We start from the raw sequence: 144,179 nt of genomic DNA, 5'->3' as shown, positions 1-144,179 counted from the left end.
TCCTGGTGCATTTAATGGAGACTCCTCTCCTGGTGCATTTAATGGAGACTCCTCTCCTGGTGCATTTAATGGAGACACCTCTCCTGGTGCATTTAATGGAGACTCCTCTCCTGGTGCATTTAAAGGAGACTCCTCTCCTGGTGCATTTAATGGAGACTCCTCTCCTGGTGCATTTAAAGGAGACTCCTCTCCTGGTGCATTTAATGGAGACTCCTCTCCTGGTGCATTTAATGGAGACTTCTCTCCTGGTGCATTTAATGGAGACTTCTCCTGGTACATTTAATGGAGACTTCTCCTGGTACATTTAATGGAGACTCCTCTCCTGGTGCATTTAATGGAGACTCCTCTCCTGGTGCATTTAATGGAGACTCCTCTCCTGGTGCATTTAATGGAGACTTCTCTCCTGGTACATTTAATGGAGACTTCTCTCCTGGTGCATTTAATGGAGACTTATCTCCTGGTACATTTAATGGAGACTCCTCTCCTGGTGCATTTAATGGAGACTCCTCTCCTGGTGCATTTAATGGAGACTTATCTTCTGGTACATTTAATGGAGACTCCTCTCCTGGTGCATTTAATGGAGACTCCTCTCCTGGTGCATTTAATGGAGACTTCTCTCCTGGTACATTTAATGGAGACACCTCTCCTGGTACATTTAATGGAGACTTCTCTCCTGGTACATTTAATGGAGACTCCTCTCCTGGTGCATTTAATGGAGACTCCTCTCCTGTTGCATTTAATGGAGACTTCTCTCCTGGTACATTTAATGGAGACTTCTCTCCTGGTGCATTTAATGGAGACTCCTCTCCTGGTGCATTTAATGGAGACATGTATAAAAGTGAAAACAGAGACACAAGTTTTACACAAGTTGTACTCTTCCCTTCCAATGTATTTTTCTGGTGTGTATCGCTTCAGCACAGAGGTAGTAATCCTTGGACTTAGTTAAAGAAGAGACCATGCTTTTTGTATTTCACCCCTTTAAGAAAGAAACATTTCTTTGATTTCCTTATCCTCAATATTCCTTTTCTGAAATCTCGTGTCTGGCTGTAAAATGTCATGTTGCTAACGTGTGTAATCCCTCTTATTTACCTCAAACTGACCCCTACTGCTGAGGCGGCACTTCTAGACGTTATTCCCCTCTGGTCTTAGGTCAGACAAAGGGGAGGCAGACTACAGCAATGTTTATATTTCAATGGTGTTTATAAATTAATTAGAATTGGCTACGCCGGTACAGTACGTTATGATCCTCAACAGAACCATCATTAACTACATTCACAGTACAAGTGTAGTCGTGACTGGTTCCTGGCTACCATTCTGCCCTCACTGGCATGCAAGTCCTGGTAAGAGCAGGCAGTGCCAGTACTAATCATGGGTTTTCCCCACACAGACATTCCCTTGAGTGACAGGGGAGGAGGGGGGATTAGGTCTGGGTTCAGACCTAGTACCTTCCCCCTACTATACTTAAGGGAGTTACAACCCCAAATTCAGTAGTGTGTCTCTACCGTGAGAGAGACAAGATATCACACCGTACTGCTTTGCACTGGCAGGGCCTGGGCCTCTTCCCTAAGGGGGAGAGTGAGCGATTACCTCTTCCCCTAGTCCTGGTAGAGGGCTGGGGAAGGGTAAGGACTGCTGCGGGGGCCCTTGACCCATAGTGAAGGTCCAGGGACCATCCTGAGTTTGGGAGAACAGAACAGAGATTGTGTTGGGCAGAGTACTGTGGTGTTACTGTGAGTGTACAGGAATAAATCCGTTCCAGTTGAATGTACCTCCAGCCTGGTGTGTGATCTTACTGGGGGGAGAGGTAACCGTTTCTACCGTAGGAGATCGCCTCCATACATCTGGAGCTTACGGCAGATGGAGGCGCTGTGTACAATGGAGTAAATGTCGGGTATATACCCCAGAAGCCTGTCCTGCAGTCCCCACATCCATCAGTGGACAACTCAGCCTCTTGTGAACCAACAGGTAGCATGCACCATACACCTGGTAACAGGTGGGGGAAGCACCGTTACACATAGAAAACATAACACTCCCCAATAAACGCTGCAAGAGTGCGTGTCAGTGACTTTCCTCTGGGCCACCCAATCCTAGGTCTGAAAGCCTGTGTGATGGTGCCGAACACCGCTGGAGCTCTTACTTACTACAGCACTGTAGTGGGCCTGTACTTCGAAAAAAAATCTTCAGTACCTCGTTACTCTGCTTGCATGGAGGATCCCCTATGATGGTGTCCATGCCTTCGACTGCTCTCTGATGGTCCTCATCGTGTGGTCAACCACACTCCCTCCAGCTAACATGGACAGATCGCTGACTGGCCCTTAGTCGCCAACGTCAGTCCTGAGCTCCATCGGGCTCTATCAGTTCTGGCCCCACGGGATCTGCCAATATCTCCTCTCTCACAGCCTTTCTCATTGGCTGCTGCAATGTCCATCATGAGTCACATGTTCAGTGCACACTGGAGAGGAATCCGACAGGGGGCAGTGTGTGTGTGTGTTGCATACACCTTACCTGGGGTTGCACTTAACACAATCATTAAAACCCTTGTGACATGGTGACTGCTATGTGTTTCAACACAAGGAAGAGCTTTCTTGGGCACACTATTACGTGCTATTACATTCTCTGTTTGTGAATGTGTTACATGTAAAAAGCTTTCTTTTTTTTCTTCACGTCTCAGGTTTCACTTCCTTAGACCCGGTGGAGATTTTAACACTAAGATAAGAGTGAAAAAATGTAAGCTGTGGGGATTCATACAGCCCGTTACAGTGTCACTCCCTCTCCCCGTCTCTGCTTATAACCAATCCCCAGGTAGAAAGCTGATGCAGACAGGGGAGAAATAATATGTGCAGTGTGGGATACAGTGATGCAGACACTGAGAAACGCGTGTAAAAAATGCCTTTGATTGGCCAATATTCATTAAAGCGTGGTAAGCTTCAGCACGTCTTAACACCCATTCATTTTAATAGGAGCTAGGGCGTGCTAATGCATAGCACCATTTAGTGAATATGGGCCTTAGCGTCAATGCTAAGATTGCCTCATCCATAATCTATAGGACTCTTAAACTTCCTCTGACTTACATATTTGTAAAGCGACCCCCCCCCCCTTTTGAGTGAAAGTACAGAACTGAGAAGACCCAGACCAGACGCATGCGTAAAACCGCGTGTGACAACCCCCCCGGATATAACATTAAAATAGGGGACAAATACAAGCAAACCTTAATTATTAACTAACATCTGAGGAAAGACTCTTTCAAACAATGTCTATAAATAAAGAATGTATATATGGGTCCAGTGGAAGGTACAGATGAAGCAAAGGTTAATGCACCAGCTGATAACACGGAATATGGTATTATAGTGCAGACTATCCCAGATCACACGGGATGTCACGGCAGAGTAAATGCAGGATAACATCTCACCATAACACGCCAGCAGGAGCATTAACCTTGGCTGCCTCTGTATTACAACCTTGAAAGAAAGACAAAAGTCCCACGGTGAATGAAACTGACGGGGTTACTGGACTCTTTAGTTCATGATACCCAAATAAAAATAAGTTAATCATTAATATAGAAGAATGCCCGGTGCACGATGGGCACATAATCTTGGCAAAGTGGAAGTAGGGGGAAGTGTGGTTCCTTACTCACCGATTCCTGGCCTTGTCTCTACCAAGGACAATAATACTGTTCTTAGCACAGGCAGGACAATGGAGCAAATTATTTCATTGGACAAGGGCAAGGGAGAAACATGTCCACATGTTCTTGCGTTTGTGGTTAATATCAGCCAGTAAAGGTTGCTGGCCTCATATGAACTTTTCCAGGTGCTGACGGACGACCATGAAACAACATTATATAGACATACAGAAGGAAAAGATCACGGTGACCTCCTCCACAAACTGGGGGAAGCGTCATAAATGGACAGGACTCGCCACGGGGAAGAACTGGGATTCATGTCGCAGGGATACGATTATCTTTGGGGAGAACCAAACAAGATTGATTATCACCCCCCACACACATTCAGTCCACGCCTGAAATGAAAACGAAGGAAAATATTTACCACTGGAAAAATACTGCGTCATGCAAGATGTCATCAATCACAAGATTTAACCCATTACCATGGGGGTTTCATTTGGTCCCATGTAGGAATGTATCTCAAAATAAGATACAACATTATTTAAACTGTGGCCTCTAATCCGGGCTCCCAAGAACAAAGCCCCCCTGATCCTCATATAATCTGCTGTATCCCAGGACATAGATTGTCACCGTGACACTATCCGAACACGCTCTGATTAGCCGGGGTTGTGTTAAAATCTCCAGCTCCTGTTGATGAAGGGCTCCGGACATATAAATAACGGGATAGCAGGCTTAGAAGACGCTGGATCTGTTACTTGGAAAGGGATATTCTTCTAAAAACTGACTGCAAGTCCTTGTAAATATTTAGTTTTGGTGCAATTTCCTTTAACAGAAGAACTCAAGGGGCTGTTTCTGGTCTACAAACGGGTTTAACCTCTAATGTAACTACAAGCTTAAAACGGAGAGATTTAGGGGTTCGCGACAAACAGAAAAGCAGAATAATTATCCCAGTGAGTGAGATATCTCCGTGACCCCTTTTTAATATGCCATGAAGCCATCTTCCCAGCGCTGTCTCAGGTCTATCCCAGTTCCCAGCACACTGAATAGGGCTCAGTGAGGCTGGGGATGTGGGGGTGGGAAGAACATTAATGAGTAAAACTCCAAATAAGACTTGACAGCTTTGCAATAGTTATAGCATTAGTACATTGGAGGCCAACTTCCGTCCTCAAGGGCCACCAACAGGCCAGGTGTTAGGGATATCCCTGCTTCAGCACAGGTGGATCAATCAGTGGCTCAGTCGAAGAAAGCACAGGTGGCTCTTCAGCACAGGGGGCTCAATCAGTGGCTGAGCCACTGATTGAGCCCCCTGTGCTGAAGCAGGGATATCCTTAAAACCTGACCTGTGTGTGGCCCTGGAGGACCGGAGCTGGCCTCTCCTGCATTAGTGTATTGTGCTAGCCGTACAGTGGAACTTTCCGGCTACATACACCGTAGGCTCAATGTCAGTATTTCTCCAAGTCAGGGGAAAGCTCACTCATTATAATGGAGCTCAAGGTCTTCCCTGCCAGGACGTAACAGCATATTGAATGGGAGCCAAAAAGTTATCCTTCTGTAAGTATCTTTACTACTACTACTACTACTAATAATAATAATATATATTTCCTTATCCAGCTGTGACAATGTACACAGAATATTGCAGGCACAATGACTACCTGCCCTGTAGAGCTTACAATCTAATTGTGGTGAGGGAGAGTGACTTGCCTAAGGTCACACGGAGCCGACCCTGGGATTTGAGCTGGGTTCACATACCAAAAAGACAGTGACGTTATACTTCATAGAAGTGTATCCGAGTCCCCCTACCCTGCCTACGGTGCAGGGGAGCTGCTCAGCTGGTAGGCCAGAGCTCCGCGCGATCGGGTGTGTATGGGGTGGCCATTTTGTTAGTCGCGGATGCGCAGTGCGGCGAGGTGCACATACACAGTGTCAGGAGTGTGGCGGCCATCTTAGAATGGCACTGCATATGCAGCAGCGGGACTACATGTCCCAGAATCCTCAGGTGGGAGGGAAGACCACATGGGACTGTCCCAGCCAATGGGATTCAAGAAGGAGAGAGGAACAGGATATCCTCCGCGTGCGGGGAGCAAGCGCTTCAATCTTGACGGAGGAGCAAAGGAAGAAGGTAGTGTTCGGGGAGCTAGGCCTAGACCTTGCCCCTAGGCCCCAGTTAGGCCCTGAGACATATATAGAGGAGTGTTGCAGAGAAGGCCCCAGATAGGGACTCTTCCCCTTATTGTTATTCCTGCCCCGCTGACCGGACAGCCACGCGGTGCCCTGCGGCCTGGGGCCCGGCCACAGGACCCGGTGACATTGTGCGAGACCCTCCCGCTGGAGCTCACACTGCGAGGAGGATCAGGACCCTTAGGAGAGAGGGGATTTATGTTGGAGGCCCCGCTACGTGGGACCCGCTCCAACCCACCACGCCAAACAGCACCTGGGTACTGGAGTACCCAGGCAGGTACCCAACGTGCACCTACATCCACAGGGGGTAGCGCTACCTCACATTTGGGTGAGATTGCTGGGACAGGACACCAGGGGTATTGGTGCCACACCACCCTCAGTACTTTGGGGGAACAACTAAGCGTTGGGTCACTGCATTATACTGTGTTGGTACCTGATTGTGTGTGTTATCTGTGTTAGTGTGTGTACAGTAATGATTAAATATATACAGTGTGTGGTGTATTTCACATTACTGTGTGTTGATTCCTGTGAGGGGTTATCCCGCCAACGCTGGGATCCCTCATAGGTGGAGGCACTGCGGACAAGGAGAAAGAGCTCACCCCAGGCTCCCACAGGCGGAGGCGCGGGCCTCCTGTGAGCAGACAGGTACAGCAGCACGCGTAGTTGCTCGCGTAGTTGCCTGCGTAGTTCCTTTAGGCACAGAGAGAGGGGGCTGCAGAAGTAATGAGGTGAGAGACCTGGGGGAAGAGACGGGTATCTATTAGAGAGGGGAGGAGTGGTCCAAACCCCAGTCCCGGATTTCCCCGGGCTTTTCAGACAAGACCCGACGTCTGCGATTCGAGTTCGGATTTCAGCCGCTTTAGCCCACGCCGATTCTTTCAAATCCACCCAAAATGCTCGGATTTTCAGATTTTCCACAATCGCACATGGAATGGAATGTAAATCCGGCCACGGAACGCAAATCCGGCCACGGAACGCAAATCCGGCCATGGAACGTAAACCCGGCCACGGAACGTAAATCCGCCCACGGAACTCAAATCCGGCCACGGAACTCAAATCCGGCCACGGAACGTAAATCCGCCCACGGAACTCAAATCCGGCCACGGAACTCCAATCCGGCCACGGAACGCAAATCCGGCCACGGAAGGTAAATCCGGCCACGGAAGGTAAATCCGGCCACGGAAGGTAAATCCGGCCACGGTACGCGTTTATATCGAACCCGACGTCAGATTGGATTCCGTTTCTGGATTCGGATTTTCAGTAATAGAAAAAAAACCCGAAACCAGTGGATTTGGGGGCTGAAAACTAGTCAATTTAAATAATATAATGCGTGGGAATGTACCAGTCAGTGTATGATGTCATCATTACACATTCATGTTTGTTTTTTGATTTATTGCAACGTAATTTACTGTCATTGTTATTTTTTCCTTTCATCTGGTTTGTTTTTTATGTTATTAATAACATGTTTGTAAAACGTAATAAAAAAGGGCGATAGTCTGAGGGGTTAACGCGATCCGCCGGCAACAAATCAGCGGGATTTCACACACAGATTGCGCAGTGTCGCATGTTACATAACCGGCTATATTCTGGGCGCTGGCGCCAGGTGTCGCAGACGAGTGAATAGCACGTGGACAAGTCAGCCGTTAATTACACGTGTATGTTCATTTGCATACACCGCGTTAAAAATGTCCCCAACATGTCGCCATGGTAACACGCCCGCGTTTCTGCATTAACACTTGTGATATGACTTTAATGAATAGGTCGACAAAATTGGCGTTAAACATTGGTTTGATTTCTCAACTGTTAGTGTATGACAGTCAATGTGGCTTCTATTCAGACGCTGGAGGCCCCAGGACCACGGGCCACATACAGTACTCACCTGTCAACAGTGGGACTATTCTACTTCTTCATATCTCACTCTATTGTACCACACTTACCAAATAAACCAGCAGAACCAGGACTGGCTCATTAACCAAACATGACCTGGAGTCAGTTGGCAGGTAGGAGAATATCAGTGACAATTCTTACCGTTGGACATTTTCACACGGAAAAGGTTCCCGTCTGCTGCAGTGTCTATGTTTACTATGAATGTAAATGTATCCGGATGCGTGAATGGAGGGGAACAATAGATTGTAAGCTCTTGCGGGCGGGGGGTTGTGTGGCTTCATGTGTATTGTACTTGTATTATATTTCCCTGCTTCTCGGGTTTATTTTGTAAAAATATACCTGCATACATACAAATACATGTATATCTGGTGGCAGGCATTAGCAAAGTATCCGTATGTAAGGCCCAGCAGCAGTACGTCATGTGTCTCTGCCCCTTACTGCTGCGGACCCCTCTCACTGCGCTCATTCTGTAAGGGCCGTTCTGTACTGTGTGCGGCCGTGCGAACGCGTGTGTGTGTATGTATGTGTGTATGTATGTGTGTGTGTGTGTGTGTGTGTGTGTGTGTGTGTGTGTGTGTGTGTGTGTGCGCTGTAAGTGAAGGTACTGTGTGTGTGTGTGTGTGTGTGTGTGTGTGTGTGTGTGTGTGTGTGTGTGTGTGTGTGTGTGTGTGTGTGTGTGTGTGTGTGTGTGTGTGTAGAGAGAGATTGTGAGTTATGTATTAAATAATATTTTTAAAATAAAAAAAATGTAATAAAATTTGTATTTATTTATTTATCTTTGGCACACACACACACACACACACACACACACACACACACACACACACACACACACACACACACACACACATACACACATACATACATACACACACACACATACATACACACATACACACATACACACACACACATACATACACACACACACACACATTACAGCGCCGGTAGCGGCGCAAAATCATTCATTTCTTCATCTTCTCCCTCGTCTGTCCGCTCCAAGCTCCTAAGGCTAAGGCCCCGCTCCCTCAGTCAGCGCGCCCGCACTGCAGACAGGCGGGGCGCTGACAGACACAGACCGCGATATGCGGTCTGTAGGGAGCGGGGGCTGGAGTGGGAGGGAGGGGCGTGGTTTAAGCGGAGGGACCCGCTACCCCCCCTCCACGGGCTCCCGGGCTGCAGGAGGGAGCTGCTGCGGGCTGCCCTACTCACACGCTGACACTCAGGCACACATACACACAGGCAGGCACTCGCACTCAGGCACACACATACACACACACAGATAGGCACTCAGACACACACACACACACAGACAGGCACTCATGCTGCTTTCCCTTCACACTCTCCTCCCCTCCTCCCGAAGCCTCCCCTCCTCATTGGCTCACAGCCACACCACGTGACGCGTCGACGCTAGGGATTACAATTCTCTTGAATCCCCTAGCGGCTGACGCGTCACAGCGTGTAGTGAGCTGTGCAGCCAGGGGGGACCGGGACCGGCTCGGGAGGATTCGCCTGCTGGTGGGGAACGCTCGTGCGGCCGCCCGCGCCGCCGAGCGCAGCGGGTCCCAGCCCTAAGGCTGAGTAACGTCAGCCAACTATAAATGGCGCGCGCGCACGGCGCAGCAAGCGCAGACACTATAGAACGGACCTAACTCTCACTAATATACACACACAGCACACACACACATTAACACACTCACACTGAAATAACTGGATACAACAATTATTGAATAAGGTAGCCCAATAAATGATGCTTTATTCAGCTAACAGACATCACAGGACAGGCTGCGATATGCTGCGTACAAATACACCAGCCCAACTATCAATGCGACTTCATTACCAGCAGACCGAGCGCAGTGTTTTTTACACTTTCCCTGACACACCACGCCCCTGCCGTGTCAGCGATATTTCTTGCAGTGTCAGCAAGCAAACAAAGTCCTGTAGATGTTGCTGTTGACCGTGAGACTGTAACCCCAGTTAGACCTTCATTAAGATCAGCAGGAGTCACTTGTTTCATAATCACAGGACAATGTACGTAAGCTCCCCACTGTTTATCTCCGAAAAGGCACATTGTATCTGCCCGGGCCTCGCCCGCTTATCTGGGAGATCCCTGCAGTGCGACGTCCCCGCTCCTTGTCAGAGACTCAACAGAAACGGCAGGAACTCAGCGCTGGCGCTAGATGTTTCAGCAGAAACGTGTCACGTGGACCCTTTCCTGTATTATATGTAGAATAATACACAGACGGTAGACACACAATAACACAATGGTACAGACACGGATACACACACAAAGGCACTGATGCACACAGTGTAAATACAGGCACACTGATATTTACAATGATATACAGCACATACATACTCCCCCACCTGCTTATCTACCACGATATCGTGCTGACATTGTACGCACGCACTTTTTTCTGCGTACACTTTTCTGCGTACACTTTTCTGCCTGCGCCTCCGCTCACTTTTCCTTCACAGGGTAGAAATGAAAGCAGCTGCTACGCGTGGAGGAGGGAGAGGTCTGCAAACGCTGCCCACTGCGCGGCTGTGCGGTCTGCTGGTCTTGGACGCGTCCCAGTGTTCCGCAGACAGCAGCCCCGCTGTGTCCTCTGTGCTCACAGGGAACAGAGGACTTGCTGTTTGCACCCGCGCGCTTGGAACTGAAGCTTCATACTGTAACTTGCTGTGCGCGGTTCAGCGAGCGGCCTGGATGCAGGAATTAATTTACACTCCACTGCACAGGAATCCAATGTGCACAGAACGTCTGGACAGTTATTTCCGAAGAATGGATGTGTGTGTTCTCCATATTTAACAGAATCAGTAAGTAGCTCAGCGTAACCCTGTACTGCCAGAGGGGCTTGCTACATACTAACAATTTGGTTTGACATTTATTCAAATAAATCACAGCACTACTACTTTAATGCACCTTGGCCCAGGCCAAGCCAACATCAATCCTCAAGGGCAACCAACAGGTCAGGTTTTCAGGATATCTTTGCTTCAGCACCGGTGGCTCCACCAGTGGCTATTCAGATAGTGATTCAGTGATAGTGACAGTGATATTTCCGAGTGAGAGAGCACGGCGCAATTACACAAGAGCCCATTGTATAAATTCATAAAGAAACCGTTTACGTCAGTTCACCAGTCGGTTAAGTCTAAGACAAGTGGGTCTGCGCCGGAGGCAGCGGCGGGAACGTGGCCCCAAAAATAGGCCAGCACAGCGAGGAAGGGGAAAGGCACTCATGCCTGCGCTATGACCGACCTCTCCCGCCAGGTAACATCCACAACTAAGAAAGCCATAGCCAAGGGGTCACGAGACAAGAAAAAGGTGTCAGGCGATGAGTGGGAACAAGCATAAGCTGCCTGTTAGAGAACCACCCAGAGGAGGGCCTGAACAGCCTGAAATACATACACCAGACATATAAAACATATGGGGGCAGAGCGTGATATGAGTATTATTTATTTATTTATAAAATATTTTACCAGGAAGTAATACATTGAGAGTTACCTCTCGTTTTCAAGTATGTCCTGGGCACAGAGTAAAACAAATAATACATGGTTACAAGTACAGTTACATAAATGAACAAGGTATACATTATATACAAGACATTGCGTGCACAGTTAAAGAAAATATATATTATGAGCGTATGAAACAGTTACAGACCAGATTAAAGTGTGAGACAGCCTTAGATTTGAAAGAATTTAAGCTGGTGGTGGATATGAGAGTCTCTGGTAGGTTGTTCCAGTTTTGGGGTGCACGGAAGGAGAAGGAGGAACGTCCGGATACTTTGTTGAGCCTTGGGACCATGAATAGTCTTTTGGAGTCTGATCTCAGGGGATAGGTGCTGCATGTGGTAGGGGTGAGGAGCTTGTTCAGGTAGCTGGGTAGCTTGCCCTGAAAGTATTTGAGGGTGAGACAGGAAAGGTGAACTTTGCGCCTAGACTCTAGTGATGACCAATCTAGTTCTTTGAGCATTTCGCAGTGATGTGTGTTGTAGTTGCATTGGAGAACAAAACGACAAATTGAATTGTAGAGGGTGTCAAGTTTGCTAAGGTGGGTTTGAGGAGCCGAGCCATATACTATGTCTCCATAGTCAATAATTGGCATTAGCATCTGCTGTGCAATACGCTTTCTGACCAGAAGACTTAGGGAGGATTTGTTCCTGTAAAGTACCCCTAGTTTGGCATAGGTCTTGGTTGTCAGGGTATCAATGTGCATCCCGAATGTTAAGTGGGAGTCAAACCATAAGCCCAGGTATTTAAAACTAGTGACAGGTGTTAGGGTGGTGTTAGCGTTGGTTCTAATCAGGAGCTCAGTCACTGGAAGCTTTACAAATTTAGTCTTGGTCCCAAATACCATTGTTACAGTCTTGTCAGTGTTTAAAAACAGTTTGTTTTGGGAAATCCAGTTTTCGAGTCTCAAAAAGTCAGACTGAAGTATGTGTTGAAGGTCAGAGAGGCTATGGCTGTGTGCATATAGGATTGTGTCATCTGCATACATGTGTATTGAGGCTTCCTTACAAGCTGTGGGAAGATCATTAATGAACACTGAGAAGAGTTGGGGCTCCAGAACAGAGCCTTGCAGGACACCACAGGTGATATCCAGGGGGTTGGAGTTAGAGCCTGAGATGGACACATGTTGGGATCTTCCTGATAGGTAGGACTGAAACCAGTTTAAAGCACGTTTCCCTATTCCAGAGCTCTGGAGTTTGTTAAGCAGGATAACATAATCAACTGTGTCAAAAGCCTTTGCAAAATCTAGGAATACTGCACCAGTGAGTTGTCCCCGTTCCATTCCACACTGGATTTCATTGCAAACTTTTAGCAGGGTAGTTACGGTGGAGTGTTTGGGACGAAATCCACACTGGAATTGCCTAGGGAAATTTGTCTTGGTGTAGAAATCGCTTAATTGGGAGTGGACACATTTTTCCATGACTTTGGATAGAATTGGGAGAAGTGAGATTGGCCTGTAGTTTGAGACAGTGTTTTTGTCCCCACTTTTGAAGATTGGGACAACTCTGGCAGTTTTCCAGGTCTTAGGGATATGGCCTGCAGACAGGATAGAGTTGACTATGGACGCAATTGGTTTGGCAATGGCTGGGGCACCAAGTCATAGGAACCTAGATTGTAGTAAGTCGGGTCCACATTGGCTGCTTAGTTTTAGTTTGAGGAGCGCTTGTGTAATCTCCTCTTCAGATACTAGGCCAAATTGAAAATTGTGGGCAGTGTTGGGAGGGGGTGGGTCTGTAGGGGTACTCCCAGGATGAGATTCATGTTTGGGGTTTGTGCTGCGTTTCGCTAATAAGTTAGTGGCACACCCCACAAAGTAATCATTGAATGCATTTGCAATGTCAGTGGGGTTTGTCAGAGTAATATCCCCCTTAGTGATATTACTTGGTTGTTGATGGTTAGGAGGCTGGAATATATTGTTGATAACCTTCCAGAAGTTAGCTGGGTTTGATGTATTTTGGTGGAGATTGTCAGAGTAATATTGTGCTTTTGCATGCCTTGTTTGCCTTGTGCACATGTTCCGCATGCATCTGTAGTGATTGAGATCCTTGGTAGTGCCAGTTACTTTGTAGCTTTTCCACAAGGCATCCCTGAACTGGTAGAGTGCTATAAGGTCAGGTGTAACACATGGAAGGTGGGCCCCCCGTACTCTTATTTTGCGTAGTGGAGCATGGGTATCGCAGAGTTTTAAGAACTCGGATTGGAAATAGTTGAGCGCAGAATCGGGGTCGGGAATTAAATCGATTCTGTGCCATGGGCAGTTGGTAAGGTCATCCAGAAACTGTTGTGGGTTAAAGTTTTTAAATGTTCTAGTGAGGATAACTTTAGGGCTTGAATGGGGCGGTTTAATTTTCCTTACACAGTACACTATTGCATGGTCACTGAAAATATCAGGAAGGATGCCAGAGGATTGTATTCTGCTGGGGTTTGAGGAGAGAATCCAGTCTAGCAAGGAATGGTTGTGCGATCTCAGGTTTATCCGTGTGGGTTGGGAAATGAGTTGTGATAGGTTAAGTGACTTGAGTTGTATCTGGATTTTGTGGTTTTTAGGGTCAAGCCAATTGAAGTTGAAATCCCCTAGAACTAGCAGCTCACTCTTCTTATTCAGAGAGGAAATGGAGCCAAGAAATTGGGTGATATCAGTCAAGGATTGTAGAGGGGCTTTAGGGGGGCGGTATATGCCAGCAAGCAAGATGGGCTTAGAAAAGGGGAGGCAGATTTTGCAAACTAGAGTTTCAAAAGAGGATGGACTTGGTGGGCAATTTAACAGTGTAAATTGTAAGGTATCTGCAATATAAAATAACACCCCTCCTCCTCTCTTTGACCTATCTCTCCTAAAAATGGAGTATCCCTGAATGGCGATATTTGCATCAGGGGTTTTAGGGGATAGCCATGTTTCTGTAAGAATGATGGCTTTGGGTTTATGCATAAGGCACCATGCCCTTAGTTCATCCAGTTTGGGCAGCAGACTCCGGATGTTTATATGGGCGACAGATAGGCCTTTTTGGAATTTAAAGGTGGAATTCTCAGGGGCATGGGACAGAGCTGAAATGGGAGGACCTGGGTTAGGTTCAATATCACCTGCTAAAGAGAGTAATAGTATGAGTAGAAATTTGGGTAGTTGTTTGCAAGTTGTAGATTTGTGGTGTTTGCCATTTGAGTGAGCAGTGGTTGGTGTGCTGGTTTTTAGAGTTCTCCACCAACATTCAGTAGATAGTGCAAGGCTTTTGAGTAGTCCAGGGTGTATGGTGATGTTGGGTGTGGGCCAGGATGGAGGAGTTTGTAGTGGATAGAGGGAGTAACATCTCCATGAGGCCAGGAGAAAGAAAAAAGTTAAAATACATAGCAGGTTCATGATGCCAGAGGTAGGCAGTGCTGCAAGGAGCTGTTGTGAGCAGAGTGAGTGTGAGCAGAATAACAGCAGGTGTATGCCTGTTCCTTGTCAAATGTTTAGCTGTATTGCAATGCTAGAGTCAGTTCAAGGTTTCAGTGTATTGTGTAGTCAGTTTTAGGAGAGACTGCAGTAAATAAGTTGTAAAGGGGTGGGGGGTTGAAATAGGCAGGTTAGCAAGCATGGGATCATAGTGTGATCTGAATAGCTTACCGTTTGTTGTCTTGAGTTAAAGAGTTTGCAGAAAGAAGCAGTCCCCAGTCACCTCTAGTCAAACTGTAGTTTAATTGTATTTATCACTTAAAAACCTCACTTTAAATGCCTCACTGTCTAATGCCAATTGCAGTTCCTGCAGATTGCAGGAAAGGTGTTTGTTATATACAGCTAAAACAGTCACATGACCCTCCCCCTCCCCAATCAGTCAGCTTGTTCCATTTGGTCAATTAACAGCACAGAGTTAAGAGGAAAAAAAAAAAAACTTTTTAAATTCAAACATACTAACTTATATCAATTCTACAAGGCCACATTCAGTCTTTTACACAGTAGGACTAGCAGTTTAGAAACAAGATGCATGGGAACCCCGTTTTTAATTTTGGTACAAAAGACCTTGACTTATGGCTGCGCCTGGTCGCACCAGAGAAATTGACTTCCTTTGCTAAGACAGACATCCAGTCAACCACTGGGGAAGCCCCAAAAAGGAGAATGCCAAAAATCGTGCACAAGAGGAGGGGAGTGCAAGTTTCGCCACGTATGCTCATTTTGCAGCGGTGCCCATTCTGCTCAAAAATGCTTCATGAAAGCAAGGGCTGACGGCAGCCCCAGCAAGGGCGCCAATGCCAATAAAAGTAGAACGCATGCTGCCATGGCTCCAGGCTTGGCCCTATCAGGTGGACGTGTATTTTCTCAAGAAGGGTTTTAGAGAGGGTTTTATCATCCCAGTCTACGCTAATTTAGTAACAACACGTGCAAGGCCCAATCTAAAATCAGCTACCACGTTCGTACACGTATGGGAGAATATCAATAAGGAGGTACACGTGAGACGCATGGCAGGGCCGTTTCATTACCTGCCCATACACGATCTGGTCATATCCCCTTTAGGAGTAGTTCCCAAGAAAGCACCCAGAACATTCAGACTAATTCAGCACCTATCCTACCCCGAGGGCAAAGCCATCAATGATGCGATCGACCAGCAGGTGTGCCATGTCCAATACCAATCTTTTGATAAAGCAATTGACATAGTCAAGACTTCTGGCAAGGGGGCACTGATGGCTAAGCTAGACATACAATCAGCGTTTCTGCTGTCACTCTTACACTCAGCTAGTTGCAGACGAATGGGTTGCAAATTTAAGGGAGCTTACTATGTGGACATGTACCTCCCCAAGGGTTGCACCATCCCATGCAGAGGACAGTGTGTGTCACAGTAGCCCATTACCTGGACGATTTCCTCATAGTGGGGTCCCCGATTCCACAGTTTGCAAGAGGCTTTTAGAGCGGAGGATAAAACAGAGGGACCAGTGCGCACATTATCATTTTTATCGATAAAGATCAATTTGGTGGCCAGGGAATCTAGGCTGCCCAGGGATAAAGTTATCAAATGGAAGGGCCTCATTCGGGAATGCAAGAGTGCAAAAAAGCAAATGCAAGCACTGCTCGGACTCCTACATTTCCTGTTTAGGGTCATACCCATGGGCGGGATTTTCAGCTGGAGATTAGAGAAATCAACCACTGGGGTATCTCACCCGCAAAACACTGCATCAGGGTCACTAGGGAATGGAGAAATTATCTGGGTGTCTGGGAGGTTCTCCTCAGGAATTTTAATGGCAAACACTATGGATAGATGGGGCCATAGCAACCAAGAGCTTGAGCTGTTCACAGACGCAGCAGGGTCGCTAGGCTTCGGCCTGTACAGCAGGGTCGCTAGGCTTCGGCCTGTACAGCAGGGTCGCTACGCTTCGGCCTGTACAGCAGCGTCGCTAGGCTTCGGCCTGTACAGCAGGGTCGCTAGGCTTCGCCCTGTACAGAAGGGTCGCTAGGCTTCGGCCTGTACAGCCGGGTCGCTAGGCTTCGGCCTGTACAGCTGGGTCGCTAGGCTTCGGCCTGTACAGCAGGGTCGCTAGGCTTCGGCCTGTACAGCAGGGTCGCTAGGCTTCGGCCTGTACAGCAGGGTCGCTAGGCTTCGGCCTGTACAGCCAGGTCGCTAGGCTTCGGCCTGTACAGCCGGGTCGCTAGGCTTCGGCCTGTACAGCCGGGTCGCTAGGCTTCGGCCTGTACAGCAGGGTCGCTAGGCTTCGGCCTGTACAGAAGTGTCTCTAGGCTTCGGCCTGTACAGCCGGGTCGCTAGGCTTCGACCTGTACAGCCGGGTCGCTAGGCTTTGGCTTGTACCTCAAAAGGCAATGGTGCGCGGAATCATGGGCAGACACAGGCTAAACAAAGAATATGGCCTTTCTGGAGCTTTCCCCGTCATAGTGGCGGTGAAGCTTTGGGCTAAGGAGCTCAGTAACAAGCACATAATATTCTGGTCTGACAACCTAGGGGTGGTGGGAGCAGTGAACAGCCTCTCGGCAACGTCAAGCCCGGTGATCCGGCTGCTGCGCAGGCTGGTGCTGCTCTGCATGCGCAGCAACATCAACTTCAAAGCCAGGCACGTCCCGGGGAGATTAAATGCAATTATCGCATTTAAATTGGGCAACGTTTAGTTGCGCAGCGCCAATGGCAAATGCCACAGGTTTAACATTCCCACATCACCTTGGCAAATAGGGATATCAGACCAATGGACCTGGTCCAGATGTCACTATCCCCACACACCTGGAAAACTGACCTCCGCACTTGGCACGTATGGCTAGTGTTCATAGAAATGGCCAGGATTAAGGGTAAGAGGGGAGGTAGTGTGCGGCTCATTAGTTGCCTGCAGGCCCAGAATCAAGCGGGGGTGATGCCTTCCGAGGTTGGAGCCACGTTAGCGGGTGGCGACGCGTTCCGAAGTTGGAGCCACGTTAGCGGATGGCGACGCATTCTGAGGTTGGAGCCATGTTAGCGGGGGCAACGCGTTCTGAGGTTAGAGCCTCGTGAGCGGGTGGCGACGCGTTCCGAAGTTGGAGCCACGTTAGCGGGTGGCGACGCGTTCTGAAGTTGGAGCCACGTTAGCGGATGGCGACGCATTCTGAGGATAGAGCCACGTTAGCGGGTTTGGCTTTTTTCCTAAAAATCCACAATTGCAAGGATATCACAAAAGCTGTAATAGTGAGGTGAATTCTCATAGGCTCGCATAGAGGCGAAGCCAAAAGAGCGGACAGTGGGGAGCCTGTAACGCTGTACAGGCTGGAGGTATTGATCAAGTCTACCTACGAGGTATGTGCAATTACAGCAGAGAGTGAGCTGTTTAAAGTAGCGTTCGCGGTGGCGGCATTATTTGGCCCATTAGTGGTCGGCAAACTAGTGGCAGCATCAAAAACAAGCAGGGGCTCAGGCTGGCTACTCGCAAATGTAATTAATAGAAGGACAGTGGCAGGAACAATTCACAGGTCAAAAACAGACCAGGGAGGGGAGAGGGGCATGGGGTCACGGTGAATAGCAACAGGACGTTATGCCCAGTCAGGCTGATAAAACGGTGCGCAAGGCACAGGCCCAAAGTAGGGGGCAATTTTCCTCATCCACTAGGACACAACGTCACTCACAAGGTACCAGCGTGTTTAAGCGGTGCCTGGCGGCTGGGGGGGATGGTCCCCAAGTTGTTTGGGACCCCATTCATTCAGAATCGGCGGCGGGTGAGAACGGCTGTACTCCAGAGCAAATAAGGAAACTGGGGAGGTGGATGTCCAGTGCCGACAGGGGTTACATCAGGGCTAAAGGGCACGGCAACATGCAAACGCATGAATATTAACATTCTGCGGTATTCCCTCCATTAGGCAACCACGACAGAACCCTGGAAGTGTGGATAATGGGTCACTCGTTCATTCATTTGGTGCACGAAAAGGCAAAGGAGCAACAGCGTGACTAACAACTAGGTTTGGCTGAAGAATGGATGGGAAACGTGGGATGTGCTTGGTTGATCTGCAACCAGCACTGGACCAGTGTTGCGCCTTGGGGATAATTACCAGGCCAACACCAAAAAAGAGGTAATCTATGGGATACAGCAAGAGTGCGCCCATTTAAAGGCGCTGTGGAGCAACGTCTTAGTCATATGGTCATAGATGATTCCAATAATTCCAAGGCTAATATGGAGGGGGCCAGGAGAGTGGATCAAGAAGGAGAAGGCTAGGAAAAAGGTTAAAAGGGCCATGGGCAAATGCATCCTTTCTTGTGGGGGTAAAATACTGAAACACAGAGAGATCGATGCGAACGACGGCAGCTGGCACAGAAAGGACGGTGTACACCTGTCAGCCAAAGGGTTGGACTTGTTCTTTAGGAACATCAAGGAGATACTGCAAGAGTTGCCAAGGTTTGAGGTGCAGGGCTACAGCTTGGGGTGGGCGTGTCGGCAACAGGATAGCCGGTGTTTGGTGGGTGGCCTCCGGGTGCCAGAGCTGCAGCTCCAGCCAAGCTCAGGATACGGAGAACGGGTGAGGGCTTTAGGGTCTTCCCTTTAAGTAGAGCTACAAAAATAGCTTGACAGGCTGTAGGTGCCGGCTTTAGGGCTAGGCCGGCCATGCCTAATCAACGCTGTTGGAAGGCTGGGCGCCAGCTTTACTGCTGGGCCTAAGCAGACACTAGGGGTGGGCAGGGGATCTCTCCCCCCCTTCAGTAGAGTGGGGGGCTGGGGGGGAGCGGAGCCAATTGCCGGATAGAGACGTGGGCTATGCAGGTCTCACAGATACACTCAGAGAGCTCAGCAAACCACTGCTTTGTGAGTTTAATGGGATGGCTGTTGTTGGTCTATAGATTATAGTGTTTATAGCATTTTTGCGAATCTAATTAAGAGTTACCAACTTTGACAAGGTGTAACGATGCGCTCACCACAAACACGGCGTGACCGCGAGGCCAAGATGGGGATTCGATAATCGCCAACCAACAGCCGCGAGGGCTCGTCTGGAGTGTAGATTGGTCAAGGTAGCCGGGTCGGGGAAGGAGAGGTCAGGATGGTCAGTGATACTTGCCGAGGTCTGGACTGGAGAGGTACGGATCGTTGCAAGTACTTTAGCCAAGGTCGGGAGCGGAGAGGTGCGGATCGTCGTGGGTAAGCCGGGGGTCAGGAGCGGAGAGGTGCGGATCGTCGTGGGTAAGCCGGGGTCAGGAGCGGAGAGGTGCGGATCAGCGTGGGTAAGCCGGGGTCAGGAGCAGAGAGGTGCGGATCGTCGTGGGTAAGCCGGGGTCAGGAGCGGAGAGGTGCGGATCGTCGTGGGTAAGCCGGGGTCAAGAGCGGAGAGGTGCGGATCGTCGTGGGTAAGCCGGGGTCAGGAGCGGAGAGGTGCGGATCGTCGTGGGTAAGCCAGGGTCAGGAGCGGAGAGGTGCGGAATCCAAAAGCAAGCAAGGTCAGGCAACACAGGACAAGACAGGCCAGGCTCAGACAGGAGCCAGAACTGCAGTGAACACAGCGCACATACTGTAAGCAAGGTTATGCTCAGCCAATGTGCCAGAGGGCAGGCTGAGCATGTAAGGCAGAACAGTCCAATGAGGAGGGAGCATGCTCCCTAGTAAGCTTGGCTGTGGTTGGCTGGTGGAAAACACAGGTGAATCCTATATTGCAGTGGAATGAGATTGACTTTGCACATGTGCGCGAGTGCCGCGCATAGCGGGTGTGCGCTGTGCGACGGTGATGTCACCGCGCGAGCGAAGCCTGGAGGCGGGGCCAGCGGAGGTGGCATTAGAAGCTGAGTGAGAGCCGCGCGCGCTCCTAGGAGGTACTCTGGCAATGGTTGATCTGTGAGATGTGCTGCAGGAGGCAGCAGAGGCAGGGCACCCGATCATGGCTGTAGGTGAGTAGAGAGCGCGCCGTGAGGGGCGCGGATGACGGATCCTGTCACAAGGGGAATGAGGACACATGAATACTGATGATGCCTGGTTGGGACCCATAGAGCGTTGAGTCTACTGCACTTTTCTTCAGAACTCACCACTCTGCAACCTCTCCTTAGAGTACAGACCAAGCCACATATCCCTGTCAGAGAAGACTGAGCCCCATTCATTCCTAGTTTCCTCATACTCAAGCTTAACTATTTAAATAATAATAATAATAATAATAGCTTGTTCTTGTATAGCGTTGCTAGTTTTACGTGGCGCTTTACAGAGACATTTTGCAGACACAGTCCCTGCCCTGTGGAGCTTACAATCTATGTTTTTGGTGCCTGAGGCACAGGGAGATAAAGTGACTTCCCCAAGGTTACAAGGATCCGACACAGGTTCCCCTGCTTCACACTCTCAGTGCCAGTTGGTGTTTTTACTCACTGAGCCGCTCCCTCTCCCTGTGGAGAAGCTGGGAGAATGGAGCTGAAATCTTCCCCGAGAAGGAGAAAGTGGCTTCACTGCATATTGAATAGAAGCCAACATGTCTGTATCACATACCCTTGTACCCAGTGTATATTTAATTTAATACAACGTAAATTCCTATACAATAATAACAGAGCCAGGAGCAGAGCTCTGTCGCTATAAAGCACGGTAATGAAAAAGCGAAGTCCTGTAGCAGATTGTGTGTGTAACGTGTTATTTTCCACTGGTTCACACAATCACCCTGTGCTCTCTGGGCTGTGACCCCTTCATTCCTGAAGGGGTTAGCTAATCCTTAAGTGGTTATAGTACTGTAGATGTGAAAAGCTATAAGCAGACGAGGTGCGGTGGTAACTAATATAAGAGTCTTGTTCTCTTTATAAAGTGATGCAGGACACACAGCTCTGTACATACAATGAAGCCCTGCCCTGAAGAGCTTACAATCTAATTTTTGTTTAGTGATGCACAGCGGAATAAGGTGACTTGGTGAAGGTCGCAGCAAGGGATTGGAACACAGCAACAGAGTGAAAGTTCACAGCTGATCGTGACCCCACTGTACCGTCTGTATGTTGTATGCACCATACCGGCGTAACTAATACAAGTGATGGTAGCAGCAATGTGGCTGGCATATTACAGGTTAATCCCAGCCATTACCCCGATCTGTCGAGCTGAATTGACTGGATTTCCGCTGCATATCCATCTTATTCTGGTTAAGATGACCACAACGTCCTGTTACAGTGTGAATGTGACCCTGTATTCAATACAAATGGTGATGCGTGTGTTTCTGTGTCTCCTGTGTGCCGGGCTGGTAATTCACTTACCGCAGCCGGTACACAAAGAAATCTGGGGTTGTGTCACACATGGGAGGGGGGTGGGAGGTGCAGTGCTTGGGAACATTGTGAGAGTGGGGATGGGCGGCAGGTGTGGGAGGTGTTCGCTCGAAAAGCGGGGCCTTTGTTCATCCCAGACACGGTGTCTGTTCCCAGACACAGACGCGCCTATCTCTGTGGACGACATCCGCCCGGCTGTAGGAACCATTGCTGAGTATGAGCTCCATAGGTGCTGTTCCCATTGGCCGGTCTGAAATTCCTGCTCTCCTTAAACCCACCCCTGCGGGCTGTCCTAGATCCACAGTCACCGCCCGCGGCTCAGATTGGTCCATCACAAGCAAGCCCCCGCTCTGTGATTGGCCAGCTCATAGCATCCTCTCCGTCACTGCCTCCGGCGGCACCCGCGATCCCTCGGCACTCTGCAAGGGGGCTCTCAGATGAGGAAAATAGACCGGGGCTACATATGTACTACATGAAAAACGCAGTGGGAATCCGGGAAATGATGATCAGGGGCATATACAGTATATTTGGTGTGTGAATAAGTATATACCAACACATGGAGTGCCTTCAAAGGAGGTTTCTTTAATTTGCTTGGAAGCTCCTCAATCTCAGACTGACAGAGGAACTAAAGTGCAAATGAGACTTCCTAGGGTGGCTGTGTTAAACCCTTTTGCTGCCAGACAGTCCTGCGCCACACGGTTAAGGTTAGGTTTTGCCTCGTGTTCCTGGTCTTGCTAATTAAGGGTCCTGCCTCTGGTTGTTTGACATTCAGGAAACACTTGGAGAGGATATAAGCTCCGTGTGGATTCCAGCGTCAGTCATAACCTTGTGATACCTGCTGTATCTGTAAACATGTGAGGCAGAAGCTTCATCTTGTGTTCTTGGATAAACACATTCACTTGGATGGTTAGGACTTATATTTTACCTGGAGAATTCTGCATTTCTATTCTTGTAGCTGGATAAACACCCTAATGTTTTATCTTGGAAAAGTCATATTAATACACAACCCTCATCCATCTCTCATTCCAAGAATTTCACCCATTTTCATCCCATCGCACACACCATACGCTTCAATCAGATGAACCTTTTCCTACACATACCATACATCTCTATGGGGGGTCCCCTACTTACACACTATACACTTCAATATGATTACTCCCATCTTACACATACCAGGCACTGTATTAGGACGCCCGTGCAAAGTACATTTCAATGGGATTCCCCTCTTGCACACTTTACGTTAAGATGCCCATACGCTACATACACAAGGACTCTTGTGTAACCCCTCATTCCCTCAGACTACAGTATAGGACCTGTCACTGAGGTGGGGGCCAGAGTCCTATGGATTTATGTATAGGTATTATAGAGTGCGATACACATGGCGTGGGGCCGGAGCAACTGGACACAACACAACTGTGGTGGATTATAACGGGCTTTATATGTATGAACGTACGCGTTTTATATAAGCTGAAACTGCGACCCTTAACTGTAGGATCACCATACATAGCTACACATATAAAATACAATAACTATATGATCGCTGCGGGAGTGAACTGTAGAGTCTATCACTGTTAGACCTCCCAGTCCTGGGGGTACCGACCTATATGTTGGGGGTGACGGCACACCCATTGGAGCTCATTAGATTGTGTGTATGTTGCAGGCCTGTGCTTCACAAAGGAACTTTGGTAGCAGTATAGCTGCAGGAGATATCCTCTGTAGTGTAGCTCGCCCACTCACACCCTGCTGCACAGTCCTGCACAGCTGGGCTTCTTGTGCAGCGTTCTCTGTCTCTCTTCTTTGCTCTGTGTAAGGCTGCGCTTATAGTGCCGGCGACAGCAACGTCGCTTCAAAACAAATGCATTGAATCTGTAGCATGCGCTTATAGTAGGGGCGACGGAGCGACGGAGCGACGGAGCGACGGAGCGACGGAGCGACGAAGAGACATGAATCTCTGTAGTCAGTAGAATTTGATTTTTACAGAGACAGTCTCCTCATGTGACAGGCTGTAACCAATCAGATAGCTTCTGATCTGATGCAGGGAGAGGGGAAATATGTCTGTGTGTGAGTGCAGGGAGAGGGGAGGGGGGCGTGGGATTGTGTGTGTGTGTGTGTGTGTGAGGGGGGGGATTGTGTGTGTGTGTGTGTGTGTGTGTGTGAGGGGGGTTGTGTGTGTGTGGGGGATTGTGTGATTGTGTGTGTGGGATTGTGAGTGTGTGTGATTGATTGTGTGAATGTGTGTGTGTGGGAGGGGGATTGTGTGATTGTGTGTGTGGGATTGTGTGTGTGATTGTGTGTTTTTGTGTGATTGTGTGTTTGTGAGTGATTGTGTGTGTGTGTGTGTGTGTGTGATTGTGTGTGTGTGGGATTGTGTGTGAGATTGTGTGTGTGGGATTGTGTGTGAGATTGCGTGTGTGGGATTGTGTGTGTGTGTGTGGGATTGTGTGTGATTCATTGATTTTGTGTAAGTGTGTGTGATTGTGTGTGTGGGGGGGATTGTGTGTGTGGAATTGTGTGTGTGGGGGATTGTGTGTGTGTGTGTGGGATTGTGTGTGTGTGTGGGATTTTGTGTGTGTGTGTGTGGGATTGTGTGATTGTGTGTGTGGGATTGTGTGTGTGTGGGGGGGATTGTGTATGTGTGGGGGATTGTGTGTGTTTGTGGGGGGGGGATTGTGTGTGTGTGTGTTTGGGATTCTGTGTGATTGTGATTATGTGTGTGTGGGGGGAGATTGTGGGTGTGTGGGGGATTTTGTGTGTGTGTGTGTGGGATTGTGTGTGTGTGTGGATTGTGATTGTGTGTGATTGTGTGTGTGAGATCAGGGCCGCCAACAGAAATCATGGGGCCCAGGACAAATGAAAGAAGCAGACCCCCCCCCCTACCCATAGCGCACCTACTGTACCACGGAATTATTTTTTTAGTGCCTAACTTTTACTTAACCCCCCAATACATACAAAAACACACCCCACACCCCCAATATATCTACAAATATACCCCACACCCCCAATACATCTACAAATATACCCCACACCCCCCAATACATCTACAAATATACCCCACTCCCCCAATACATCTACAAATATACCCCACTCCCCCCAATACATCTACAAATATACCCTACTCCCCCCAATACATCTACAAATATACCCCACTCCCCCCCAATACATCTACAAATATACCCCACTCCCCCCCAATACATCTACAAATATACCCCACTCCCCCCAATATATCTACAAATATACCCCACACCCCCAATACATCTACAAATATACCCCACACCCCCAATACATCTACAAATATACCCCACTCCCCCCAATACATCTACAAATATACCCCACCCCCCCCAATACATCTACAAATATACCCCACTCCCCCCAATACATCTACAAATATACCCCACCCCCCCCAATACATCTACAAATATACCCCACTCCCCCCAATACATCTACAAATATACCCCACTCCCCCCAATACATCTACAAATATACCCCACACCCCCAATACATCTACAAATATACCCCACACCCCCAATACATCTACAAATATACCCCACTCCCCCCAATACATCTACAAATATACCCCACCCCCCCCAATACATCTACAAATATACCCCACTCCCCCCAATACATCTACAAATATACCCCACTCCCCCCAATACATCTACAAATATACCCCTCCCCCCAATACATCTACAAATATACCCCACCCCCCCAATACATCTACAAATATACCTCACTCCCCCCCCCCAATACATCTACAAATATACCCCACTCCCCCCAATACATCTACAAATATACCCCACCCCCCCCAATACATCTACAAATATACCCCACTCCCCCCAATACATCTACAAATATACCCCACTCCCCCCAATACATCTACAAAAACACACCCCACACCCCCAATACATCTACAAATATACCCCACTCCCCCCAATACATCTACAAATATACCCCACACCCCCAATACATCTACAAATATACCCCACACCCCCAATACATCTACAAATATACCCCACTCCCCCCAATACATCTACAAATATACCCCACCCCCCCCAATACATCTACAAATATACCCCACTCCCCCAATACATCTACAAATATACCCCACTCCCCCCAATACATCTACAAATATACCCCACTCCCCCCCCAATACATCTACAAATATACCCCACTCCCCCCAATACATCTACAAATATACACCACCCCCCCCAATACATCTACAAATATACCCCACTCCCCCCAATACATCTACAAATATACCCCACCCCCCCCCCAATACATCTACAAATATACCCCACTCCCCCCCAATACATCTACAAATATACCCCACTCCCCCCCGATACATCTACACATATACCCCACCCCCCCAATACATCTACAAATATACCCCACTCCCCCCAATACATCTACAAATATACCCCACACCCCCAATACATCTACAAATATACCCCACACCCCCAATACATCTACAAATATACCCCACTCCCCCCAATACATCTACAAATATACCCCACCCCCCCCCAATACATCTACAAATATACCCCACTCCCCCCAATACATCTACAAATATACCCCACTCCCCCCCAATACATCTACAAATATACCCCACTCCCCCCAATACATCTACAAATATACCCCACTCCCCCCAATACATCTACAAATATACCCCACTCCCCCCCCAATACATCTACAAATATACCCCACTCCCCCCAATACATCTACAAATATACCCCACCCCCCCAATACATCTTCAAATATACCCCACTCCCCCCAATACATCTACAAATATACCCCACCCCCCCCCAATACATCTACAAATATACCCCACTCCCCCCCAATACATCTACAAATATACCCCACTCCCCCCCGATACATCTACACATATACCCCACCCCCCCCAATACATCTACAAATATACCCCACCCCCCCCAATACATCTACAAATATACCCCACTCCCCCCCAATACATCTACAAATATACCCCACTCCCCCCAATACATCTACAAATATACCCCACCCCCCCCAATACATCTACAAATATACCCCACTCCCCCCCAATACATCTACAAATATACCCCACTCCCCCCAATACATCTACACATATACCCCACCCCCCCAATACATCTACAAATATACCCCACTCCCCCCAATACATCTACAAATATACCCCACCCCCCCCAATACATCTACAAATATACCCCACTCCCCCCCAATACATCTACAAATATACCCCACTCCCCCCAATACATCTACAAATATACCCCACTCCCCCAATACATCTACAAATATACCCCACTCCCCCCAATACATCTACAAATATACCCCACTCCCCCCAATACATCTACAAATATACCCCACCCCCCCCCAATACATCTACAAATATACCCCACTCCCCCCAATACATCTACAAATATACCCCACTCCCCCCAATACATCTACAAATATACCCCACTCCCCCCCAATACATCTACAAATATACCCCACTCCCCCAATACATCTACAAAAACACACCCCACACCCCCAATACATCTACAAATATACCCCACTCCCCCCCAATACATCTACAAATATACCCCACACCACCAATACATCTACAAATATACCCCACTCCCCCCAATACATCTACAAATATACCCCACACCCCCAATACATCTACAAAAACACACCCCACACCCCCAATACATCTACAAATATACCCCACTCCCCCCAATACATCTACAAATATACCCCACACCCCCAATACATCTACAAATATACCCCACCCCCCCAATACATCTACAAATATACCCCACTCCCCCAATACATCTACAAATATACCCCACTCCCCCCAATACATCTACAAATATACCCCACCCCCCCAATACATCTACAAATATACCCTACTCCCCCCAATACATCTACAAATATACCTCACTCCCCCGAATACATCTACAAATATACCCCACGCCCCCCCAATACATCAACAAATATACCCCACTCCCCCCAATACATCTACAAATATACCCCTCCCCCCAATACATCTACAAATATACCCCACTCCCCCCAATACATCTACAAATATACCCCACTCCCCCCAATACACCTACAAATATACCCCACTCCCCCCAATACATCTACAAATATACCCCACTCCCCCCAATACATCTACAAATATACCCCACTCCCCCAATACATCTACAAATATACCCCTCCCCCAATACATCTACAAATATACCTCACTCCCCCCCCAATACATCTACAAATATACCCCTCCCCCAATACATCTACAAATATACCCCACACCCCCAATACATCTACAAATATACCCCACACCCCCAATACATCTACAAATATACCCCACTCCCCCCAATACATCTACAAATATTCCCCACTCCCCCCAATACATCTACAAATATACCCCACCCCCCCAATACATCTACAAATATACCCCACTCCCCCCCAATACATCTACAAATATATCTCACTCCCCCCAATACATCTACAAATATACCCCACTCCCCCCAATACATCTACAAATATACCCCACTCCCCCCAATACATCTACAAATATACCCCACCCCCCCAATACATCTACAAATATACCCCACTCCCCCAATACATCTACAAATATACCCCACTCCCCCCAATACATCTACAAATATACCCCACTCCCCCCAATACATCTACAAATATTCCCCACTCCCCCCCAATACATCTACAAATATATCTCACTCCCCCCAATACATCTACAAATATACCCCACTCCCCCCAATACATCTACAAATATACCCCACTCCCCCCCCCCAATACATCTACAAATATACCTCACTCCCCCCAATACATCTACAAATATACCCCACTCCCCCCCAATACATCTACAAATATACCCCACTCCCCCCAATACATCAACAAATATACCCCACTCCCCCCAATACATCTACAAATATACCCCACTCCCCCCAATACATCTACAAATATACCCCACTCCCCCCAATACACCTACAAATATACCCCACTCCCCCAATACATCTACAAATATACCCCACTCCCCCCAATACATCTACAAATATACCCCTCCCCCAATACATCTACAAATATACCTCACTCCCCCCCCAATACATCTACAAATATACCCCTCCCCCAATACATCTACAAATATACCCCACACCCCCAATACATCTACAAATATACCCCACACCCCCAATACATCTACAAATATACCCCACTCCCCCCAATACATCTACAAATATTCCCCACTCCCCCCCAATACATCTACAAATATACCCCACTCCCCCCAATACATCTACAAATATTCCCCACACCCCCAATACATCTACAAATATACCCCACTCCCCCCAATACATCTACAAATATACCCCACTCCCCCCAATACATCTACAAATATACCCCACTCCCCCCCAATACATCTACACATATACCCCACCCCCCCAATACATCTACAAATATACCCCACCCCCCCCAATACATCTACAAATATACCCCACTCCCCCCCAATACATCTACAAATATACCCCACTCCCCCCAATACATCTACAAATATACCCCACTCCCCCCACTACATCTACAAATATACCCCACTCCCCCCAATACATCTACAAATATACCCCACTCCCCCCAATACATCTACAAATATACCCCACTCCCCCCCAATACATCTACACATATACCCCACCCCCCCAATACATCTACAAATATACCCCACCCCCCCAATACATCTACAAATATACCCCACCCCCCCCAATACATCTACAAATATACCCCACTCCCCCCAATACATCTACAAATATACCCCACTCCCCCCAATACATCTACAAATATACCCCACTCCCCCCCAATACATCTACAAATATACCCCACTCCCCCCAATACATCTACAAATATACCCCACTCCCCCCACTACATCTACAAATATACCCCACTCCCCCAATACATCTACAAATATACCCCACTCCCCCCAATACATCTACAAATATACCCCTCCCCCCAATACATCTACAAATATTCCCCACTCCCCCCAATACATCTACAAATATACCCCACTCCCCCAATACATCTACAAATATACCCCACTCCCCCCAATACATCTACAAATATACCCCACTCCCCCCCAATACATCTACACATATACCCCACCCCCCCAATACATCTACAAATATACCCCACCCCCCCCCAATACATCTACAAATATACCCCACTCCCCCCAATACATCTACAAATATACCCCACTCCCCCCAATACATCTACAAATATACCCCACTCCCCCCCAATACATCTACAAATATACCCCACTCCCCCCAATACATCTACAAATATACCCCACTCCCCCCACTACATCTACAAATATACCCCACTCCCCCAATACATCTACAAATATACCCCACTCCCCCCAATACATCTACAAATATACCCCTCCCCCCAATACATCTACAAATATTCCCCACTCCCCCCAATACATCTACAAATATTCCCCACTCCCCCCAATACATCTACAAATATTCCCCACTCCCCCCAATACATCTACAAATATACCCCACCCCCCCAATACATCTACAAATATACCCCACTCCCCCCCCAATACATCTACAAATATTCCCCACTCCCCCCAATACATCTACAAATATACCCCTCCCCCAATACATCTACAAATATACCCCACACCCCCAATACATCTACAAATATACCCCACTCCCCCCAATACATCTACAAATATTCCCCACTCCCCCCCAATACATCTACAAATATATCTCACTCCCCCCAATACATCTACAAATATTCCCCACACCCCCAATACATCTACAAATATACCCCACTCCCCCCAATACATCTACAAATATACCCCACTCCCCCCAATACATCTACAAATATACCCCACTCCCCCCCAATACATCTACACATATACCCCACCCCCCCAATACATCTACAAATATACCCCACCCCCCCCAATACATCTACAAATATACCCCACTCACCACCAATACATCTACAAATATACCCCACTCCCCCCAATACATCTACAAATATACCCCACTCCCCCCACTACATCTACAAATATACCCCACTCCCCCCAATACATCTACAAATATACCCCACTCCCCCCAATACATCTACAAATATACCCCACTCCCCCCCAATACATCTACACATATACCCCACCCCCCCAATACATCTACAAATATACCCCACTCCCCCCCCAATACATCTACAAATATACCCCACTCCCCCCAATACATCTACAAATATACCCCACTCCCCCCAATACATCTACAAATATACCCCACTCCCCCCACTACATCTACAAATATACCCCACTCCCCCAATACATCTACAAATATACCCCACTCCCCCCAATACATCTACAAATATACCCCTCCCCCCAATACATCTACAAATATACCCCACTCCCCCCAATACATCTACAAAAATACCCCACTCCCCCCACTACATCTACAAATATACCCCACTCCCCCCAATACATCTACAAATATTCCCCACTCCCCCCAATACATCTACAAATATTCCCCACTCCCCCCCAATACATCTACAAATATACCCCACTCCCCCCCAATACATCTACAAATATACCTCACTCCCCCAATACATCTACAAATATACCCCACTCCCCCCCAATACATCTACAAATATACCCCACTCCCCCCAATACATCTACAAATATACCCCACTCCCCCCCAATACATCTACAAATATTCCCCACTCCCCCCCAATACATCTACAAATATACCCCACTCCCCCCAATACATCTACAAATATACCCCACTCCCCCCAATACATCTACAAATATACCCCACTCCCACAATACATCTACAAATATACCCCACTCCCCCAATACATCTACAAATATACCCCACTCCCCCCAATACATCTACAAATATTCCCCACTCCCCCCCAATACATCTACAAATATACCCCACTCCCCCCAATACATCTACAAATATACCCCACTCCCCCCAATACATCTACAAATATTCCCCACTCCCCCCAATACATCTACAAATATTCCCCACTCCCCCCCAATACATCTACAAATATACCCCACTCCCCCCAATACATCTACAAATATTCCCCACTCCCCCCAATACATCTACAAATATACCCCACTCCCCCCAATACATCTACAAAAACACACCCCACTCCCCCCAATACATCTACAAATATACCCCACTCCCCCCAATACATCTACAAATATACCCCACTCCCCCAATACATCTACAAATATACCCCACTCCCCCCCAATACATCTACAAATATACCCCACTCCCCCCAATACATCTACAAATATTCCCCACTCCCCCCCAATACATCTACAAATATACCCCACTCCCCCCCAATACATCTACAAATATACCCCACTCCCCCCAATACATCTACAAATATTCCCCACACCCCCAATACATCTACAAATATTCCCCACACCCCCAATACATCTACAAATATACCCCACTCCCCCCAATACATCTACAAATATACCCCACTCCCCCCAATACATCTACAAATATACCCCACTCCCCCCCAATACATCTACAAATATACCCCACTCCCCCCAATACATCTACAAATATACCCCTCCCCCCAATACATCTACAAATATACCCCACTCCCCCCCAATACATCTACAAATATACCCCACTCCCCCCAATACATCTACAAATATACCCCACTCCCCCAATACATCTACAAATATACCCCACTCCCCCCCAATACATCTACAAATTTACCCCACTCCCCCCAATACATCTACACATATACCCCACCCCCCCAATACATCTACAAATATACCCCACTCCCCCAATACATCTACAAATATACCCCACTCCCCCCAATACATCTACAAATATACCCCTCCCCCCAATACATCTACAAATATACCCCACTCCCCCCCAATACATCTACAAATATACCCCACTCCCCCCAATACATCTACAAATATACCCCACTCCCCCAATACATCTACAAATATACCCCACTCCCCCCAATACATCTACAAATATACCCCTCCCCCAATACATATACAAATATACCCCACTCCCCCCCAATACATCTACAAATATACCCCACTCCCCCCAATACATCTACAAATATACCCCACTCCCCCAATACATCTACAAATATACCCCACTCCCCCCAATACATCTACAAATATACCCCACTCCCCCCAATACATCTACAAATATACCCCTCCCCCCAATACATCTACAAATATACCCCACTCCCCCCCAATACATCTACAAATATACCCCACTCCCCCCAATACATCTACAAATATACCCCACTCCCCCAATACATCTACAAATATACCCCACTCCCCCCCAATACATCTACAAATATACCCCACTCCCCCCAATACATCTACAAATATACCTCACTCCCCCCAATACATCTACAAATATACCCCACTCCCCCCCAATACATCTACAAATATACCCCACTCCCCCCCCAATACATCTACAAATATACCCCACACCCCCAATACATCTACAAATATACCCCTCCCCCAATACATCTACAAATATACCCCACACCCCCAATACATCTACAAATATACCCCACACCCCCAATACATCTACAAATATACACCACTCCCCCCAATACATCTACAAATATTCCCCACTCCCCCCCAATACATCTACAAATATATCTCACTCCCCCCAATACATCTACAAATATTCCCCACACCCCCAATACATCTACAAATATACCCCACTCCCCCCAATACATCTACAAATATACCCCACTCCCCCCAATACATCTACAAATATACCCCACTCCCCCCAATACATCTACACATATACCCCACCCCCCCAATACATCTACAAATATACCCCACCCCCCCAATACATCTACAAATATACCCCACTCCCCCCCAATACATCTACAAATATACCCCACTCCCCCCAATACATCTACAAATATACCCCACTCCCCCCACTACATCTACAAATATACCCCACTCCCCCCAATACATCTACAAATATACCCCACTCCCCCCAATACATCTACAAATATACCCCACTCCCCCCCAATACATCTACACATATACCCCACCCCCCCAATACATCTACAAATATACCCCACTCCCCCCCCAATACATCTACAAATATACCCCACTCCCCCCAATACATCTACAAATATACCCCACTCCCCCCAATACATCTACAAATATACCCCACTCCCCCCACTACATCTACAAATATACCCCACTCCCCCAATACATCTACAAATATACCCCACTCCCCCCAATACATCTACAAATATACCCCTCCCCCCAATACATCTACAAATATACCCCACTCCCCCCAATACATCTACAAATATACCCCACTCCCTCCACTACATCTACAAATATACCCCACTCCCCCCAATACATCTACAAATATTCCCCACTCCCCCCAATACATCTACAAATATTCCCCACTCCCCCCCAATACATCTACAAATATACCCCACTCCCCCCCAATACATCTACAAATATACCCCACTCCCCCAATACATCTACAAATATACCCCACTCCCCCCCAATACATCTACAAATATACCCCACTCCCCCAATACATCTACAAATATACCCCACTCCCCCCCAATACATCTACAAATATTCCCCACTCCCCCCCAATACATCTACAAATATACCCCACTCCCCCCAATACATCTACAAATATACCCCACTCCCCCCAATACATCTACAAATATACCCCACTCCCACAATACATCTACAAATATACCCCACTCCCCCAATACATCTACAAATATACCCCACTCCCCCCAATACATCTACAAATATTCCCCACTCCCCCCCAATACATCTACAAATATACCCCACTCCCCCCCAATACATCTACAAATATACCCCACTCCCCCCAATACATCTACAAATATTCCCCACTCCCCCCAATACATCTACAAATATTCCCCACTCCCCCCCAATACATCTACAAATATACCCCACTCCCCCCCAATACATCTACAAATATACCCCACTCCCCCCAATACATCTACAAATATTCCCCACTCCCCCCAATACATCTACAAATATACCCCACTCCCCCCAATACATCTACAAAAACACACCCCACTCCCCCCAATACATCTACAAATATACCCCACTCCCCCCAATACATCTACAAATATACCCCACTCCCCCAATACATCTACAAATATACCCCACTCCCCCCCAATACATCTACAAATATACCCCACTCCCCCCAATACATCTACAAATATTCCCCACTCCCCCCCAATACATCTACAAATATACCCCACTCCCCCCCAATACATCTACAAATATACCCCACTCCCCCCAATACATCTACAAATATTCCCCACACCCCCAATACATCTACAAATATACCCCACTCCCCCCAATACATCTACAAATATACCCCACTCCCCCCAATACATCTACAAATATACCCCACTCCCCCCCAATACATCTACAAATATACCCCACTCCCCCCAATACATCTACAAATATACCCCTCCCCCCAATACATCTACAAATATACCCCACTCCCCCCCAATACATCTACAAATATACCCCACTCCCCCCAATACATCTACAAATATACCCCACTCCCCCAATACATCTACAAATATACCCCACTCCCCCCCAATACATCTACAAATATAGCCCACTCCCCCCCCCAATACATCTACAAATATTCCCCACTCCCCCCAATACATCTACAAATATTCCCCACTCCCCCCAATACATCTACAAATATACCCCACACCCCCAATACATCTACAAATATACCCCACTCCCCCCCAATACATCTACAAATATACCCCACTCCCCCCAATACATCTACAAATATTCCCCACACCCCCAATACATCTACAAATATTCCCCACTCCCCCCCAATACATCTACAAATATACCCCACTCCCCCAATACATCTACAAATATACCCCACCCCCCCCAATACATCTACAAATATACCCCACTCCCCCCAATACATCTACAAATATACCTCACTCCCCCCCAATACATCTACAAATATACCCCACTCCCCCCAATACATCTACAAATATTCCCCACTCCCCCCCAATACATCTACAAATATACCCCACTCCCCCCAATACATCTACAAATATACCCCACTCCCCCCCAATACATCTACAAATATACCCCACTCCCCCCAATACATCTACAAATATACCCCACTCCCCCCCAATACATCTACAAATATACCCCACTCCCCCCCAATACATCTACAAATATACCCCACTCCCCCCAATACATCTACAAATATACCTCACTCCCCCAATACATCTACAAATATACCCCACTCCCCCCCAATACATCTACAAATATACCCCACTCCCCCCAATACATCTACAAATATACCCCACCCCCCCCCAATACATCTACAAATATATCTCACTCCCCCCAATACATCTACAAATATACCCCACTCCCCCCAATACATCTACAAATATACCCCACTCCCCCAATACATCTACAAATATACCCCACTCCCCCCCAATACATCTACAAATATACCCCACTCCCCCCCAATACATCTACAAATATACCCCACTCCCCCCCAATACATCTACAAATATACCCCACCCCCCCAATACATCTACAAATATACCCCACTCCCCCCAATACATCTACAAATATATCTCACTCCCCCCAATACATCTACAAATATACCCCACCCCCCCAATACATCTACAAATATTCCCCACTCCCCCCCAATACATCTACAAATATACCCCACTCCCCCCAATACATCTACAAATATACCCCACTCCCCCAATACATCTACAAATATATCTCACTCCCCCCCCAATACATCTACAAATATACCCCTCCCCCAATACATCTACAAATATACCCCACACCCCCAATACATCTACAAATATACCCCACACCCCCAATACATCTACAAATATACCCCACTCCCCCCAATACATCTACAAATATACCCCACTCCCCCCCAATACATCTACAAATATTCCCCACTCCCCCCAATACATCTACAAATATATCTCACTCCCCCCAATACATCTACAAATATACCCCACTCCCCCCAATACATCTACAAATATTCCCCACTCCCCCCCAATACATCTACAAATATACCCCACTCCCCCCAATACATCTACAAATATACCCCACTCCCCCCCAATACATCTACAAATATATCTCACTCCCCCCAATACATCTACAAATATTCCCCACACCCCCAATACATCTACAAATATACCTCACTCCCCCCAATACATCTACAAATATACCCCACTCCCCCCAATACATCTACAAATATACCCCACTCCCCCAATACATCTACAAATATACCCCACCCCCCAATACATCTACAAATATACCCCTCCCCCCCAATACATCTACAAATATACCCCACTCCCCCCAATACATCTACAAATATACCCCACTCCCCCCAATACATCTACAAATATATCTCACTCCCCCCAATACATCTACAAATATACCCCACTCCCCCCCAATACATCTACAAATATACCCCACTCCCCCAATACATCTACAAATATACCCCACTCCCCCCCAATACATCTACAAATATACCCCACTCCCCCCAATACATCTACAAATATACCCCACTCCCCCCCAATACATCTACAAATATACCCCACTCCCCCAATACATCTACAAATATACCCGACACCCCCCAATACATCTACAAATATACCCCTCCCCCAATACATCTACAAATATACCCCACGCCCTCCCAATACATCTACAAATATACCCCACTCCCCCCCAATACATCAACAAATATACCCCACTCCCCCCAATACATCTACAAATATACCCCACTCCCCCCAATACATCTACAAATATACCCCACTCCCCCAATACATCTACAAATATACCCCACTCCCCCCAATACATCTACAAATATTCCCCACTCCCCCCCAATACATCTACAAATATACCCCACTCCCCCCAATACATCTACAAATATACCCCACTCCCCCCAATACATCTACAAATATACCCCTCCCCCCAATACATCTACAAATATACCCCTCCCCCCAATACATCTACAAATATACCCCACTCCCCCCAATACATCTACAAATATATCTCACTCCCCCCCAATACATCTACAAATATACCCCACTCCCCCCAATACATCTACAAATATACCCCACTCCCCCCAATACATCTACAAATATACCCCACTCCCCCCAATACATCTACAAATATACCCCACTCCCCCCAATACATCTACAAATATACCCCACTCCCCCCAATACATCTACAAATATATCTCACTCCCCCCCAATACATCTACAAATATACCCCACTCCCCCCAATACATCTACAAATATACCCCACTCCCCCCAATACATCTACAAATATACCCCACTCCCCCCAATACATCTACAAATATACCCCACTCCCCCAATACATCTACAAATATACCCCTCCCCCAATACATCTACAAATATACCTCACTCCCCCCCCAATACATCTACAAATATACCCCTCCCCCAATACATCTACAAATATACCCCACACCCCCAATACATCTACAAATATACCCCACACCCCCAATACATCTACAAATATACCCCACACCCCCAATACATCTACAAATATACCCCACCCCCCCAATACATCTACAAATATACCCCACTCCCCCCCAATACATCTACAAATATACCCCACTCCCCCCAATACATCTACAAATATTCCCCACTCCCCCCAATACATCTACAAATATATCTCACTCCCCCCAATACATCTACAAATATACCCCACTCCCCCCAATACATCTACAAATATACCCCACTCCCCCCCAATACATCTACAAATATTCCCCACTCCCCCCCAATACATCTACAAATATACCTCACTCCCCCCAATACATCTACAAATATACCCCACTCCCCCCCAATACATCTACAAATATACCCCACTCCCCCCAATACATCTACAAATATACCCCACTCCCCCCAATACATCTACAAATATACCCCACTCCCCCAATACATCTACAAATATACCCCACTCCCCCCAATACATCTACAAATATACCTCACTCCCCCCAATACATCTACAAATATACCCCACTCCCCCCCAATACATCTACAAATATACCCTACTCCCCCCAATACATCTACAAATATACCCCTCCCCCCAATACATCTACAAATATACCCCACTCCCCCCAATACATCTACAAATATACCCCACTCCCCCCCAATACATCTACAAATATACCCCACTCCCCCCCAATACATCTACAAATATACCCCACCCCCCCCAATACATCTACAAATATACCCCACTCCCCCCCAATACATCTACAAATATACCCCACTCCCCCTCAATACATCTAAAAATATACCCCACTCCCCCCCAATACATCTACAAATATACCCCACTCCACCTCAATACATCTACAAATATACCCCACTCTCCCCCAATACATATATAAAATACACCCCCAAATACATATACAAATCAGGCTTGCCTTGGGGATTATCACAGGTCGGGCCGGTGGCTGCAGGGGGGAGGGCGGTGTGGTGGGGGGGGGGGGGGGGTCGGTGGCTGGCGATGGGGGAGGGGGCGGTGAGCCAGTGGCTGGCGGGACTGCGGGGGAGTGGTGGCGGGGGCCCGGCGGCTGGCAGAACTGCGGGGGGCCATTAGATGACCGGACTGCGGGGGGCCGGTGGGTGGCGGTAGCCCGGCGGCTGGAGGGACTGCGGGGGGCTGGCGGTGGCAGGGGCCCGGCTACAGGTCACAGCAGTTGCTGCCGGTCCTGCCTCGCTGCAGGCACCTCAGTCCCACAATGGCTGCTCGTGTGCGCCGGGCCTCCCTCTCACACCGGCGAGGCGGAAGGGAGAGACCCGGCACCGGGTGCAGCGTTTTATTATTGGGGGTGTATTTTTATATGTATTGGGGGGGTGGGGGTGTATTTTTATATGTATTGGGGGGGTGGGGGTGTATTTTTATATGTATTGTGGGGTTAAGTAAAAGTTGTGCGCTAAAATTAGTTTTTCCGTGGTAGGTGCGCTATGGGTTGGGGGGGGGAGCTGCTCCTTTCATTTGTCCTGGGCCCCATGATTTCTGTTGGCGGCTCTGATTGTGTGTGTGTGTGTGTGTGTGTGTGTGTGTGCGTGTGTGCGTGTGTGCGTCTGTGTGTGCGTGTGTGTGTGTGTGTGTCTGTCAAGTGAAACACACTATATGAACAACTTTAAAATAGTAAATTCTCCCGTAATTTAAAGTAAAAGTAAAGTAAATTCAGCATACAAACAGAAATTACAACTCCTCTCCATTTCAGCCCTCCCCCTTGCTCTTGTCCCCTTGTAGCGTCTCCCAAACTCAAATTACAACTTTTGCTTGGGCTACGGAGACGGGAGATGTCATCGGTAGCCGTAGCTGGCACTATAAGCGCAGCCCAAGTCAGGTCCTGGTCTGCTGGTCTCTGCTGCATGCACTGGTTCAGTTGTGCAGTCTCTATCCAAGCAGCTCCCTAAACTCCTCCAGGGTCCCGCTGGAACTAACTTCCTCTGTCATTGTCGCCTCCTCTTAACCACCTCTCTCTATCACTGTCCCTCCTCCTTCGCCAGCTTTCCTACTGGCTTACCACAGTCACATGTCCTATATAGAGAGAACCCTGCTAGGGGGCAGTATCCTGGGTTGCTTGCAGACACAGGGGGGTTACACAGATTATACATTACAATGAAACCCCCTGTGACGGTAGGTGGTAACCCGGCTATACAATAAAGGTTAAGCACATCTGGTTACCCCTGAAACTGTGGGGTCCCTGGCAGCTACATAGCACCATGAGCCAGGTAACATAACATGCAAAAGTTAAAGTGTCCCCCGCTTTTCCACTTTTCATGTTCCCTTTGCCCCACACTCATGAATCTTTCTGTGTGTAAGTTTTAGGTGGGATATTGGTGTCGAAATGCAGTTGTTTTGTTTGCAGGAGTTCGGTACCGGTAGTCCCCTAATTCTCCCCGGCGTGCAGGCATGATTTGCCGGGCCTCTGATCAACCAGCCTTTGATGTAGGCAGAAAAACATCTGAAAAGTGATTTCTGTTTTCTTCTGACTCAAATTGTGAAAGGCCACAGAAAAACCCCGGTCAGGCTCGTGTAATATGTCTCGATGCAGGAATAGCTTCCTACTGTAATCACCTTGAATGACTTGTTCTTTTCATTACACCGCTCTGGCACAACTGGCCACTTTACTCAAGCTATTGAAGCTCAACTGTTTCTACGTCTTCTTTTCCATTGAACAGGGGTTGCAGATTATATCATCTCCTTTTCAATTGAGCTACAGAGCCATTATTGTTATTGTTCGCTCTCAGGCCATTCTTTCCTTGACAGTCAGATCGAATATCCCAAAATTGGCTTTGTACGGTATGCCGATGACATTATTATTTATCACTAACCCAGGGGGGCGCAACTCCAGTCCTCAAGCCCCCCTGTGCCCCCACACATCAGGATTTCAGGATACCTCTGCTTCAGCACAGGTGCCTCAATCAGTCCCTGCTTCAGCACAGGTGGCTTAATCAGTCCCTGCTTCAGCACAGGTGGCTCAATCGGTCCCTGCTTCAGCACAGGCGGCTCAGTCTTTGACTGAGCCTCTGATTGAGCCACCTGTGCTGAAGCTGTGATATCCTGAAAACCTGACCTGTTGGTGGAGCTTGAGGACTTGAGTTGTGCCCCCCCTGGTCTAACCCATTGCTTTAGTGTTCCCAGGATTATGATGATGTTCTGGGATTTCACAGATTCTCCGGATATAACATCGTTCTAAAATTGCAATTTTTCTGGCTTACAGAGGAAACGAGCTCCATTCGATCTTCAATCATTACTTTTAAGGTCTCGTCAAATATCTAGGTCCGTGTATTCCTGTCAATAAAAAGTATTTCGAATCTGAATTTTAAACCTATAATCAACCACATCACAAGCGAATTTAAGGATTGGGAGACTTTACCGCTCTGACTATTTGTGTGGATGGCTCCTATGAAAATGGTATCATTTCCCAAACGTAGATATCCAGAGCAGATGCTTCACTTACTGCTGCATACAGCAAGTCCTATATATTGAAACTAAACTCTCTTTTCTCCAAATTTCTATGGGCTGGAAAAAAACAACACTATTGCTCAGATTAGACTTCGGCGCCCAGCTGGGGTCAAGGGAGGAATTCTCCTAACATTCTATATTTCATTGGTGCTTCTCCTGTTCTCTTATCGCTTGTCCTGAGGAAGGGGGAGAACTCTCGAAAGCTTCTCTGATAATATTGTCAGTCCAAATAAAAAAGAGGTATTACCTAATACTGAAGTACTCATTTATGCTTCACTATCGCTGATCTTAGAAAATATACCAAAGGTTGAATTTTCAACCCAAGTGAGTTTGCATCTTCTAAAATAACATATATTTTACATTTATATGCCTCTTTGTCTCAAAGAATATATTTTATTTGATGGCACTATAAGAGCCGGGAACCAAACGAAATGAACAATACCCATAACAATTTTACTTACCATTACAAGGAACCCCTAGGAACACGGAGATCGTCCTCTTTACTTTACGGAGAGCAAATAAAATAAATCAAACTCATAAAAGACTTGATTGACAAAAATAAAACTTTATTCGCCTGCCAGCAACCCAAAGAAAAACATCACCTCTTAATCGAAGGATTTCATTCTCTCTCACCGCAAAGGCGCAGTATGTTTTTATAACAGAGGCGAAGGGCTGTTTGGGGTGGTTCTCGCCCATAAAATCCTGCTTGGATTTGGTTAGACATGTTGTGATTACACATATGTTCATATATTTTAAATCCGTAATTTTTTTTGTTTGCGTCTCTATTTTTCCAGATTATGCGGATGCCCAAGACATTGTTAAATGGCTACAATCTTACCAGAAACACCACCTGGTCCTCCTTATACCGCTCAACCCCGTTATAACGCGATCCGTTACAACACAAATCCGCCTATAACGCGATGCAATCATGGCTCCCAATTTTCATATTTATGAAAACCTTACAACACAATTATTGGTATCTTAAATACTTTGTGTACAATGCATACACTTGTACATTATTTCTAACGCTATCCGCTTATAGCGCGATGTTATTCTTTGGACCCCAAGCACAGCGTTAGAAGGGGGTTGAGCTTTATATGCCATATAACATAGTTCAGAGGGCTTCCATTTCTCCCCTTCACAGGGTTACATCACAAGAGAGCTCACCCCATTGTGTCAAGTGCGGAAGAACCATGAATATGTTCTGGTACTAAGTTCTTTAATGTGTTCCCACTGTCGCACAGATACATTTCCTTTAGATTACAAAACTATGGTTTTTGTCAATAGCACAGGATGCAAACGAGACCTTTTCCACAATCCTAAAACTGTAGGTATGATCCTATTGGCAGTAAGTAGGTAAATTCGATTCTTACTAAAAAAATTATCTGTGGAAAGAAATGACATGTTTAGATTTAGAGAAAAGCTCAACAAAATGTTGTTGTTGTTTTATTTTTTTTAAAAGGGGCTCCCTACACTTAAAAATGACCTCATCGGGTCCAAATGAAAAGATTTTGGTCCTTTTCGCCAAACCATATGGTTTCTTGAGCCACGTACAATTGCTGAAAACGTGGCCTAGAAATATAGCGAACAACAAGTTGTAATGTTGCACACCAAATAAATTGTAAAGATACTTGCAGTTACCGGTGCTCCAGGGAAACCTGTCTAAAAGAATCCTAAACTTGAATGAAAATGGATGATCCAGGGCTAAAATGTTGGGTCTACGGCTTATCTGGCCACTATATTTCCAGGAATGAAAATGGATGATCCAGGGCACTACGGATTTTTCCAAAGATTCATTGTGTCAGAACAGCACGACGTTTCAACCTTCTCAGAGGTCTTTTTCAAATGACTGGCATCCATTTTCATCCATGCCAGTCACTTGAAAAAGACCTCTGAGAAGGTTGAAACGTCGTGCTGTTCTGACACAATGAATCTTTGGAAAAATCCTTAGTGCCTTGGATCATCCATTTTCATTCCTGGAAATATAGTGGCCAGATAAGCTGTAGACCCAACATTTATTCCTTTCTGTTTTTCTTTTGTAATTTGTTTGTCTTATTAATTTTTCTTCGCTTACAATTACATTCTATTTTTCCTTAAATCCACATACCATGACCAAGTGCCCGCTTTGTCTCGTTATTGATGGCCGCTCCTGTCATCATTTCTTTAACCATAGTTTGACGTGTAATTTGGGCGATATTACCATGTCATCTTCTCATAGATAAAGTTACAAAGAAGTATCTTACTCTCTCTTGGACCAATACGGCTCCTCGCACCCACCAATGTGAGTTTGTGAATAACAGTTCCCGATGTATTATCTAGAGGGGTATTTGCTAAGCGGTTTTCTGCCATAAGTCACCTTCTGCAGCTGGAAGACATCTCACAGTCCACTGACTTGAATGAGCTGTAGGGCGTCTTCCAACACCAGAAGATGCCTTATACAGAGGTAGCAACACTCACTGTCTCCGGCACAGTGGTCACAGAAGCAAAAGTCTGGGGCGCCGGAGACAGGGTGTGCCGCAATCAAGCTGCTGGGGAGTGGGTCCATGCTTCCGAATGGGACACCCCAGAGTGGTAATCCACCGGAGCCGCGACCAACACCGTCAGGTGGCACGGTACCAGAGGCAATAAGGTTAGCTACATCGGTAGCAGAAGACTGGTTCGTAGAGATGAGCACATTTTGTTGGCGGATTTGGATCCGCAGCGGATCTTCCGGTTTCTTTGGTCCGTGGATTGCAGCAGATCAATCTCAAAAAGGGAGATTCGCGTTTTGCAGATATTATTATTATTATTATTAACCGTACACTCAGCGGACACCGCAACCCGTGGGCGGATTTGTAGAATCCAATCCGCGGATTCGGCCACCCGTTGGCGGCTTCTTATAGAATCCGCCAATGGATTACTGACTCTGCTGATTGGATTCTACAAATCCGTCCCTGGATTGTATCCAATGGCGGATTGTGGTGAATCCGCGTGGATTAAAACCGACCAAATCCGTCCACGGATTTTACACCTTGAAACTGATTTTAGCGGGAAAATGCGAGAAAGTCCAGGAAACGGATTTGGGTGGATCTGCTCAGCTCTACTGGTTAGTAAATATAGTAAATTATTTTTTGGCCTTACCTCATAAGGAAAACGATACATACCGTGAGTTATCGTTGCCCATCTGGGCGATTTCTCCAGCTCCATCTTGCCCTTTTTAAGCAGAGGTGACTACAGTTTTTGTACGATCCAGGGAATTCGAGTAATAAAATGCTGATTTGACGTCGCTCGGAGTATACTCGGGTTACCCCATTTAGAGACCTTTTCCCGAACAGACACTGGACTCATCAAATCCCATGATAATTAGATACATTAATCTATTAAAAAGCTACGACGAGTAAAAGTGTGAGTCAAGAGAAGAAGATGTTGATATACACTTTCCCATTTCTAGAAGGGGCAGAACGGACCCCCCTACACAACACACAGGTTTTTTTATACGGCCTTTCTATCGTCTATTGGTTTCTGTGCCTCTTCATGCTACACAATCCCAGATATATACTGTATGTAGCTTTGTAGGCCTGTTACAAACGGTGTGCTTTCTCTTGCCACAGAAGAAACACTAAAGTGAGGAGGTCTATGTGATATAATGCTTTTATTTAAAAGATTCTGAACAAGATACGGAAAGAGATTATAACAGAAATCTATGCATAAATAAGACTATTTTTAGAGGGACTGAACTTTAACACATTCAGTGCTAGAACAATGTCAGGCTAGAGGACACCCCAGCCCTCACCGACCAATGTGTTCAGAGCTGGTAAAACGTCTCCGTTCATTGTTATTGCTGCTCTGCATCATATTCCTACTGCACGATGGCTAGAATAGGCTATAACTTTGACATCTATATTTCCATCTGCCACAGTATACTTACTGCACGATGGCTAGACTAGGCTATAACTTTGACTGGTCTATATTTCCGTCTGCCACAGTATACTTACTGCATGTCTTTTTACAGGACCTCGACTACAGCTACTCTGTGCAGGTGCCATTACAGCACCATTGGTTATGCTGCCTATACATAGCGCATCTTGGTTACCTCAAAAGCAATGGGGATCCATCAGATAGCGTGAGGTCAGCCAGAACCAGCTGATCTGGACATAATTATGTAGACCTACATTTAGTATCCTCTTTTCTCAGTGGAGATACTATACGTCTGTACGGCTCGAATCTAGCTGGCAAACCTACTGTAACAAGCTGCTACCTAAAGGGAGCCAGCAATAATTGGAAGCACACACAAATATTGATTTCCATTGCTCTTCTAAGACTGTGAACGGACAGGGATTTATGTTACGTAAATCTCAAGCTTCCAGGAACATTTGCTTGGTACCCTACTAATAAAGCTACCTGCTGTCCACCTGCTAAAGCAGAGGTGGGGAACAGATTTCTCTTGCTAGTCTGCTGCAAGTCTAGAGAGCAAGTGCCCCTAACAACCACCATCTGGGGCCACATGGCCATAGGTGGTCTACAGTGTTCATGAAAGAAAGACCCTAACCTTGGACACCCAGGCAATAGTGCAGATAAACTGTCCATCGTACGTTCTGCGTTAGGAACAACTCTTCTTGCAAACATCATGTCCTTTCCTCTTGGTGACCAGTCCTGCAGGTAGCAATATTTCATTGTCAGTGCCCAGCCTGGAATTGAAGCCACAGGCGGTTGTAGAAAGGAAGACATAATATAGACATGTACGGAGAAATTGTGCACTTTTTTTGTTTGCGTTCTTTACATGGAAAACAAACGATAGCCTCTTAAGATTCATCTTTTCTATAGGCTCCTCTCATAACGCCGTTGCTCACATTTATTTTACTGTCATTAGTATGCAGTGGAAGAGTTAACACAATTCGCTTCTTCTAACACCTGCAGGCACAACTTAATAACGAAAGGGAAGAAAGTGCAGTGCTATGGTAAGTTACACATTCCTGTAACTTGAAGGACTCCAATCAGGTCAGGAGCACGGACATTACCTGTACACAATTAATTGCCAGGAATAGTGGCGGAAAGTATTCATTTGTTTCCAAATGTTAACTAGAACCAACACTGGGAAGTGGCATGCTCCATTCATTCTATAGGAAAGTGGATTATACCGGGTATAGTGCAATCTACGGGATATTTTCTAGAGCAGTAGATATTGACTCTCAGGGCTGTAGCAAATACTTCTCCTCATTCTTCTGTTCTGCCTCGGATGAAGGGCTGGAGTTAGGGCAGGATGGGGTCTTGCAGGCTTTACACAGTATAATAAACAAGATCAGGATAAGCAGTGCAATGACGCAGTTAAAGGAAATGGCCACTACTGCTCCGGTTGACAATCCAGAACCCATTTCAGGCGGCTCGTGTCCCAACAGAAGACAGGTCCTGTGATCCAAAAGGTCATGCGATGGGACGATATGTAGACACAGTGTCACGTCAATACGGCTTGTTTATATCCAAGAGTGTCTCCTTGGTCAACAGAACAACCTGTTCATCTGTATCAACGTCAACAGTTAGCAATCATCTGCAGAGATCTCGCGGCATCTCAACCTCCCCTGGAGGGACAGTAAAAATAAATCCTAAATAACTATTGAAGTATCAAACTTTCTTTGTCTCTGTGCAGCATTTCTCCTGAGTGAACCAAGCTCCTGTCCAGTGTTGTTGCTGAACGTATCTGCCCTTTGGTTGTCTCAGTGTGTGTCTTCACTGCACAGAAGTGGGACTAGGTAAAGCCACACAATGGTCACAACAGCTTGTGATCTCCGAAAGATGTCTGGAGTGGCAAGAAAGTGTAACCAGATCAGTGGCACCGTGTCAGGTGCCACATAAAATCACTTTGATTTACTCAACTAGATGTGTTTTCTGGTATCTTCAGTGCTACAGGTGTTGTGTTGGTCGGATATGTTTCCAAAGTATCTCCAACATCCTGGGAAGAAAAAGGAGAGAAATGTTACTACGGTGAACTTTAAACAGGCAACTTTCGACAGAGAAGTAATCCGGAATTCTTATATTTTAAAAGTAATAGGGGCCCAGGATATATATATCTTGTAAATGAAATGTTCCATAGTAAGGCCTATAAAAGATACATTTGACATATATGCATTTTTGACCCTGGGCAGCACCTTGCTCATACATTATATATATACACTGCACAAATATGCTGGTGGGATCAGGGGTACAACCTTTCCCTGTCAATAATGTCAAGGTGGGACAACTCTGGATATGTACACACATACAAATATACACACATACATACACACACACAGACACAAACATACAATTATAGTTCCCAGTTGATGTTATGGGGTCCCCAAAGTGCCAGATCTTGTGGCATTACTTGATCAGCAATCCCGTCCAAACCTGTTTTTTTTTTTCTTTATTTCGTTCATATTGATTATTTTTACAGTATTTGAAGTTCCACCACGTCCTGAGACACTTACTGTGACCGGGGAGGGGGCGACCAGGCTGCATAAAAAAGGTCAAGCCCACCTGGTTACCCCTGGCCCGAGTATAAGGGTCCCAGAGAGTTAGCTCTTGGGCCCAGTAACATTGTATTGTTGCATTGTACTTTGTGTAATAAAACCATTTTTCGTGTTTTTCCCTTTCCGGGCACGCCAGCGAGCGGGGGTTGCTGGGGTATGAGTTTCAAGGGGGGGGTTGCGGAGGAACCATTGTCCGAATGTGCCTAGGAGGTTGGGGTGCAGAGTTACCGGTTCCCCAATAAATGTGTCAGGGAACAATGCCAGATTCTCGGATACATGTAGGCACATTGTCCCGGCATTACCTCCCCTTGAAAACGTAACCGCGGCTCACCACTAGGCTGCCCTGCTTCAGCACAACGCGGAAAGGAGAATGAGGCACAGGGATAAATGTGTGTCCCTTGAGCTGAGGGAATCCCTGGGTTAAGGGGGGTACCCCCAGCTAGTGCCAAGGTGACCCACAAATAGGTTAGCCAGGTGGCTTGTCCAAAAATACTGGACAGAATGGTGAAAGGTGCGACGCGCGAGAATCGTTGGTGGGGAAGAATGTTACAGTATTTATAAATTACCTGACTTATGTCATTTGTTCTAAATTTCACTCCAAGTATTCACCAATTTGCACCAATTTATACTGTATTTCGTAAAAAAATCTGGGGAGGAGTCTTGGGAGGGAGTGAGAGGGAGTGGGAGGGAGCGCCCTTCCGAGGATTGTTTTAGGAAATAGAATATGAAATAGTGCAAATTGGTGAAATTGGAGTGAAATTTAGAACAAATGACGTAATGGTCAGATCATTTATAAATAACTGACCGGCAGTCATACTGTACATGGCGAGCAATACTGATCTTACTGCTCCTCCCACAAATTCCAAGATTGTTGCACCCCCTCGTCATCCTCTCTCCCCCCCCTTGTCCTCTCACCCTCCTACCCCCTTTGTCCTCTCGCCCCCTCCCTTCATCCTCTCATCCCCCATCCCCTCCTTCCCCCTCCCTTCATCCTCTCTCTCTCCCCCCCTTGTCTTATCACCCTCCTACCTCCCTTTGTCCTCTCACCCCCTCCCTTCATCCTCTCTCATCCCCCATCCCCTCCTCCCCCTCCCTTCATCCTCTCTCATTCCCCCATCCTCTCCTCCCCCCTCCCTTCATCCTCTCCCCCCCCCCCTTCTCTCTGTCATTATCAGTACAGTAGCTTTCAAATTTAGACTTCAAAATCCAGCTTTAAATTGCATATTGAATCATGCCATTGAATAAGTAACCTGCTCTGCCTGCTTGGGGGTGATCTGTAAGTAAGGGTGCTGCAGAGATTGCAATGCTGCTGTGATGAGGGCTGAGATCAGTAAGTAAGGGTGCTGCAGAGATTGCAATGCTGCTGGGATGAGGGCTGAGATCAGTAAGTAAGGGTGCTGCAGAGATTGCAACGCTGCTGTGATGAGAGCTGAGATATGTAAGTAAGGGTGCTGCAGAGATTGCAATGCTGCTGTGATGAGAGCTAAGTTATGGAGCCTTTCTGAGAATTTACAATGCAGGTTATTTTTAATAGATCTTGAAAATAGGAAGACTGTTAGTATAGGAAAAGAAAAGTGAGGGTGAGTGAGCAATTAAGCAAAGTTGTCAGTACTGTATGTACTGTCACCACACACACACTGAGACATATACACACACAGACACACACACACAGACACACACACACACACACACACACACACACACACACACACAGACACACACACAGACACACACACACACACACACACACACACACACACACACACACACAGGCAGGACACTGAGACACACACTAAGTTATGGAGCCTTTCTGAGAATTTACAATGCTGGTTATTTTTAATAGATCTTGAAAATAGGAAGACTGTTAGTATAGGAAAAGAAAAGTGAGGGTGAGTGAGCAATTAAGCAAAGTTGTCAGTACTGTATGTACTGTCACCACACACACACACACACTGAGACATAGACACACACACACACAGACACACACAGACACACAGACACACACACAGGCAGGACACTGAGACACACATATACAGACAGGACACAGATAGACAGACACACACTGAGACACACACAGGCAGGACACTGAGACACACACACAGGCAGGACACTGAGACACACACGCACAGGCAGGACACTGAGACACACACACAGGCAGGACACTGAGACACACAGACACACAGGCAGGACACTGAGACACACACACAGGCAGGACACTGAGACACACACACACACACACACACACACAGGCAGGACACAGACACACACACACAGGCAGGACATTGAGACACACACAGGCAGGACACTGAGACACACACACACAGGCAGGACAATGAGACACACACACACAGGCAGGACAATGAGAAACACACAGGCAGGACAATGAGACACACACACACAGGCAGGACACTGAGACACACACACACACACACAGGCAGGACAATGAGACACACACAGAGGCAGGACACTGAGACAGACAAACAGACCCACAGTCAGGACACAGACACACACACATACACACAGACAGGACAATGAGACACACACACACAGGCAGGACATTGAGACACACACAGGCAGGACAGTGAGACACACATACACAGGCAGGAGATTGAGACACACATGGGCAGGACAGTGAGACACACACACACAGGCAGGAGATTGAGACACACACACACACACAGGCAGGACATTGAGACACACACAGGCAGGACATTGAGACACACACACATACACACACACACACACACACACACACACACACACACACACACACACACACACACACAGAGGCAGGACACTGAGACACACACACACACAGGCAGGACACTGAGACACACACACACACACAGGCAGGACAATGAGACACACACACAGGCAGGACAATGAGACACACACAGAGGCAGGACACTGAGACAGACACACAGACCCACAGTCAGGACACAGACACACACACACACACAGACAGGACAATGAGACACACACACAGGCAGGACATTGAGACACACACAGGCAGGACACTGAGACACACACACACAGGCAGGACACAGACACACAGACACACAGACACACAGACACACAGACACACAGACACACAGACACACAGACACACAGACACACAGACACACAGACACACAGACACACAGACACACAGACACACAGACACACACAGCCTCACCTGTGCTGCATGCTTTTCCTCAGCTCTTTGGCCCCACCCCCCAGGCTCCCGTCACCTCCTGATTGGCTGAATTACACAGCAGCAACAGCCCAGCCCCCTAGCAGCAGCAGCAGGCCTGCTCTATCCCATGTCCAGTATTACTGTATCTCTCATATTTTGCCGGACAGGGGAACCAAATACCGGCCTGTCCGGTTCCATACCGGGCACCTGGCAACCCTAGTAACCAAATACCGGCCTGTCCGGTTCCATACCGGGCACCTGGCAACCCTAGTAACCAAATACCGGCCTGTCCGGTTCCATACCGGGCACCTGGCAACCCTAGTAACCAAATACCGGCCTGTCCGGTTCCATACCGGACACCTGGCAACCCTAGTAACCAAATACCGGCCTGTCCGGTTCCATACCGGGCACCTGGCAACCCTAGTAACCAAATACCGGCCTGTCCGGTTCCATACCGGGCACCTGGCAACCCTAGTAACCAAATACCGGCCTGTCCGGTTCCATACCGGGCACCTGGCAACCCTAGTAACCAAATACCGGCCTGTCCGGTTCCGTACCGGGCACCTGGCAACCCTACTAACCAAATACCGGCCTGTCCGGTTCCGTACCGGGCACCTGGCAACCCTAGTAACCAAATACCGGCCTGTCCGGTTCCGTACCGGGCACCTGGCAACCCTAGTAACCAAATACCGGCCTGTCCGGTTCCATACCGGGCACCTGGCAACCCTAGTAACCAAATACCGGCCTGTCCGGTTCCATACCGGGCACCTGGCAACCCTAGTAACCAAATACCGGCCTGTCCGGTTCCATACCGGGCACCTGGCAACCCTAGTAACCAAATACCGGCCTATCCGGTTCCATACCGGACACCTGGCAACCCTAGTAACCAAATACCGGCCTGTCCGGTTCCATACCGGGCACCTGGCAACCCTAGTAACCAAATACCGGCCTGTCTGGTTCCATACCGGGCACCTGGCAACCCTAGTAACCAAATACCGGCCTGTCCGGTTCCATACCGGGCACCTGGCAACCCTAGTAACCAAATACCGGCCTGTCCGGTTCCATACCGGGCACCTAGCAACCCTAGTAACCAAATACCGGCCTGTCCGGTTCCATACCGGGCACCTGGCAACCCTAGTAACCAAATACCGGCCTGCCCGGTTCCATACCGGGCACCTGGCAACCCTAGTAACCAAATACCGGCCTGTCCGGTTCCATACCGGACACCTGGCAACCCTAGTAACCAAATACCGGCCTGTCCGGTTCCATACCGGGCACCTGGCAACCCTAGTAACCAAATACCGGCCTGTCCGGTTCCGTACCGGGCACCTGGCAACCCTAGTAACCAAATACCGGCCTGTCCGGTTCCGTACCGGGCACCTGGCAACCCTAGTAACCGAATACCGGCCTGTCCGGTTCCATACCGGGCACCTGGCAACCCTAGTAACCGAATACCGGCCTGTCCGGTTCCATACCGGGCACCTGGCAACCCTAGGAACCGAATACCGGCCTGTCCGGTTCCATACCGGACACCTGGCAACCCTAGGAACCAAATACCGGCCTGTCCGGTTCCATACCGGGCACCTGGCAACCCTAGTAACCAAATACCGGCCTGTCCGGTTCCATACCGGGCACCTGGCAACCCTAGGAACCGAATACCGGCCTGTCCGGTTCCATACCGGACACCTGGCAACCCTAGTAACCAAATACCGGCCTGTCCGGTTCACCGGACACTGAGACAGACACACAGACACACAGGCAGGACACTGAGACACACACACAGACAGGACAATGAGACACACACACACAGGCAGGACACAGACACACACACACAGACAGGACAATGAGACACACACACACACAGGCAGGACACTGAGACACACACACACACACAGGCAGGACAATGAGACACACACAGAGGCAGGACACTGAGACAGACACACAGACCCACAGTCAGGACACAGACACACACACATACACACAGACAGGACAATGAGACACACACACACAGGCAGGACATTGAGACACACACAGGCAGGACAGTGAGACACACACACACAGGCAGGAGATTGAGACACACATGGGCAGGACAGTGAGACACACACACACAGGCAGGAGATTGAGACACACACACACACACAGGCAGGACATTGAGACACACACAGGCAGGACATTGAGACACACACACATACACACACACACACACACACACACACACACAGAGGCAGGACACTGAGACACACACACACACAGGCAGGACACTGAGACACACACACACACACACAGGCAGGACAATGAGACACACACACAGGCAGGACAATGAGACACACACAGAGGCAGGACACTGAGACAGACACACAGACCCACAGTCAGGACACAGACACACACACACACACACAGACAGGACAATGAGACACACACACAGGCAGGACATTGAGACACACACAGGCAGGACACTGAGACACACACACACAGGCAGGACACTGAGACACACAGACACACAGACACACAGACACACAGACACACAGACACACAGACACACAGACACACAGACACACACAGCCTCACCTGTGCTGCATGCTTTTCCTCAGCTCTTTGGCCCCACCCCCCAGGCTCCCGTCACCTCCTGATTGGCTGAATTACACAGCAGCAACAGCCCAGCCCCCTAGCAGCAGCAGCAGGCCTGCTCTATCCCATGTCCAGTATTACTGTATCTCTCATATTTTGCCGGACAGGGGAACCGAATACCGGCCTGTCCGGTTCCATACCGGGCACCTGGCAACCCTAGTAACCAAATACCGGCCTGTCCGGTTCCATACCGGGCACCTGGCAACCCTAGTAACCAAATACCGGCCTGTCCGGTTCCATACCGGGCACCTGGCAACCCTAGTAACCGAATACCGGCCTGCCCGGTTCCATACCGGGCACCTGGCAACCCTAGTAACCGAATACCGGCCTGTCCGGTTCCATACCGGGCACCTGGCAACCCTAGTAACCAAATACCGGCCTGTCCGGTTCCATACCGGTCACTTGGCAACCCTAGTAACCAAATACCGGCCTGTCCGGTTCCATACCGGGCACCTGGCAACCCTAGTAACCAAATACCGGCCTGTCCGGTTCCATACCGGACACCTGGCAACCCTAGTAACCGAATACCGGCCTGTCCGGTTCCATACCGGGCACCTGGCAACCCTAGTAACCGAATACCGGCCTGTCCGGTTCCATACCGGGCACCTGGCAACCCTAGTAACCAAATACCGGCCTGTCCGGTTCCATACCGGACACCTGGCAACCCTAGTAACCGAATACCGGCCTGTCCGGTTCCATACCGGGCACCTGGCAACCCTAGTAACCGAATACCGGCCTGTCCGGTTCCATACCGGGCACCTGGCAACCCTAGTAACCGAATACCGGCCTGTCCGGTTCCATACCGGACACCTGGCAACCCTAGTAACCAAATACCGGCCTGTCCGGTTCCATACCGGGCACCTGGCAACCCTAGTAACCAAATACCGGCCTGTCCGGTTCCATACCGGGCACCTGGCAACCCTAGTAACCAAATACCGGCCTGTCCGGTTCCATACCGGGCACCTGGCAACCCTAGTAACCAAATACCGGCCTGTCCGGTTCCATACCGGGCACCTGGCAACCCTAGTAACCGAATACCGGCCTGCCCGGATCCATACCGGGCACCTGGCAACCCTAGTAACCGAATACCGGCCTGTCCGGTTCCATACCGGACACCTGGCAACCCTAGTAACCAAATACCGGCCTGTCCGGTTCCATACCGGGCACCTGGCAACCCTAGTAACCAAATACCGGCCTGTCCGGTTCCATACCGGGCACCTGGCAACCCTAGTAACCAAATACCGGCCTGTCCGGTTCCATACCGGGCACCTGGCAACCCAAGTAACCAAATACCGGCCTGTCCGGTTCCATACCGGACACCTGGCAACCCTAGTAACCAAATACCGGCCTGTCCGGTTCCATACCGGGCACCTGGCAACCCTAGTAACCAAATACCGGCCTGTCCGGTTCCATACCGGGCACCTGGCAACCCTAGTAACCAAATACCGGCCTGCCCGGTTCCATACCGGGCACCTGGCAACCCTAGTAACCGAATACCGGCCTGTCCGGTTCCATACCGGACACCTGGCAACCCTAGTAACCAAATACCGGGCTGTCCGGTTCCATACCGGGCACCTGGCAACCCTAGTAACCAAATACCGGGCTGTCCGGTTCCATACCGGGCACCTGGCAACCCTAGTAACCAAATACCGGCCTGTCCGGTTCCATACCGGGCACCTGGCAACCCTAGTAACCAAATACCGGCCTGTCCGGTTCCATACCGGGCACCTGGCAACCCTAGTAACCAAATACCGGCCTGCCCGGTTCCATACCGGGCACCTGGCAACCCTAGTAACCGAATACCGGCCTGTCCGGTTCCATACCGGACACCTGGCAACCCTAGTAACCAAATACCGGCCTGTCCGGTTCCATACCGGGCACCTGGCAACCCTAGTAACCAAATACCGGCCTGTCCGGTTCCATACCGGGCACCTGGCAACCCTAGTAACCAAATACCGGCCTGTCCGGTTCCATACCGGGCACCTGGCAACCCTAGTAACCAAATACCGGCCTGTCCGGTTCCATACCGGGCACCTGGCAACCCTAGTAACCAAATACCGGCCTGTCCGGTTCCATACCGGGCACCTGGCAACCCTAGTAACCAAATACCGGCCTGCCCGGTTCCATACCGGGCACCTGTCAACCCTAGTAACCGAATACCGGCCTGTCCGGTTCCATACCGGACACCTGGCAACCCTAGTAACCAAATACCGGCCTGTCCGGTTCCATACCGGGCACCTGGCAACCCTAGTAACCAAATACCGGCCTGTCCGGTTCCATACCGGGCACCTGGCAACCCTAGTAACCAAATACCGGCCTGTCCGGTTCCATACCGGGCACCTGGCAACCCTAGTAACCAAATACCGGCCTGTCCGGTTCCATACCGGGCACCTGGCAACCCTAGTAACCAAATACCGGCCTGCCCGGTTCCATACCGGGCACCTGGCAACCCTAGTAACCGAATACCGGCCTGTCCGGTTCCATACCGGACACCTGGCAACCCTAGTAACCAAATACCGGCCTGTCCGGTTCCATACCGGGCACCTGGCAACCCTAGTAACCAAATACCGGCCTGTCCGGTTCCATACCGGGCACCTGGCAACCCTAGTAACCAAATACCGGCCTGTCCGGTTCCATACCGGGCACCTGGCAACCCTAGTAACCAAATACCGGCCTGTCCGGTTCCATACCGGGCACCTGGCAACCCTAGTAACCAAATACCGGCCTGTCCGGTTCCGTACCGGACACCTGGCAACCCTAGTAACCAAATACCGGCCTGTCCGGTTCCGTACCGGGCACCTGGCAACCCTAGTAACCAAATACCGGCCTGTCCGGTTCCATACCGGGCACCTGGCAACCCTAGTAACCAAATACCGGCCTGTCCGGTTCCATACCGGGCACCTGGCAACCCTAGTAACCAAATACCGGCCTGTCCGGTTCCGTACCGGGCACCTGGCAACCCTAGTAACCAAATACCGGCCTGTCCGGTTCCGTACCGGGCACCTGGCAACCCTAGTAACCAAATACCGGCCTGTCCGGTTCCATACCGGGCACCTTGCAACCCTAGTAACCAAATACCGGCCTGTCCGGTTCCATACCGGGCACCTGGCAACCCTAGTAACCAAATACCGGCCTGTCCGGTTCCATACCGGGCACCTGGCAACCCTAGTAACCAAATACCGGCCTGTCCGGTTCCGTACCGGGCACCTGGCAACCCTAGTAACCAAATACCGGCCTGTCCGGTTCCGTACCGGGCACCTGGCAACCCTACTAACCAAATACCGGCCTGTCCGGTTCCGTACCGGGCACCTGGCAACCCTAGTAACCGAATACCGGCCTGTCCGGTTCCATACCGGGCACCTGGCAACCCTAGTAACCGAATACCGGCCTGTCCGGTTCCATACCGGACACCTGGCAACCCTAGTAACCAAATACCGGCCTGTCCGGTTCCATACCGGGCACCTGGCAACCCTAGTAACCAAATACCGGCCTGTCCGGTTCCATACCGGGCACCTGGCAACCCTAGTAACCAAATACCGGCCTGTCCGGTTCCATACCGGGCACCTGGCAACCCTAGTAACCAAATACCGGCCTGTCCGGTTCCATACCGGGCACCTGGCAACCCTAGTAACCGAATACCGGCCTGCCCGGATCCATACCGGGCACCTGGCAACCCTAGTAACCGAATACCGGCCTGTCCGGTTCCATACCGGACACCTGGCAACCCTAGTAACCAAATACCGGCCTGTCCGGTTCCATACCGGGCACCTGGCAACCCTAGTAACCAAATACCGGCCTGTCCGGTTCCATACCGGGCACCTGGCAACCCTAGTAACCAAATACCGGCCTGTCCGGTTCCATACCGGGCACCTGGCAACCCAAGTAACCAAATACCGGCCTGTCCGGTTCCATACCGGACACCTGGCAACCCTAGTAACCAAATACCGGCCTGTCCGGTTCCATACCGGGCACCTGGCAACCCTAGTAACCAAATACCGGCCTGTCCGGTTCCATACCGGGCACCTGGCAACCCTAGTAACCAAATACCGGCCTGCCCGGTTCCATACCGGGCACCTGGCAACCCTAGTAACCGAATACCGGCCTGTCCGGTTCCATACCGGACACCTGGCAACCCTAGTAACCAAATACCGGGCTGTCCGGTTCCATACCGGGCACCTGGCAACCCTAGTAACCAAATACCGGGCTGTCCGGTTCCATACCGGGCACCTGGCAACCCTAGTAACCAAATACCGGCCTGTCCGGTTCCATACCGGGCACCTGGCAACCCTAGTAACCAAATACCGGCCTGTCCGGTTCCATACCGGGCACCTGGCAACCCTAGTAACCAAATACCGGCCTGCCCGGTTCCATACCGGGCACCTGGCAACCCTAGTAACCGAATACCGGCCTGTCCGGTTCCATACCGGACACCTGGCAACCCTAGTAACCAAATACCGGCCTGTCCGGTTCCATACCGGGCACCTGGCAACCCTAGTAACCAAATACCGGCCTGTCCGGTTCCGTACCGGGCACCTGGCAACCCTAGTAACCAAATACCGGCCTGTCCGGTTCCATACCGGGCACCTTGCAACCCTAGTAACCAAATACCGGCCTGTCCGGTTCCATACCGGGCACCTGGCAACCCTAGTAACCAAATACCGGCCTGTCCGGTTCCATACCGGGCACCTGGCAACCCTAGTAACCAAATACCGGCCTGTCCGGTTCCGTACCGGGCACCTGGCAACCCTAGTAACCAAATACCGGCCTGTCCGGTTCCGTACCGGGCACCTGGCAACCCTACTAACCAAATACCGGCCTGTCCGGTTCCGTACCGGGCACCTGGCAACCCTAGTAACCGAATACCGGCCTGTCCGGTTCCATACCGGGCACCTGGCAACCCTAGTAACCGAATACCGGCCTGTCCGGTTCCATACCGGACACCTGGCAACCCTAGTAACCAAATACCGGCCTGTCCGGTTCCATACCGGGCACCTGGCAACCCTAGTAACCAAATACCGGCCTGTCCGGTTCCATACCGGGCACCTGGCAACCCTAGTAACCAAATACCGGCCTGTCCGGTTCCATACCGGGCACCTGGCAACCCTAGTAACCAAATACCGGCCTGTCCGGTTCCATACCGGGCACCTGGCAACCCTAGTAACCGAATACCGGCCTGCCCGGATCCATACCGGGCACCTGGCAACCCTAGTAACCGAATACCGGCCTGTCCGGTTCCATACCGGACACCTGGCAACCCTAGTAACCAAATACCGGCCTGTCCGGTTCCATACCGGGCACCTGGCAACCCTAGTAACCAAATACCGGCCTGTCCGGTTCCATACCGGGCACCTGGCAACCCTAGTAACCAAATACCGGCCTGTCCGGTTCCATACCGGGCACCTGGCAACCCAAGTAACCAAATACCGGCCTGTCCGGTTCCATACCGGACACCTGGCAACCCTAGTAACCAAATACCGGCCTGTCCGGTTCCATACCGGGCACCTGGCAACCCTAGTAACCAAATACCGGCCTGTCCGGTTCCATACCGGGCACCTGGCAACCCTAGTAACCAAATACCGGCCTGCCCGGTTCCATACCGGGCACCTGGCAACCCTAGTAACCGAATACCGGCCTGTCCGGTTCCATACCGGACACCTGGCAACCCTAGTAACCAAATACCGGGCTGTCCGGTTCCATACCGGGCACCTGGCAACCCTAGTAACCAAATACCGGGCTGTCCGGTTCCATACCGGGCACCTGGCAACCCTAGTAACCAAATACCGGCCTGTCCGGTTCCATACCGGGCACCTGGCAACCCTAGTAACCAAATACCGGCCTGTCCGGTTCCATACCGGGCACCTGGCAACCCTAGTAACCAAATACCGGCCTGCCCGGTTCCATACCGGGCACCTGGCAACCCTAGTAACCGAATACCGGCCTGTCCGGTTCCATACCGGACACCTGGCAACCCTAGTAACCAAATACCGGCCTGTCCGGTTCCATACCGGGCACCTGGCAACCCTAGTAACCAAATACCGGCCTGTCCGGTTCCATACCGGGCACCTGGCAACCCTAGTAACCAAATACCGGCCTGTCCGGTTCCATACCGGGCACCTGGCAACCCTAGTAACCAAATACCGGCCTGTCCGGTTCCATACCGGGCACCTGGCAACCCTAGTAACCAAATACCGGCCTGTCCGGTTCCATACCGGGCACCTGGCAACCCTAGTAACCAAATACCGGCCTGCCCGGTTCCATACCGGGCACCTGTCAACCCTAGTAACCGAATACCGGCCTGTCCGGTTCCATACCGGACACCTGGCAACCCTAGTAACCAAATACCGGCCTGTCCGGTTCCATACCGGGCACCTGGCAACCCTAGTAACCAAATACCGGCCTGTCCGGTTCCATACCGGGCACCTGGCAACCCTAGTAACCAAATACCGGCCTGTCCGGTTCCATACCGGGCACCTGGCAACCCTAGTAACCAAATACCGGCCTGTCCGGTTCCATACCGGGCACCTGGCAACCCTAGTAACCAAATACCGGCCTGCCCGGTTCCATACCGGGCACCTGGCAACCCTAGTAACCGAATACCGGCCTGTCCGGTTCCATACCGGACACCTGGCAACCCTAGTAACCAAATACCGGCCTGTCCGGTTCCATACCGGGCACCTGGCAACCCTAGTAACCAAATACCGGCCTGTCCGGTTCCATACCGGGCACCTGGCAACCCTAGTAACCAAATACCGGCCTGTCCGGTTCCATACCGGGCACCTGGCAACCCTAGTAACCAAATACCGGCCTGTCCGGTTCCATACCGGGCACCTGGCAACCCTAGTAACCAAATACCGGCCTGTCCGGTTCCATACCGGGCACCTGGCAACCCTAGTAACCAAATACCGGCCTGTCCGGTTCCGTACCGGACACCTGGCAACCCTAGTAACCAAATACCGGCCTGTCCGGTTCCGTACCGGGCACCTGGCAACCCTAGTAACCAAATACCGGCCTGTCCGGTTCCATACCGGGCACCTGGCAACCCTAGTAACCAAATACCGGCCTGTCCGGTTCCATACCGGGCACCTGGCAACCCTAGTAACCAAATACCGGCCTGTCCGGTTCCGTACCGGGCACCTGGCAACCCTAGTAACCAAATACCGGCCTGTCCGGTTCCGTACCGGGCACCTGGCAACCCTAGTAACCAAATACCGGCCTGTCCGGTTCCATACCGGGCACCTTGCAACCCTAGTAACCAAATACCGGCCTGTCCGGTTCCATACCGGGCACCTGGCAACCCTAGTAACCAAATACCGGCCTGTCCGGTTCCGTACCGGGCACCTGGCAACCCTAGTAACCAAATACCGGCCTGTCCGGTTCCGTACCGGGCACCTGGCAACCCTAGTAACCAAATACCGGCCTGTCCGGTTCCGTACCGGGCACCTGGCAACCCTACTAACCAAATACCGGCCTGTCCGGTTCCGTACCGGGCACCTGGCAACCCTAGTAACCAAATACCGGCCTGTCCGGTTCCGTACCGGGCACCTGGCAACCCTAGTAACCAAATACCGGCCTGTCCGGTTCCGTACCGGGCACCTGGCAACCCTAGTAACCAAATACCGGCCTGTCCGGTTCCGTACCGGGCACCTGGCAACCCTAGTAACCAAATACCGGCCTGTCCGGTTCCGTACCGGGCACCTGGCAACCCTAGTAACCAAATACCGGCCTGTCCGGTTCCGTACCGGGCACCTGGCAACCCTAGTAACCAAATACCGGCCTGTCCGGTTCCGTACCGGGCACCTGGCAACCCTACCCACAAACAGTATATAGGAGAGTCCAAACTGAGTCCCAGGGAGAGTGTGTGGGGAAATAAGGCAGAAATAAAGAGACAGCATGTGTTCCCTTTCCCGTGCCGCGCAGCGCGGAAAGTCTGGTTTTCGCCCCCAGGCCCAGGAAGTGCGTCTTTTTGTCTGTATTTTGTGTTGCACCGTGTGTATGCGGATTTAAACCCGAATAAACTACCATTCATTTCTCTACCCTGTTTTGCTCAATGAATGATCCTGGTAACAAGGTGTAAATAGCCCGGTCTCCCGCGGCACTTACCGCTCTAGTTGCCGCTATTTCTGATCCGACTAGGGAAATCAAAATGGCCACTAAATCCCATGGGACTTGTGGGCCAATATGAAGGCGCCACGTCTCCAGGAGGAATGACGTTGTGGCTTTCTATTGGATGACCGTGGGCGCCATCTTTGAAAACCCAGAGAGGAACAGCGGCAACTAAACCGGTAACCGCAGGGTCTCCAAGGTAAAATGTGCGCGACATCACAATATGTGGGTTGCTTTCAGGCACTGAAGGGGTTTATGTTTGTTCTGTTATGCTATACCCACTACAAAGGTTTACACTGCTTTTTACCCTTTATTATATTCCTATCACATCCTGTCTCGGCTCACAGTATTCATGGATCTTGTTGCCGGTATAAACCAGAAAGCCTGGTGCCAAAAAGGGATGTTTGTATGTTCTGCATCCCAGCAGCCGGGCAGAGCCTCACACGGCCGTAACCTTACAGGCTCTCAGGCAGTGCGTGACCCAGTTCTGAGCAGGTAGATAGATACCTGTTTAATCCAGTAATGTGCAGATTCATCTAGAGTTCTCATATCGTAACCAAACACGGCACACAGGCACACAGGCACACAGGCACACAGGCACACAGGCACACAGGCACACAGGCACACAGGCACACAGGCACACAGGCACACAGGCACACAGGCACACAGGCACACTCGGCCTCACACACTCCGGATCTGCCTCTTAAAGATGCAGTTCAGGCTCCCGTTTTTTTTTTAAACTTCAATAGTTTCATGTGGGCAATCTTTACTTACCTAAAAACCTGCATAGCTGCCGGTCAATTCATTCTCTGTCTATTGATCGGCAAAGTTTGGCGACATCTTTAAATATGGGGAATGTAAATGGTTGCTATAGGAACAAGCATGCTTGTTAAAATAGAATACAAGAAAATTGGTCTTTCAAAGTTGTTGTTTTTTTTTTAAACACAAAAATGCTAAAATTATTTCTTCTTACTACAGAACTGATTTATTTAAAAAAAAAAACACACACATGCAGGATATTGCCTGAACTGCAGCTTTAAGGGCCTAATCTGGGCAGGGGTGTTTGTATTCTATTACCTGAATCAGGGGGTCCCTCTGAGACAATGTGTGGTGTGGTGGTATGGTGCCTCCCCCTCAACCCCCCCCCCCCCCCCACATTATTTATTTATGAAATGCGTTACCAGGAAGTAATACAGTGAGAGTTACCTCTCGTTGTCACGTCTGTCCTGGGCACAGAGTTAAGATGACAAATAATACATGGTTAGAAATACATAGTCACCAGGGTAAGCCTCACTCTAGCGGCCAATAGAAAGCTACAATGTCATCAGATGTCACCACGTTCTGTAGGTGACCCTGCAGTCACGGTTTCTTGTCCCGGCTGCAAAAAAAAAATCGAGTGAAATTGGGTGCAAAAGAATTGCACTATCCAGAGTTATCCAAGAAAAAATGGGCAAGGGCTGGCTGCCAGCACAGGCTACTGGGCCCGGTACTGAGTGGCTCACGCAATAAGGAAGGATACCAAGAGTCAAATAGAGGTGTGCTCAACTCCAGGCCTCCACCCCCCAAACAAGTCAGGTTTTCAGGATATCCTTGCTTCAGCACAGGTGGCTCAATAAGCCCCAGCTTCAGCACAGGTGGCTCAATCAGTCCCTGCTTCAGCACAGGTGGCTCAATCAAAGATAAGCCACCTGTGCTGAAGCTGGGATATCCTGAAAACCTGACCTGTTGGGGGGGTTGGCTTGACGACTGGAGTTGAACACCCCTGGTCTAATAGGCACCATGTCTGCAATAACAGAAGGATGTTACATGGCTAATGGACTCTAGGTATAAATGTTGAGTGTCGCAGCTTCCTGTCTCCTATTGAACACGTATAGTCTTTTGTTCCTTATAGCTACATACTGACCCACCCACCCTTCTCAGCTTGGCGACCCAAGCTTGGTGCTACAGGCCGCGTTAAGTAGGGGAGAACCATTCCGGATTTGGAAACGATAGGGTGACATCGGGAACCCACACATTGCAAGCGATTCCAGAAGTGCTAACTCTGCCTCTGATTAACGATAATAATAATAATAATAATAATAATAATAATTTGTGGTATTGCGGCTGGAAGAGTTTGGAAAATGATCCCTTTGATGAGTTCCTTCGCCGTTCATGGAGAGGATCTGAACTCCAAACGATGTCGGCAACGGGACGTTTCCTAAATACGGTGCTGTTTTCTCCTGGGAGATTCCGATCAAAAGCGCTCGTTACAATAGTGATAAGTCCGGAGCAGACGTGAGACGTGTGGATGCACACGTGTGTGTGTGTGTTCCTGTGCTAAATTCTCCCTACAGCACGTGTAATAAGTCTGGTCAATTAAACCTGTATATTGTACAGCTTAGATTTGTCTTTGGTCTTTTCTTAACCTGCAGGAGTGTACTTGCCTGTGCAAATCATTTATTTATTTTATATAATTTCACTGCATGATCCCCTTGTGCGTCAGAAAAGCATTTGTCTGCTAGTCAGGGACCGCCATTATGTTGAGTGAGTTTATTGTGTCACTGTATCTAATAATAATAATAATATAATAATAATACTAACCCATTGATTAAAAATAAATACCTTTAGGTGTCAGACTTTGTTTAAAAAAGTAAATAAATAAGAGAATAAATCGCGCTCCGATTTAACCCCTTAATCAGCAAAGTGTCCAGCGAGTTATGGGTTTACCCTGACTACCTAGCCACTTGGGGGTCTACGGGGTTAATATATGAGGCATTGTTAATATAATAGATCTGTAGGTTGGCTGGTCTCATCTTGCCTGTGTAAATAATAATCATTGCAATAGTACAAAGGCAAAACAGGGCCAACGCCAGCCTGGGATGGGGCAGTAGCCGTTATCAGCAGTTATCCGAGGGAGGAGGAGCGGCTCAGTGAGTAAAGACACTGAGTGTGAGTGTGAATCAGGGGAGCCTGGCTCAATTCCCAGTGTCAGCTCCCTGGGCGAGTCACTTTATCTCCCTGTGCCTCAGACACCAAAATCATAGATTGTAAGCTCCCCTGGGCAGGGGACTGTGTGTGTTGTGACGCGCTTTGAGTCCCATTGGGAGAAAAGCTCTATATGAGATATAGTTATTATTATTATTAATAATAATAAAGAAACAAGATGGATCAAACCGCTCACCATTGATGCAATCCTAGTAGAAGAACAGATAAGGTGTGTATAGATAGGATTGAAACATAGGTGCATAGGAAGAGAATATAATATTATTAATATTAATAATACATTGCATGTGAAAAAGTAATTGGCCATTAATTCCTCATTTGCAAGCACAGCCGTTAAAAATAATGCTGCTATATCGCTGCTGTAAAATGACCCTTAATGCTTCAGTGAACAGAACGATAAATAAAATTGGCAATATATACAAATAACACAATGTTTTGTATTTATCGACCATTGAAAGCCCTGAGCCGACTACGCGCTGCAGGAGAGCCTGTGACACATACAGTGGCTGTGTCACCTGGACAGTAATGCGCTGGGTATAAACCCGTCGCCGCCTCCTCTGTAGGTTTATAGGGACGGACTTGACGTGGTTGGCAGTTCATCTGCTCCTGTTGCTAACTAGAAGCTCACTGACCCGCTTCCACACATCACGGTCTGTCCTTTCCCAAGGAAAGTGACAGTCCCCGGATAGTAACATCTGCTGAGAACACCGTACCGAGGCCCCCCCCCCCCCCCCACCCAGCTTTGTCAGCAGAGATTGTTGCCCTAATTAAGTGCTCCACCTGACTGCAGCAAGAGCAGCGGAGTCAGGATGTCCCTGCTTCCCATCTGGGGGGAGGGCAGCTCCTGAGAGGTAAATCGCATAAACATTACAGTACTGTACACACAACTGAGGCTGTGAACCCCTGGATGAGAAGGCAGTGCATTTATAGGCAGAAAATATAGCAGAGGAATTAATTAATATATATATATATATATATATATATATATATATATATGTAACGGTATTTCTGGCCCGGCCTGACCCACCCAATCTCACATTGGCCCCTGTGGTCTAACCGGACCCCATTACAGTGTGAATATGCCTGATGGTGCACCTGCTGGCTACAGGACTCCTGAGTCTCCCGCATGATGGTGTGTGGGGAGAACCCGTCAGACAGGCAACTGAGGTAGTGTGCTGAGTCTCACCTAGTTCCAGTGCAGCGCCTCCACCTCACCAGGGTCCCTGCGTCCGCAAGGGGATGATCCTGGCGAGGAACTCCTCCGTGGTGCTCCTCTCTGTACACTCATTCCAGATAGATACACGAGAGGGTTTCTGGCTGAACTCATCTTTATTGACACGGCAGGGCAACTGCCCTCCACAAGGAGTATCTTCAGCCGCTCATCTCGCCAGTGCTCCCTTTAGATAGGTAGGTCACCTAGATCAGGGATTCACTTATTCCCGCAGGAATCACTGTCCTGTGCCAGGTCCCTGGACACAGCCTCCCATGGAGTTACTATAACATAACTGACAGAACTCTTTCAGCACTCAGGTAGAACTTTCCAGCAACTCCACAGCAACTCACTAGCAACTCACTTTAGAACACAGTGCTGTGCCTTATGTAAGCTTCTGAGGCTGACACATCTCTGACATCACTAACCATGGAGTCAGAGCATGTGACCAGTCCCAGCCATACACAGAGCACCCCACCAGGGTGTGAGGGAAAACCTCCATGATTACTGCTGGCATGCCCACACTTACCAGGCCTTACTGCCAGCAGGAGAGATGACTGTAGGCATTTTACATGACCGCTACATTCTCCCCCTGGTGAATCCCATCGACCTCGCTGGGACCTAACTTTGTATACCTCTTTCCAGGAAGCACTGTAACGGAAAACATAATTAACATCACACAAATTTCCTCATAATACAGTACACATGAATACAGTCATCCGCCAAGCCCGCCCCGACCAGCAGCCACGAACCCGCGTAATGTCTCAGTACCCCCTTAATAATAGTGATCTGGGTCAGGTTTCCTCACTTCCCGGTTACCCATATCCAGGACCGTAACATAATAATGCCTAGGTGATCCTCTCTCTGGCACATAGGTCACCCTATGTTTGTGAACATTTCTCCCTATGCTCCACACTCGCATCAGGGTGTCTATCCTTTCTTCCGCCTTCTTACCTACAATGTCACTCCCCCTATTGGCTAAATACAGCTCTATAGTTTCTCGGAGCCACGTTTCCCTATTGTCCTCAATTTCATCCATCAGGGGCTCCGGAACATAGGGATACTCCAACCCATGGGATTTTTTATATTTGACTATTATAGCCCTCTCCGCCCTACTGACCCTGGTCAGATCAGCATTACCTGCCCTCCCAGGTAACACCCATGATAGGGGCTCATCATGATCTACTGGATCTGACAGTGTGTCGGGACCCATGGGCGCTATGTCTCTACGCTCCAGCTGGAACCACCTCTCCTGTAATTCCCTGTCCCTCTGCTCGGGTGTAAACTCTCCCTCTCTCCACCAGAAATCTACCACGTCCTCCCGCCGGATGAGGAACCGAGTACGGTCCATCCATGCGGAGTACCCCTCAAATAGTGGAGCCCACCACCGGGTCTCCTTAAAGGGATTAGGCCCTGGTTCCCGGTCGTCATCAAATGAAAATACCCCTGACGACCTTGTGGATCGCGAGTTGAACCACCTCGAGGACCCCGGAGCCTTTACTGCCGGTTGGGGTGCTGTATCCGCCACCCTCAATTCTCCTCCTCCCCGTGAATCACCTTCCGTAGCTCCACTGAGCTGCCTCTCCCCAGTCCGTTTTTCCTCCCCCCCCAAAGGTATGTCCACAAGTTCCAAGCTGGGCGGTGAACCCGGTGACCGTGTGATAGGGGTAGGGACATTAGCTAGGGCATGGGGTTGGGTATAGGGGCATGGGACGGGACCCCACGGGGTTACGACCCGCTCCTGGCTGTCCGTAGACTGGTCCAAGGATGATGTCTCACCCTCCTCAGTCCTGAGATCGTCTCTCCATTTTCTGGGCAATACGAGCGGTCGGGGACCTTCCCCCAATCGCCGAAGCGTCGCTGCTTCCCCTTCCTGGGTTCCGCCGTCGCCACCGGAAGTGACGTCCTCCCCGGAACCGGAAGCGTCGCCATCTCGCGTTGGACCCCCATGCGGGATCTCTTCTTCCACGACGACATCCGGTTGCTCCGCCGTCGCCACCGGAAGTGATGCCGTTCCTCCACGTGCGCGTTGGGCCTGGCGCGGCCCTTCCAGCGCTTCGCCGTCTGTTGTGACCAGGTAAGAGATAGGGCTTTTTGGCTTACCCGTCCGCAGGGGTGTAGGCGTCTCTCTCCCATCTCCGCCAGGTCCTGGGATGGCGGGACTCCGTCGGTCGGATCGCCGATCTGCGGGGGACGTCCGGTCACTCACCCCACGGGGCGTCGTTCTTCCCGTCTGTCTTTTCCGCTCCGTTTTTGCTACCGCCAGCGCACGAAGGTCCTCATCAGAGTAGTCCCCTCGCCCCGACCTAGGGGTCGCGGGGCGGGGTGAAAGTCTCTTTGCCCCTGTCGCGGGGTTTAATCCAGCCGCCTCAATGGCCAGTGACCCAGCCGACTTGACCGGCTCCAGTCCCCTGTCTCCGGGACTCGCGCGGTTGATCCACAGCGCGCCCGGGGACTCAGCAGAGCGCCGTGTCACATCCACCGGGGGGTCAGCAGGCTGTATTGGGATGAACGTGGGCATAGGCCACAAATACAAAGTCCCGCAATGAGGGCAACGTGCCATCGTATTCACAGTACCTCCGGGCAGCCCGCATTGTAGGCAGAGCCCGACCACCGTCTCAGTATTGGCCACCCTCACCACCAGCACCCCGCCGGGCACTGAGTAGGGCTGGGTGGAGACCATAGTGCCCACAGTGGAGGAGCAGGCCATTCTTTGTACAGGAGTCACTTCCTGTACAGGTCTCTCCTTCTCTGTGGTTCCTCGCAACTGACTGGTGGAAGTTGCTGGATCCGCCACTCCCTGCTTCGGCTCCTCCTTTCTCTGACAGAGTTGGAACCCGCCCCCAGGGGTTGCAATAATGGGCGGGTCCCACAGGGGAATATCATGCCCCTTAATTAAGGCCGCACCTCTCTCAGTCCTGGTGGGTGCGGTCTGCGTTTTCGCGCCAATTTCCTCCCCAGAGCTGGAGTCCTTTCCCGCGGCTAGTTCCCGCCTTCTCCTTGCAGCAGCTTTTTGCACAAGGTACCTTTGCTTGCAAATCACCTCCACGGCCGGAACTACTTTTTGTAGTGGCGCCGTCTGGATATCAGTCCCTGGGCCCAGTGGGTGCATCCCCACAGGCCATAATTGAAAGTCACTCCCCCTGGTAGAAATCAGGGGAGGGTCCCATAAACTCAACGGTTGACTCAGCACAGGGGCTGAATTAGTCAGTGTCCATCCCGGCGCAGCCATAGCTTTCGCGCCATGCCCCCCATCAGGGCGGGGCTCTGCTGTTCGCGCCATTCCCGGCCAGCTTTTTGCAAGTCCTGCAGCAGCCATTTTTTCTGTAACTGTCCCATGCGGTTTCCCTAGCAAGCGGGAACCGCCATTTTGGTTGACTGTTGAGCCCAAAAAGTCCATCTGTTTGCTCTCCTCACGGGGTTCTCCCCCAATTATAACAATTTCTTCACACTCTTCAAGGGTGGCCCCTCGCTGTCCCATACAGGATAAAAACGGGGCAGCCATAGCCTTCGCTCCGCTCCAGAGCAAACTCGTTAAAGACAATTCAGCGACAGTCTGCTCTTCAGTGGGTTGCACGCCACGGGTGCCCTCCCCATCAGCCTCTGTCCGCCATTTTACGTTCTCCGCGCCACGCGGATCCTCCACTCTCTCATAACAGTTGTCGTACATGAGGCTCCACTCTGCGGGGCAGCCACCACACCGGTACAATAAAGATTAGCTCAGATGCACCACCACATGTGTACCTTATCTAGGTGTGACCCAGTGTTGCACTACCTCAGGCTAGGCTCACTCTCTCAGTGTCTGCTGTGACTCCTTCCTCCCAGTCTGTGCTCCCTACGGTGAGTGTCTGGAATGGCTAGGTACTCTGGCTGGCTCTGCCATGCAGTACTTGGGGCGTCTACCTGTCTTGGTCAGCCTAGCGCAGACCCTCTCCAGGACTCCTGACCAAGTTAACAGGCTGTCCCTTCTGGCATCCTACCAACTAGCACTGCCTCAAGGTGACTCGGTCAGCTATAGCCCGCTCCAGACCCCTCACTCCCTTCAGGCCCCTAGGTTGTCCCTGCGAACTGACAATATCCCGTCAGCCCCCTGACTACCCCTAGGTCCGTCCCTACGCAGCACAAAGTGGCAGCAGACACTTCTCCCTGTTTCCAAGTGACCTAGCTAAAAGCCTGTCCTGTTGACGGATCTGATCTCAGCAGCGCCTCCAAATGTAACGGTATTTCTGGCCCGGCCTGACCCACCCAATCTCACATTGGCCCCTGTGGTCTAACCGGACCCCATTACAGTGTGAATATGCCTGATGGTGCACCTGCTGGCTACAGGACTCCTGAGTCTCCCGCATGATGGTGTGTGGGGAGAACCCGTCAGACAGGCAGCTGAGGTAGTGTGCTGAGTCTCACCTAGTTCCAGTGCAGCGCCTCCACCTCACCAGGGTCCCTGCGTCCGCAAGGGGATGATCCTGGCGAGGAACTCCTCCGTGGTGCTCCTCTCTGTACACTCATTACAGATAGATACACGAGAGGGTTTCTGGCTGAACTCATCTTTATTGACACGGCAGGGCAACTGCCCTCCACAAGGAGTATCTTCAGCCGCTCATCTCGCCAGTGCTCCCTTTAGATAGGTAGGTCACCTAGATCAGGGATTCACTTATTCCCGCAGGAATCACTGTCCTGTGCCAGGTCCCTGGACACAGCCTCCCATGGAGTTACTATAACATAACTGACAGAACTCTTTCAGCACTCAGGTAGAACTTTCCAGCAACTCCACAGCAACTCACTAGCAACTCACTAGCAACTAACTTTAGAACACAGTGCTGTGCCTTATGTAAGCTTCTGAGGCTGACACATCTCTGACATCACTAACCATGGAGTCAGAGCATGTGACCAGTCCCAGCCATACACAGAGCACCCCACCAGGGTGTGAGGGAAAACCTCCATGATTACTGCTGGCATGCCCACACTTACCAGGCCTTTCTGCCAGCAGGAGAGATGACTGTAGGCATTTTACATGACCGCTACATATATGTAACGGTATTTCTGGCCCGGCCTGACCCACCCAATCTCACATTGGCCCCTGTGGTCTAACCGGTCCCCATTACAGTGTGATAGTGTCTGGTGGTGAACCTGTTGGCAACAGGACTCCTGAGTCTCCCGCATGATGGTGTGTGGGGAGGACCCGTCCAGACAGGCAGCTGAGGTAGTGTGCTGAGTCTCACCTAGTTCCAGTGCAGCGCCTCCACCTCATCAGGGTCCCTGCGTCCGCAAGGAGATGATCCTGTTGAGGAACTCCTCCGTGGTGCTCCTCTCTGTACATTCACTCCACACATGTACACGAGAGGGTTTGTGAATGAGAACATCTTTATTGGTGATGTGGGCTAGCTGCCCCTTGCAGTAGAGTCTTAGCCACTCATTCTGTAGTCAGTGCCTCCCTTTAAAAGGTGTCTCTCTCCTTAGATAGGGATTCCCTATCCCCGCAGGGATCACTGCCCTGTGCCAGGTCCCTGGACACAGTCTCCTCTGGGTCACTACAACATAACCCCCAGTCTCTTAGGCTAGTACTTGAACTTGGATGCAGATCTCTGACAGAACACCTGCAGAGCTCCTGCAGAACTCTGGCTGAACTGAACGTAGATCTGTGCAGAACTAACTTTAGGCTCAGTGCTGTGCCTTATGTATACTCTGGAAGCTGACACACCTCTGACATCATTAACCATGGAGTCAGAGCATGTGACCACTCCCATCCATACACAGGGCACTCCACCAGGGTGTGAGGGCAAACCTCCATAATTACTGCTGGCATGCCCACAACTTACCAGGCCTTACTGTCAGCAGGAGAGATGACTGTAGCCATTTTACATGTCCGCTACATATATATATAGCAACTGTAAATATTACTGTATGTTCATTTGCATGTCTTAGACAGGTCTGCAACCCTGTCTTTCCCCATTGTCACCCAGCATACAGCACTTCCACTGCAGCAAGGGATTCTGGGAAATGACATGCAAATGAGCACTCATACTGTGTAGGGTTTTTGTCACTTTTTTTACCCACCATAACCTTAATGACAGTGGTGTAATATATATATATATATATATATATATATATATATATACATACACACACACACACACACGATATTGCATAAATCCGGAAATCAAGAGACATACATCATACTGTACATCACCCTGAGGAAGGTCCCTTTTACATGGACTTTATTTGATGTACTATTTTCACTAATACACCTTTTATACTGCACCATGTTGTGTGCGGTCTCTTGATTTCCAGATTTATGCGGTATCGTATTTTTATATTACTCTTATGGGACGTGCACCACCACCTTTTTTGCCTTATGGGAGCGCCAACTGACCTTGAGGACTAATATATATGTAGCCAGGTCACCTGATGGCTACTATTCTGCCCTTGGGCTGTCAGTAAACCCTGGTATTATCAGGTTGCCAGTAGTTGGTATGGGGGTTTCTACCTTCCCTTTGGTGCTGCACTTGAGTGACAGCAGAGGACAACGGAATGCCCGCCTCCTGGCTGCACTTAAGGGCAGGACCGCCCTAAAGGAGTTAGGAGTGCATTCCCCTACTTGAGGAAGGCAGGTCATACAGTGGAAAGGCTGAGATTGGGCCTTCTCCATTCCTCTTCCCTCCGGGTGAGTGAGTGTAGACCATACCTCTACCTCTGCTAGGGAGGTGAGGACGGCTGCAGGTGCCCTTGGCCTGTAGTGGCGGTCCAGGGACCATCATCCGGTGAATCCTGAGACACTGTATTGGACAGATCCTGCCTTGTTCCTGTTATTGCAGAGTATAATAATAAACCCGTTCCTATTTGCAATATACCTCTTGCCTGGTGTGTGACCTTACTGGGGGGAGAGGTAATAAGTTCTACCATGGGAGATCACCTTCAGTTCCTGGAGCCTACGGCAGATGGAGGCGCTGCACTGCTAAAGAGATATGTGCGGTATGAACACGAGAAGCCTGTTCCTGTGTCCCCACTACCATCGGCAATTCAGCCCCACTGTTGCCAGCAGGTATATTCACCATACACCCTGTAATGGCCCCTATCTGCGATCGGGAGGGGGAAACACCATTACATTTGGAGGCGCTGCTGAGATCTGAAACAGGACAGGCTTTCAGCGAAACAAAGCTGGAAGTAATAAGGTACACTTCCAGAACAAGTACTGAAGGAAAGAGGGAGCCTAGGTGTAGTCAGGGGGGATGGTGTACCTCGTTACCTCGCAAAGAACGACCTAGACTGCCCTATACAACGGGGTGACCGCCTCCTGGCTGTACTTAAGGGCAGGACCGCCCTAAAGTTAGGAGTGCCTTCCCCCACTTGAGGACGCCTTCCATTAACCAGCAGCTATCGGAACCACACCAAAGTTCTTATCCCCCTACACACTACGTTTCCACAGGGGGACAGACCGGAAGGTGCGACTCCTCCTCACGTCCCCCCAAGAAACGTTGTCTCCTAAAAATTCTAGCAGGCGCCTAACTCTTAACATTTTTATACACACACTGATTTCAAAATGAGCGGTGGGCTACGAAAAGTAATATGTATATAATAAACAAGTATAGATTAAAGTGTAATAGTGGGAATAATAAAAAAAAACGTGAAAAACAATTGTAGCCAAGTAAAAACAATGAATGCACACAAATGATTACTAATACACATATGGCCACAATTATAAACACAATTGAGTCACGATGTCCATCTGAGTCCATCAAGGGAAAAAAAACACAAGTGTTCCTTTGTTAAATTGAATTTCTTATCTTAAGCTGAAGCAGGCCCTGGATCAGATGCAGGCTGCAGCTAACTGTACGAGGTGTTCCACTGCTCCTCTCCCAGCACGTGTACACGTCAAAAAGAACACGCAAACACCCCCCCCCCCCCCCGCAAAGGCACACTCCGCCAGGCACTGGGCACCACACTTCCCCCTAACAGGGTGAAAGCTGTTTTACCCTCCAAATCTTGTATTACGCAATGGGCATTTGCAGTGTTCGACAAACCTATACATTTGCTCGCCCCGGGCGAGTGGATTCAACCCCCGGGCGAGTAAATATTGGCCCAAGCAGCACACGTTTGGTACTAGGTGGCGAGTAGATTTTTTTGTGTGGCGAGTAGATTTTTTGGTGATTTGTCAACCACTGGGCATTTGTGTGTTTTATTTATATATATATATATATTTATATATATATATAACCCACCTCTTAAATGAAGCATCACAATAGACTATAAAATACAAATTACTGTTTAAAGCGCTAAACCTAATACTAATACTACAGTGCTGTGCACTAACTAGACTAAGCAGCCTGGTGATCTATTGAGACATCTCTATTATCTCTAACTAATTAAATAAACACAAAAATAGAGGACATAACCCGGCGCTAACTACTATCGCTACATTGATGATGTGTTCCTGGTCTGGCGAGGACTGGAAACAGAGCTTCTATCATTTACTGAGTATCTAAACAAAATTCCATGCACAATTAGGTTCACAGCTAGCTACAGTACCATTGAAGTTCCTTTTCTTGATACCATTGTTTATAAGGACAATGGAAAACTCTGCACACGTCTATTCCAGAAGCCCACAGATAGGAACACATTATTACATGCAACCAGCCATCATCCTCCACCATTAAAAGCAGGTCTCCCTTTCTCACAACTACTACGTGTCCGGAGAATTGTGAGTGACCCCAAACTAGTGGAGTGTGCACTTCTGGAGATGGCCTCTCGCTTTCTAGAGAGGGGATATGATCCCAAAGAAGTCAATAAGGCACTCATCAAAGCCAGGATCCCAGAGAGGGAGGAGCTGCTGTCACCAACAATGAGGACCACTGATTCTGATCGCTGTAAAGTGGTCAGCACTTACAGCACTGCATCTGGACATATCAAAAGGTCTATACAACAACATTGGCATATATTGGCTAATGATCGCAGGATTGGGAAAGACTTTAATGCTCCACCCCTTTTTTGTTATAAAAGAGGCAGAAATCTGGGAGATCTGCTTACACATTCTGATCCCGTTGACAAATACATGCCAGCAAAGACCTGGCTGGCGAGAAAACCGGGGTCATACAGATGCCATGGCTGTACCAACTGCCAGTTTATGCAAACAGGAAGTACTTTTGCTCACCCTCAGACTGGCAAATCTACAAAAATTAAACAATATTTAAACTGTGAGTCTAAATATGTAGTGTACTTCATCAAGTGCCCATGTGGGCTCTACTACGTTGGAAAGACGATGAGAATGTTAAAGGAACGTATCAGTATTCATCGATGTGCAATCAGGAAGGCACTTCTGGGTGCTGAAGATGACGATGATTTGAAACACCAACCGGTGGCACGACACTTCAGGAAACACAGACACAGTTTAGCAACTCTAAGATGCATGCCTATTATACAGGCTCGTGCCCCTACCAGGGGTGGCGACAGGAATAAACTACTATTACAGCTGGAAGCTAAAGCTATCTTTGATTTAAGTACAATGACCCCAAAAGGGCTTAACGAGGATTTTAAGCTAAGTTGTTTTCTTTAGGTCAGATCCTGATGATACCTATGGACATGTGCGTGTGTGGACAATCACATTAATTTCACTGATGTGTTTCATGGTATAATATCCTCTGTTGCTCTCCTTTGGTTAGAAGTCTATACATATTTATTCATCATTTGTTTACATGCAAGTTCTACTTATTGTGGTATTCCCATATGCACTTATGGTTCATATGACATAGTCTGGCTCTGCCCTCTAGTTATGTCAGTACATTCCATCATGATCCCCACCACTCCCCCACACTCCCCCACACCTATATGTCCCTGGTTTTATTATGTTTCACTTATGTATGGCACTACCTGCTTTACTTCTTTAAAAACCCTCTCCCTGCTGCCCCTGACATATCAATCAGAGCTCAGACCCATTGGTAACCATGACAATGGATGCAATACACAGCTGGGTGATTAGCAGTATGGAGGTATCTTATGTAAGCTTAATCAACACATGACATCAGAGCTGCAGGTTTCTTGTGTTATTTTAATTGAGTGATGGTGATTGGTTAATTGACTTTCAGTGTTTGATATATATGTCCCTGGTTTTATAATGTTTCACTTATGTATGGCACAACCTGCCTTAATTCTTTAGATATCCTCTCCCTATTGCCCCTGCCATATCAATCAGAGCTCACACCCATTGATAACCATGACAATGGATGCAATACACAGCTGGGTGATTAGCAGTATGGAGGTATCTTATGTAAGCTTAATCAACATATGACATCAGAGCTGCAGGTTTCTTGTGTTAATTTAATTGGGTGATGGTGATTGGTTAATTGACTTTCAGTGTTTGATGTATAAATATGTGGTGAACTGTGTCATTCTCCCTTTGTATACCCCTGAGGAAGGTCCCATTCTGTAGGACCGAAACGTTGGGTTTCTGGATGTATTTTTGCTTTCACTAATACACTTTGATCTTCAACATTGAGTGCTGTCTCTTGTTTACCAATCCTTGGAACGGTAACGTATAACTACATTCTCTATATGGGACGTGCACCTGTGGCTTAACAGCACCTATTGGAGTGCCAACTGCCTTATCTGAATATATATATATATATATATATATATATATATATACACACATATACAAATATATATATAACAGTGTTCGACAAACCTATACATTTGCTCGCCCCGGGCGAGTGGATTTAACCCCCGGGCGAGTAAATATTGGCCCAAGCAGCACACGTTTGGTACTAGGTGGCGAGTAGATTTTTTTGTGTGGCGAGTAGATTTTTGGGTGATTTGTCAACCACTATATATATATATATATATATATATATATATATATATATATATATATATACATGTAGAGGTATCAGTACCGTGTTAGCCGAGCTTCAATAATCAAAAAATAAATAGATGATACCGTTCTGTGGCTAACGAAATGCTTTTATTTGTGCGAGCTTTCGAGATACACTGATCTCTTCTTCCGGCGATGTTACAATGAATGAAGCAAGGATAACTTGAAAACATATATATATATATATATATACACACACACACACACATATATATATATATATATATATATATATATATATATATATATATACACATACATAAGCACTACTCACATAAGCATATGCTTTATTTAACCCCTTCTGGGCTTTCTCACATTTTTCACTAGTCCATAGGACAACAATTACATATATTTAGTGTAGGTACCTGCATACGGTTATGCCTTGACGTTCGCTTCAGGCTTATAACGCTTTGGCCAAAGGGTTTAAACAAAATAACCTTTATTCATGAGATCACTATTATAGGTTTTCCTAATTGGTAGGAGCGCAGGAATCGGTCTTTTTGTTTTGTTATATACGTTATTAGAGGACATCTAACCCATATCCTTTCTGTTTTCACATTTTATATACTAACTTTGAAATAATATTTATAAATAATATAATGTAGAGAAAAAATATATAAGAGAAAAGTTTAGCACACCGACACACATAAGGTAGACACATTAATACACTGCTACAGAGCTACAGTACACACACATTAACTTTAAGCACAGAGATACTGATGTATATATATATATATACACCTAGTCTAAAACACAGACACTGATTACTGATTGTAATGAACATGGCAGAAATTAAGTATTTTAATCAATCTGGCACAAGAGGGGTTAACGTTGGTTACAAATGGTCTTAGAAACACAAGAATTGTTCTTATTGCCTGTTGAGCCCTTGACCAGGCCTAATTTATAGGACTGATAGAATCTAGAAATAAAGGCATCTGTTTTTGCCAGGTGGGATTGAAATCTGGCGTCCTGACACTAGGATAAACAGGACACTTTTAAAGGCCCCTTGTAAGACATTCTTTGGGGGGTTGTGCAAAGTATCAGGGGCCGTGGCTGAGAAGGTATTCCAAAAAGAGAAAATTTATTAAATATGAAGATATCATTTGCCTGACAGAGGTTTGCAAGAATAAAGATATTCGTAACAATGGCGATTAGACAAATCAAATGAGGCCAAACATTTCATGATTAAAGCTGCAGACCAAGCAATATCCTACGTGTGTTTTTTTAATAAATCAAACTATGAGAAAATACTTGCAGCATTTAAAAATGACAACTCTGAAATTTTTAATGTATTATAATGTAACAAGCTTTTTTGGTTACCATAGCAACCATTTACAAAATCACATCCTCTTCTGAAACAAGCTCTGGCACACCCCTTTTGAACCCCGCCCTCTCTCTAGCAGTGCACCAATTGTATCTAGTGACTGCCTGGTCACGTGATCTTCCCCACAGAACTTTGCATCTCTGGTCCTCTTCTGCTGCACTGACATTTAGTGAACCCCCGAGCCGAATCTTCACAGATCGATCGCAGGAGGACGGATCGATCGGCAACTTAGCTAATTACTGATCGTTGTGTGGATTGCATTGATGCACATATTAAAGGGGGAAAACATTTAAAACGGCAGCTTGGACTGGTGCATTAAGAGGTGCCAAAGACAGATACCGGTTTCTCATGCAAAAACTAGGCGTTATATGGTCATATTTCATATGCAAACGTGAATATTAAGTACCCAGATGTAACAGTGAGGATGACGTGTGTCCAAGTATTATAGAACCAAAGTTATGAAGTCCTTTATATATTGAGGCAAACTTTAAAAGTCCAAAGAGAGGTTTTTCCTTTCTTTCAAGTCATAAAACTCTCATTAGCTGATGAGTTTCGTGCCCTTCCTCTCTTGTTTTTCTTTTGCTATCATTTTATTTTGAGTAAGTGTAGTGAACATGGCGGCTCTATACCGACAAAGAAAGATGGAGGACAGGGCTCACACGGGTGCCCTATCCTCCATCTCTCTTTGTATGCCGTGGATTGGATGCAGCCTTTCGTTCATGGATGGGAGCACCGGTAACTGTATCATCTCTTATTATATCATATTACTTGGTGTGCAGCACTTATCCTCTTTCGCATGGCTCTATACCGACGCCAGACGAAAGAGGCGCTGGTGACTCAGTGTGAGCAGAGAGATCTCCCAAGTCTTGGTAAAAGATAAAGAACAGTTGATACAGTACAAATCTTGCTGGAAAATGATAAGAGAGCCAGATGTTAACTCAGGGAGTGTTAGGACCGGCTAACGGTCATGCCTTGAAAGTGGCAGCAGACGTAAGACGCTTTGGCCAAAGGGTTAAACTAAATGATCCTTTTTCAAGAGAATATATAGGTATTGCACTGTGTATTTTTGTCACATTGGAAGTAGCTTTGGGCGTCTTTGTTTGTTTTTTGTTGAGAGCCAGGTATTACACTGGGCCAGGGCGACCAACCAGCGGAACTGAGGGCGGCTTATCCCAGGAAATTGCCCACGGGTAAAGGAACCCAGGACTGTCATATTCTGAGGACTCGTGCAGTTCTCAGCCGGCCAGTGCCCCGGATGTGTGATGCAAACTACTCTCAAGCACTTGGGACCAGTAGATGATGCAATGCGGTTGCAGCTCATCATCCAGTACCAAGAGCACGAGGCTGAGAGAGAAACACAAGCTTCAGCACGCGAAGCAGCGAGATACGCCGGAGAACGCGAAGCAGCGAGATACGCCGGAGAACGCGAAGCAGCGAGATACGCCGGAGAACGCGAAGCAGCGAGATATGCTGCAGACCGGGAAACAGAAAAACAAGCTGCAGAATGCGAGACCTGCTGTGGACCTAAGGCACCAGCTGCAAAGCTCCAGAGGGTATCACCAGCACCAAGCAACCGCGAGTCCAGCCATTCCAAACCCCGTGTGGAGCATGTCCCAAGCCTGACGAAAGGTGGGAACCTGGACACTTCCCTGCGTTATGTCATGCCCAAGTTGATTAAAAGTGCCCTGGACGTCTTCGCTGATCCTCCTGCACACCTTGACCAGGATTATGAGGCCATCAAAGCTTGCTGCACCATTTCAATATCACCTCTGAAATCTACAGGCAAAAGTTCCGGGTCCTTCAGGGCGGTTATACGGCTTTTCTGGCCTGGTGGGGCGTCTGACATCTGTGTGCAAGCAGGGGGTTGGGGGGTAGACATTGACAGCTTTGCATGGTTATTGGATCTCCTAGTTCATGAAGTGAGAGAGTGGGGTAAGGACCGAGTTCCTACGTCTCCCACCGAGGCTGGCCAGCTTGCAGATTCCTACATGGCTAACAGGAATCCAGCGGTTAACAGGAGAGTCCTAGGATGGAAGGAGAATAAATCCGGGCAAACCCCACAATGGCCCCTCATCGCCCCTCAGGAGTGCCCCAAGGTGCCTGTGTAGTCTGAGCCGCAGGAAAATAGAGGTGCCCCCTTGCAGCCAGTCCCTCACCCAAGGACTGGGAGACTCGGGTGCTAATATTACCCTGGTGCAGCCAGGACTGTTGCGACCTGAGGAAATCATTCCTGGAAGGACTCTGCATATGGGGGTGGCGGGAGGGGGCCGCCACGTTTTCCCAGTGGCAAAGGTATACCCAATATGAGACCGCTGTGACCCAACAAGCTCTGGAACCCGCTGACCAATTCCAGGTACTGACGGACACTGGGATCCGCAGAAAGGCGACTGACAGGGGTTGTACAGAAAGCGGGGGGGGGGGGGGGGGGCGTGTAGGGACCTCCAAGTACAATTCTTCACCACCATCCAGACCGCAAGGGGAACCGAGGTGATTAATGGGGTTGTAGCGAAGTGGGGGGCAGAGATAGGAGTTAGTGAGGGCCAGAGCTAGTTTCCCATTGTAGCCTGTCATCACGGAGACCCCAGGGCTGGCAGAGCTTCCCATTACAGCCCATCAGCCTGGATCCGACGGTATCTTAGGACCTGGGGAATATTGGTAGGGCAGCACAGGCCCTGACTGCTGAGGGAGAGGCAGTCCGAACACGAAAGAGAGGGAAAGAGAGACAGCCAACTAAGGGAAGAAAGAGACTGGGAAAGAGAGACAGTCAACTAAGGGAAGAAAGAGACTGGGAAAGAGAGACAGCCAACTAAGGGAAGAAAGAGACTGGGAAAGAGAGACAGTAAAAGGGCGAAAGGCAGAGATAGCCAGCAAAAGAGAGCGAGAAGCTGAGAGAGAAAGAGGGACTGCCAGAGTGAGAGAGACAGCCAGACAGAGCAAGATGGGCAGTCAGCAAGAAAGCCATTCTGACAGAGGGAGAGAGCAAGCTTTAGAGAGAGAGAGAGAGATAGAGCAAGCTTTAGAGAGAGAGAGATAGAGAGAGCAAGCTTTAGAGAGAGAGATAGAGAGAGCAAGCTTTAGAGAGAGAGAGATAGAGAGAGCAAGCTTTAGAGAGATAGAGAGCAAGCTTTAGAGAGAGAGATATAGAGAGAGCAAGCTTTAGAGAGAGAGATAGAGAGTGAAAGAAAGCTTTAGTGAGAAAGCTTTAGAGAGAGAGATATAGATAGATAGATAGATAGATAGATAGATAGATAGATAGATAGATAGATAGATAGATAGATAGATAGAGAGAGCTTAAGAGACAGTCAGAGGCAGCAATGAAAAGAGCAGCTGGGAGATTGCCAGAGGGCAAGAGGGGGCTCAAGAGGTTGCCAGAAAAGCAGCTGGAGACCGCTAGAAAGAGACAACCAGTAGGGACGTGGACCCCTGACTGGGATGATATGGACGGTTCATCGCGCCATGGTGAAGGCGGCATTCATGTGGCGCGGAGAATGGCTTACAGGCCGGCCTGCTCTTCTCCTGGTAACGGTAGGAGGTGTAATGACTGTGGCAGAAACTATTAAGTATTTTAATCAATTCTGGCGCACGAGGGGTTAAACGTTGGGTTACAAATTATCTTAAAAATACATGTAACCCTCCATGCCCGGCTCCCGGGGAGATTGCATGGGGGTGCGGCGCGTGGCTATGCGGCATGGGGGTGCGGCGCGTGGCTATGCAGCATGGGGTGCGGCGCGTGGCTATGCAGCGTGGGTTACCTGGATTCAGGCGGCTGAGCGACGAGCGAGCAAGGAGCGGAAATAATGGGCGCCAGGAACAGTTGTAGCTCAGTACGACGCACGTCTTTATCCGCGTCCCCCGGCACGAGGACACCACTCACATTAAACAATGCTGCACTGTATTACTGTCCTGACTCGCGGGTCTGGTGCTCCCGTGAGTGCCCACTCAACACTCACAGGGAGGTTTCACTACTTTGTTGCTCTACTGTTACGGGAGCCGGCCTCCTTTCGTTGCTTCGGGATAACCGTCTATAACACCCCGTTTAAGCTGCGACCATAACTGGGGTCTAACCCAGAAGCCACGAGGTGGCATTCAGTACCCGAGGCGGGTGTACTGGCGACAGCCCGAGAGGACCTAGCACACGCCCCAGCCCGAGAGGACCTAGCACACGCCCCAGCCCGAGAGGACCTAGCACACGCCCCAGCCCGAGAGGACCTAGCACACGCCCCAGCCCGAGAGGACCTAGCACACGCCCCAGCCCGAGAGGACCTAGCACACGCCCCAGCCCGAGAGGACCTAGCACACGCCCCAGCGGGGGCCCACCGGAGAAGGAGCTCTGCAGGTGCTACACAGAAGAGGGATCAGTTAGGTAACCCATCATGGGACAAGCTTTAGTACCTCCCTAGTGAGCCGAGATTGGGGCAGGTTGGGAAGATCATACAGACAGTACAACCGGGCAATATACCAGTCAGTATGTATTTATTATTTTGAAGTGTATGTTGAGACTGAGCATTTAATCGACGGCAGTTAACAAAGCTCCTGTTTGTATGAATAAAGTCCTTGGAGCCCCCCAGCATTGCGTTGCCATTGCCCGGGCAGCACGGATCCAGCACCCCGACACGGTAAGACACACCGAGTAAGCTCATCGAAGAGACACTCGGTGTAATCTCCTTAGGAGCCGGGCAAGGAGGGCTACGTAAGAAAGTCAAACATAAATGGTTGTTTCTCACCGATAACTAAAGCAGTGACCACCAGGCCCCTGTAGCACTGAAGGGGTTAATGTCCCATGAGCCATGCCAGGAAACAGTGAGCAGAAGTACCAGGTGCTGCTCTCCGGGTGTGGGAAGAGATTGGGATAGAGCAGCTGGAGTATCTCAGTCCGTCACTGCTGCTGCCCGTGTCCGATCCGGCCTCCCTGTGTGTGAGCACAGGGCGTGGGCAGTGCCAGGCACACATTCACACACATTACAGAGCTGCCCCACCCTGCACTCTCTGGCGCCAGTTACAGTCTTACTGATCTTTAGCATTATCAGATCTGTGACTGTGACCCCAAACACTTCAATGGAGTTTCACGGGAAGAAGTTTTTTATTATTATTGTGCACTTAAGTACCATTTCTTTGGTCCAAAACTGTCAAATCTCACTAATGTTGACCCTAGGTGACATTTCTCTATACGCCAAGACACACTGATACACACATCAACACAGTGAAACTCACACCACAACACAACACAGTGAAACACACAAATATGGACACATCAACACAGTGAAACACACACACACACACACACACACAACACAGTGAAACACACAGATATGGTCACATCAACACATTGATACACACACCCCAACACAGTGGTACATGCACACTGATGCGCACACATTAACACTGTGGCACACACACACACACACACACACACAAATGCACATAATCTGCACACTGGCACGTAGATGCAGTGATACACAGATTTGCACACTCGTGTCTACAGAGATACACCAGGCAGGCACTTTTTTTTATTATATGCACGATATATATATATATATATATATATATATATTGTGACATAGTCCCAGGATAGTAGGCAGCTTTGTCTGATTTGTCGCAGAAAGTGCAGACTTAGGCCGCGCTTAAAGTGCCCGCGACGCGACGTCGCCCGAAATCAAATGCATTGTCGCCGCCACGTGCGCTTATAGTAAGCGACGGGGCAGCGCGATTTTTGGTAGTCGTAATTATTTGATTTTTCATGGGCTGTCGCCTCATGTGACAGCCCCTGAACCAATCGGGAGCCTGGTCGCCCGCGACAAAGCAAAATACAACTTTCGCTTGCGGCGACGGGTGACGTCACGCGTCGCCGTCACTACAGGTGCAGCCTTAGGCCTTATGGGAACCGGGGATAATCTCAAAGTGTGTCGGACTGGTCTATCCATGTGCTTTTCCACGGTCTGTGTAAGTGTATCCTGATTTTATATATATAAAAGTTGGCTTTTTCAACAAAACAAGCTTCGAATTCCTTCCTAAACAACGTGGAGGCACTGTAAAGAAAGCATGATGTGCCTGACCGCAGGCCCTGGCATGTAAGTGCATATCTCACCAATTGTTGTGCACACTTTACTTTGTGAACTTGCTTCACTATTGTGTGTCTCCTTCTCTTCCCTTCCCTATGATGTGTCGCGCTGATCATCTCTGGGATTGAAAACCACCAAGAATTGGGAACAGTTCTATTTTTTCCAGCGGCTCCGAAATAGATATATCAAGTATAGGCACTTTAGTTAGAGCGCTTCCTTTTTTGTTTGTAATATTAGGCGTCAGGAAGGAATGTATTTTCCCCCTTATGGGATATCATTAGATGATATGTCACTGGGGTTTTGTGTGTGCCTTCCTCTGGATCAATATACAGCAAGTACGGATATAGGATAATGTGTCTGTCGTCTAAATTTAGCATAGGTTGGACTCGATGGAAGTACGTCTTTTTTTCAACCTCATCTACTATGTAACTATGTACCATGCCATGTAATATACAATGGTTCCACGTCATAAAATATACAACAATGGTACCACGTTATAGAATATACAACAATGGTACCACGTCATAGAATACACAATAGTGGTTCCACGTCATAGAATACATAACAATGGTACCACGTCATAGAATACACAATAGTGGTACAGTGAAATGGAGTATGTTGGCGACATAATAAATAACAATAATAGTAGCGGTAAACTGAAAGCCACTGTGATAAATATATGACATGCGCACATTATACATTGCCGTGTATATACACACTAAAAGGTTTAGTCATAAGGCAAGCTACTGCCCATTCATTTGGGAGGAGACATTGGGTTTCCCACCTGAGTCCATCTGTCCCATACTGCAGTAAATGAGACATCAGCCCCCAGCTACCGTAATCAGCGCAAGCGCGCAATCTTACACACCGGCTAATCAACGCAGCGATAACCTAAATGAACATCATTTAATAGTAACGCTTGTCCACTAAAGAGAATAACCCAAACCCAGTTTTACTCGTTAAGATACGGCAGCGTTTATTTTTACGGATGTTTGTGATGAGATGAAAAAGATCCATTAACCCTAACATCACATATCCACTCAAGCCCGGTCAAGTTGGCGCGTGAACTTAACGTCACCTTAGTTAAGACACACTGTCCCTAACCGAGGAGGGGGACAGACCGAGCAGCACACCTGGGGTTCCCGAGAAAGTACGTCATTTACATATGCAAAGTGTAGTCAAATGATTTAAATTAGCATCTTTTCCAGGTATCTCAGGTGTGTCTCACGGGGATGTCTCCATGTGTTGTATACAGCAATGTTTGGGGATATATAAGTCAATAAGGACTATGCCAAAATCTTCCTCCCCTTCTCTCCCCCCCCCTCCCCGTTCGATAACATCACGTTATTTGCAGTGATTGAATGGAGCTTAGTGTCACCGTATCGACACCCTTTACACCTAAATTGTGTCACTTCAGGAGTATTTTTGGGGATTCTAGCCCATATTTAGTGAGCGCTGCTATGCCATACTCTGTGTCTTGTGGCATAGCACCGTTTAGTAAACATGGGTCTATGTGATGGAGACACAGACAAGAGCGGGATCAGAGATATATGTCCCTGTCAGGTGACAGGTCCGAGGTATGTGTCCCTCCTAACTCATTCATGTGAGTGCTGACTCAGAAATATGTGTCCCGTGTAACTCTGCGGAGTGGAGTTACAGATCCGCATCCCTAACGTCTCTACAGTACGGGGGTGTCACACTGTCAAACTCATCCCCACTTTTGAGGGAGAGTCCCTGATTTTGTTTTAGCAGAAAACCCTATAATTATTTTGCTGTGTCCCTGAAACACCCCCTTTTATCTCCATTCAAGTCAGTGCAAGGTTTACAAATCTTCCATATTTTAATCTCAACCCTCCCTGAGAGAGTCTGTGAAGCGGTGTGTGAATGTGACATTTTCTGTAAGAGGTCTGTGTCCCTATAGGACCTGTAAAAGACAGGTATGAGGGTCTGTGTCCCTATAGGACCTGTAAAAGACAGGTAAGGGGGTCTGTGTCCCTATAGGACATGTAAATGACAGGTAAGAGGGCCTGTGTCCCTATAGGACATGTAAAAGACAGGTAAGAGAGGTCTGTGTCCCTATAGGACATGTAAAAGATGGGTAAGAGAGGTCTGTGTCCCTATAGGACATGTAAAAGACAGGTATGAGGGTCTGTGTCCCTATAGGACATGTAAAAGACAGGTATGAGGGTCTGTGTCCCTATAGGACATGTAAAAGACAGATATGAGGGTCTGTGTCCCTATAGGACCTATAAAAGACAGGTATGAGGGTCTGTGTCCCTATAGGACCTGTAAAAGACAGGTAAGAGGGTCTGTGTCCCTATAGGACCTGTAAAAGACAGGTAAGGGGGTCTGTGTCCTTATAGGACATGTAAAAGACAGGTAAGGGGGTCTGTGTCCCTATAGGACATGTAAAAGACAGGTAAGAGAGGTCTGTGTCCCTATATGACATGTAAAAAATGGGTAAGAGAGGTCTGTGTCCCTATAGGACCTGTAAAATACAGGTAAGAGGGTCTGTGTCCCTATAGGACCTGTAAAATACAGGTAAGAGGGTCTGTGTCCCTATAGGACATGTAAAAGACAGGTAAGAGTGTCTGTGTCCCTACAGGACATGTTAAAGACAGGTAAGGGGGCCTGTGAACCTACAGTACCTGTAAGACGGGGTGAGAGGTAGGTGTACCTATATGTGAAAAAATAAGGGGTCTTGCGTACCTTTTATTATAGGTGAAGTAATGAGGGGTATGTGTACCCAGAGTCTAAGTAAATCTTTAAGGGGTACGTGTATCTATAGTATATAAGTGAAGGAATAGGGTTTTTTGTACCTATAGTATAAGTGATAGGATGAGGGGTATGTGTACCTATTGTCTAAGTGAAGAGATAAGGGGTATGTGTACCTATAGTATAATTGAAGCGATAAGGGGTTTGTGTACCTATAGTATGAGTGACAGGACGAGGGGTATGTGTACCTATAGCGGAACATTTAATCACAATGTGCTGGCTAAATAATGAACGTTTCTTCAGAAAAGAACACCCCATTGGTTTCAATAGAGATGCTTCTCCGTAATAACCGTGTCGGTACCCTGGCAAGAGACCGGTTTTCTGCATTAGAGCAGGGGGGAGCGTCACTGGGTTGGCTATTTTGGGCAGACTCTCAGAGGGGTCTGGGATATATTTAAACGTGGGGGGCCGGTTGGGCTACTTCCCTTTACTTTAGCAGTCTGTGTGGCTGGGACGTTTTGCCGTCTCCGCTGGCAGTGAAGGGGTTACAATTAGTGCCCCAAACGTTGCAATCTGCAGAATGCCAGGCCTCGTCACGCTAACGACAGAACAGGACTATTTCTGTGCCTGTTTATGTAAAGTATCCAACCCAACACCGTGTCATCTGCATAAGCACCAAGGTATCACAGTTACCTTAATCAGCATCCCAAATATTCCCAACGGGGAGTTTGTGCATCACAATCCAGAGCTCGGAGACAGAGACACCAGGCCCATAAAGATGTTTTTTCCACGGTATCCTAGAGATCCAGCCAAAAACTCCCAAGGACGAACAATGGATCCACCACAACAAATAATCCCATATAAAACTGCAGAGCCAAACTTCTAGCTGTAATGTTTGTGCCAGGGACACGAGGTCAGACGCTCGTGCAGAAATCCTACATTGGGTTTCCTCCAACACCAGTCACTTTTTCGGACTTTTTTTTCTTTTTACCCACATCTTTCTTCATTCCAGATGATCCCCCTGGAAATGCCATATAGGGATTCGGATAATCAGAGAAGTCGGATCGTCTAATCCAGACCCGTGGGGGGTCACAGGTCTCCCCCATAAAACTGATGTGTTGTCCATGTTGAAGGTTTTCCTTTTCAAATCCTATAAGGGCCCCTTACTTGACCAGGAGACATATATTGTATAAATGCAGCACTGCCACTGTGTACAAAGAGATGAGGAAAAAGCACAGCTGAAATCCTTTCATTCTCAGTCTAATTCCACAGATACAGGAACAAAATAAAGCACAATGCAAATTTTTTTTTAAACCCCATACACAAACCCTTCTCTCCCTGCTGGAGCAGAAATAACTTTTTATTCACATGCACATTGTATGGGGCGGCTGCCTTCCTCCCTGTGCTGCTGGTCAGGGCATATCTTGTCCCTAATATCCGGAAGGGATCACTCTATGTCCCAGTGCGGCAGATAATAATAATTATGTATGTGCAGTGCAGGGCTCAGGGTGCCAGGGTCCCCTCTGTGCAGTGCAGGATGCCTGTGTGCTCTCTGTGCAGTGCAGGATGCCTGTGTGCTCTCTGTGCAGTGCAGGGTGTCTGTGTGCCCTCTGTGCAGTGCAGGGCTCAGGGTGCCAGGGTCCCCTCTGTGCAGTGCAGGGCTCAGGGTGCCTGTGTCCCCTCTGTGCAGTGCTTAGGGTGCCTGTGTCCACTCTGTGCAGTGCAGGGTGCCTGTGTGCTCTCTGTGCAGTGCAGGGTGCCTGTGTGCTCTCTGTGCAGTGCAGGGTGCCTGTGTGCTCTCTGTGCAGTGCAGGGCTCAGGGCGTCTGTGTGCCCTCTGTGCAGTGCAGGGTTCAGGGTGTCTGTGTGCCCTCTGTGCAGTGCAGGGTTCAGGGTGTCTCTGTGCTCAGTGCAGGGCTCAGGGTGTCTGTGTCCCCTCTGTGCAGTGCAGGGTGCCTGTGTCCCTTTGTGCAGTGCAGTGTGCCTGTGTCCCCTCTGTGCAGTGCGTCTGTGTGCCCTCTGTGCAGTGCAGGGTGCCTGTGTCCCTTTGTGCAGTGCAGTGTGCCTGTGTCCCCTCTGTGCAGTGCGTCTGTGTGCCCTCTGTGCAGTGCAGGGTGTCTGTGTGCCCTCTGTGCAGTGCAGGGTGTCTGTGTGCAGTGCAGGGCTCAGGGTGCCTGTGTCCCCTCTGTGCAGTGCAGGGTGTCTGTGTCCCCTCTGTCCAGTGCAGGGTGTCTGTGTGCAGTGCAGTGCAAGGCTGAGGGTGCCTGTGTCCCCTCTGTGCAGTGCAGGGTGCCTGTGTCCCCTCTGTGCAGTGCAGGGTGCCTGTGTCCCCTCTGTGCAGTGCAGGGTGCCTGTGTCCCCTCTGTGCAGTGCAGGGCTCAGGGTGTCTGTGTGCCCTCTGTGCAGTGCAGGGTGCCTGTGTCCCCTCTGTGCAGTGCAGGGTGCCTGTGTCCCCTCTGTGCAGTGCAGGGCTCACCATGCCTGGTACATGCACAGCTTAGGGATGCTGGTTGGCTGGCTCTTGATCTTGCATTAAATCCCTCTGTGCACAACAAATACTTCCAAACTCACTTCACATTCCCTCCCCTCCCCGCCTGCCTCTGAGCCGGGGAGGTGGGAGCAGAGAGGTTCATCACACCCCCTCATTACCTTGATTGGCCTACAACAGCATTGGCCTGTAACAGTGCCACTCCTCCAGCAGACTGCATGGTCTGTCATTGATTGCCTGTGTATGCTGCCCTCCACTGGACACATGTGGAAATGCATTTGTGTTTATTACACTATACAGTATAATAGGGCATTTGTAATCACATGTAATCCTATATATCAGGGATCTTCAACTAGTTCTCTTTCAGCTAATTACAATGTCATTTTACATACATTTAAATACATTAATTATTATATTTCATCAGCTTGCCAACATTGATAACATCTGTACCATACATATGTACCCCTTGTACCCCCTGGGTACTGAAACTACCTGTGCTGCTGTCACCTGTTCGGCTAACAAGAGGCCTGAGCCTCCGCCACTGGGAGCCTGGGGTATATTTATCGCCTAGATGCAGCGCCTCCACCGGCGAGGGAACCCGACGTGGTGGGAGGAGCCCCTCACCGGATCCAATACACACAGTAATTGCACACAGATATAGGATAACAGTATGTACTATGCACAGAATACATACCATCCACATACACAGCCCCTCAACGCATCTCCCCACAGTAACAACTCCCGACTGTAACCCTCAAAGTTCTGGGCTGCCTGGGCACTTAACTACTGAGTGTCCACCAGCTATTCCCTCCCCCAAAGAGTGTGTGTGGGATAGCGCGCTTCCCTGTGTTGGGGCCCGTGGTTAATACCTCCCTGGTCTTAGTCCAGACCAGGGTAAATAGTAGGACTCCTCGGATCAGCGACGTGGTTCCGTGCCGCAATCTGTTGCTCCTCTCCTGGGGGAATCCTTAGGCGGATGCCTCTGGAGGGGCTTTCCGCTGGAGTGTACCCCTGTAAATAGTCTCTATCAAGGAGTCTTGGTATGCTCCCAGGCCCCAGGCCGCACTTCTCCTTCAGGCAATGTCCTGCAGCATATCTCTCATAGGGTCCCTATCTGAGGCCTTTCCCTACAGTATGCAATGTTAACAATATCTACTGTGGCTCAGGGGATCTATCTGGGACCTTGGGGGGTTCCTGGCCTAGTCCAAAGGAGCACTGCTCCCTGGACCCTACCTGCACCCTCTCTGTCCAGATCCCGACTCCTCTCTCTCTCCGCGCGCCAAACTGTATCTCTGTCTGAGCAGCGGTCCTTGCAGCCCTATTGGCTGTCTGCCATCAGCTGACTGTCTTGCCCCTGTGTATTATGGGGCTTGTAGTCCCCGGGGAGCCTTCACAAAACTGGGGCCGCGTGCGCATAGCGTGCTGAGCATGCGCGACCTGTCATGGCTGTCATGGTTCGCCCTCTCCTGCGCATGCTCGAACTGCCGCTCCAACCCCAACATGGCAGCCGCACACCTTATGCGCATGCGTGAGTCTTGTGAATGCGTGCAACCAACCATGGTGGCGCCCTAGAGAGGGAGCCGCCGGTGAACCCGTCACCCCCTGCACCTCCCTACAACATCTCCCCCACCCCCCCAGCAGCGGAGTTAAGGGAAGGAAAACGGGGGACCGGAGGGGACCAGGCTACACATATATAATATATTACAAGTGTAACAGTGTTTCCCCCACCCGGTGGGAGATTTGACCATTACTGGTCGTGTGGTGCATGATACCTGCTGGCAACAGGAGAGCTGAGTTGTCCGCCGATGGTAGTGGGGACACAGGACCAGGCTTCTGGGGTTCATACCCCACATATCTCCTTAGCAGTGCAGCGCCTCCATCTGCCGAAGGCTCCAGGAACTGAAGGTAGTCTTCCACGTGTAGCCAGGTCCCCCTCTGTTTTGTTGGCCCCCCCCTCTGGGTACTCACCGCGGTGGTTGGGAGTTAAGCAGCCGCTCGTGGGGAGGTGTGGGGGCTTGTGCGCGCATAGCGAGCCTCTCTCGGAGAGCGCAGGTTGCTGGGGACGCGTGCGGTCGCGTTGTTAGGGCTCCGGCGGCTCCCGGTGCAGGGCGCCGCCATAGTGGATTGCGCACGCATGCGCAGTGGGGATTTCGGTGTAGGGACCGGCAGGGAAGTTCGCGCATGCGCAGGACAAGCGCGCGAACGCTAGCCTACTAGGGAAGGCTCTTGAACGGGACTACAAGTCCCATGAGCCTCGGGAGTGACCCCATGACACCAGGGAGCCAATAGGGCTGCGGGAGCTTCCTGCTTGCAGGGAATTGATACATTTAGCGCACGCGGGAGAGGATTAGTGCTGGACCAGGAGAGCTAGGGGAAGGAGGTGAGTCCAGGGGTCTGTGACCCACTGCATTAGGCCAGTAACCCCCTAGGCCCCAGATAGGTCCTGGACCCCCCCCCCAGCTTGTGGTGCTACAGGGACAGGCCCTAGGTTAGGGACCCTGTCACAGTAGTACTAGTATTAGATGGGCTCAAGTCTGTGCTAAAGAGACAGAGACTATCTCCAGGGTGGGATCGCCCCTGGCGGACCCTCGTGCGAGGAAGCATTGGATGACAGTCGGGATCACCAAGCGGCAGATCCTTTTTGAAGTTGATTGCTGGCCCGAGTGCAGGAGCGCTCGGCAGGTACCTTCCTAAGTGCACCAACATATCATATATATTATTATTATTACACATAGTGGCAGCGCTGACCATGGGACAAAGGAGTTAGGCTGTGGACACGTTGTGTGGGGATACACGGTGGTGGGTAGGTACACTCCTAGTGGAGTGAAAGACACTTTGGGACTGCGTTCTAGACTGTGGAGTTACCCCTTAGGGGGAGTGTTATTAAGTGTGTATTATTCCTGCATATATATATATAAACTGGTTATATACATCCCCGTGTATGTACTTATTGTGTATGTGGGTCCTGTGTAGGCAACCTTCTACATTTCTAGAACTCTGCACAGGTGGAGGCGCTGTAAATCAGATCGAGCTGACGGACTCACCCCAGGTTCCCAACAAGCGGCGGCTCAGGCCTCTTGTGGACCTACAGGTATATGCACCACACCTGGTAACACATAGGTTTCCACCCACACACACTGTATCTGTGATTGGGATAGAGGGAATACCCGTTACATTTGGAGGTGCTGCTGAGATTCAGACCTGGGGTGCCCCCTCAGTTATTAAGTATGTCACCACCATTACCGTCCCCGTCACGCTCAGAAGTGTATGACTGGGCCGTGGAGCAGCAACTGCTGCCGCTCCACACGCTCGCGGTGAGCCGAGTCCCTGTTGATACTCCGTCTTCGGCAATAAAAATGACCTTGAGGCAGCACCCAAATATCCGGGATGCTGCCAAAATAAGAGTGTTGGAACGACGTAAGGATGCGGACCAGGAGTGTTGCTCCGTGTTAGTGAGTATAGGGCAAGATATAACCGAAGACCGGGGCCCGTCCAGCTTGTGGCTCGCGAGGCCGACAGGTTCCTGCTGTATTGTTGTCTACCCTGAACTGCCTATAAAATCTGAGCCCCGCAGCTCTCGCACGAACTTACAAGAGGTTGCTATGCATACATCACCTTCCCCTCCTGAAAGTTATTGCGGGGCCGACCGGGCCGCTCCCACAGACTACAGTCCACCGTTAAGTATTGCCAGCTCGCCCTCTAAACCTGGGGATGACATCCGAATGCTAGCTCAGGCTATCCTACAAATGGGGGCGTCCAAATCCGAAGCTCCGGCCTCGCAGCAGTATCGCGAGTTAAAGATCTTTTCAGGGACCAAGCCGACCCCGACTGGCGAAGAAGCATTTGAAGTCTGGAGAGAATACACTTCTCAGGTCCTAGAAGAGTGGACATGCTCTGAGTCGGTGAAGCGGCAACGCATAATGGAATGCCTACGTCCTCCCGCGTCCACCACAATACAGATGTGTAAAAAACAGCATGCGGACGTTACAACGCATCAGATGCTAGAGACTCTTGTGCGGGCTTACGGGCGAACCGGAGACATAGGACAATTGATGAAGAGATACTACAACCTTTGCCAAAAAGAGGGAGAGGATCTATCTGATTTCCTACAGAGGATTCAAGCAGTCTTATAGGAGCTACGTAAGCGAAAACGTATTACTGCAGCAGAGGTGGATGAGTATCGCTGCGCGCAATTCCTGAGTGGAGCCCTTCCCAACCATCATATTGTACTCATGATGAGGCATTCTCAGACGCGAGGTGACACACCTTCCTGGGAGGAGCTAATGGATGAGATAAAAGAACATGAGGTCTACGTCCGGTTGCATACTTCCAAGAAGACTAAGGAGTCTCCAAAGAGTGAATCTCAGGTGGCTTCTGCGCCAAAGGCCAAGAAACCTCCAAGTCAGGAAGAGGAGGCCTCACTCAAGATCCCGGTCTCCAAATCTAGACCATCCGGGAAATCATCTTCCCCGTACAGGGGTTGTCCTGAGCGCAGAGAAGTCGTTTGCTATAACTGCGGTAAGAAGGGCCACTTCTCCAGTGACTGTCCAGAGAGGGAGGACCCCCCGGAGGAAAAACCTCCCAATAGAGGGAATTCAGCCCGGCCAATGGTCTGCAGCGTGCGAGTGGCAGAGTCTGATCCAGAGACCCCTACTGGACCCGAAGAGGCTCCTCCTGACACCGGCCTCAGTGATGACGCCTTACCTGAGGATGCTTACAGTCAAGTAGGCCCCTCCGCCAATGTGCCTGTTGTACTGGAAGGAATCTATGCCTCTGCCTTACTGGACACCGGATCCCAAGTGACCATTATATACCGCAAGTTCTATGGCCAGCACCTTAGACACTGCCCCCTGAGGTCGGCCGAACATATGAAGGTTAGGGGGTTAAGTAATGAAGACTACCCCATCGATGGGATTGTAAGGGTTCAACTGGAAATACTCCAACTGAACACCGGTAAGAAACACCCCATGCATGTAGCGGCGATGGTATGCCCGGAGCCCCAAGACCAATGCAAGTATCCAATCATCTTGGGAACCAATACTGATATAGTACAAGCTGTTATCAGAGCATACCTGAAGGAGACCAACGAGTTACCGCTGGCCAATTCGCTCCTAGATCCCGTACTACGAGAGGAGTGCAACCGGGTATATGCCTTAGAGCGTCACGGGGATCTCTACAATCGTCAATGCGGACTGACGACCATTTTACCAGGGGGAGTGCAACGAATGGCCGTCTGGTGCTGTTATCCCGAGCGAGATGAGAACGACCAGCTTTTCTCTCTGGAGAGTACCCCTGAAGAAGAGGTTCAGAGAGGGTATAGGGTACTACCCGAAGTGAGAGAGTGGACGACTAAAATCCCTCTACGAACCTACGTATGTGCAGAACATCTCTCCAACTTGATGCCGGACAGAGTCTGGGTTGCATATATCCGGTTAGCCCTGTGGAAACAACACCCAGGTGAATGCGGCGGCAGCGAGTGAGCAGTTAGTCGATCTACATTTCAACTTCGGCGAGTCGACATTGCCCACTGAGTGGAAAGAGCGGCTGACAACCCAGTTGAATAAACAACGGAATGTGTTCTCCACGAGCGAGATGGATGTGGGGTGCAGTCGCAGTGCTCAACATGCCATTAGACTGAGTGACGCCACCCCGTTCCGTGAATGCTCTCGTCGCATTGCCCCTAGGGATGTGGACGATGTAAGGAACGTCTTGCAATAAATGGAGACCGCTGGGATTTTGACGGAGTCTCTGAGCCCTTACGCCTCTCCCATAGTGGTGGTGAGGAAAAAGAACGGATCCGTACGACTGTGTGTCGACTATCGAACCCTGAACAATCGTACGATACCGGACCAGTACAACCTTCCTCGCATTGAAGAGATCCTGAATGCTCTGAACGGAAGCCAATGGTTCAGCGTGCTCGATCGACGATCCGGGTACTATCAGGTACCCATGAATGCAGAGGATCAGGAGAAAACAGCCTTCGTCTGTCCCCTGGGGTTCTATCAATTTACACGTATGCCCCAAGGTATATGTGGGGCCCCTGCTACCTTCCAATGACTGATGGAGAAGACTATCGGGGACATGAACCCTTGGGAGTGTCTCGTCTACCTGGACGACATCATTGTCTTCGGAAGGACTCTGGAAGAGCACAAAGAGAGGCTGCTTAATGTGATAGACCTCCTTGGGAAGGAAGGGTTCAAATTGTCCCTAGACAAGTGCCGGTTTTGTCACACTTCGGTGACTTAAGTGGGGCACATCGTGTCTGCTCAAGGAATCGCCACCGACCCAGCCAAAGTAGAAGCGGTCGTGAACAGGCCACGTCCCGAGAATGTCACGGAACTACAATCCTTCCTGGGGTTCTGTGGGTATTACCGTCGCTTTGTGGAGGGGTACTCTAGTAGAGCTAAACTTCTGAACAATCTGTTGAAGATATACCCCGAAGATACAGGAAGGAAGGCTGTATCGGCCCGCCAACCGTTTGGCGATAAATGGACGTCTGAGTGTGAACAGGCCTTCCTGAAATTGAAGAAGTGTCTGACCGAAGCGCCGGTGCTTGCGTATGCTGATCCCGAACAACCATACGTTCTGCATGTAGATGCAAGTCTCAATGGACTGGGTGCCGTCCTGCACCAAAAGCACCCCGAGGGCCTTCGGCTTGTAGCCTACATTAGCCGCAGTCTGACACCCAGTGAACAGAAGTACCCCGTCCACAAGTTGGAGTTCCTGGCTCTCAAGTGGGCGATCACCGAGAAGCTCCACGATTACTTTTACGGTGTTACGTTTGAGGTAAGGACGGATAACAATCCCCTCACGTACATCAATACCTCGGCCAAATTGGATGCAGCAGGACACCGATGGCTGGCAGCTCTGAACAATTACCGCTTCTCCCTGAGGTATAAGCCGGGGCCCTTGAATGTCGGGGCTGACGCCCTCTCCCGAAGGCCAGGGCTAAGTGCTACTCCAGATGATGAGGAATGGGAAGAACTCCCAGGACCAGGGGTGCGCGCTATGTGTAACACTGCCGCCATCATCAATGATCACGTGGCCTTCTCCGAATTACGGGTTGCAGATTCCTTGGGATGCCAGTCGCAGGCTGTCCCCGCAGCCTACTGCAATCCAAAAGGAATGCACATAACTAATGACAAAGTGCTACGGTGGAAAGATCTAGTAGACTATCAAATACAGGACCCTGTAGTTAGTATTATTAGGCAAGCCGTTGAAAAAAGGAACCCAGCTCTCTTGAAGTGTGCTCCCAAGGACTTGGTTGCTTTGCTCATGCAGGAAGCAAACAAATTTGAAATTGACAACTGCTTTCTCTATCGGGTGGTGCAATACCACAACCACCCCGATAGACGACAACTAGTCCTCCCTAAGAACTTGCAATACATGGTGTTGAAGTCCCTACATGATGAGCATGGACATCTCGGTGTAGAGAAGACCTTTGGGTTGGTCAGAGATCGCTTTTTCTGGCCCAAGATGTGAGAGGCCGTAGAACGCCACTGTCGCCGTTGTACTCGGTCTATCCAACGCAAGACCCTGCCTACTAGAGCAGCGCCTATGGGCCATCTGAAAAGTTCTGGCTCCATGGACCTTGTGTGTATGGACTTTCTGTGCATTGAGCCTGATAGCTGAGGAATATGCAATGTGCTGGTCATCACGGACCATTACACCCGGTATGCCCAGGCCTTCCCCACTAAAGACCAGAAAGCTATCACAGTGGTGAAGATATTATGGGAGAAGTACTTCGTTCACTACGGTCTTCCAAACCGCCTCCACTCAGACCAAGGTCAGGATTTTGAGAGCACTCTGATCCGAGAATTGCTCAAAATGCTTAACATTGCTAAATCATGAACAACCCCATACCATCCTGAGGGAGATGCGTTGCCAGAACGATTTAATCGAACCCTACTGGGCATGCTCGGAACTCTACAGGGTGCCCAGAAGACTGAATGGAGTCGACATGTAGAGGCCTTGGTTCACGCATACAACTGTACCCGACACGAGTCAACTGGATTCTCTCCCTACTTCCTCATGTTCTGACGAGAGGCGAGAATACCAGTAGATGTACGCCTTCGCGTATCGACGGATGGGATACACAACGCTACCCATTTCAAATATGTGCAACGACTCAAAGACAGCTTGCAACAGGCGTACCAGCAGGCTGAGAAATCTACAGCTAAGTTGAATGCTGACAATAAAAGGCGATACGACCATAAGGTCAAATATCGGGAGCTTCATCCTGGAGACGCTGTATTACCTCGATTACCTCTGGGAGTCCCTGGAAAACACAAATTGGCCGACCGATGGAGAGACGGTGTATATGAAATAGAATCTCAAATGCCTGGCCTCCCGGCCTACCGCATCAAAGACACTGATGGCCGGGTAAAGGTATGGCACCGAAATCACCTTCTCCCCATTCCACAAGTGGGAGATGAGGATGCAGAAATACTGGCCACACCACTGAACGGTGAGGCCGATTCCTCAGAGATTGGCCAAGAGACTGTACCTGATCATACCAATCTTGAAACTCTGGAAGATCCCATGGAAGGATCCTCTCAAAGGGATTCTCCCAATGGAGGGGCATCTCCCGGAGGAGCTACGGGTAAAGGGCCCTGTAGGCAACGCCTACCAAGGTGGCACCAACAGGCCAGCCTTTGGATCCACAGAGCCCATGCTTTGTACCGAACAGGGACTGTTCAGAGACACTTCTCCCCTCAAGGGAAGAGGCTGAGCCTCAGGACTGTGTTTATTACTCCCCTGAGAGAGTTTCAGAAGAACAGCTCAGAAGGAGCCAAAGAGTCAGGTACCCTCCAAATCGGGTAACCTATGATCAAATTGGGGCACCCCATTATGAGGCTCAGCAGTGGTCTCAGAGCAAAATCCAATCTGTGATTGTGATGCTCACAGAATTTGCAACATCGTATAAAGTCAATGCGAATGTGCTAAGATATATAATTGAACTGCATTTTTATTATATAACTGCTGTATATAGTTATTAAGTGTATCCCAAGCGAGGACGTTGGGGTTTTTACCAGGGGAAGGATGTAGCCCCTCTGTGGGGATTTTGGCGCGGGGACCGGCAGGGAAGTTCGCGCATGCGCAGGACAAGCGCGCGAACGCTAGCCTATCAGGGAAGGCTCTTGAACGGGACTACAAGTCCCATGAGCCTCGGGAGCGACCCCATGACGCCAGGGAGCCAATAGGGCTGCGGGAGCTCCCTGCTTGCAGGGAATTGATACATTTCGCACGCGCGGGAGAGGATTAGTGCTGGACCAGGAGAGCTAGGGGAAGGAGGTGAGTCCAGGGGTCTGTGACCCACTGCATTAGGCCAGTAAGCCCCTAGGCCCCAGATGGGTCCTGAACTCCCCCAGCGTGTGGTGCTACAGGGACAGGCCCTAGGTTAGGGACCCTGTCACAGTAGTACAAGTATTAGATAGGGACACAGTGACGCTGCGCTCCCCGAGAAGAGACTTGGGCTCAAGTCTGTGCTAAAGAGACAGAGACTATCTCCAGGGTGGGATCGCCCCTGGGGACCCTCGTGCGAGGAAGCATTGGATGACAGACGGGATCACCAAGCAGCAGATCCTTTTTGAAGTTGATTGCTGGCCCGAGTGCAGGAGCGCTCGGCAGGTACCTTCCGAAGTGCCCCAACGTATCATATATATTATTATTACACATAGTGGCAGCGCTGACCACGGGACAAAGGAGTTAGGCTGTGGACACGTTGTGTGGGGATACACGGTGGTGGGTAGGTACACTCCTAGTGGAGTGAAAGACACTTTGGGACTGTGTTATAGACTGTGGAGTTACCCCTTAGGGGGAGTGTTATTAAGTGTGTATTATTCCTGCATATATATATATATATATAAACTGGTTATATACATCCCCATGTATGTACTTATTGTATATGTGGGTCCTGTGTAGGCAACCTTCCACATTTCTAGAACTCTGCACAGGTGGAGGCGCTGTAAATCGAATCGAGCTGACGGACTCACCCCAGGTTCCCAACAAGTGGAGGCTCACTCAGGCCTCTTGTGAACCTACAGGTATATGCACCACACCTGGTAACACATAGGTTTCCACCCACACACACTGTATCTGTGATTGGGATAGAGGGAATACCCGTTACACACGGTAGAACCAATTACCTCTCCCCCTAGTAAAATCACGCACCAGGCCGGAGATATATGCAAACAGGAACGGTTTATTATCTATTCTGTGCAGCACAGTACACGGCAGGCTTCTGCCCAATGCATTAACTCTCAGCTACCACTGAAGGATGGTCCCTGGACCATCACTACAGGCCAAGGGCACCCGCAACCGTCCTAGCGCTTCCCTACCTCCCTAGCAGAGATAGAGGTATGGTCCACACACTCTCCCCCGAAGGGAAGAGGACTGGAGAAGGCCCAATAATCAGCCTCTCCACTGTGTGACCTGCCTCTCTCAGTGGGGAGAAGCACTACTGAATTTGGGCGGTACCTGCCCTTAAGTACCGCCAGGAGGAGGGCACCAGGTCCGACTCATGATTGGCCATGTCCAGGCCTGATGTCACTGCCTCCCGCTGTCACTCAAGTGCAGTACCAAGGAGGGGGAAAACCCCATATCAACTACTGGCAACCTGATTATACCAGGGCTTACTGCCAGGAGGGAAGCACAATAGTAGCCACAGGTGGCCTGGCTACACTAGTGAAAAGGTAAAAAATTGCACTTATCTGCCTAAGTAACTCGTGTGAAATTAGAAGCAGCGGAAGTCACATCAACGATCTCCTGGGGCCACACGTGGCCTTTCCACGGGCTGCCGGTTGCATAGCCCTGCTATATTGTTACAGTTACAAAGTAGGTGAGGTTGAAAAAAAGACATTACAGTCTATCCATCGAGTTAAACTCGTTAAATGTTGTCTACTGAGGTACTCATTTCATATTGATTATTATTGTATTTATATTGATACAGAGGAAGGTAAACACAAAACCCCAGTGAAACACCATCTAATTATATCTCATATGGGGAAAAATTAATTCCTTCCTGACTCCAAGAATTGCAATCGGATTAATCCCTGGATCAACATCCTTCCCATGTTTACTTGTTAGGTATATCTCTGTATACCTTTCCCATCTAAAAAGATGTCCAACCTTTCTTTGAACAAATCTTGTGTATCTGCCATCACTGTCTCAATGGGTTTACGAATCCCACATTGTAACTGCCCTTACTGTAAAGAACCCGTTCCTTTGTTGCTGGTGAAATCTCCTTTCCTCCAACTTTCGGCTGCGCTTAAAGTCCTGGCTACAGTGACGGCGTGCAGCCGCAAAGCAAGTACTGGCAATCCGTCGTGGGAGCGACCGCGACGGAGCCGTGCAGCCAAACAAACGATCGCACCATGACGTCAGCGGCACGTGAGCGGTTCAGCCAATGAGGGCGAACCTCTCACGGTCATGCCTTCGCCACGCCCCCTGTCGCCCTCTGTACAGACTCCTGCACTATAGCTATACCTACGGCGATGGATGATGTCACGTGGTCGCGTTGCCGTAGCCAGGACTATAAGTGCAGCCTTACGGGATGACCCTGTGACGTTTGTACTGCCCTTGGGATGAATAGTCCACATGAAAGTTACTCGTATTGAGAATATAGTTATTACTATTACCGTATTTCCTCGATTCTAAGGCGCCGTCGATTGTAAGACGCACCATTGATTTAATTACAATTATCGGGGGGTGGGGGGGAAGAAAACCCTAAAATATGATTAATACAGTGATTAAGCACCACGTGCGCCTGCATGGATAGCAAAAAACATCGAAATAACAGGTCCTTAGGGAAGGGAGGTTGGTAATTTGAGCGGAGCGCTGTGTGTCTCGTGAACATGAAAGAAAAAATATATATAATAGTGCAGATGGTATAAACAAATGAAGTCTCAAGATAACTCTGCAATGGTGGTACTCACAATTGACAATGTCAATATAAAGCGTATCAGAGACACTTCTCTCTCTGATAGGAGCCCTTTAATGGATTCCCCCTCAGAGTGGTGTCTTGATAACGTATCAGGAAGCTTGTTTGTGGTCAGGGTTTAACTCCCAAGGTTTATGTAGAAGGAAAGAGAGAACGCACAATGGTACAGTATGGTCTAAATAATGTATTAGCAGCAATGAACAAACATATGCATGATGCACTCACATTTCCAATATGCTTTACGTTCGAGGGAGAGGACAGCTGGTTGTAGAGAGTGCCGGTGTCTCCAGGAGCGGCGGAGCGCTTCCGCGTGCGTCACGTGTATCCGCGTCACGTCCTGTGACGTCTCGGGTTGGGGCGGAAGAAGCTGCCCTGTGTGTCCGTCTCCGTGCCAGCACCTAGCTCCAATGTTCTCCCCAGCTCAGTCACCTCCCACAGCAGATCGATTCTACGCGTTTCGCTGTGGCTTCTTCAGGAATCGGATTAATGAACCCCATGTGTTCCTCCTGTCAACTTGCCTCCAGGTCTACTGTGATGGATATCCAGGCTGGTCTGTCATCAGATCTTGCAGGACAGGAGAGATGACTGCTCAAGATGGCTGCTAGTACTAAAATGGCTGCCTTTTAGTACTAGCAGCCATCTTGAGCAGTCATCTCTCCTGTCCTGCAAGATCTGATGACAGACCAGCCTGGATATCCATCACAGTAGACCTGGAGGCAAGTTGACAGGAGGAACACATGGGGTTCATTAATCCGATTCCTGAAGAAGCCACAGCGAAACGCGTAGAATCGATCTGCTGTGGGAGGTGACTGAGCTGGGGAGAACATTGGAGCTAGGTGCTGGCACGGAGACGGACACACAGGGCAGCTTCTTCCGCCCCAACCCGAGACGTCACAGGACGTGACGCGGATACACGTGACGCACGCGGAAGCGCTCCGCCGCTCCTGGAGACACCGGCACTCTCTACAACCAGCTGTCCTCTCCCTCGAACGTAAAGCATATTGGAAATGTGAGTGCATCATGCATATGTTTGTTCATTGCTGCTAATACATTATTTAGACCATACTGTACCATTGTGCGTTCTCTCTTTCCTTCTACATAAACCTTGGGAGTTAAACCCTGACCACAAACAAGCTTCCTGATACGTTATCAAGACACCACTCTGAGGGGGAATCCATTAAAGGGCTCCTATCAGAGAGAGAAGTGTCTCTGATACGCTTTATATTGACATTGTCAATTGTGAGTACCACCATTGCAGAGTTATCTTGAGACTTCATTTGTTTATACCATCTGCACTATTATATATATTTTTTCTTTCATGTTCACGAGACACACAGCGCTCCGCTCAAATTACCAACCTACCAAAGATCTACCTGGACCTGGACAGTCCGTTTAAAGGGTGTAGAGCTGCTTTTCATTTGTTGTATTTCACATCACCATTGTATTCACTTTTATTGGTGGAGGTCATTTATCATATTATATGATATATATTTATAATTTACATATCACTGTCACTTGCACTGTATAGACCATATATTGTTTCATTTTAGTTTAAGAAGCGCCCGGTTTTTATTCTTGTTTCTCCTTAGGGAAGGGAGCCTGGAATCGATCCTTTACTTACAAAGTCTATCTTTGTCTCTAAAGTCACCTGTCCATGTACTGAACAATGCCGCTCAAACTGTCATAGATGAACCCAGTGTAGCTGGTGCTGTGCTATGTGCTTCAGGAACAGGAAACTCTACCAACCCAGGTGAGAACAGAATATACAAAGAGGAAAAACTATAGAAACATCTCATCCAGTACTGATGGGTCACAAACCCCCGTGATCGGGCAAAATATCAGTGAAAGGAATTGAGATATGTAAAACTGTCCAAAGTTCCTCCGCAAAATGTTAAGCGTTTTACCCCAAAATTGTATCACGTGAAATGTTTAGCCAAGTCTCAAAGGGCTAATAAGGTCGCCCAATACGTAAGTATTCATCGAATTACTGTATCACCAGATATGGATAAAACATGGTGTTTGACTTGAAGGGAAGGCCTGCTGAACAAAGAATGATATATACAGGTCTTGCTACACTTACTGCTGCCGAATAAAGCTATAGAAATTCTCCTGCAGCGCCGCCCTGCAGCCTCGGTTTTTCAGACATCGATTCTAAGGCGCATCCCGATTTGAGACATGTTAAAATGGGGGGGAAGGTGCGTCTTAGAATCGCGGCACTACGGTATTATGAGCGCAGTACTAGAAGTTATGGTGCATTAATAAAGCAGTGCTACGGGGTGGTAATACCGCAGCGGATGATCCGAAATATTTAACGGTATTTACACTATTAAAAGAAAAGCAGAGTATCTTTGCAATGCGTTGTAGAGATGACCCCGCAGACCGCGAAGGGTTAAATAAAGAGGACTTTATTTTGCTGCAAAACACTGTCATACATTGATACAAATAGGTCCTCTGAGCATCATGAGGCCCATATTAACTAAGCGCTGCTACACTACAAGGTACCGCCTTAAATACGCCACTGCCGTTAGTTTATTTTGGTCCGATGAGAGAGCGCACAGTGATGTCAGCAGCAATTGTCAAGTCTCCTGTAGCGACTGTAATGTATATCCAATCATTTATTTAACATTGCAGGGAAGGGAAAAGCAAAGGCGTAATGCAAAGATCAGCAGACTTAACTGAACCGGTGCATAATAAAGCATTATATACCCATTAAGAGGATTCCCATGTGCATAGTAAGCAATGCTGTCCTTACAGGGTACTTTGGCATGTGAAATAAATGGTTATTATTTTTGAGTATATTGATTTCTGAGCAGTCGCGTCAATAATGCAGGATTATGGGCAAGGTTTGGGGGCTGCGGGAGAGCGGGGGATTTCTGTTCTCGGAGAACACGGGGGCCCACACTGCACCTTCCTACAAACTGCTTTGACTTTTCTTTTTCCACGTGCGTCGCCCACTGCTGGGAGAATTATCCAGCGGGTTATCATTTTAGGGATATATTGATTTAAAAAAAAGAAAGATAGAGAGAGAAAGAGAGAGAGAGACGCAGAGACGCCAGCTGAAGGAACATTGACCCAAGACCCACAGCAGATAATGAAACAGTTCCACAGCTTCTACCAAAAATGATATGATGGGAAAAAGGTGGACCACCTGGTAAATAATACAAACAAAATCCACAGGTATCTAGAGGCCTGCCAAATGCCCAAACTCAAGCCGCACCACAGAACAGAGCTTAATGAGCCAATTTCCACAAAAGAGTTAATCGAGACCATTAAAGAGCTGAAAGCTTCAAAAGCCCCAGGCCCGGACGGCTTTTCCTGGGCCTTCCAGAAGAAATTCTCGACTATTCTTAACCCATATTTAGTGACAATGTTCAATACATTTCTAAAGGATGAACCAGTCCCTCAGACGATGGCTACAGCTACCATTGTATTAATATATAAAAAGGATAAAGACCCCATGAATTGTGCCAGATATCGCCCTATTTCACGCCTATACACTGACATAAAAATATATGCTAAAATTCTAGCTAACCGCTTACAAAAATATATGAACTATCTGCTTCACCACGATCAAGTGGGGTTTATGCTTCTCTCACTGGATGCTGAGAAAGCTTTCGATGGGCTGGACTGGCGATGTCTCTTTGAGGTGTTGCCAGAAATGGGTTTCACGGGAGCCTTTCTTAGGGGTGTACAGACCTTATATCAAGTCCCATGTGCCCAGATTAGAAATGCAAGGCTCCTCTCTGACTTAATACCCATAGCAAATGGTACCCGGCAGGGCTGCCCCCTTTCTCCACTCCTGTTTGCACTCTCCATTGAACCCTTGGCGGCCGGCTTCAGACTAGACCCTTACGTGTCAGGTGTGCGGGTGGGAAAAATAGAACATAATGTGGTGTTATTCACAGATGACATACTGATGACGATTACCAGACCACTCACTACTCTCCCTAAACTTTTTCAAGCACTGGGACAATTCGGTAGTACAACAGGCTTCAAAATAAATCAGTCAAAATCACTAGTTCCCATGACCTGATCAAACTTCTGAGTATTAATTTTGACTTTTCATGGCGCACAAACTATATACCATACCTAGGGGGAAATCCACCAAAGTCCATGCAGACAATCTATAAGTATAACTATTCTCAACAAATTCGTAGGCTCAAGAGAGATTTAGAAGAATGAGATAGATATTGCATCTCCTGGATAGGCAGGATTACGGCAGTCAAAATGACTCTCCTTCCCAGGATAATGTACCTTTTTCGGACTCTGCCAGTCCAAGTCCTGGAGAAAGATATTTTCAGTTTACAGCGCAATATTGCAAGGTTCATATGGTCAGGGAAAAGGTCCAGAATCCTAAATACAATACAACAAAGGCCCTCGAAGCTGGGAGGGCTAACGGTGCCCAATCTCCGAAAATACTTTCAGGCCTCGCAGCTGAGCCAGATACTCCTTTGGAACTCAGAAAGTGGTACGAGAGCATGGGTTGATATTGAGTACTAGAGTATATCTGTTCCCCTGCAGATCTAGACACTTTGCTTTGGCTGGACAGCCCAGGTAAACCACCAGGAGGAATAGCAAACCCAATGATTAAGCATTCACTGTCGCTTTGGGATCGGCTTAAATTTAAGTACAGATTTTACAAGCAAAAACTCTAATATGACCCCACTTTTCAATAACACCCAATTTTCCCCAGGGGATGGAGGAGGTGGGTTTGCAGCCTGGAAAAGAGGTGACATAACTAGGATCAAACAAATGATATCAGATTAAAAAAAAATAAGGATTTCCCGGAGCTTCAAGAGAAGGCTAACAGGACAGGTGTTCAAATATCTCCAGCTAAAACATTTTATCACGACAAAGCACACGAGCTCATCTCCGGCTGTGGAAACATATTTCCAAAGGCTCTATACCTCAAGATACCTGGGCAGGGGTTTAATCTCAACGATTTAGCGGCTTCTGCTAGATGTGGATTTCTCTATAAAGACTGTCTATATGCAGCGGTGGGAAGAGGAGATGGGGGAAGTCTTGGAGGTGGAGGTATGGTGAGGCGGCAGCTTCCAGTTCTATATGCACGGCCATAAAAGAAAATGCGTATAAGATGCTGTGTCACTGGTACCTTACACCAACAAGACTACATGCTATAAATAGCGGTATATCCCCCTATGTTTCCGAGGCTGTGGGCAGAGAGGATCCCTCTTACACATTTGGTGGTCCTGTCCAGTTCTAACCCCCCTGTGGCGGCAAATATTTGACCTCATCAACTCCCTAGGAGAGACAACGATGGTCCCCAACCCATGGCTAGTGCTGTTAGGCAGACCCCCTCCCAACGTCCCCAGGCACAGATACAAATGAATGCTACATATCTTGCTGGCCGCTAGGTGCTCTATCACTGCGTGTTGGAATAAACAGACCAGCCCTGGATTACTATCCATCAAACGCAGGATCTGGCATATCCTGAAAATGGAAATGGAGCGGAACACGGCACCTCAGAGATAAATTCCCTAAATTCACTCGGCTGTGGGAACCATGGTTGTCGCAGGATGGGGGCACGAAGCTTGACCCGGAGCTAGCAATGCTGTAAAAACTGATCTGATGCTTCGGAAAGATCTAAACAGAGAGGAGATTCAGGAGATAGGAATGGGACGAGATGCTGAGATGTAATTCTGAGAATACTGTGATCATTTCCCCTCCCCCCTCCCCACGTTAGTTGGTGTGTTCTATCCCCTGCGGTTGTCCTACCCCCTCCCCCCCCTCCATCCCATGGGTGACTGACGTATATGATTTTTGTACAGCACTACAACTATGAATGTTCAGTAGGGTGAGCTACCTATGTGAATAAATGAATGCCGATGTGCTGTAATGCTTAACAACTTTCCCTACTCTTTTAATTTTCTGTACCCCAATCTTACAATAAAAAATCTATGTTTAAAAAAAAAAAAAAGATAGAGAGAGAAAGAATTAAAAAGAGAGAGATAATTAGAGAGAGATAATTAAAGAGAGAGACAGAGAATTAAAGAGAGAATCCGAGAATTAAAGAGAGTGAGGGAATTAAAGATATATAGAGAGAGAGAATGAATGAAAGAGAGAGAATTAAAGTGAGGGAGAAAATTAAAGAGAGAATTAAAGAGAGAGACAGAGAATTAAAGAAAGAGAGAGAATTAAAGAAAAAGAGAGAGAGAATTAAAGATAAAGAAAAAGAGAGAAAATTTTAAAGAGAGAGAATTAAAGATAGAGAAAGAAAGAAAGAAAGAAAGAAAGAGGGGAAAAAGGATAGGGGGAGAGAGAGAGAGAGAAACCTTATGCACCTTACAGCTCAGTCATATATGGAGCATTATAGAGGCAATCCAAGGCAGTGTTTAAAAAAATGATATATAGAATTGAAGCAGGGTTCCCTGGAGCTGCAGAGAGAATGAGGAATAAACCTCAGATACTGATGCTGCAACAATAGCAGTAAGAAAGTAACACAATCCTTTACTCCATAGTTCAATGAGATTGGAACAGCGTGGATGTGAGCAAGATATCCTGATAAGGCTTAGAAAACTCTTGGTGTGTGTGGCACGATGGCCTGTAGGCGAGGTCAGACAATAGTCCACACGTGTAGTTTCAGGTTGAAGCAAATATTTCGTGGTTTTATTTCTTCACCACAGAACTAAACAGTTGGGCGCACCGTCCCTTTAAGGCAATGGAAAACATAGGAACATAACCTCTACTCCACATTGGGAGAATTTACTCACAACCCAAGCCCTAGCTATCAGGCTGGCTGGCTATCTCCAGTTCGCAACCTTTTAACATATATCACACAGTCAGGAACTATCTAACTATCAGTACGTGACTTCACCCTGTCACAGTGTGTGATCGGACTCACCAGGATGGAGGGCTAATACACAGTATGCAAGATAAAGATACCAATAGACACGCTAGAATACGTGTCACAGGGTAAACCACTGAGCCCCGCAACTACTACCCTCACTGACACCCTGTGTCCCACACAGCAGAAATCGCCTGGCAGGTACTCACAGTTCTGTCTTGATGACTGCCGGATGATGCTGATAAGAGTCCCGCGGTGCTCCGACACCACGCTGAGACGGTTTGTTTAAATAGAAAAATGCTGCTGCTGCAATGGCGGTCACAGCCCTCAATGAATATGGACAAGCCAAGCGCAATTAGTTCAAATAAAAAATCGTTTATTTAATCAAAAGTAGACAGCCGCAAAGTGGAAAAAACTCTGACGCGTTTCGCCCTGACAAAAAGGACTTAATCAATAAAAATCTACCACGCAGGTGATCTCTAAATAGGCATAGCCACGGTCCGATTGGATGGAACACAGGAGGTGAATCTGTGAACACGTGTTAGTTAATGAATCTCATCACAGCCTATATAGGAACATAATTAATTAAAGAGAGAATTAAAGAGAGAGAGACAGAGTATTAAAGAAAGAGAGAGGGGGAAAAGGATAGGAGAGAGAGAGAGACAGAGAGAGATAAACCTTATGCACCTTACAGCTCAGGCACATATAGGGGCATTATAGAGGCAATCCAAGGCGGCGGAATTTTGTGCTAATTTTTTTATTATATAGAATTGAAGCAGGGGGGCCGTGGAGCTGAACCCCGTTATTTTCAGCTCCGGGACCCCCTGCTTCCGGAGATACTTACCTGTGAATTAGGTGCCGGTAGCTGCTCTACTCGGCTCCCAGGGTTCACAATATGTCGGCTCTTTAGAGATATCAGGTCCTGCGAGCCAATAAGAAGCCGTGATGTCATCGGTGTGGCTTCCTATTGGCCCATGTGATGCGGGAGCTTTAAACTTTAAAGCCCTGATTGCTGAGCCGGCACAGCTACAGGCACCTACTTTGGGGGTATCTCCGGAAGCAGGGGGTCCCCAGAGCTAAAATTAACGGGGTTCAGCCCCAGAGACCCACCACTTCAATTCTATATTTAAAAAATGAATTAGCCGGCTTGGATTGCTCCTTTAAAGAGGCAATCCATGCAATATTTGTTTTTAAATAAATCAGTTCTGTAGTATTAGATTATACTTACTGCATTTTATTATTATTCAACTCAGTCATTTTGAATGAGGTGTAATAGACTGAGCATCTTGTGATTTCTGTAGCAGGGTTTAGCACACATCCCCAGCAGTGCAAGATCTTTGTAACACTTTCCTGTTTGTGATAATTTGTTGCCAATGTTCCCAGCAGTTTGAGCTGCGAACTGTAACCCTAGATAATGTTACCTTAGTAATATAAGGATACATTGTAGCTGCTGAGTTACACTGACTGAAGTATTGCTTGAAACTGAAAGGCGGCCATTTAGTAAATGCTGGGGAACAGGATCTTTGCAGATCGATCACAGGAGAACTAATTGATCGGCAGCATAGGTAATTCGTTTTCAATAAATCTAATCAAAGGCTGCATATATTAAAACAAAAAACATTTGTTTTTTTAAGTTCTGCAAGGACTAAGGGGTTATTCATTGAGATGTGATCAGACAATTGGGAGCTACCCTGAGATATTTCCCCCGATCAGCACTATAGACGCTTTATGAATAATCCCCCGAGGCTTTGCACTGGGTACCTGGATACCTGGGTCATAAATATTAATGTTATTACGATTCATTATAAGTATTTTCCTTCTTGTTTCCTGCTACGTGATGCCTAATGATACTATCTCGCCTTGTTCCCCACCTGCAGTAAATATTGGCTTCCTCCCAGATGAGTCATCGCGTTCTCTTTATCTTTATACCGACATTGCAAATGCATTCAATGATTACTTTGTGGGGTGTGCCACTAACTTGTTAGCAAAACGCAGCCCAAACCCCAAACCTGAATCTCATCCTGGGAGTATCTCTACAGTCCCACCCGCTCCCAACACTGCCCACAATTTTCAATTTGGCCCAGTATCCGAAGAGGAGATTACACAAGCGCTCCTCAAACTAAAACTAAGCAGCCAATGCGGACCTGACTTACTACAATCTAGGTTCTTACGACTTGGTGCCCCAGCCATTGCCAACCCAATTGCTTCCATAGTCAACTCTATCCTGTCTGCAGGCCATATCCCTAAGACCTGGAAAGCTGCCAGAGTTCTCCCAATCTTCAAAAGTGGGGACAAAAACACTGTCTCAAACTACCTGCCAATCTCACTTCTCCCAATTCTATCCAAAGTCATGGAAAAATGTGTCCACTCCCAATTAAGCGATTACTATAACAAGACAAATTTCCCTAGCCAATTCCAATCTGGCTTTCGCCCCAAACACTCCACCGTAACTACCCTGATAAAAGTTTGCAATGAAATCCAGTGTGGAATGGAACGGGGTCAACTCACTGGTGCAGTATTCCTAGATTTTGCAAAGGCTTTTGATAGTTGATCATGTTATCTTGCTTAACAAACTCCAGTGCTCTGGAATAGGGAAGCATGCTTTAAACTGGTTTCAGTCCTACCTATCAGGTAGATCCCAACATGTGTCCAGCTCAGGCTCTAACTCTAACCCCCTGGATATCACCTGTGGTGTCCCGCAAGGCTCTGTTCTGGGGCCCCTACTCTTCTCAGTGTTCATCAACGATCTTCCCACAGCTTGTAAGGAAGCTTCAATACACATGTATGCAGATGACACAATCCTATATGCACACAGCCATAGCCTCTCTGACCTTCAACACATACTTCAGTCTGACTTTTTCGGACTTGAAAACTGGATTTCCCAAAACAAACTGTTTTTAAACACTGACAAGACTGTAACAATGGTGTTTGGGACCAAGACTAAATTTTTAAAGCTTCCGGCGACTGAGCTCCAGATTAGAACCAACACTAACACCACCCTAACTCCTGTTACTAGTTTTAAATACCTGGGCATATGGTTTGACTCCCACTTAACATTCGGGATGCACATTGATACCCTGGCAACCAAGACCTATGCCAAACTAGGGGTACTTTACAGGAACAAATCCTCCCTAAGTCTCCTGGTCAGAAAACGTATCGCACAGCAGATGCTAATGCCAATTATTGATTATGGAGACATAGTATATGGCTCAGCACCTCAAACCCACCTTAGCAAACTTAACACCCTCTACAATTCAATCTGTCGTTTTGTTCTCCAATGCAACTATAACACACATCACTGCGAAATGCTCAAAGAACTAGATTGGTCATCACTCGAGTTTAGGCGCAAAGTTCACCTTTCCTGTCTTGCCTTCAAATTCTTTATGGGCAAGCTACCCAGCTACCTGAACAAGCTCCTCACCCCTACCACATGCAGCACCTATCACCTGAGATCAGACTCCAAAAGACTGTTCATGGTCCCAAGGCTCAACAAAGTATCCGGCCGTTCCTCCTTCTCTTACCGTGCACCCCAAAACTGGAACAACCTACCAGACTCTTACATCCACCACCAGTCTAAGTTCTTTCAAATCAAAGGCTGTCACACATTTTAATCTGGTCTGTAACTGTTTCATACGCCCATAATATATATTATCTGTAACTGTGCATGCAATGTCTTATATATAATGTATACCCTGCTCATTATGTAACTGTATTTGTAAACATGTATTATTTGTCTTAACTCTGTGCCCAGGACATACTTGAAAACGAGAGGTAACTCTCAATGTATTACTTCCTGGTAAAATATTTTATAAATAAATAAATCTGCAGAAGCACGCACCTCCAACAGATGGCAGAACTGCAGGAAGAAGATGCACTCTGTGTTGTTATCAGCACCCATTCGAATGGAGCTAAATCTTCTCCAGCACTGGGAAGAAATCTTCGTAGCAGACTGAATAGGGGCCCTGCTGTGTCTCCTGTCATTGGTAACAAAAATCAAAGACGCCCCGATGCACGTCCAATGTGGCAAATTATTTGATTCCTTTCTATGTTTTATCTTCTCATGAGTATGGGACATTTAGTTGAATCTTTTGGCTAAAACTTGTCAAGCTGAAACCACATCACTGTATACACCCTTTCAGCAGGTCCCTACACTACCCATGTTATACTGTGTCCTGTATGTTTCCTGCACTGCATAGAGAGAAGCTGAAACAAAACAATGATATAGTCGTTAGCAGGGGTCGACAAATGCACTCGCCCGGTCGCCACGGGCATGAGCATTTTGGCCTCTGTCAACTGCTTACCTGTGGCGGCGTCCCCCGGCATCTCCCAGTCTTCTCCGTCTTCTTCTGCAAACTCATCTTTTCCCTCTGCAGCTCCAGTTAAAATGGCTGTGCAGCGGCAAATGACGCTACGTTGCCATGGCAACGGGATGCTACGCGACGTCATGCAGAGCCACGTTACGTGACGCCGCACGACTTCATGACGTCACGTGTCTTGTTGCCATGGCAACGCGGAGTCATTTGATGCCGCACGGCCATTTTAACTGCAGCTGCAAGGGGAAAAGATGAATTTGCAGGGGAGAAGACAGAGAAGGCCCCGGGGGGGGGGGGCACTGACTTTTTTGGGGGGGGCGAGAGGGTTTTTCCCAGTTTGTCGAGCCCTGGTCATTAGCATGGGATGTTTGACATGTACGCGGTGCCTGAGGGGATAACATTTGGGAGCGCTATATGTGCTATGTGTGAGCTACAGTACAGTGCAGTTATAACTGGTGTAACCCGTTCCCCCGTACCTGGGAAGGAACTACCAATGCTGCTATTACCTGTCTGGCAACCAGGAGGCCTGTCACTATGTATAATGATTGTGCTCTCAGTTAAAAAAAAACTGTCACTAGGCAGTTTACAATCAACAACAGGGTTGGTCAATCGTCCAAAGTATGTGATAGACTGTATTCTGTTGTGGAAGAAGAAAAAAGTAAATTGCGCTCTAAAAAATGTGTTAATGTGCTCTTAGTGATATTAATAATACAAATAAGATAACCTGTTTACAATATGAGAGGTTTATGCTGCTGCGCTCGTGGTACCGCTCCACAACCAAACTAATGCAAAAACAAAGAAAGAGACAGCGCAAAAAACCTCATTGTGCAATATTTAAACAAAATTGTATTGGTAAACTGGTGAGTATCACACGTACATCAATATAGTTAGATTTAAGCAGAACATGTTATGGACATGTTACCAATCTGTGCTCAGGGTACAGGACTTCTAGGTTAGCTGGCTTCTCACAGGTCTCGTGGAACAGCATGCAGGGTACAGCAGTCGTCACCGCAGGGGAACTGCCACTCCAGATGAAGAGAACACTCCGATACCGATACGCGTTTCGTGTTTACAATTCCCTGACAAAGTGTTGTAAACACGAAACGCGTTGGACTGAGGGCGCATTCATTTATTCCTACATACTGGATGTTTTAATACATTGTCTAATACATTGTCTAATTGCTCGCGACTCCAAGCGGGCACTATACGGGACATTCTTGGGACTTCCAGCTTCCTCAAGCAGTGACTCACTCGCGCACGACGCTGACGCCGCCCGATGACGTCACAGATGTGCGTCTAGCGTTCTCCGAGCAAGCGGCTGACGGTGAGGTTCCCTGCAGCGGCATACATAGCCGAATCATCCTCCGCCCCGTGTGGCGTTTTGAAGCTGGTGTGCAGAGGGCTGGATACAGTTGATAGGACTTTCCACCGTAACACTCGGTATCGGAGTGTTCTCTTCATCTGGAGTGGCAGTTCCCCTGCGGTGACGACTGCTGTACCCTGCATGCTGTTCCACGAGACCTGTGAGAAGCCAGCTAACCTAGAAGTCCTGTACCCTGAGCACAGATTGGTAACATGTCCATAACATGTTCTGCTTAAATCTAACTATATTGATGTACGTGTGATACTCACCAGTTTACCAATACAATTTTGTTTAAATATTGCACAATGAGGTTTTTTGCGCTGTCTCTTTCTTTGTTTTTGTATTCTGTTGTGGCCTGTTTTAACAAGATAAAAACAGATATAGAATTGTTGAGCAAAGACAAGTCAGCCTTTTAATATAGAAAAACCCCAAAAATCATAACATCTCTACAGATCTGACCAGTCTCGCTGTTCCCGGCGCCGCGACCGAAGCTCTGGAACCACGCAGCGCTGAAGAAGGTGACAGCCACGACGGCGCTGCCGGGGGTGGAGGGGATGTCCATTCCTTTCAATGGGACCCCCTGCAGCGTTAATTCTCCCGTGCCGCAATGGGTGCCGAGAACCGTAAAACCAGACGCATCTGTATGTGCAAATATTAATCCTCTAGTAGCCCAAGTGACCCGCTAGTTATGGGCTGACCGTGAAAGCTGGATACAGGCAACTAAAAGATTTATATATAATATGTTCTACAATATTAATTTTATGTATGTTATCCCTACTCTAGGGCGGTTGGTCTTATCTTGATTCTGTCTATCGTGGCTTTTATATACATGTTGCCCATCTACCCCCACCCCTAAGTGAGATTGGGGGGGGGGGGGGGGGGAGTATGCTCTTTTCTGCTACTCTGGTGCTGGTACAGACCTGTAGGTAACAGGAGGGCTGAGCGCTCCGCGATGGTGTGGGGAGAAACAGGACAGGAGGGACAGGTTACCTTGGTCTCATTTGGTGCAGCGCCTCCAGCCAGCAGGGATCCTCTGGGGTTGTTCAGGGGATGGGCCCCCACTGACACGCCTCCATTCAACAGAGACAGGAATACACAGCATGCCTTTTCTGATGTTTATTTGGCAGTCAACTCACAGGCTATAGATTAGCAGTTCTCACACATCCATCATAATCATATGCTTCTTCCTCTCCTTCTCTCTAAATCAGAGCCCTGACTCAGGCAGCATAATTCCCTTCCCTCCCAGTCCCCCATGGGTGGGAGGAAGAGGTTTTTCTCTCTCTTTGTGTTGACTGACTTCGTCCTTGAACACTCTTTCCAGAACTCACTAATTTGGGAGGATGTCACAATTTTGTATACCTTTGGGGAGTGCCTCTAACTCTGACTCATAGCAAGCCAGAGCCGGATACAGCTTGGCCCACACACTACAGGGGGCGTTCCAATCAATATCCACCCCTCAGATTGACAGCCTCAGAAGTTGCTAGGCCTGCCCTTGAATACTGATTACATCATTCAAGGCTGTAATACACACACACACAGGCCTAAAGAAGGAAGTAACATTTCCACTGCCTGCACTAACAGGACTGACAGAGGAAAGGCCCAGGGAAAAGGAGTAACTGCCGGAAGGCTATGTTATATACATAAGTAAGATAGACTAACGCCAGCCTATGCTAAGTGATAACAATTGCCCATAATGTTTGGCCGATATCGCAAAGTATCGCAGTTTAGTGTCAATATGTAAAACGCTGGCCATTCCTTATTTGCATTTATATATTTATATTGACATATTTGCCATCCAAATTATCTCACAAATATCGCATTGGTAAAAAAGCATTCCCGATTTATTTTGTGTGATGATCCTTTAATGAATGATGGGATGAAAGTAACAAAAGTGTTTCACTTGCCCAGATTTCATGCAGTATGGAAGTGTACTAAAGAATGCCCTTTGTGTAAAGATTTGTACCGCTGCAATTTGAACCTTTGATATATACTTTCAATTCCACATTGAAGTCCTTTGAAATGAAAGATGCTGTCCCTTTAAATTATTGATACCTGGTTTAAAAAGTATTTGTAAACTTTCAGCCCATCTTATGGGTCTTTCTTCCTGCATGAACCTTGCCAGACCTAACTCCTTTATGTGTTTCTGCCTGTAAGGTTGCCTTGTGTCAAACCCATGGGTTCCTGATTTCCTGGGGTGTATGTGCACCCACCCCTCCTGCAGGAAGGCGGTTCCATGACCACAGTATGTGGGGAGAAACGCGTAGGATGGCAGCAGGCACATTGTTGGCACTTCTCCATCGCTGTCTCCAACCTGTAGTCCGCATCCTGCGACCAGTCAGAATCCTGAGCAGAGCGCCCACAAGGATTCACCGCTTCCCGGGACGGTGACGTCAGATCCGGGAGGGTACCGCAGCAACGAGGACGCCGGTCGGGCAAGGGGAGGATTTCGTGGAGCAGAGCTGAGACCGCTGACACTCAACAGAGGTCTACAACCTGCAAGCGATCACCGTTCCTCCGCACAGAGACCAGGAAGACGTCCAGCGGGTCCTTGTCACGAACATAAGATCGCACGGAACAGTGGCTGATCACCCACACAGGAGGAAGGAGACTGGGGATTAATGCACCAGGCGAATATACCATTTTTAACCCTTTATGTGTGAGTGCACAGTTTTATATACAATTGTATTGAATACGTTCATATAAAAGCATATATGCATTGGTTGCAACCCCCATTTTTTTTCTTTTTGATGTTCCATGGATTTACTACTTACACCTTAAAAAAACCACTTCCTAATGTTTCCACCCTTCAGCTTCAAAGCTTCATACCTCGTCCCCGTGTTTCTTTTTCTCTGTAAAATGCTCCCCTCCAGCACCTTCCTGATGTCACTCTCATATCCCCCCATTTCTCTACTTTACAACAGGGGTGGACATGGCGAGGCCTTCAAAGGGTTACGTTGAGTGGATCTCCTGATGTGTTCTGAAGAATCGCTCAAGGGAAATGAGAGAGCTCACAGTGACAGAAAACCCCAGTGACTCTAATCCCATACAGAGTAAAATGAAGGGGTTTTATATAACCTGGAACATTGATTTCCACTCTCTAGCACTGAATTAACAATGACACTGGTGAGATTGTCAGGATTAATTAGTTTGACAAGAAATGTGTGATAAAACAACATTTTGAGGGGCACCTTTATCCTTTCTTTGGACTTTTCCTTTAATTTTTAACATCTGGACTCCTTTGGACACTATAGCCCATATACTTCAAGGCAGAAGAGGTGCAATTCTGGGTCAAAAACCAATACTGTACGTATCAAAGACTATTGAACAAATACTATCGAATTCAATAAACGTTTTTTCTTTGATAAATCTGTAGTTAAGTTTTGCAGCACGTTTTCATTGATATATTGACCCTCTATATGCAAAATGGGATTTTGTACAAACAAAGTCCCCCTCTCTTCTACTTCAACTCTTTATTTGCCTCACCGACTCCAAGGTATTCCCCAATGAAGATACTGGCTGCAGCGAGATGACACATCCAAACAGAATGAGTGTCTCTTACAGAGTGGGTACCCACATTCAAGGTGATACATGTGATGCAACGCAGCCCTTCCTTATAAAAGCATTTCTGCACATGTCTGTGCTGACTACATTCAGACTCTTTCCAACAGATGGGCAGATTTCCCCGTGTGAGCTGTCAGTATTTCTCACCATGGATTGTCGCTGATTTTAAGCGCTGGGCAGAAATGACAGCCATCTGGGACTATAATTAGAAGCTACTAGCATCTGAGCTCGATAATGGGCAAAGCATTTCATTTTGACAGATCTGCTCCAATTTTCCTCGGGGTCAGTTGAGCTTAAATACTGTAAACCCCGGATGGTAGTTGAAGTGGTTAGGTGTCCTGAGTCTGATTTTTATATAGTGACGTAGACACAGTATCCAAGGTGCTGGTTAAACTTAGGGTCGTCTTTATGCAGCTCTATTGTATCATAGCTAGCAGATGTCATACATACATCACAATTGACACTGGTTGACAGGTCCCTGCTCCTTTGGTGTTTGGAGCCTTCACCTTCACCCAAGGTCACTAGGTCTCCATTGCAGATCTTCTCCTCAACTCCCAGAGGCTTCCTAACCTACCAGACTCCCACAGTGGGAGGACATACCGGGCTCTTCATGATACAGCCAGATTCTCTATATCGGTGATCACAATAGTGGTTTACCCCAGCACTGCTAGAAGGGTCTGCAATGTATTGCCAAGCAAATACCACATCGCAGGGCTCTCTGGCAGTAGAGGGGTAAATATTGCAAAGCTTTTCTGGCACCTCTGGCAACAATGGGACTTACAGAGCTCAGTGTGATACTATTCATTTTAGGTTGAAAACAACAAGAATGAGCTGCTGCTCTCTCCCTCTCCCCCCGCTGGGTGGGAGTAACGCCACCTTTAAGTAAGATATAACGCCAGCCATGTTATTTGATGTTAATACGAGGCAGAGCTAACTTAACCTATGCAAATGAGATAGGCAATGGACATTGTTTTTGCATATGGTTAGCTGTGTGGACATGAGTTGGCCTCAGGGAAAATAACGTCTCATAATGGTTTTGATAGCCTGCCGTTATTAGCCCCGAGTTATCGGACTTCTGTGCATCTGCCCCTATGGGGTAGGTATATATCCCTATTGAATCCAATTTGAGAGTTCGACCAACAATGGCCTGGGCAGCTGCACGGCACCTATAGAATAAGGCACTACAGCGGGGGTGCAAGGAAAGTAAGCGCAAACCTTAAAAATATATATATTATTAAAAAACAAAATTAATATCACTAAGAGGAGATGCAGCTGGTGTGAGTGATTTCGCAATCACCCAAGGTAACGTCTGGGGGAGGACACAAAGCGCAAAAAATCCTCTCCAAGGTGGAAAGTCACTGGGAATCTCAAATCGAAATAAGCAGCATATGTGAAGAAAAAAAAATAAACATATAGTGCAACACAATTTAATTAATAACACACTCGAGCAAGGAGGCTCCAATACACTCACATGCTCCAGGAAATAAAAAGGCAATTTAACCACAGAATGCTCCGGTCAGCTGCTGTACATCCGCTGCTTCCGCATACAGGCGGCTTCTTCACCCCTGAAGAAGTCCGCGCTATCGGACGAAACGCGTAGGGTTTTCTCTCGTGTGCTCAGACTTTGTGAAGCAGTCAGCTCCCCTCCGCCGTGAGATCAGCTGTGCTGGTGTTCTGTGTCTTCCCGCTTGTGCGTCCTACATCGCCCTGACTACCACGGAGCCCTATGATCCTCCTCTACTGCTGGAACGCTGAGAGAGCTGGTCCGTGACGTCAGACGCCGCCTGTATGCGGAAGCAGCGGATGTGCAGCAGCTGACCGGAGCATTCTGCTGTGTCTGAACCCAGAGTGGTTAAATTGCCTTTCCTGGAGCATGTGAGTGTATTGGAGCCTCCTTGCTCGAGTGTGTTATTAATTAAATTGTGTTGAACTATATGGTTTTTTTTTTCTTCACATATTCTGCTTATTTCAAATTGAGATTCCCAGTGACTTTCCACCTTGGAGAGGATTTTTTGCGCGTTGTGTCCTCCCCCAGACTACAGCGGGGGTGGCTGCCTACAGGCCAGGTATTAGGGACTTCCCTGCTTCGAAGACTGAGCCCCCTGTGCTGAAGCAGGGACATCCTGAAAACCTGACCTGTTGGTGGCCCTTGAGGACTGGAGTTGGCCACCCCCTGCCCTATAGGGTTAATAAAACAGCACCACTGAAAAGAAAAGTAATCTCTTTGCTCTCATCGTGATTTTTTTATTTGATTACCTAGACCCGTGGACGCCCCGCCTTTCCGCCCCACCTCCCCCCCCCCTTCCTCCCCACCTTCCAACCCCCCCTTCCTCCCCCAATAAGGGACCCGGACACATAAAAAACACCACACTGTATATGGGGTATAACGGTCACAGCTTTTATTAATTCCAATTTATAACCCTTGTGTAAACCCAGTGAACCAGTCCGTGGCAGACTGCCCGTGGCTGTGTCTTGAGCCCACGCATCTGCGTGTCTTGTGACACTTCCCCCCCCCCCCCCCCCTTTGCTGGCTGAATAACCAGCTCAGCCACCATCAAACAGGTCTTAAGCAATCCGCCCGAAGCAACCCAGGGCATTAGCCCACCCTTTGCCCTAGGACCCAGTGCGGCACCCCCACCGAAACCCCGCCACCAAAACCCCCGCCACCGAAATCCCCGCCAGCTGTGACAGAAAAACATAAACCAAAAACCCTGATGTCACTCACTTATCCCTCACACACATTCCAAAGTCACCCACTTACCCCAAAATCACCCACTTACCCCGAGGTCAACCACTTACCCCGAAGTCACCCACTTACCGCGAAGTCACCCACTTACACCAAAGTCACCCACTTACCCCAAAGTCACCCACTTACTCCAAAGTCACCCACTTACTCCAAAGTCACCCACTTACTCCAAAGTCACCCACTTACTCCAAAGTCACCCACTTACTCCAAAGTCACCTACTTACTCCAAAGTCACCCACTTACCCCGAAAGTCACCCACTTACCCCGAAGTCACCGACACCCCGAAAGTCACCCACTTACCGCGAAGTCACCCACTTACCCCGAAGTCACCCACTTACCCCGAAGTCACCCACTTACCCCAAAGTCACTTGTTACTTCGTTTTATCGAATTTTTTATTATAATTTTTTTTATATGGAGATACACCACGCATATACCTTCTTCCACCCCCCAACCCATATTAACCATCCATAACGATGCCCCAATGGGCACTATTAGTGCCGTGGCAGGAGAGGGGAAGGTCATATACCCCAGGGGCTGTCCCTCCCCCGGACACAGCCCAATACCCAGCCAGAAGGGGGTTGGGGGTGGGCACCACCGGTCATGGGTCACCCATTCCCCAGGGCTCATGGCAAACTGTATTAGGGTTGCAGACCCGGTTCAAACAGTGCTGTATCTCTTTTAGTAAAGCTGCACTACATGAGAACAAAGTGCGATTATGTTAACGTTGAATGGACGCACCTGGGGAGCCTGCGGGAAGCGTGTGCGCCGTTTACAGCGGTGTTATTGTTGTCTTCGTTTGCTGACCTCGTTCCTACTTCGTTGGCTCTGCCATCTGCTTCTGCCTCCCCGACAGCATCATCCATGGTGGGTTAGGTCAGGGGTGTGCAAACTGGGGGACACCCAGAGATTTTGAGGGGTAACAGAGGCCCAACCGCGCTCTTCCCCAAAGCATTTAAATGAAATGCCAGGGAGCGTGCGAGGCTTCTGTAACTTACTTACCTTGGCTTCGGGCGACGTGTCGCCATGGCAACGCAGCATCAAATGACGCCGCAGGGTCACATGATGTGACGTCACTGGACCCCGCGCCGGTTCCTAGGTAAGGGAGGGGACACAAGCACTGGGGCTGAGCAGAAAGGGGGTGCAGCGCAGAACGTTTGCGCACCTCTGGGTTAGGTGATGAGTGGAGTCAATGCTATCTGTATTAGTGACATTTTGCAAGCGTCTCTCGTCTGACTCTGGACTGTACTATAGCCACAGCTTGTAAGTACTGCACTTTAGCTGAAGTAATTGCCATGTCCTTTACTTGTGTCTGTACAGTGCTGTCGGTGTGTGCCAAGCTGTAAAGAGTACAACAGTACAGGTATGACGGACTAGCATTAAATGACCCCCAAAATAAGCTCCAGCACACACTGATTGATGGAGATAACGCAAAGAGTGTCAGAATAAGCCACACAAATGTAATGGCAATAAACTAAAACAGTAAGTATCATAAATGAGAATGCTTAATGACTCTGGTTACAGAATATATGGTTCTAACGAAGCACAAAAGGAGGGGGGAAAAACATGGGAAGGGGAGTAAAAGCGGGGAGTGGGGGGGGGAGGAAACAATGGCTATCTACGATTAGACTGTATTATTATTCTGAGTTGGCTATTTTTGTGTCTCATAGGGGGGCAAAGGGTTAAGGAAAGTACCGTGAGGTTCCACGGAACCCAAGGGCACGGGCCTGAGGAAAGGGTTGTTACCCTGAAACGTTGCCCCTCTTACCCTCCCCCATTGTCTTTATATGTTTATTGTTTCCTTCCCCCTCCACCCCCCCCCCCCCTTTTACTCCCCTTCCCATGTTTTTCCCCCCCTACTTTTTTGCTTCGTTAGAACCATATATGCTGTAACCAGAGTCATTTTATGATACTTACTGTTTTAGTGTATTGCCATTAAATTTGTGTGGTTTATTCCGACGCTCTTTGCGTTATCTCCGTCAATCAGTGTGTACTGGAGCTTATTTTGGGTTTCTATGATCTTTAGTGGGGTTGTTTGGGCCAACTTCGTTCCGTGCACCCTGTACTGTATGAGTTTTTTCTCATTTTAGAGTGCTATCTATTAGTGTATTTAGCATTCAAAGACCTACATGTTACATCAGGATGATTTATAGTTTTGTCCATCCGATTTTTTTTTTTGGATATCCCAAAATTATATTGTTTAATATATTATTATCCTAACGCAGCAATCTTTTCCCCAGAAGGACCCACAAAGATGAACCCTGGCATTTACAGTTTGGAGTACCCCTCTGCTCTTGAAATATCTTCGGATATGGCTTTCTATTGGCTTCCAGAGTGGCGTTGACCGGCAGCCATATTGTTCTCCACACAAGTACTTGTAAGGGAGATTTGACAGGCTCATTTCTCTAGAACGGAAGGGTCCCTGGAGCTGATAGTCAAACAATTCAGCAACGTACCTCCCCTCAAATGCTCATTAAAGCATAATCAAAAATAAAAGATAGGGATGCAATGGATCTGTCCAATGCAATCAAATCTGGGTGCTCATTTCACAGGTGAATGACAGACACCAGCTCGTTGGCTGGACATAACTGGGAGGTGGGGGCCTGATTTCCACCTCATCTGTTCAGATCATTTCCTATGCCGCCTATTTGGACTTACCAGCAGTGTCAGTAAACCGTATAAGGCCCATATTTACTGAACGGTGCTACTCAATAAGACACTTTCCAGTGCTGGAACAGATCTTATTGACCATACACCTGAATAGGCCGGTGTGGCTTCTGGCGTTGGAAGGTGTCTAATGGAACAGCACCGCCTTGGTAAATATGGGCCTTACATCCCACAGGACACCAGTTGGACAACCCTGGTTTACATAAGGGCCAACATGAAAGCTACTGTGAGTGTAACCACCCCCCCCACCCCCTTCATGTGATAGTTACTATTGTAATGTAAGGAGTTACTAGATAGAACTATGTCAGAGGAGATATGAGTCAGAAGGGGACCGTTCAGAGGGAGGTTCCAGAAGGATAGGAGAGCAGGAGCCTAGTTTCCCCTAGTAAAGGAGAGATTACCCCCCCCCCCCCCCCGTTTATTGTGTTTTAGTTAGGGACAGTGCCTGAACAGTGAGGATCCCTACAAAATGGTCAGAAAATATATGCAGGGCCCAGAGAGGGACTGCAGACATGACACGGAGAGCTGCTTAGATAGGGCTCTGGGGTGTCAGGGGAACAACCCCACAAGTGGATCTCCATACACAGAGTTTATAGCCCCTGAGAAAGTGGCAGTTTCCGGCATGGAAAAGAGGGTAATAAGGATCTCAGAAGGGGCCCGAAATATCAGGATTACATGGATAGTGCTAGAAGGGGGGGGGGGGGGGAGGGGCTGGTCCAAAACAATTAGTTCTCTCCGTAACAAGTGCATGTACCTCCCAGCAGTGTTACGAGGGGGCACCAAGGGAAGAACTATGTTAAGAGTGATAGCGTATGGAAAAAACAAGGTACAACGATGTCAATCTTATTGTATATGGAAATGAAGTATTCCCATGTCTGGGAACATGAATAAAGATTGAGGTTGTACTATAAGCACTCCTGGCGCCCATCTTTTCGCTAGGGACTGTATCTTCACGGAGAGCCGGACTTTTGAAAGTGCTCAACCGCAAATTGAACCAGAGAGTTCAGGACGGTCCCGTACCTCATCAGAGAGTGGAAGCAAACCCCGGGTAAGCCCTTAATGTGGCACTCAGCACCTAGCCGGTCCCGTACCTGATCAGAGAGTGGAAGCAAACCCCGGGTAAGCCCTTAATGTGGCACTCAGCACCTAGCCGGTCCCGTACCTCATCAGAGAGTGGAAGCAAACCCCGGGTAAGCCCTTAATGTGGCACTCAGCCCCTAGCCGGTCCCGTACCTCATCAGAGAGTGGAAGCAAACCCCGGGTAAGCCCTTAATGTGGCACTCAGCACCTAGCCGGTCCCGTACCTGATCAGAGAGTGGAAGCAAACCCCGGGTAAGCCCTTAATGTGGCACTCAGCACCTCGCCAGCTAAGGTCCCCCCATATACCCCTGTGTTAGTGAGTATAGCTTGTGTCTTTGTGTTGTGCTTGCTGAAAAATTCTTTATTGATCTGCTTTCTCCTGCCTGGTGCCTTGATCCCGGAGATAAGTTCTAGCCTTCCATGACACCCACATGTCCAGGGAGAAGACCGTTTTAAAGTATGTTTGCGTTCTCCCTCCAGTATCAGATATTCCGCAGCCGCCCCACCCTCCCAGGCCACCTCTGCCCGCTATGATTATACGTCTCCCGATGGGATGTAATAACCAGTCGCCTCCTCCGGTAATTCTGCACAGCACGGCGCTGGCTGGCGGCAGGGCCCCGCTGGGAGAGGTACAGGCGGGAGCATTTATGCATTGCTGGGAATGTAGTAGACACACGGTCATTGGAGCGAGGGTAAGGGTTTAAGTGGGAGCCAAACAGAGTGCAGTAAAAGAGAGACTGGCTGCAGAAAAGGGGATGTTAAAGACACGGAAGTATTATCTGTGCGGGGCGAGTGATGCAAGGGGACCCAGGTGTCTGTCTGTCTGTCTGTCTGTCTGTCAAACTGAAAGCACGATTTGCAATTAGTTAAGGCGACTGGTGTATTACTCAAGCCAAATTTGGAGCAGAACTGATGCAAATTGTGTCATTTTCGTTTTGCATCTCATCGTGGCAATGTTTCGAGGTCTTGCACCCTGTTTTGCGCTGTGCGTCACCGTGTGATTTGGGGAGGGATAATAGGAGGAGTTAGGGAGGAGTTACATGATGCACAGGTTATAATGAGATGTATCATACGCTGCGTCACTGTGTGATTTGGGGAGTGACAGTAGGAGGAGTTACATGATGCATAGGTTATAATGAGATGTATCATACGCTGCGTCACTGTGTGATTTGGGGTGTGACAGTGGGCAGAGTTAGGGAGGAGTTACATGATGCACAGGTTATAATGAGATGTATCATACGCTGCGTCACCGTGTGATTTGGGGTGTGACAGTGGGCGGAGTTAGGGAGGAGTTACATGATGCGCAGGTTATAATGAGATGTATCATACGCTGCGTCACCGTGTGATTTGGGGTGTGACAGTGGGCGGAGTTAGGGAGGAGTTACATGATGCACAGGTTATAATGAGATGCGTCATACTCTGCATCACCGTATGATTTGGGGTGTGACAGTGGGCGGACTTAGGGAGGAGTTACATGATGCACAGGTTATAATGAGATGCGTTATATTCTGCGTCACCGTGTGATTTGGGGAGTGACAGTAGGCGGAGTTAGGGAGGAGTTACATGATGCACAGGTTATAATGAGATGTATCATACGCTGCGTCACCGTGTGATTTGGGGAGTGACAGTAGGAGGAGTTACATGATGCACAGGTTATAATGAGATGCGTCATACTCTGCATCACCGTGTGATTTGGGGAGTGACAGTAGGAGGAGTTACATGATGCACAGGTTATAATGAGATGCGTCATACGCTGCGTCACCGTGTGATTTGGGGAGTGACAGTAGGCGGAGTTAGGGAGGAGTTACATGATGCACAGGTTATAATGAGATGTATCATACGCTGCGTCACTGTGTGATTTGGGGAGTGACAGTAGGCGGAGTTAGGGAGGAATTACATGATGCACAGGTTATAATGAGATGTATCATACGCTGCGTCACTGTGTGATTTGGGGAGTGACAGTAGGCGGAGTTAGGGAGGAGTTACATGATGCACAGGTTATAATGAGATGTATCATACGCTGCGTCACCGTGTGATTTGGGGAGTGACAATGGGCGGGGTTAGGGAGGAGTTACATGATGCACAGGTTATAATGAGATGTATCATACTCTGCGTCACCGTGTGATTTGGGGAGTGACAGTGGGCGGAGTTAGGGAGGAGTTACATGATGCACAGGTTATAATGAGATGTATCATACGCTGCGTCACCGTGTGATTTGGGGAGTGACAGTAGGAGGAGTTACATGATGCACAGGTTATAATGAGATGCGTTATATTCTGTGTCACTGTGATTTGGGGAGTAACAGTAGGAGGAGTTAGGGAGGAGTTACATGATGCACAGGTTATAATGAGATGTGTTATACTCTGCGTCACCGTGTGATTTGGGGAGTGACAGTAGGCGGAGTTAGGGAGGAGTTACATGATGCACAGGTTATAATGAGATGTATCATACTCTGCGTCACTGTGTGATTTGGGGAGTGACAGTGGACGGAGTTAGGGAGGAGTTACATGATGCACAGGTAATAATGAGATGTATCATACGCTGCGTCACCGTGTGATTTGGGGAGCGACAGTAGGAGGAGTTAGGGAGGAGTTACATGATGCACAGGTTATAATGAGATGTATCATACGCTGCGTCACCGTGTGATTTGGGGAGTGACAGTGGACGGAGTTAGGGAGATGTTACATGATGCACAGGTTATAATGAGATGTGTTATACGCTGCGTCACCGTGTGATTTGGGGAGTGACAGTGGACGGAGTTAGGGAGGAGTTACATGATGCACAGGTTATAATGAGATGCGTCATACTCTGCATCACCGTGTGATTTGGGGAGTGACAGTGGGCGGAGTTAGGGAGGAGTTACATGATGCACAGGTTATAATGAGATGTGTCATTCGCTGCGTCACCGTGTGATTTGGGGAGGGATAATAGGAGGAGTTAGGGAGGAGTTACATGATGCACAGGTTATAATGAGATGTATCATACTCTGCGTCACCGTGTGATTTGGGGAGTGACATAGGAGGAGTTACATGATGCACAGGTTATAATGAGATGTGTCATTCGCTGCGTCATTCGCTGCGTCACCGTGTGATTTGGGGAGGGATAATAGGAGGAGTTAGGGAGGAGTTACATGATGCACAGGTTATAATGAGATGTGTTATACTCTGCGTCACCCTGTGATTTGGGGAGTGACAGTAGGAGGAGTTAGGGAGAAGTTACATGATGCACAGGTTATAATGAGATGCGTCATACGCTGCGTCACCGTGTGATTTGAGGAGTGACAGTTGGAGGAGTTAGGGAGGAGTTACATGATGCACAGGTTATAATGAGATGTATCATACGCTCCGTCACCGTGTGATTTGGGGAGTGACAGTAGGAGGAGTTAGGGAGGAGTTACATGATGCACAGGTTATAATGAGATGTGTTATACTCTGCGTCACCCTGTGATTTGGGGAGTGACAGTAGGAGGAGTTAGGGAGGAGTTACATGATGCACAGGTTATAATGAGATGCGTTATATTCTGCGTCACTGTGATTTGGGGAGTGACAGTAGGAGGAGTTAGGGAGGAGTTACATGATGCACAGGTTATAATGAGATGCGTTATACGCTGCGTCACCGTGTGATTTGGGGAGTGACAGTGGGCAGGGTTAGAGAGGAGTTACATGATGCACAGTTTATAATGAGATGTATCATACGCTGCGTCACCGTGTGATTTGGGGAGTGACAGTAGGGGGAGTTAGGGAGGAGTTACATGATGCACAGGTTATAATGAGATGTATCATACTCTGCGTCACCGTGTGATTTGGGGAGTGACAGTAGGCGGATTTAGGGAGGAGTTACATGATGCACAGGTTATAATGAGATGTATCATACTCTGCGTCACCGTGTGATTTGGGGAGTGACAGTAGGCGGATTTAGGGAGGAGTTACATGATACGCAGGTTATAATGAGATGTATCATACGCTGCGTCACTGTGTGATTTGAGGAGTGACAGTAGGAGGAGTTAGGGAGGAGTTACATGATGCACAGGTTATAATGAGATGTATCATACTCTGCATCACCGTGTGATTTGGGGAGTGACAATGGGAGGAGTTAGGGAGGAGTTACATGATGCACAGGTTATAATGAGATGCATCATTCGCTGCGTCACTGTGTGATTTGGGGAGTGACAGTAGGCGGAGTTAGGGAGGAGTTACATGATGCGCAGGTTATAATGAGATGTATCATACGCTGCGTCACTGTGTGATTTGGGGAGTGACAGTAGGCGGAGTTAGGGAGGAGTTACATGATGCGCAGGTTATAATGAGATGTATCATACTCTGCATCACCGTGTGATTTGGGGAGTGACAGTAGGAGGAGTTAGGGAGGAGTTACATGATGCACAGGTTATAATGAGATGCGTTATACTCTGTCACCGTGTGATTTGGGGAGTGACAGTAGGAGGAGTTAGGGAGGAGTTACATGATGCACATGTTATAATGAGATGTATCATACGCTGCGTCACTGTGTGATTTGGGGAGTGACAATGGGAGGAGTTAGGGAGGAGTTACATGATGCACAGGTTATAATGAGATGCGTCATTCGCTGCGTCACTGTGTGATTTGGGGAGTGACAGTAGGCGGAGTTAGGGAGGAGTTACATGATGCGCAGGTTATAATGAGATGTATCATACGCTGCGTCACCGTGTGATTTGGGGAGTGACAGTAGGCGGATTTAGGGAGGAGTTACATGATGCGCAGGTTATAATGAGATGTATCATACGCTGCGTCACTGTGTGATTTGAGGAGTGACAGTAGGAGGAGTTAGGGAGGAGTTACGTGATGCACAGGTTATAATGAGATGTATCATACTCTGCATCACCGTGTGATTTGGGGAGTGACAATGGGAGGAGTTAGGGAGGAGTTACATGATGCACAGGTTATAATGAGATGCGTCATTCGCTGCGTCACTGTGTGATTTGGGGAGTGACAGTAGGCGGAGTTAGGGAGGAGTTACATGATGCGCAGGTTATAATGAGATGTATCATACGCTGCGTCACTGTGTGATTTGGGGAGTGACAGTAGGCGGAGTTAGGGAGGAGTTACATGATGCGCAGGTTATAATGAGATGTATCATACTCTGCATCACCGTGTGATTTGGGGAGTGACAGTAGGAGGAGTTAGGGAGGAGTTACATGATGCACAGGTTATAATGAGATGCGTTATACTTGTCACCGTGTGATTTGGGGAGTGACAGTAGGAGGAGTTAGGGAGGAGTTACATGATGCACAGGTTATAATGAGATGTATCATACGCTGCGTCACTGTGTGATTTGGGGAGTGACAATGGGAGGAGTTAGGGAGGAGTTACATGATGCACAGGTTATAATGAGATGCGTCATTCGCTGCGTCACTGTGTGATTTGGGGAGTGACAGTAGGCGGAGTTAGGGAGGAGTTACATGATGCGCAGGTTATAATGAGATGTATCATACGCTGCGTCACTGTGTGATTTGGGGAGTGACAGTAGGCGGAGTTAGGGAGGAGTTACATGATGCGCAGGTTATAATGAGATGTATCATACTCTGCATCACCGTGTGATTTGGGGAGTGACAGTAGGAGGAGTTAGGGAGGAGTTACATGATGCACAGGTTATAATGAGATGCCTTATACTCTGTCACCGTGTGATTTGGGGAGTAACAGTAGGAGGAGTTAGGGAGGAGTTACATGAAGCACAGGTTATAATGAGATGCGTTATATTCTGTGTCACTGTGATTTGGGGAGTGACAGAAGGAGGAGTTAGGGAGGAATTACATGATGCACAGGTTATAATGAGATGTGTCATTCGCTGCGTCACCGTGTGATTTGGGGAGGGATAATAGGAGGAGTTAGGGAGGAGTTACATGATGCACAGGTTATAATGAGATGTATCATACTCTGCGTCACCGTGTGATTTGGGGAGTGACATAGGAGGAGTTACATGATGCACAGGTTATAATGAGATGTGTCATTCGCTGCGCCTGTGTGATTTGGGGAGGGATAATAGGAGGAGTTAGGGAGGAGTTACATGATGCACAGGTTATAATGAGATGTATCATACGCTGCGTCACTGTGTGATTTGGGGAGTGACAGTAGGCGGAGTTAGGGAGGAGTTACATGATGCACAGGTTATAATGAGATGCATCATACGCTGCGTCACCGTGTGATTTGAGGAGTGACAGTTGGAGGAGTTAGGGAGGAGTTACATGATGCACAGGTTATAATGAGATGTATCATACGCTGCGTCACCGTGTGATTTGGGGAGTGACAGTAGGAGGAGTTAGGGAGGAGTTACATGATGCACAGGTTATAATGAGATGTGTTATACTCTGCGTCACCATGTGATTTGGGGAGTGACAGTAGGAGGAGTTAGGGAGGAGTTACATGATGCACAGGTTATAATGAGATGCGTTATATTCTGCGTCACTGTGATTTGGGGAGTGACAGTAGGAGGAGTTAGGGAGGAGTTACATGATGCACAGGTTATAATGAAATGCGTTATACGCTGCGTCACCGTGTGATTTGGGGAGTGACAGTGGGCAGGGTTAGAGAGGAGTTACATGATGCACAGTTTATAATGAGATGTATCATACGCTGCGTCACCGTGTGATTTGGGGAGTGACAGTAGGGGGAGTTAGGGAGGAGTTACATGATGCACAGGTTATAATGAGATGTATCATAATCTGCGTCACCGTGTGATTTGGGGAGTGACAGTAGGCGGATTTAGGGAGGAGTTACATGATGCACAGGTTATAATGAGATGTATCATACTCTGCGTCACCGTGTGATTTGGGGAGTGACTGTAGGCGGATTTAGGGAGGAGTTACATGATGCGCAGGTTATAATGAGATGTATCATACGCTGCGTCACTGTGTGATTTGGGGAGTAACAGTAGGAGGAGTTAGGGAGGAGTTACATGATGCACAGGTTATAATGAGATGTATCATACTCTGCGTCACCGTGTGATTTGGGGAGTGACAGTAGGAGGAGTTAGGGAGGAGTTACATGATGCACAGGTTATAATGAGATGTATCATACGCTGCGTCACTGTGTGATTTGGGGAGTGACAATGGGAGAGTTAGGGAGGAGTTACATGATGCACAGGTTATAATGAGATGCGTCATTCGCTGCGTCACTGTGTGATTTGGGGAGTGACAGTAGGCGGAGTTAGGGAGGAGTTACATGATGCGCAGGTTATAATGAGATGTATCATACGCTGCGTCACTGTGTGATTTGGGGAGTGACAGTAGGCGGAGTTAGGGAGGAGTTACATGATGCGCAGGTTATAATGAGATGTATCATACTCTGCATCACCGTGTGATTTGGGGAGTGACAGTAGGAGGAGTTAGGGAGGAGTTACATGATGCACAGGTTATAATGAGATGCGTTATATTCTGTGTCACTGTGATTTGGGGAGTGACAGTAGGAGGAGTTAGGGAGGAGTTACATGATGCACAGGTTATAATGAGATGTATCATACTCTGCGTCACCGTGTGAGTTGGGGAGTGACAGTAGGAGGAGTTAGGGAGGAGTTACATGATGCACAGGTTATAATGAGATGTGTCATTCGCTGCGTCACCGTGTTATTTCGGGAGTGACAGTAGGCGGAGTTAGGGAGGAGTTACATGATGCACAGGTTATAATGAGATGTATCATACGCTGCGTCACCGTGTGATTTGGGGAGGGATAATAGGAGGAGTTAGGGAGGAGTTACATGATGCACAGGTTATAATGAGATGTATCATTCGCTGCGTCACCGTGTGATTTGGGGAGGGATAATAGGAGGAGTTAGGGAGGAGTTACATGATGCACAGGTTATAATGAGATGTATCATACGCTGCGTCACTGTGTGATTTGAGGAGTGACAGTAGGAGGAGTTAGGGAGGAGTTACATGATGCACAGGTTATAATGAGATGTATCATATGCTGCGTCACCGTGTGATTTGAGGAGTGACAGTAGGAGGAGTTAGGGAGGAGTTACATGATGCACAGGTTATAATGAGATGTGTTATACTCTGCGTCACCGTGTGATTTGGGGAGTAACAGTAGGAGGAGTTAGGGAGGAGTTACATGATGCACAGGTTATAATGAGATGTATCATACGCTGCGTCACTGTGTGAGTTGGGGAGTGACAGTAGGAGGAGTTAGGGAGGAGTTACATGATGCACAGGTTATAATGAGATGTATCATACGCTGCGTCACTGTGTGATTTGAGGAGTGACAGTAGGAGGAGTTAGGGAGGAGTTACATGATGCACAGGTTATAATGAGATGTGTCATACGCTGCGTCACCGTGTGATTTGAGGAGTGACAGTAGGAGGAGTTAGGGAGGAGTTACATGATGCACAGGTTATAATGAGATGTATCATACTCTGCGTCACAGTGTGAGTTGGGGAGTGACAGTAGGAGGAGTTAGGGAGGAGTTACATGATGCACAGGTTATAATGAGATGTGTCATACGCTGCGTCACCGTGTGATTTGAGGAGTGACAGTAGGAGGAGTTAGGGAGGAGTTACATGATGCACAGGTTATAATGAGATGTATCATACTCTGCGTCACAGTGTGAGTTGGGGAGTGACAGTAGGCGGAGTTAGGGAGGAGTTACATGATGCACAGGTTATAATGAGATGTGTCATTCGCTGCGTCACCGTGTGATTTGGGGAGTGACAGTAGGCGGAGTTAGGGAGGAGTTACATGATGCACAGGTTATAATGAGATGTATCATACGCTGCGTCACCTTGTGATTTGAGGAGTGACAGTAGGGGGAGTTAGGGAGGAGTTACATGATGCACAGGTTATAATGAGATGCGTTATATGCTGCGTCACCGTGTGATTTGGGGAGTAACAGTAGGAGGAGTTAGGGAGGAGTTACATGATGCACAGGTTATAATGAGATGTATCATACGCTGCGTCACTGTGTGATTTGAGGAGTGACAGTAGGAGGAGTTAGGGAGGAGTTACATGATGCACAGGTTATAATGAGATGTGTTATACTCTGCGTCACCGTGTGATTTGGGGAGTGACAGTAGGAGGAGTTAGGGAGGAGTTACATGATGCACAGGTTATAATGAGATGTATCATACGCTGCGTCACTGTGTGAGTTGGGGAGTGACAGTAGGAGGAGTTAGGGAGGAGTTACATGATGCACAGGTTATAATGAGATGTATCATACGCTGCGTCACTGTGTGATTTGAGGAGTGACAGTAGGAGGAGTTAGGGAGGAGTTACATGATGCACAGGTTATAATGAGATGTGTCATACGCTGCGTCACCGTGTGATTTGAGGAGTGACAGTAGGAGGAGTTAGGGAGGAGTTACATGATGCACAGGTTATAATGAGATGTATCATACTCTGCGTCACAGTGTGAGTTGGGGAGTGACAGTAGGAGGAGTTAGGGAGGAGTTACATGATGCACAGGTTATAATGAGATGTGTCATACGCTGCGTCACCGTGTGATTTGAGGAGTGACAGTAGGAGGAGTTAGGGAGGAGTTACATGATGCACAGGTTATAATGAGATGTATCATACTCTGCGTCACAGTGTGAGTTGGGGAGTGACAGTAGGCGGAGTTAGGGAGGAGTTACATGATGCACAGGTTATAATGAGATGTGTCATTCGCTGCGTCACCGTGTGATTTGGGGAGTGACAGTAGGCGGAGTTAGGGAGGAGTTACATGATGCACAGGTTATAATGAGATGTATCATACGCTGCGTCACCTTGTGATTTGAGGAGTGACAGTAGGGGGAGTTAGGGAGGAGTTACATGATGCACAGGTTATAATGAGATGCGTTATATGCTGCGTCACCGTGTGATTTGGGGAGTAACAGTAGGAGGAGTTAGGGAGGAGTTACATGATGCACAGGTTATAATGAGATGTATCATACGCTGCGTCACTGTGTGATTTGAGGAGTGACAGTAGGAGGAGTTAGGGAGGAGTTACATGATGCACAGGTTATAATGAGATGTGTTATACTCTGCGTCACCGTGTGATTTGGGGAGTGACAGTAGGAGGAGTTAGGGAGGAGTTACATGATGCACAGGTTATAATGAGATGTATCATACGCTGCGTCACTGTGTGAGTTGGGGAGTGACAGTAGGAGGAGTTAGGGAGGAGTTACATGATGCACAGGTTATAATGAGATGTATCATACACTGCGTCACTGTGTGATTTGAGGAGTGACAGTAGGAGGAGTTAGGGAGGAGTTACATGATGCACAGGTTATAATGAGATGTGTCATACGCTGCGTCACCGTGTGATTTGAGGAGTGACAGTAGGAGGAGTTAGGGAGGAGTTACATGATGCACAGGTTATAATGAGATGTATCATACTCTGCGTCACAGTGTGAGTTGGGGAGTGACAGTAGGAGGAGTTAGGGAGGAGTTACATGATGCACAGGTTATAATGAGATGTGTCATACGCTGCGTCACCGTGTGATTTGAGGAGTGACAGTAGGAGGAGTTAGGGAGGAGTTACATGATGCACAGGTTATAATGAGATGTATCATACTCTGCGTCACAGTGTGAGTTGGGGAGTGACAGTAGGCGGAGTTAGGGAGGAGTTACATGATGCACAGGTTATAATGAGATGTGTCATTCGCTGCGTCACCGTGTGATTTGGGGAGTGACAGTAGGCGGAGTTAGGGAGGAGTCACATGATGCACAGGTTATAATGAGATGTATCATACGCTGCGTCACCGTGTGATTTGAGGAGTGACAGTAGGGGGAGTTAGGGAGGAGTTACATGATGCACAGGTTATAATGAGATGCGTTATATTCTGCGTCACCGTGTGATTTGGGGAGTAACAGTAGGAGGAGTTAGGGAGGAGTTACATGATGCACAGGTTATAATGAGATGTATCATACGCTGCGTCACTGTGTGATTTGAGGAGTGACAGTAGGAGGAGTTAGGGAGGAGTTACATGATGCACAGGTTATAATGAGATGTATCATACTCTGCATCACCGTGTGATTTGGGGAGTGACAGTAGGAGGAGTTAGGGAGGAGTTACATGATGCACAGGTTATAATGAGATGCGTTATACTCTGTCACCGTGTGATTTGGGGAGTGACAGTAGGAGGAGTTAGGGAGGAGTTACATGATGCACATGTTATAATGAGATGTATCATACGCTGCGTCACTGTGTGATTTGGGGAGTGACAATGGGAGGAGTTAGGGAGGAGTTACATGATGCACAGGTTATAATGAGATGCGTCATTCGCTGCGTCACTGTGTGATTTGGGGAGTGACAGTAGGCGGAGTTAGGGAGGAGTTACATGATGCGCAGGTTATAATGAGATGTATCATACGCTGCGTACACCGTGTGATTTGGGGAGTGACAGTAGGCGGATTTAGGGAGGAGTTACATGATGCGCAGGTTATAATGAGATGTATCATACGCTGCGTCACTGTGTGATTTGAGGAGTGACAGTAGGAGGAGTTAGGGAGGAGTTACGTGATGCACAGGTTATAATGAGATGTATCATACTCTGCATCACCGTGTGATTTGGGGAGTGACAATGGGAGGAGTTAGGGAGGAGTTACATGATGCACAGGTTATAATGAGATGCGTCATTCGCTGCGTCACTGTGTGATTTGGGGAGTGACAGTAGGCGGAGTTAGGGAGGAGTTACATGATGCGCAGGTTATAATGAGATGTATCATACGCTGCGTCACTGTGTGATTTGGGGAGTGACAGTAGGCGGAGTTAGGGAGGAGTTACATGATGCGCAGGTTATAATGAGATGTATCATACTCTGCATCACCGTGTGATTTGGGGAGTGACAGTAGGAGGAGTTAGGGAGGAGTTACATGATGCACAGGTTATAATGAGATGCGTTATACTTGTCACCGTGTGATTTGGGGAGTGACAGTAGGAGGAGTTAGGGAGGAGTTACATGATGCACAGGTTATAATGAGATGTATCATACGCTGCGTCACTGTGTGATTTGGGGAGTGACAATGGGAGGAGTTAGGGAGGAGTTACATGATGCACAGGTTATAATGAGATGCGTCATTCGCTGCGTCACTGTGTGATTTGGGGAGTGACAGTAGGCGGAGTTAGGGAGGAGTTACATGATGCGCAGGTTATAATGAGATGTATCATACGCTGCGTCACTGTGTGATTTGGGGAGTGACAGTAGGCGGAGTTAGGGAGGAGTTACATGATGCGCAGGTTATAATGAGATGTATCATACTCTGCATCACCGTGTGATTTGGGGTGTGACAGTAGGAGGAGTTAGGGAGGAGTTACATGATGCACAGGTTATAATGAGATGCGTTATACTCTGTCACCGTGTGATTTGGGGAGTAACAGTAGGAGGAGTTAGGGAGGAGTTACATGAAGCACAGGTTATAATGAGATGCGTTATATTCTGTGTCACTGTGATTTGGGGAGTGACAGAAGGAGGAGTTAGGGAGGAATTACATGATGCACAGGTTATAATGAGATGTGTCATTCGCTGCGTCACCGTGTGATTTGGGGAGGGATAATAGGAGGAGTTAGGGAGGAGTTACATGATGCACAGGTTATAATGAGATGTATCATACTCTGCGTCACCGTGTGATTTGGGGAGTGACATAGGAGGAGTTACATGATGCACAGGTTATAATGAGATGTGTCATTCGCTGCGTCACCGTGTGATTTGGGGAGGGATAATAGGAGGAGTTAGGGAGGAGTTACATGATGCACAGGTTATAATGAGATGTATCATACGCTGCGTCACTGTGTGATTTGGGGAGTGACAGTAGGCGGAGTTAGGGAGGAGTTACATGATGCACAGGTTATAATGAGATGCATCATACGCTGCGTCACCGTGTGATTTGAGGAGTGACAGTTGGAGGAGTTAGGGAGGAGTTACATGATGCACAGGTTATAATGAGATGTATCATACGCTGCGTCACCGTGTGATTTGGGGAGTGACAGTAGGAGGAGTTAGGGAGGAGTTACATGATGCACAGGTTATAATGAGATGTGTTATACTCTGCGTCACCATGTGATTTGGGGAGTGACAGTAGGAGGAGTTAGGGAGGAGTTACATGATGCACAGGTTATAATGAGATGCGTTATATTCTGCGTCACTGTGATTTGGGGAGTGACAGTAGGAGGAGTTAGGGAGGAGTTACATGATGCACAGGTTATAATGAAATGCGTTATACGCTGCGTCACCGTGTGATTTGGGGAGTGACAGTGGGCAGGGTTAGAGAGGAGTTACATGATGCACAGTTTATAATGAGATGTATCATACGCTGCGTCACCGTGTGATTTGGGGAGTGACAGTAGGGGGAGTTAGGGAGGAGTTACATGATGCACAGGTTATAATGAGATGTATCATACTCTGCGTCACCGTGTGATTTGGGGAGTGACATAGGAGGAGTTACATGATGCACAGGTTATAATGAGATGTGTCATTCGCTGCGTCACCGTGTGATTTGGGGAGGGATAATAGGAGGATTTAGGGAGGAGTTACATGATGCACAGGTTATAATGAGATGTATCATACTCTGCGTCACCGTGTGATTTGGGGAGTGACATAGGAGGAGTTACATGATGCACAGGTTATAATGAGATGTGTCATTCGCTGCGTCACCGTGTGATTTGGGGAGGGATAATAGGAGGAGTTAGGGAGGAGTTACATGATGCACAGGTTATAATGAGATGTATCATACGCTGCGTCACTGTGTGATTTGGGGAGTGACAGTAGGCGGAGTTAGGGAGGAGTTACATGATGCACAGGTTATAATGAGATGCATCATACGCTGCGTCACCGTGTGATTTGAGGAGTGACAGTTGGAGGAGTTAGGGAGGAGTTACATGATGCACAGGTTATAATGAGATGTATCATACGCTGCGTCACCGTGTGATTTGGGGAGTGACAGTAGGAGGAGTTAGGGAGGAGTTACATGATGCACAGGTTATAATGAGATGTGTTATACTCTGCGTCACCATGTGATTTGGGGAGTGACAGTAGGAGGAGTTAGGGAGGAGTTACATGATGCACAGGTTATAATGAGATGCGTTATATTCTGCGTCACTGTGATTTGGGGAGTGACAGTAGGAGGAGTTAGGGAGGAGTTACATGATGCACAGGTTATAATGAAATGCGTTATACGCTGCGTCACCGTGTGATTTGGGGAGTGACAGTGGGCAGGGTTAGAGAGGAGTTACATGATGCACAGTTTATAATGAGATGTATCATACGCTGCGTCACCGTGTGATTTGGGGAGTGACAGTAGGGGGAGTTAGGGAGGAGTTACATGATGCACAGGTTATAATGAGATGTATCATAATCTGCGTCACCGTGTGATTTGGGGAGTGACAGTAGGCGGATTTAGGGAGGAGTTACATGATGCACAGGTTATAATGAGATGTATCATACTCTGCGTCACCGTGTGATTTGGGGAGTGACTGTAGGCGGATTTAGGGAGGAGTTACATGATGCGCAGGTTATAATGAGATGTATCATACGCTGCGTCACTGTGTGATTTGGGGAGTAACAGTAGGAGGAGTTAGGGAGGAGTTACATGATGCACAGGTTATAATGAGATGTATCATACTCTGCGTCACCGTGTGATTTGGGGAGTGACAGTAGGAGGAGTTAGGGAGGAGTTACATGATGCACAGGTTATAATGAGATGTATCATACGCTGCGTCACTGTGTGATTTGGGGAGTGACAATGGGAGGAGTTAGGGAGGAGTTACATGATGCACAGGTTATAATGAGATGCGTCATTCGCTGCGTCACTGTGTGATTTGGGGAGTGACAGTAGGCGGAGTTAGGGAGGAGTTACATGATGCGCAGGTTATAATGAGATGTATCATACGCTGCGTCACTGTGTGATTTGGGGAGTGACAGTAGGCGGAGTTAGGGAGGAGTTACATGATGCGCAGGTTATAATGAGATGTATCATACTCTGCATCACCGTGTGATTTGGGGAGTGACAGTAGGAGGAGTTAGGGAGGAGTTACATGATGCACAGGTTATAATGAGATGCGTTATATTCTGTGTCACTGTGATTTGGGGAGTGACAGTAGGAGGAGTTAGGGAGGAGTTACATGATGCACAGGTTATAATGAGATGTATCATACTCTGCGTCACCGTGTGAGTTGGGGAGTGACAGTAGGAGGAGTTAGGGAGGAGTTACATGATGCACAGGTTATAATGAGATGTGTCATTCGCTGCGTCACCGTGTTATTTCGGGAGTGACAGTAGGCGGAGTTAGGGAGGAGTTACATGATGCACAGGTTATAATGAGATGTATCATACGCTGCGTCACCGTGTGATTTGAGGAGTGACAGTAGGAGGAGTTAGGGAGGAGTTACATGATGCACAGGTTATAATGAGATGTATCATTCGCTGCGTCACCGTGTGATTTGGGGAGGGATAATAGGAGGAGTTAGGGAGGAGTTACATGATGCACAGGTTATAATGAGATGTATCATACGCTGTGTCACTGTGTGATTTGAGGAGTGACAGTAGGAGGAGTTAGGGAGGAGTTACATGATGCACAGGTTATAATGAGATGTATCATATGCTGCGTCACCGTGTGATTTGAGGAGTGACAGTAGGAGGAGTTAGGGAGGAGTTACATGATGCACAGGTTATAATGAGATGTGTTATACTCTGCGTCACCGTGTGATTTGGGGAGTAACAGTAGGAGGAGTTAGGGAGGAGTTACATGATGCACAGGTTATAATGAGATGTATCATACGCTGCGTCACTGTGTGAGTTGGGGAGTGACAGTAGGAGGAGTTAGGGAGGAGTTACATGATGCACAGGTTATAATGAGATGTATCATACGCTGCGTCACTGTGTGATTTGAGGAGTGACAGTAGGAGGAGTTAGGGAGGAGTTACATGATGCACAGGTTATAATGAGATGTGTCATACGCTGCGTCACCGTGTGATTTGAGGAGTGACAGTAGGAGGAGTTAGGGAGGAGTTACATGATGCACAGGTTATAATGAGATGTATCATACTCTGCGTCACAGTGTGAGTTGGGGAGTGACAGTAGGAGGAGTTAGGGAGGAGTTACATGATGCACAGGTTATAATGAGATGTGTCATACGCTGCGTCACCGTGTGATTTGAGGAGTGACAGTAGGAGGAGTTAGGGAGGAGTTACATGATGCACAGGTTATAATGAGATGTATTATACTCTGCGTCACAGTGTGAGTTGGGGAGTGACAGTAGGAGGAGTTAGGGAGGAGTTACATGATGCACAGGTTATAATGAGATGTGTCATTCGCTGCGTCACCATGTGATTTGGGGAGTGACAGTAGGCGGAGTTAGGGAGGAGTTACATGATGCACAGGTTATAATGAGATGTATCATACGCTGCGTCACCGTGTGATTTGAGGAGTGACAGTAGGGGGAGTTAGGGAGGAGTTACATGATGCACAGGTTATAATGAGATGCGTTATATTCTGCGTCACCGTGTGATTTGGGGAGTAACAGTAGGAGGAGTTAGGGAGGAGTTACATGATGCACAGGTTATAATGAGATGTATCATACGCTGCGTCACTGTGTGATTTGAGGAGTGACAGTAGGAGGAGTTAGGGAGGAGTTACATGATGCACAGGTTATAATGAGATGTGTTATACTCTGCGTCACCGTGTGATTTGGGGAGTGACAGTAGGAGGAGTTAGGGAGGAGTTACATGATGCACAGGTTATAATGAGATGTATCATACGCTGCGTCACTGTGTGAGTTGGGGAGTGACAGTAGGAGGAGTTAGGGAGGAGTTACATGATGCACAGGTTATAATGAGATGTATCATACACTGCGTCACTGTGTGATTTGAGGAGTGACAGTAGGAGGAGTTAGGGAGGAGTTACATGATGCACAGGTTATAATGAGATGTGTCATACGCTGCGTCACCGTGTGATTTGAGGAGTGACAGTAGGAGGAGTTAGGGAGGAGTTACATGATGCACAGGTTATAATGAGATGTATCATACTCTGCGTCACAGTGTGAGTTGGGGAGTAACAGTAGGAGGAGTTAGGGAGGAGTTACATGATGCACAGGTTATAATGAGATGTGTCATACGCTGCGTCACCGTGTGATTTGAGGAGTGACAGTAGGAGGAGTTAGGGAGGAGTTACATGATGCACAGGTTATAATGAGATGTATCATACTCTGCGTCACAGTGTGAGTTGGGGAGTGACAGTAGGCGGAGTTAGGGAGGAGTTACATGATGCACAGGTTATAATGAGATGTGTCATTCGCTGCGTCACCGTGTGATTTGGGGAGTGACAGTAGGCGGAGTTAGGGAGGAGTCACATGATGCACAGGTTATAATGAGATGTATCATACGCTGCGTCACCGTGTGATTTGAGGAGTGACAGTAGGGGGAGTTAGGGAGGAGTTACATGATGCACAGGTTATAATGAGATGCGTTATATTCTGCGTCACCGTGTGATTTGGGGAGTAACAGTAGGAGGAGTTAGGGAGGAGTTACATGATGCACAGGTTATAATGAGATGTATCATACGCTGCGTCACTGTGTGATTTGAGGAGTGACAGTAGGAGGAGTTAGGGAGGAGTTACATGATGCACAGGTTATAATGAGATGTGTTATACTCTGCGTCACCGTGTGATTTGGGGAGTGACAGTAGGAGGAGTTAGGGAGGAGTTACATGATGCACAGGTTATAATGAGATGTATCATACTCTGAGTCACAGTGTGAGTTGGGGAGTGACAGTGGGCGGAGTTAGGGAGGAGTTACATGATGCACAGGTTATAATGAGATGTATCATACGCTGCGTCACCGTGTGATTTGAGGAGTGACAGTAGGGGGAGTTAGGGAGGAGTTACATGATGCACAGGTTATAATGAGATGCGTTATATTCTGCGTCACCGTGTGATTTGGGGAGTAACAGTAGGAGGAGTTAGGGAGGAGTTACATGATGCACAGGTTATAATGAGATGTATCATACGCTGCGTCACTGTGTGATTTGAGGAGTGACAGTAGGAGGAGTTAGGGAGGAGTTACATGATGCACAGGTTATAATGAGATGTGTCATTCGCTGTGTCACCGTGTGATTTGGGGAGGGATAATAGGAGGAGTTAGGGAGGAGTTACATGATGCACAGGTTATAATGAGATGCGTCATTCGCTGTGTCACCGTGTGATTTGGGGAGGGATAATAGGAGGAGTTAGGGAGGAGTTACATGATGCACAGGTTATAATGAGATGTGTCATACTCTGTGTCACCGTGTGATTTGGGGAGTGACAGTGGGAGGAGTTAGGGAGGAGTTACATGATGCACAGGTTATAATGAGATGTATCATACGCTGCGTCACCGTGTGATTTGGGGCGTGACAGTAGGAGGAGTTAGGGAGGAGTTACATGATGCACAGGTTATAATGAGATGCGTTATACTCTGCGTCACCGTGTGATTTGGGGAGTAACAGTAGGAGGAGTTAGGGAGGAGTTACATGATGCACAGGTTATAATGAGATGCGTTATACTCTGCGTCACCGTGTGATTTGGGGAGTGACAGTTGGCGGAGTTATATGATGCATAGGTTATAATGAGATGTATCATACGCTGCGTCACCGTGTGATTTCGGGAGTGACAGTAGGAGGAGTTAGGGAGGAGTTACATGATGCACAGGTTATAATGAGATGCGTCATTCGCTGCGTCACCGTGTGATTTGGGGAGTGAAAGTAGGAGGAGTTAGGGAGGAGTTACATGATGCACAGGTTATAATGAGATGTATCATACGCTGCGTCACCGTGTGATTTGGGGAGGGATAATAGGAGGAGTTAGGGAGGAGTTACATGATGCACAGGTTATAATGAGATGTATCATACGCTGCGTCACAGTGTGATTTGGGGAGTGACAGTAGGTGGAGTTAGGGAGGAGTTACATGATGCACAGGTTATCATGAGATGTATCATACGTTGCGTCACCGTGTGATTTGGGGGAGTGGCAGTAGGAGGAGTTAGGGAGGAGTTACATGATGCACAGGTTATAATGAGATGCGTCATTCGCTGCGTCACCGTGTGATTTGGGGAGGGATAATAGGCGGAGTTAGGGAGGAGTTACATGATGCACAGGTTATAATGAGATGTATCATACTCTGCGTCACCGTGTGATTTGGGGTGTGACAGTAGGCGGAGTTAGGGAGGAGTTACATGAGGCACGAGTTATAATGAGATGCGTCATACGCTGCTTCACCGTGTGATTTGGGGAGTGACAGTAGGCGGAGTTAGGGAGGAGTTACATGATGCACAGGTTACAATGAGATGGATCATACTCTGCGTCACCGTGGGATTTGGGGTGTGACAGTGGGCGGAGTTAGGGAGGAGTTACATGATGCACAGGTTATAATGAGATGTGTCATACTCTGTGTCACCGTGTGAGATGGGGAGTGACAGTAGGCGGAGTTAGGGAGGAGTTACATGATGCACAGGTTATAATGAGATGCGTCATACTCTGCGTCACCATGTGATTTGGGGCGTGACAGTAGGAGGAGTTAGGGAGGAGTTACATGATGCACAGGTTATAATGAGATGTGTCATACTCTGTGTCACCGTGTGATTTGGGGAGTGACAGTAGGCGGAGTTAGGGAGGAGTTACATGATGCACAGGTTATAATGAGATGCGTCATACTCTGCGTCACCGTGTGATTTGGGGGTAGACAGTAGGCGGAGTTAGGGAGGAGTTACATGATGCACAGGTTATAATGAGATGCATCATACTCTGCGTCACCGTGTGATTTGGGGCGTGACAGTAGGCGGAGTTAGGGAGGAGTTACATGATGCACAGGTTATAATGAGATGCGTCATA

General features: G+C 48.3%; 2 protein-coding genes across 8 annotated transcripts; one reads left to right on the top strand and one right to left on the bottom strand.

Annotated features, from left to right (window-relative positions):
- Positions 1–47,221: 47,221 nt before the first annotated feature.
- On the bottom strand, positions 47,222–90,981 carry LOC142477723 (uncharacterized). 7 transcript variants are annotated; one of them, XR_012793012.1, is made up of 4 exons: positions 89,890–90,561; positions 88,108–88,621; positions 63,543–63,641; positions 47,222–47,801 (listed from the first exon to the last, which is right to left on the bottom strand). XR_012793012.1 is itself a non-coding variant. In XM_075582396.1 (3 exons), exon 1 carries the CDS (start codon positions 70,123–70,125, stop codon positions 67,231–67,233), a length of 2,895 nt encoding a protein of 964 aa, XP_075438511.1. In that variant the 5' UTR covers positions 70,126–71,642; the 3' UTR covers positions 47,222–47,801; positions 63,470–63,641; positions 66,432–67,230. The 7 variants fall into 7 exon arrangements, 3 of the variants coding, with proteins under 3 accessions (XP_075438511.1, XP_075438490.1, XP_075438519.1); XR_012793006.1 differs by lacking the exons at positions 63,543–63,641; positions 89,890–90,561 and adding an exon at positions 90,596–90,981; XR_012792964.1 differs by lacking the exon at positions 63,543–63,641 and having other exon boundaries at positions 89,890–90,551.
- A 2,147-nt stretch (positions 90,982–93,128) lies between these two features.
- On the top strand, positions 93,129–94,034 carry LOC142497609 (paraneoplastic antigen-like protein 5). The gene has a single exon (XM_075609607.1). The coding sequence runs from the start codon at positions 93,129–93,131 to the stop codon at positions 94,032–94,034; it is 906 nt and encodes a 301-aa protein (XP_075465722.1).
- The last annotated feature ends 50,145 nt before the right edge of the window (positions 94,035–144,179 follow it).

The sequence above is a fragment of the Ascaphus truei genome, chromosome 1, assembly GCF_040206685.1.
Source record: "Ascaphus truei isolate aAscTru1 chromosome 1, aAscTru1.hap1, whole genome shotgun sequence".
Classification (NCBI taxonomy): Eukaryota; Metazoa; Chordata; class Amphibia; order Anura; family Ascaphidae; genus Ascaphus; species Ascaphus truei.
This window is presented reverse-complemented; position numbering and strand designations above follow the sequence as displayed.

Coding starts and splice junctions, on each gene's coding strand:
- LOC142477723 (XM_075582396.1), bottom strand. CDS start 70,125: ATGTACGACAACTGTTATGAGAGAGTGGAGGATCCGCGTGGCGCGGAG.
- LOC142497609 (XM_075609607.1), top strand. CDS start 93,129: ATGTCACCACCATTACCGTCCCCGTCACGCTCAGAAGTGTATGACTGG.